The sequence below is a fragment of the Ovis aries genome, chromosome 10, assembly GCF_016772045.2.
Source record: "Ovis aries strain OAR_USU_Benz2616 breed Rambouillet chromosome 10, ARS-UI_Ramb_v3.0, whole genome shotgun sequence".
NCBI classification, from domain to species: domain Eukaryota; kingdom Metazoa; phylum Chordata; class Mammalia; order Artiodactyla; family Bovidae; genus Ovis; species Ovis aries.
The window spans coordinates 18,725,580-18,869,758 of record NC_056063.1 but is presented as its reverse complement, the minus strand read 5'-3'; the positions used below and the strand labels follow the sequence as shown (position 1 = coordinate 18,869,758).

Below are 144,179 nucleotides of genomic sequence, written 5' to 3'. Positions count from 1 at the left end.
TGTCAGAAGTTGACCACTTCAGTGAAATAAGGATGTACATAAGAATATACATGCATTTCTTTCTTTTTTTTTTTTTTTTCATGCATTTCTATATACATTTTGTCTTCACCTAATCATGAAGGAGTTTAGAGGAAGAGTTGACAATTATTGAGCTTGGATCGACTTATTTCCTCCTTTCACCCTCTTTTCCCACCACTGAACACACACTCTGTGTTAGACCCTTCTCTAAGTATTGGGGATACAGTAGTGAATACAGTGGACATGGTCCTTGGCTTTATGGATCTTACAGTTGAGGTGGGGAGAGTATAGTGGATGGGTTGATTGGAATTATGTAGATAATTAATTATAATGTTTGTAAGTACTGCATAGAAATGTAAAGTGCTTGAACAGGGAAGAGAGAGCAGTGGATACATTCAATGGATATGTGAGCTGAATCAACAGGGCTGGTGATTCATTCGATATGGGTGGGGTGATATTTGATATGGGAGGGTAAGTGAGGGGTCAAGGACGGGACTGGACGATTAGCTGGATGGATGGTGGGAGAAGATGAAGGAGGAACAGACTAGTAAGAAAAAATCCAACGGAAACTGGATTTCTTTTCTGGGTGAAGATATCCTATACCGATCTCCTTTCCTCTCTCTCTCCCTTTCTCTCTCTCTGTCTCTCTCTCCAGTATCTTCCTTCCCACCCCTCTCCACCCCCTAAAGAAAAGAGAATTTCTGAAAGTCCTTTTTTGATTCCCCAAAAGAAAATTATTATCTCAATGAGCCAGGAAGACAGGTCCAGAAAAAGCCTGTTTGGCAGGCTTTTCCACTCCTGATTGTAAATGGCACTCTAATCTCACCCTTTGTAGGAACCATGATGGTGATCTGCTTCTCCCTTTAATGGCCTGCCAGCCTGCTTTTCCTTGTTATTGTACTATATTGTGAGCTTCCTGAGGGTGAGGGTAGCATTCTTTTTTTTTTTTTTTTGTCTCCCTCCATCTAAATAGAGCATGGCATTTAGTAGGTAACAATAATTATTTGTTGAATTGAATGATAAGACAGTTGTATGAATGCTGGCTATAATGAACTTGGGTTCTTTTATGCTTGCCTAGACTTTACGTGATGTTCCTAAGCACTGTGTATTTCTGCGTGTGGCTCCTTTTAAGGGAGGGGTGTGTCTGTCTTTCCAACCACTGCCTCTCCAATCCTGATATATGGCTAAGTTCAAAAATACTTGTTCAAGAGCAGTGGTTGCCAAAGGGGAGGAGGGTTGGGGATGAGTAAAACATGAAAAGGGTTTTAGAAGGTACAAGTTTCCAGTTGCAAACTAAATAAATCACGGGGATATAAAGTATGGGATGGTGACAAGGGTCAATGAGAGTGGAGAGCGTATTTGAAAGTTGCCGAGAGAGTAAGTCCTCAAAGTTAACTTTGTGCAGTGACAGGTGGTAATTAGACTTACTGTGGCGAACATTTCACAATATCTGCAAATATAAAACCTTTACATGGTATACCTGAAACCAATAGAATGTTATATGCCAGTTAGACCTCAGTAAATTTGTTTTTTTTTTTTTAATACTTGCTCCATTTTTGAAAAGAAGAGGGCAAAGTGATTAAAAACCTCTGAAAGCATTCTGCATATTACGCAGGTCAGGGAACGGCAACAGCAACAAAGTACGCCGCTGATGAAACTGAAGAGCCTCAGAAGTACTGTTGAGGCTTATTTTATGTATTTAATTAGTTAATTTATTTTTTGGCTGCACTGTGAGACATGTGGGATCCTAACTCCCCAACCCGGGATAGAACTGATGCTCTGAAATGAGGAGTCTTAACCACTGGACTGCCAGGCAAGTTCCCACTATGGTTCATTATACAGTTGGGTGTTTCTACCCACAGGCTGACCGTCTTTAGATTAGACAAGTTTGATTCAGATATTAGACCCTAAATTAATTTTCATGGTCAACAAGATTGGACGGATGTGACATTTGATACTCAAACTAGAAAGGAGGGTGGCTTTTCTTCATTGGTTTTCAATGATGTTCCGCAGAGTCTTTGGGGTTTCTTGGAAATCTTGAGCAAGCCATTGGGTGGGGCTCTGACCTGTTACTTCTGCCTTCGCACAGTGCATCTCATCTGTATTTATTTTGCTTCAGTTCAGTTCAGTAAAATTTCCTTTGAAGAACAAGTTCAATGACTTTAAAGAAAAAAACAAACCCTATGTCAGATAACAACCTAACACTGTTCTCAAATAATGATAATATTCCTGCATGTAAATTTCTTACCTGAGAAGTGATGGTGGCATCTGCTTATCTTTGGAAAACCACAGCTTAGTCTTCTAGAAAGTACACAAATCATTATCAGTTCAAACATCAGAAAGTTACAGATGTGCTTGTAAAATGCACACTTCTAACCATTGCATTTTTTCCTTTTTTTTTTTTTAAACTTGCCTGTTTTCTGGTGTAGGCTTCCCAACGACTTGCCTCTTTTCTAGTTCACTTCCCATTGTGAACTCTTTGAGAGCAGTAGCAATAACTCTTGTTTCTTTTGAGGTTAGCACAATGCCTAGCACAATAAAGTTATCCTGAGTAAATAAATGGATGTTTGGATGCATGAGCGGATGGATGGACTGGTGGAAGAGTGTCTGTGACAGAACACAAATGCCTGAGACTCGGTAACTTTGTTCTAACCCTGTCTCAGCAATCCTGTTTTGTAAGACCATGAATAAATTGATTTTGTATCTCATTATACTAAATATAAAAATTAAAAATAGAGTGTGTTTTGCAAATTAAGGATATAATGAGTCACTGTTTCTTGGGAATAGAGAGTGCATGAACAAATTAATTACAAAGTCTTATGTTATTATCATTATAATGTTAATTATAAGATATAGATGCTGTTGATGAAACTAACCCAGGAAAGAAATGTTAGATGAGCAATTGGTTCAAATTTTGGGCCAATATTCTGGTGAACAAAATTATTGTTTATGACACAGAGCACCTCAGAGCACCTCAAACTTTGGTTTGACAGAATATAGGCTGTACTGGGTTTCTGCAGATTCAGTAACAGCAATGACCTGGTATCCAAAGGAGACACTGAAAACCAAGCAGACTTGAAGCGGAAGAGCCAACAGTTGTGAAAGGTAAAGACTTCCATCGCTTGTCAGCTGCTGTGCTGGATGAACGTATGTATGTATGAATAAATTTAGTAGACCTTATTAAGCTGTCTTCCTGTGCAAGAGCTAGTGCTGAAGGAAATGAGAGATGAGTTACTAAGTCAAGGGAGACAAGACATAAACATATAACAAAGAAAGTACGAAGGGCCACAAGAGAACTAGTGTTCAGTGGTATGAGGATTCATGAGGAGGAGAATAATCTTACTCTAAATATTGCTTATTACTTGGATTACTTATGCCTTGGTTTTCAAATAAAACAAAACCTTTCATCTTCTCAGTAGAGCCTTTAGAATAAATAAATATGTAGAGAGTATTTCTGGCAAAGGTATGCATTCCCCAAAGAAGGAGGCCATTTTCATGCACAACTGTGTTTCTTCGTTGGGACAGCCGGCTCCGTTTTGCTTCCATCATGTCGTGAAGGCTCTTGACGTTGCAAAGTTGTCCCGGATTCTGGGTCAAAATTGAATCATCAGATTGACTGACCTCGCCACACCATGTGAATTGAATTAAAAATTTATGTGTGCACACACATATGTGTGTGTTTAGCACGTGAAAAAGAGGACTCCCCAGGCCCCACACTCTTTGTTATTCCTACATTTACCAATGTTTTCACAATTCTGTGAAAACAACATATCTCTGATATATTCAAAGTACCTCATTTTTACAAGGCAGGATATTAATATAATCCAGAAAGACTAAGAACAAATTGATATGTGTACTCCTCCAAAAAAACAACAGTAACTTTTGACCTTCATGCAAATCTTTCCATTTGAAGGGATTGGTTCAGTTTTCAATTTAGAAGAATAAAAATGATAAATAGATGATAGATCGAAAAGAAAGTTTGAAGAAAAAAAGACATATATAATCTCATCCTAACTTAATACACAATTTTTTTTTATTTTCATGCATTTCCCTCTAGTTATTTTTTTCTTAACTCACCCTACTTGGTTCTACTCCCACTGGGCCACCAAAATTGCTCTTATCAAGTCACCAGTGACCTCAGTGGCTTGTTTTCAGTCCTTGTTTACCTGATCTGCCAAGAGCCTTCAGCACAGTCTAGGCCCCATCTCTTTCTTTCTTATTCTCCGTGTTCCAACACTTTGGGTTGACTGACTTTGGGTCCACCGTGTTCTGTTTTGTTAATGGTTTCTGCCCTCTGTGTTCTCTGTTCTGTCTTACTTAGAACTCCTATTATCAGATCTCCTGAGTTAATTCTCTAGTTTTCTTACCTTTAATGCCTGATTTCCTGTCCCTTTTCATGGTTGGGATATTCTCTTCTTTCTCTGAGGATATCGATGATTTTTTTTTCCCCTTCTCCAAGCATAGTCTTTGTTTTTTCCGAGTTACTTTTTAACTGAGTATTTATTTTGGTCTTAGTCTTTCAAGATAACGACTGTCCAGATGTGTGCTCACTTAGATGTTTCAGCAAGTTTGTTTGTAACTGAGAGATTGGGAGCTCTGAGAATGTGGATGGTATTGACAAAGCACTGTGGTTTGCCTGGGACTCCTAAGTTTTAATACTGAATGTCCCTTGAACTAGGGAACCCTCAGTCCTAGCTAAGGTCACCCTCTAGATGTCAGATCATCTAGAGGGTGAACTGTCTGGAAAAGTTCCTAGGGAGCCCAATGTCAGTGTGTTCAGCTCCTTTTTCGGTGAGCTGGCAGATTCCCCAAAGCATACTATTCCAATTTCCTGCACGGAGGTCAAAGCCCTGCCTTCGAACATTCTTGGACTTTAGCTGAGGGAGTGCAGCAGGGATTGTCAGCTCCCAATATGAAAATAGCCTCTTAATCTCACTTCAGCTGTGTCTGGATTTTCCTGTTCACTGTTTACTGAGTGCTTGCCATGTGGCAGGCACTGTTTTTAAGCACAGGAGAGGCTGCAGAGGGTAAGATGCAAAAATATCTGCCTCTGTGACGCAAGTAGGAAAGCAGGCAATCAATCAATCAGTTAATTCTTAAAAATTATGATTTGTCAAAAAGAGGTAAACGCTTTGAATTAAGAAAACAACAACAACAACAACAACAACAAAAAAAAAAAAAAAAACAAGAAAAACAGGAGTGAAGGAAAGATGGAGCTAGAGTGAAGTGAAGTGAAAGTTCTTCAGTCGTGTTGGACTCTTTGCAACCCCATGGACCGTGGCCCGTCCACTGGCAGGCAGGGTCTTTACCACTAGCACCACCTGGCAAACCCTTTATTTTATAAATAGTAGTAGGTATATTGGACACAACTGAGTGACTAATACTCACACATGCATATGAATTTAGGGCTTCCCAGGTGATGCTAAGAGTAAAGAACCGGTCTGCCAGTGCAGGAGACATAAGAGATGCAGGTTTGATCCCTGGGTGAGGAAGATCCCCTGGAGGAGGGGATGGCAACCCACTCCAGTATCCTTGCTTGGAGAATCCCATGGACAGAGAAGCCTGGCAGGCAACTGTCCAGGGAGTCACAAAGAGTCGGACATGACCGAAGCAACTTAGCACACACACACATATGAATTTAAGGCTATTTTAAATAGAGTGATCAGAGAAGATGTTCCTGAGAGGATGACACTGAGCAAAGACCTGAGGGATGTAGGTGGTGCTGGAGGAAGAGCCTCCCAAGCAAAGGGAATGAGCAAGGTCCCTGAGGCAGGAACGTGCCTGATACCTTTGGGTATGGCTATCGCATAATGTATGGGCTTCCCTGGTAGCTCAGCTGGTAAAGAATCCACCTGCAAGGTAGGAGACCCCAGTTCGATTCCTGGGTTGGGAAGAGCCCCTGGAGAAGGGATAGACTACCCACTCCAGTATTCTTGGGCTTCCCTGGGTGGCTCAGAGGGTAAAGTTCCACCTGCAATACAGGAGACCTGGGTTCAATCTCTGGGTTGAGAAGATCCCCTGGAGGTGGGGGGCTTGGCAACCCACCTCAGTATTTCTGCCTGGAGAATCCCCACGGACAGAGGAGTTGCAAAGAGTTGGACACAACTGAATGACTAAGCACAGCACAGCATGGCATAGTGTGAAAGGAGGTGACTAGTCATCTCAATTATTAGGTGTAAAATAGGCTGCATGGGCTAAGAGAAGAAAGAGTAACCCAGTTAGGAAACCATTGTATCACTCCAGTCAAATCATGGTGGTGCCTTGAACCAGGGCCAAACTGTGACCAAATTGCTGCTGAGAAATGGCTAGTTTCCAGATATGTTTTCTGGATTCGCTAATGGATTGGTTCTGAGGAGATAGAGACAGGGGGGAATCAAGGACTGACTCCAAGGGTCTTAGTCTGAGCATCGGGAAGAATGGAATTGCTCTTTGCTGACACAGGGGAGATTATAGGGAAGCAGGTTTGGAAGAGACATCATGAGTTAGGTTTTACACGCCATATTTGAGACATCTATGGAATGTATGTGTGGAGTAATAAGTGGCTGTATAAGTCTGGGGTTACGTGGTTCTGCACCCAATTCCAATGTGTGGAGGGGCAGCTCCCCCAACCCTCCCACATCATCAAGGAATGCTGGGAGCATCAGCTGGATGTACTATAACCCAACTCAATTCAGACCCCATTTTTGCAGAGGTGACTCAGGCCATAAAGAATCCGCCTGCAATGCTGGGTTTGATTCCTGGCTCAGGAAGATCCCCAGGAGAAGGAAATGGCAACCCCATCCAATATTCTTTCCTAGGAAATCCCATGGACAGAGGAGCCTGGTGAGTTACAGTCCAAGGGGTTGCAAAGAGTCAGACATGACTGAGAAATAGCATCAGACTCCACAGACAAAGAGTTCAATCCCACAGGACCACTTTCCCCTTCAGGTACCAATCACAAGTCCAGTTTGGTCCCTGCGCTTCTGACTAAGTGGCCATAACTGAGAGGTCCTCATGACCCTGCTGCTGCTAAGTCGCTTCAGTCATGTCCGATTCTGTGCAACCCCAGAGATGGCAGCCCACCAGACTCCCCCTTCCCTGGGATTCTCCAGGCAAGAACACTGGAGTGGGTTGCCATTTCCTTCTCCAATGAATGAAGGTGAAAAGTGAAAGTGAAGTCACTCAGTCGTGTCTGACTCCTAGCGACCCCATGGACTGCAGCCTACCAGGCTCCTCTGTCTATGGGATTTGCCAGGCAAGAGTACTGGAGTGGAGTGCCATTGCCTTCTCCACCTCATGACCCTACTTGGGTTCAATCAATTTGCTAGAAAGGCTCACAGAACTCAGAAATCCTGTTTACTCACTGGGTTGCTTGTTTATTATTAAGGATATTAAAGGATATGAATCAATAGCCAGACGAAGAGACACATAAAGGGGACTTCCCTGGCCGCCCAGTGGTTAAGACTTCACCTTCCAACACAGGGGGTGAGGGTTCCATCCCTGGTGGGGAGTTAAGCGAAAAAGAAAACAAAACAGAAACAATATTGTAACAAATTCAATAAAGACTTTAAAAATCATCCATTAAAAAAAAAAAAGACCTTAAAAAAAAAAAGAGATACATAGTATAAGTTTCCAAACAAAGATGCTTCTGTTCTCATGGAGTTTTGGGGCCAGCACAGTTGCTTGGACTGCAAGGAGATCCAACCAGTCCATTCTGAAGGAGATCAGCGCTGGGTGTTCTTTGGAAGGAATGATTCTAAAGCTGAAACTCCAGTACTTTGGCCACCTCATGCAAAGAGTTGACTCTTTGGAAAAGACTCAGATGCTGGGAGGGATTGAGGGCAAGAGGAGAAGGGGACAACAGAGGATGAGATGGCTGGATGGCATCACCGACTGGATGGACGTGGGTCTGAGTGAACTCCGGGAGTTGGTGATGGACAGGGAGGCCTGGCGTGCTGCGATTCATGGGGTCGCAAAGAGTCGGACACGACTGAGCGACTGAACTGAACTGAACTGAACAGTGGCACATGGGAGTGTTCTGTTTCCTCAACCTGAAAACTCTCAGAAAACTTATTCTTTTTGTTTTTTGATGGAGGCTTCATTACACAGACATGATTAATTAAATCATTGACCACTGGTGATTGATTCAGCCTCCAGCCCTTCTTCATTCCCTGCAAATCAGTCTGAATCCTCTATTTCTGGTTGGTTACCCTGGCAACCAGCATCCATTCTTAGGTGCTTCCCAGAAGTTGCCTCATTAACATAAACCCAGTTGTGGTACAAAAGCCTTTTTTTGTGTGAATTTCACCTTTACGGCTCTGAAGTGGCTTCAGGCACTGAGCACAGGAGACCAAATATAACAAAAGATGCTCCCACTGCTCTTACCGCTCAGGAAACTCCACGGGTCTGGGGAGCTGTGAGCCAGGAACTGTGGACAAAGACCAAATAAATATGAAAAATATATTTTGGTCATCTGAAGGACCAGATGCAAATTTCTTATAAATCACAATATTGTAGGTACTCAAGGAAGAGGCTGGAGACATAAATTCCAGGGATGGCATTGAAGGTCACGAGGCCGGGTGAAACTGCCTAGGGAATAATACAGATTGAGCAGTGGACTAAGCATAGACTGTACATCAACATTCAGAGGATGAGATGAGACGTAACTATCCCACGAAACCGAGAAGGAGGGACCAGTTAAGAAGACAGAGAATCAAGGGAGAGAATCCAGAAGTCAACTGAAAAAAAAAAAAGTTTCAAGAAAGAGTGATGAACTGTGTTGGGCGCTGCTCGAAGAGCCCTCTAGTTCAGAGATACTTTGATCCATTTGGTCCAGAGAGCTTGTGTGGTATCTTCTCCTGGACCAAACCTCCAACCATCTACCAGGGTCAGAGGAGGGACCGTCACCGGCTTGTGCAGAATAGGAAAGAATAATGGGAAATGAGACATCAAAGTGCTTCTTAGATTGTCCACCCTTCCCCTTGTTCTAGCGGCCCCCTCCAGTCATTTCACTTTTAAGTGAATGCCACCAATTTCTGAGCCTTAAAAAGTAGCCTCCTTGGGACTTCCCTGGTGGTCCAGTGGTTAAGAATCCACCTGCCAATATGGGGAACATAGGTTCTATCCCTGGTCTGGGATAGATTCCACGCACTGTGGGGGCAACTAAGCCTTTGTGCTATGGGTGCTGAAGCCCATGCCCCCTGGATCCTGTGCTCCACAGCAAGAGAAGCCACCACAAAGAGAAGCCTGCGCACCACAGCTAGAGAAAGCCCTTGAGCGGTGATGAAGATCCAGCCCAGCCAGAAATGGAGTAAATACATGTAACTTAAAAAAAGAAGCCTCCAATAGATTGATTCATACCTTGCCCCCGCTGCCCATTTAGGAATCTGCTCTCTCTGATGTGCTGTGTCATTTACTTCTGAATGATCTACTACTTTCAGACTTCGCTAATAAAATTGGCTTGGTCTCCTTTTACTCTGGTCCTTGTGGACTTAAGCCTCTTAAAAAGATCCTTTCACTGTCACTTCAGGAAGGAGTAATAATGGATGCATGTATCCAACCCATCTTCTTCACCTGGAAGCTGTGACCACCGTTTTTGATGGTGTGAGGTTGTCAACTATCCGGACGTATATCATTTACTTAACTGTTCGCCAATTTGGACTTTTGGGTTGCTTCCAATGACACATAATACTATGCACTTTGTTCATGATTAGGATTTTTTTTTTTTTTTTTGCTCTGGATCAATTCCCAGAATGTAATAACTGGGTAGAGAGATATTAGAATTTGATACAGTAAAAGGCTGTACAGTGAATAGTTCAAAGCATCGTCTCCGGCATGTAGTCAGAGTGCCTTTGTTTGGATACTTGATCTGCTGTTTGCTATCGGTGTGACCTTGGGCAAGTTTCTTAAACTCTCTGTGTTCCAGTGTCCTCATCTGTCAAATAGTAATAATACTAGTAGCATTACTGAGAGTAGAAGGGTAGGTTAACACACGTAACCTACTGTGACTGATACACAGTAAGTTAAGTCAATAAACATTCTCACTACCATCATTGTGATCACCATCAGGACATTGATAAGTATTGCCAGGCTGTTCTTCAAAAGGGGATCAACTTCAATGCCATCAGCAATGTGTAACTGTGCCCATATAAACACTTCTTTGCCAACCAAACTCAGTAATTATTGTAAAAGGTTCTTAAACAAGACTATCTTAAATTCCTCTATAGTTTTTGTAATTTAAAAAAAATGGACTACAGGACTTCATTGTTAGTGTTCTGGTCTATAAAAGGAAAATCTCAGCAAATTACATGCAAATTCTGATACAGGGGCTTCAGATGGGGGAAGTCATATCATACTTGGATTTGACTTGCGCAAAATCAATTATATCCCTGGACAGGAGAAGGAGAAGAGAAAGAGAAAAAAAAATTTAAACCTATAGTGATTTTTTTTTCCTAACCAATCCACTCAAAGGATATCTATGAGTTTGAGATGGAAAGTTGGATGTGATTTTTCTCAGTTAATCTGAGTTGTTTTTTTTCCCTAAATTTTTAGTCTTGTATTGAAGTATAGACGATTGACAATGTTATAATAGTTTTAGGTGGACAGCAAAGGGACTCAGCCATATATATACAAATATCCATTTCTCCCCCAAACTCTCCTCCCATCCAGGCTGCCACATAACATTGAGCAGAGTTCCCTGTGCGCTGCAGTAGGTCCTTGTTGGATATCCATTTTAAATACAGCAGTGTGTACATGCCTAACCCAAACTGCCTAACTATCCCGTCCCCCTGGCAACCATAAGTTCGTTCTCTGTGAGTCTCTTCCTGTTTTGTAAGTAAATATGCCATTTACAGTATGAGCATCTCACACAGATTGTGATTATACAGTTTTAGATCGGTTTTCATGCCACATACCTCCCAGAGCCAAGACAACGCAGTTGGCCACTGTTTTGAAAGCTGCTGTATCAGTATATTCCTAAGCAATGTTCAAGAAACACTTTGATCGTGTCTGAGACTGTCACCACATCCAAAAGTCTGTAGACAAAAATGATGATATTATTTTTGGTCTGTGGCTTAACTTTCTTTCTTTCTTTTTTTTTTTTTTTTTCTGTTTGAGGCTTTTGATGTTGAACCAGCTAGATGATTTTCACTGATGCTATACTGGCTTTGGATCCAGAAACACTTCCTTTCTTTGTTTGCCTGGCAAATTTAAAGCCATCCTTCAAGATTCAGCTCAGGCCAGAAGACTTCGCAGATCCTGTTGACACCTTAAGCCACTGTGTTCAGACCACCATGTGTGGACCTCTAGTATAGCAGTTTTGAGTCATAATTGTTTGTATGTCTCTCTCCGCTGGTCTGTGAGCTTCTCCAGGATAGGGACTGTGTAGTAGCAATTTCTGTACCCCTGTGCTGTGCTTAGCCGTTCAGTCGTGCCTGACTTTCTGCGACCTCAAGGACTGCAACCCACCAGGCTCCTCTGTCCATGGGGCTTCTCCAGGCAAGAATACTGGAGTGGCTTGCCGTGCCCTCCTCCAGTGGATCTTCCCAATCCAGGAATCGAACCTGGGTCTCCTTCATTGCAGGCAGATTCTTTACCAGCTGAGCTACCAAGGAAGCCTAGTAAAATGCCAGGAACATAGGAGACATTCAATGCAAACTCTTGATTGGAGGAATGAGAAATGGAAACTGAGGCAGAACGAGAATCATGCATGGCTGTGTCGCAACATCCAGGGGAAGAGTTTACTAATGAAAACTCATCAACAAGAGCAGTAGTAACCTCTCACTATTAAAGACTAGGGTGGTCCAGTAGCTAGGAATCTGCCTTCCAATGCAGGGGATGTGGGTTTGATCCCTGGTTGGGGAACTAAAACCCCACATACCACCAGGCAGCTAAGCCCATGCACCACACACAGGGAAGACCGTGAGCGGCAATGAAGATCCTGAGTCACATTAAGACTCAATACAAAGAAAAAAAAAGATTCATTGCAGCCAAATAGACAGATAGATAAATATTTTTTTGAAAAACAGAGACTCTCTGTATTCCAAAAGCCCCATATAAATTATAATCTTTCTTGCAAATCATTTAACTTATTTTACAGATGAAGAAAAGCCAGTTTCAGAAATCATGTATCTTGTCCAAAGTCCCCTGGCTAGGAAGATGGGAGCAAGGATTTGAACCCAGTTTGTGTATCTCCATCACTCTCTCCCAATTCCCTGATTCCATCCTATCAGAGGTAGAAGAGGAACCAAGTGGGGTGATCAGAAAGCATCCACTCAATTTGGCTATTAGGAGGAACTGGGGACCCTTGCTGATTTTAAGGGGCACACATCTATCTGTTCAACTTTATTTTTTACCCTGCGTGTCCAACTTTATTTTTGACCCTCGTAATGAAGCTCCTGGTCACAAAGTATGCTGTCAGAACACAGCTCTTCATTAACAGAAGTGCCATGGAGTATCCTTCAAAAGATCATCATGTTCTCAAAAGGAAGCACAGTTTGCTATGGAGATATGGGTCATGGTGTTGCTCAGGGGACACAGGCCTGGAAATCAGGGACAGCTAGGAAACATGTCCTTGCATCAGGCTGGAAGTGAGCCAGGCGCCTGAACAGAACTTCCTGGAGAGAAGAATGCACAAACATGGATGTGTGTGTTTGTGTGTGTATGGTGGGGCGAGGGGGGCGGTTGGAGGTCAGGGATGGGTGTCATCCTTGAGGTGAGCTCCCAAGGACTGATGACGGCAGGAAAAGCTGATCTCTGAGCTGGTGAGAATGCATCTATTTACATAGCACTGGGACAATGACTGAAGTCCACTTGCTTGCCGGATTAAAATATGCTGCTGATGCACTGCTAAATGGAAGCTTGCTAAGTGTGAGTCACGATGACAAACCGCTGTAACAAGAGATATTGAAACCCTTACCCTCCTATACTCAAAGTCGTTGTTGGCTATGATGCTTCCAAAATAAAAAATCTCCCCAGTTCTTTTATTTATAACTTTCCTAAATCAAATGTAGCAGGGTGGTCTTGGCCCAACCTGTGAAGAAGTTGGACTGTGGAAACAGAGTGACTCCTTTGGACCCCCAGTAAGTTATAGGTGATGGAAGATGAGGACTTCCTTTTGGCTGAAGGGAGAAAGGAGAGGTTGTGGGCGCGGGCACAGAGTTTTTGATGCAGAAAGTATGGATGGGATCCGAGAATTTGCATTTCTAACTAAAAACTTGCCAGGTTATACTGATGTTTCAGATCCAGGGACACTTTTAGAACCATTGATCTAACCACTGCTCTTGACTCCTGAGAATAAATACAGAAAAGCTTAACATAAAGATACGGCTTAATCTGTAAAACCCACCAAACTCCAAGGATTACAAATAAAGTCTTTACATTTGCCACTACAAAAGATTCACTCTCTCTCACTGTATTTCCAAGCTGAGACAATTTCAAGACAAGAGCTCCTTGAGTAGAGGAAGGCTGTGACCACTTACAGAAGGAGCATGCAATCGTCCGACTGGTCCTTTATTGCATATCTTCCAGCAGCTTCTCCAAAGGGTCCTATGGTCAGTTACTAGAAGAAGAAAACATATCTAGTCTAACTGGAACATTAGACACTATCTCTAAGAAACATTAATTTTCAGGGACCCAGAATGCCACTCTCATCTATAGAGTGGAGGCTTATCAGGGCCACGCAACAGATGGCGATTTAACCTAAAGTCACCTCACAGTAGACCCCATAGTTATTGCCCTAGCTTTTTAGTGTATTGATATCATAGATTTACTTAGCAATCTTCAGAACCCCCTCATTGGGTCCTTGACCCATGGAATAAATCTATTCTCATTGGAAAGGTCAGTGAGAAACCTCTTACTCAGTAAATCAAATGCAATGCCTCAACCTTGATAAGACTGAACACATAAATACCATTATTATGGACCTGAAATGATATAGGAGTGGGGTTATTTTCACATTCTCATTGGACTGCCCTTTTGGTAGTATTACAAGTGGTAGATTTTGGATCATGACAACAATTTGTTGTAAGCTTAATCAGGGAATAATGACAAATTGGAACTACTCTTCTGGATGTGGTCTTTTCAGTAAAGTGAATATATATATCCCATGGCGTCAGAAGACAGCTGTTGGTCTCTATCCTCCCAAACAGAAAATATATGGAGTACTTTGCTTTCACCTAGTGACTCCGGGAGATAGTGGAGGGCAGAGGAGCCTGGTGTGTTGTAGTCCATGGGGTCGCAAAGAGTTGGACACGACTTAGCAAGTGAACAATAGGGAGGAGGGCAGTATAACTTCCGTGTACTGCCCAGGGACACATCAACTTCCTGTCCTGTGCCTCACAAGTCAGTCTGCAGGGGCTTTGATTATCCCTGTCATCATTTCACAGAAGATCACAACGTTTCAGTACACGGATGAGATAGATTTCTGGGGGCAGAAAGTCTCTGAAGCTCGATATACTTTGCTATGAATGAGCAGACTGGGAGGTAGACAGTCATGAAAATACTAGGCTTGAGAGGTCAGAAGTCTGAGGCAAGATGGGATACCATTTCGAGTCAACAACTTGTTGCTACATCTTGGAACCCCTACCACTAAGGGAAAAGAAAATGCTTAGTGGAAATGTTTGGATTTTGTAGAAAACATATACCACCTCTGGATGTTCTGTTTCTGCTCACTACACATTGAAAGACAAGCAGCTTTAAGTAGAGCCGGGGGCAAGAGAATTCTCTCCAGCTGATTGTGATGGCAGAGCACCAAGGCTCCAAGGGTTTGTTGCAAATTGTCACGTGGAATGAAGCCTGTAGGGAATCTCAAGGGGATTGCCACAGAAGCGGTCCCTAAGGCTTTCTAGCAAGTGAAGGCACTGTTCACCTTTGAAAAATCTCTCCTGCTTGCTGGTCAGCCCTGTTAAAGACTGATAGTGGGGGACTTCCTTGGTGGTCCAGTGGCTAAAAGACTATGTGCTCCCGGTGCAGAGGACAGGGGTATGATCCCTGGTCTGGGAACTAGATCCCACATGCTGCACCTAAGAGTTCCCAGGCTGCAACTAAAAATGCTGCATGCTGAAATGAAGACCTAGCGCAGACAATTAAATAAATAAATTTAGAAAAGGAGAAACACTAATAATGGGACAATAGGCAATCAGATAGTCTTGACTCTTCAGTCACATTTTTTTCTGTATTTTCTTCACTATAGTGTCATGCTCATACTTTAACTATTTTTCCTCTTTTCTCCTCCCTTCTCCGTGATTTTGAATAGAATGAGTTGGTAGTAGTTGCCTTAACTATTGTGTGTGTGCTCAGTTGCTCGGTTGTGCCCAGTTCTTTGCGACCCTGTGGACTGTAGCCCGCCAGGCTCCTCTGTCCATGGGGATTCTCCAGGCAAGAATACTGGGGTGGGTTGTCATTTCGTACTCCAGGACATATTCTGGACCAGGGATCAAACCCACATCTCCTGGGTCTCCTGCATTGGCAGGTGGATTCTTTACCACTGAGCCACCTGGGAAACCCCCTTTAACTACCACTAAATCTTTACCCCTTTAATATCTAGTCCATAGGATATTATAGGTATTCTAGAAAATCACCACAGGTATTGCTCTTCTAGAGACAGAAGAGTCCCACTGAGACTTCCAGGTCATGAGCTGGATGCAGTCCTTGATAAGCTTTGGTGTTGCCATCTTTCCGAGGAAGGAGTGAAAGATTGTCCGATTGTGTGAGGGATGGTTACATTTTGTCAGGCAGAAGCATTTGGGATGAAGAAGAGTGTCTGTTACTGTTGGATAGCCAAAAGGGTGGACGGTGGTGGGCATTTGTTATTTCTACTAACAATACCTCAGACTCTGCTCAGTGCAAAGTGCAATACCTAATGCCCAGTGGCTGAAGCAGAACGCCTTCTCTATACCAGTTCTCAGGCCTGTTTTGGAGCCTTGCTCTTGCCCATGCACCTGACCTTGAGTCTATGCTACTGCTGCTGCTAAGTCGCTTCAGTCATGTCTGACTCTGTGCGACCCCATGGACCGCAGCCTACCAGGCTCCTCTGTCCGTGGGATTTTCCAGGCAAGAGTACTGGAGTGGGGTGCCATTGCTGATCACAATTCCAAATGTCCACTATAATTTTAATAAATTGCTCTTGTACTTACACCCATTTACATAGTTATTTTCTACTGCATCTAGCTGAGAATCCTGTCCAATCTTCTCATTAAAACAACTGCTGGCCACCTTCAAAAATTAGGAGGGGGATTTCTTGGGTAGTAGTTACAAACCTTCTTGTCACTGCATAGGGCTATCTCCCACTGTGTATTAAATACTGCATATTAATAATTAAATACTGCATATTAATTCCAATACTGATCTCTTGTAAGTTTGGTTTGCATGAATCTAACCCTCTGAGTCTAGTCTGCTCTGGTTACACTAATAAAATCCCAGTGACTTTGTGACAGCTGACTATGAGGTTCTGTCTGAGTGGCTGCCTCTGATCTACCAAGATCTCCATCTCTTTCATCTTCAGCCCCCAAATCATGCCATGACTGACTCCTGGAATTCACATCTCCAGGGTACATTCACGTCCTTTCTCTCACTTATTCCCCTACAACAAGGCAGGCAGGCATTTTTTACCTACAGCCTAGAGGTGAACAATGAAAGCTAAGCATGCAACCAGCTGAGGCTTCCCTGGTGGCTCAGTTGGTAAAGAACCCACCTGCATTGCAGGAGACGGCCTGCAATGCAGGTGACCTCAGTTCAATCCCTGGGTTGGGAAGATCCCCTGGAGAAGGAAATGGCAACCCACTCCAGTTTTCTTGCTTGGGAAGTCCCATGGACAGAGGAGACTGCCAGGTTATAGGCCATGGGATCACAAGAGTTGGACACCATTGAGCAACTGAACCACCACCACCATCATTCAACCAGCTAGAGACAAAAGAACTAAAGAAAAGATACATCAACAAACTAGTAAGAAGATCAGAACCCAGAACCTGGGTCTTTGGATTCACGGATCAGCCTACTGCAGAGGGTGCTTTGCTTCATTTATCAAATCCAAAGCGGGCACAGTGATGGGGGGATGCCTGTGTATGGAGCCAGTGCCATCCACACCCGCCAAAAAACACCTGTGGAGATCGCAAGAGCTACTTAAGCGAGTGTGACTTACTTCTAGGTGCCTTGCGGGCTTCTACACCTTGTGTGCTCTGCTTGTTTCTGTGTCTGCTGTTTTGAGCTGCTACGTTATCTTTGCTCTGGTGTCTGGTAACCTTTGATTCTCATCTTCATGTAACTTTTAGGTTGCCCTTGCCATAGCCAGATTCATACACAATCAGCGCCACGAGCACCAGCACCCTGGGATGACACACTGAGCCCACGTGTGGTGTGGAAAATTTCACTCTTCAGAACCCAGGGGGTGAAGCGCAGAGGCAAGCCGGTTCAAAGAGGTTCTGCGTCAGTGAGAGACATTTTCATCTCTTCACAAATGATTTATGCCAAGTAGACAGTAGCAAAATTATGCAGATCACCGCAGGAACAAAAGTCTCATGAAAATAAACCTCTCACTAAAAGGCTCCTTTTCTGAAAGTCTACAGAAAGGGAGCCTAAACCTTTTAGGCTGTTCAGTTGCATGCTGGGCACATACGTGGTTTTATCCCTTTTGAGTTTGCTTTTAGTTCCCACTCTGACTTTATTCTGGGACCCACCTGTCTTTGAAATTGCCACTCAATTTACATTGCCACCATCTGAAATTTGCCAGCAGACCCTACATTACCTACATTACCCTTCCAGAAACTTAGAAGCCCTCAGGATTTTGTAGTTTGCTCTTTGCATAGCAAAGCATTTCCAGGTTTTTTTTTTTTTTTTTTAATGTCTATACTTTAAAACCAAAGTTACCAGGTTTCTATGATGCATTAGGTATACTGTTCACCTCTAAAGAGAATCAGTCAAGGTATTCTAGCAGCTCTTACCCTCGCTGCTTCCTCTCAGTGGCAATGTTTTTCACCCACTCATTCATTCAATTGGCATATATTAATCTTCTGCTAAGGATTCATCCCTAGTAAAACGGCATTGTGTTTAAAAAGGAGACATGAGGGGACTTCCCTAGTGGCCCAGTGGCAAAGACCCCTCACTCCCAGTTGGGGAACTGTATTCAATCCCTGGTTGGGGAACTAGATCCCACATGCCACAGCTGAAGAGTTCAAGTGCTTCAGCTAAAGATCCCGAGTGCCAAAATGAAGGTCCAAGACCCCATGTGCTGTGACTAAGACCCAGTGCAGCCAAAACAATCAACAAACAAGAATGAATATTTTTTAAAGAGGAGACAAAATAATGCTTTCTAATCAGGACTTACCACCTTCTTGGGTTGTGAGCCACAATTGGAGCTCACATAGAATACAATGTAATCATATAAACACATCCCCTGTGTGTTCAGAGAAATAAAAATCATCTGTGTTTGCTGTTACATAATCTGTAGGACACACCCTTTCAAGGTAGCTCTAGTGATAAAGAACCTGCCCGCCAACGCAAGAGACATAAGAGACACAGTTTTGATCCTTGGGTTGGGAAGATCCCCTGGAGGAGGATGTAAAATCCAAGGACAGAGGAGCCTGGTGGGCTACAGTCCATAGGGTCACAAAGAGTTGGACACGACTCTGAAGTAGCACACAGTCACTGACAATACCTGTTATCCTGTGTTGGCTGTGAATTCTCTGTCAACAACTGGGGGCCCAGAACTTCCTGACTCAGCTGGCAGTCTCTTCATATCCCTAAGTGCTCCAACTCTCTCCCTTTCAATTGGCACTAGGAAGGCAAACTTCCCAATCACATGGCAGAAGCTGAGCCAGCCACAGTAGCTCACGTCTATGAAATGAGGTAATGCTATCTTTTTTCCCAATCAGAGGGAGTAACTTTCATCTTTCTAAAGAAGAAAAGAATCATCTTTGTGGGGGGATCTATTAAGAATCTTTTTTTTTTTTTTGGTAACTTCTGGATGAATTTCTTTTCTAGTTTTACATTAAATTCTAGTATTTCTCTTAGCAGAAGTTACAGCTTCAATTTAGATAAACTGGCTTCTGGGACACACTAATAATTTGAGTTCTCTGAAACTGACATGAATGGAAGTGGAAAGATTACATATTCGCATTTGAGGATTTTAACTACAAGATGTTAACAGAAAACTTATTAGTTTAAATAGAGTTTTGATGGGCCCTCAAATGCTCTCCACCAATGTTGTGGGTCATCTGTTACTTTTATTTCTGACCTTATCAACCCATCTCTTTCCTCTCCTAAAAGTTCAAGTCAAACCAAGGGGCATGTAAATGGGCTGTGGTTGACCCCATGAGCCCAAGTTTCTTTCCTATGGTTCAATCATCTGGCAAGGCTAAATCGTTTCAGATTTGGAATCTATATTTTTTCCCCCTTCATACAAGAAAGTCTGCTTACTTTCATAGTCTCCTTGAAAATACCAATCAAATTCAGATAGGGCCCTCTGCTGTTAGGCTTTCCTTGCAAATGGCCTCAGCTCTTAGAGGCTGGTATATTCCACCTCAAAGAACCCACATGCCACAGCTTCAGTAAAGTGGAAGTCAGTCAGTCTGTCTATTTATCTGATTTATCTGTCTATCCATCGTTCTATCTTCCGCTCAAACCTGTATTGTTCACTTAACAAGCCATGCCAAACGTAGTGCTGGGCATATAGATATACAGATGAATAACATGGAGACAGAGATACTAGTGTAGTAGGAGAGAGACAGGTAAACAGACTGTGGTATGGGCTTCCCTGATGGCCCAGCAGGTAAAGAATCTGCCTGCAATGCAGGAGACACAGGAGACTTGGGTTCGATCCCTGGGTTGGGGAGATCCCTTGGAGAAGGAAATGGCAACCCATTCCAGTATTCTTGCCTGAAAAATCCCATGGACAGAGGAGCCTGGGGGGCTACAATCCACTGGGTCACAAAGAGTCAGACACGACTAAGCATGAGCATGGAAAGTATAGCATTGGTCTCTGCTTTTAACTCTGTTTTCAGTCTTCTATTTTGGTGCCTAGAATAGAGCAGGCACTCAAATCATTATTGAGCAAACTGGTGATAAATCACAGAGGCCAGAGTTGTTGGAGTGAAGTGAACGAGAGAGGGAGAGTTGTGGAGGAGGGCAGAGAGAAGGCAGGGTGGAACTGGGTGGGTGAGGGGTGGATGGTGTGAGGCCCTGTAGGGGATATAGGGCTTTTACTCCAAGAAAGATGGGAAACAAGAGTAGAGTTTGGGCAAAGGAGCGTCATGCTCTGACTTCAATTTGGAAAGTGTCCCTCTGGTTGCTGTGGGGAGAACAGACTGCAGTGAGAGCAGGTGAGAGGCTCCTGCAATAATCCAGAGGAGAGGGGACTTCCCTGGTAGTCCACTGGTTAAGCCTCCACATTGCCAATGCAGGGAACACAGGTTTGATCCTCGGTCAGGCAACTAAGATCCCACATGCTTGGCAGTGCAGCCCAACAATCAGAAAAAAAAAAAAAAAAAAAAAGACAGGAAAGAGATGCTGAGGCTTGAACTCAGCACTGCAGGAAGTGAGCAGCACTCAACTCTGGAAATAGTTTGAAGGTATAGCTGATGGGATTTGCTGATAGGTTTGATGTGGGCAGTGAAAGGGAGAGGAAAGAGTCAGGATGACTCTAAGCTCTTTGGCCTGAGAACCCAGAAGGACGATGTCCCCTACCCGCAATGTCTACCAGCTCACTCCTTACTTTCCTGAGTTTTCTGCCTAAGTGTCTCTTTATCATCAGAGGCCTTCTTTGACCATGTGCAGCAATCATCAAGACTGCTCACACATGTTCAGTTCTCTCTTCTTAGGAAGATGGTAGGACTGCTCTTTCCACATCCTGTTTCACTCAGGTGTGATCATGTGACTCATCTGGGCCAGCGAAATGTGAGCAGAGAGGATTTCACCATTTTCAGGTGAAATCCTTAGCACCAGTGTCTGCTTCCTCTCCTTTCCTTTAGCCTCTGCCAAAGCAACGTTTGCTTGGGAACTCTGCTCAGTATTCTGTAATAATCTAAATGGGAAAAGAGTTTGAAAAAGAATACATACATGTATATATGTAACTGAGTCACTCTGCTGTACACCTGAGACTAATACAGCATTCTTAATCAACTATGTTCCAATATGAAATAAAAATTAAGGAAAAAAAAAGAAATGTTTGCTTGGGCTTATCTTCAGAGTAGGGAATGTGGAGCTAAGCCCTAGATGACCCTCAGGAACCAAGGAGCATGACTAGAAGCAAATCTTTGTTTTAAAACTAAGATTTTAGGGGGCTGTTTTTTAATTGCAACATAAGCCATCTTATCGTGACTGATATATCACCTTAAATAAAACAGAATTCTCAACCCCTTCCTCAGTCCCCCAGCCCTCTTACTTTTACAACATCCTAACAGTAAACACAGGCAAAAGGAGAAGGGGGAAGCAGAGGATGAGATGGTTAGATAGCATCACTGATGCGATGGACATGAGTCTGAGCAAACTCTGGGAGATAGTAGGGGACAGGGAAGCTTGGCAGGCTGCAGTCGCAGGTCAGACATGACTTACAGACTGAACTCCAGCAGAGTATAGAATGATTTTCTTTCCTTTGCTTTGAATTCCCACCCCCTTTTGTTTGAATGAATGCTCCATGAGGATGGAGACGCAGTCTGACCTGTTCACTGCTGCCTCCAGCATTTAGAACAGTGTCTGGCTCACCGCAGGTTGTTAGGCTGCACCCGCAGGCCTGGAAGCTCTGTACTTGCCCAATCACAAGCCCAAAGATAGAGCCCAGGGTCAGCAACAGAGACAGCAGTGATTTGATGGATGGGGGACTCTCACATGTCTGAAGCAAAGACCTGGAGTGACACTCCACCGAGAAAGATGGTGGGCAGGATATAGCAGTAGTCTTCACTACTGGGGAAGAGGGAGATTACCTGTTATGGAGGTTACCAGGGAAACCAGCAGACCGGTGTGCCTTATTGCCCCATTGCTAAACTATCACGGGCTAGATAGTGCTGATGTAAAGATTAGAACCATCACTAGCTGGGGCCGGGGCAAGTACACAGGCATTTACTGGTTAGGCTCATGATGAAGAGGAAAGGTTGGTTAGGTGAGTAGGGTAGAGGTGAAGCAGCGACTGGTTGAACAGGAGCTGCACGGAGAGCGAGAGAACAGCCATCTTGGGTGGCCTGCTCAAACACAGGTGCTAAGGAAACACTAGTTCTGTGAATGAACAAATGCTTGGGACATCAGGGACCGCTTTCCAAAACAGACAGCGCAGAAACTGTATCTCCATGGATGCACAGGAGTGTGCCAACAGAAGGAAATAGACTCGGAAAAGACATGGCCTGTCCAGGGAACCCTAAGGAGTTCAGCATTGTTAGAACGTGAGTGAGTAAAGACAGTTGTGGGAGGAATTACGGTTTGGGGAAATGGAGTGAGGGAAGGAAGATGAGACTAGAGAGATAGGCTGGGGGTCTTCCCTGGTGGTCCAGTAGTTAAGAATCCATTTTCCAATGCAGGGGACATAGGTTTGACCCCTGGTGAGGGGACTAAGATCTCACATGCAGAAGGACAACTAAGGTTGTGCTACAACTAGTGAGTTTGAACCACAACTGGAGAGAAGCTCACGCTCTGCAACAAAACGCTTGCGTGCTACATCTAGGACACGATGCAGCTAAATAGGTAAATAAATATTCTTAAAAAAAAAGAGAGAGAGAGGTTGGATCTAGTTTCTAAAGGGCCTCGTATGCCCTCCTAATACACTTGAACTTCATTTTTTGAGCAGTGAAGAATCAATGGAGTTTTTAAATTAGGAAGTGACAAGATCAGTTTTGATTCTGCCTGAACAAATTACTTTCAGGGAGCAATCTCTGCCCACATAATATTCTCATTGCTCTTTGCCCACTGCAGCTATGTCCCCCTTCATCAAGTCATTCATTCGTTATTTCCCCCACAACAAATGTTTACTGCTTGTTTATGAACAACGTACTGTGTAAGGGGCATGAAGAACAAACAGGAGTGAAAGACGCTCCTTGCTCTAAATGAGCTTTCCTAACCCAGAGTTCAAATTTAGCAACATAAAGGGTGACCACACAAGCCACGTGAGCAAAATTCTGCACTGGGGTCTCTGGCTCCTGTGACCCTTTCTCTCCATCAACACATCCACTCTGGTTCCACATACGAAATTCTCTTAAGTTCGCTTCAGAGTTTCACAACCTTCTCTTCCAAAAGAAACCATCATTGTTTCATCATTGCTATCACCATCCTCAACGTCATCATACCATCCTCACAAAACAGCAGAAAGTTAGCATTTATCTAACACTTTACAGTTTACAAATCTCTTCAGTATACATTACCTCATTTAACCCTGACAAGAACCCTATGAAGTATTGCTATCATCACCTTATAAATGAAAAACCAAACCCAAACTAAGCATGAGGTCATGAGAAATGGCAGCCCGTCTAAAATCACATACTCAGAAGGGCCTGAAATCCAGGTCAGGGGAACAGAGAGAAGTAAGAAATGACCCTCACTGCACTTGCAGATTTTCTAGCTTCTGGTTTTCCACTTTGTTTCTCCCTCAGGACAACAAATATTTTCTGAGCATCTATGATGTTTCAGCCACAGTCTTGGGGCTGCAGAGTGAACGGCAAAAGAAAACACACAGGGTCTCTGCGTTCTTGGAACCTAGCAGCGCTTATAGTCTGGCTTTGGGGGAGGGGGATGGGGAAGCGGGGGGAGCTTTCCCTTTTGCTGCCACTCCTGACCAACTGGTGAGGGAGGGCTTTCTCCCAATTGGTCCAAGGACAGAACGGGCAGCTGGTCACTATTTCTCCACCTCTGCAGCGGCCCCCTCCTTAGCCAGTGTGTTTGTTTTCCTCCGGATTAAGCACAAACGTGCTGGATCCTGCCGTTTCTGCCCTCTCTCGCTGGCAGCGGACTCTAAGGTGTTCTAACAGTCAGAGCTCCTCAGAAAGTCTATGCTACTGGTCTCTTTCCTCACCACACCTTCCTTTCTGTGGCCTGAGCTGCTGGGGTCTTGGTCGCCTCTCAGGGCTGGCTATTGCGCAGCCAAGGGGCGGGGCTCGGTCCTCAAGGGGTGGGGCTCGGTCACCAAGGGGCGGGGCTCGGTCACCAAGGGGTGGAGTTCACAGCGAAAGCGCCTTCGTCACCAGGCTTATTATTCTGCACTGGGAGCCCAGCCTGAAAGCATTTTGCAATTTTTTCCCGAGCTTTCTGGTCAGCAAGCCTAGTTCTCTGAGCTAATGGCCATTTCTGACCCTGCCTTCTCTTGCTCGTTAGTGCCTGTTCTGCTGCTCTTCCTCCAGGGCTGGTACCCTAGCTGGAGGCACCCAGTAAACAATTCCTTATCACTAACATTCCCCCAGCCCCCCTGGAGATGTCTGCAGGTGACAGCGTAGCCTTCTGATTCCAGCCTGCGGGAGGCTTACTCTGCTATGCAGAGTAGTCTGCTATGCAGATTCTATCTAAAATGGGAAAAAAGAATTTCTAACCACGGACTAGACGTTTGATCTGAAGGATGAAGTTAACGTGGCCAACCAGGCCTGATTTACCAGACTGTCATAGGTCTGGCCTGGGGACCTTAAGTGACAATAGCAGAGAGGATCTGTGGCTAACAGGGAATCTGCGGATAGTCTCCCTTGTTGTCATTCAGTCGCAAAGGGTCGTATCCAACCCTTTGCGACCCCATGGACTGCAGGACGCCAGGCTTCCCTGTCCTTCACTGTCACCGAGTCTGCTCAGACTCATGTCCATTGATGCCATCCAACCATCTCATCCTCTGTCGCCGTCTTCTCCTCTTGCCTTCAACCTTTCCCAGCATCAAGGTCTTTTCCAATGAGACGCCTCTTCGCATCGGTGGTTCTCAAAGTCATCACAGCTCACATTTTCTCACTTTCTGTTTGATCCATTTACTGACCCGGGTGACAATGGAAGCTGGGAACTGAGAACTCAACTGTTTGGCACTGGACAGTTCCTTACAGGGGAGGTGACACGGGTGTTCGTGGGGTTCAGACCATGCCTTGGTCTAGCTCTGTACCAAAGAGTCCCTCTCTCCACCCATGCATGGCCTCTGCCAGTGGGGCTAACCTGTGGGGAGCATCCGAAAATTCTCCATCCCTAAATCCTAAAAGCATGATCTTCCCCTGGGGCAGGTGTGGGGAGTGGGAAGTGAGCTGCTCTCAACAGAAATAAAGGGATTTCAGATATTGGAAGTGAGATGGAAGCAGGCAGAGAGGAGCCTAACTTCTTGTCTGGAAAATGAACATGGCCAAGAGGTGAAATTCAGCAAGAGGGGTGGAAGAAAGGGATGGTCGTATGTGTTTCTTTTTTAAAAAAATGAAAATAACAAGATTTCCAATTATCATTACAAACTCACTGTGGAAAATTTGGAAAATAAAAAAAAAGAACTGCAAAGAAAATACTCATAATGTGGCTACCCACTCCAGTGCTCTTGCTTGGAGAGTTCCGTGGACAGAGGAGCCTGGCAGTCTATAGTCTATGGGGTCATGAGGAGTCAGACACAACTGAGCCACTTTCACTTTTTACTTTCATAAGGAAAATGGGGCTTCCTAGGCGGTGTGAGTGGTAAAGAACCCGCCTGCCAAAGCAGGAGATTTAAGAGATGCAGGTTCAATCCCTAGGTTGGGAAGATTCCCTGCAGAGGAGCATGGCGGCCCACTCCAGGCAATATTCTTGCCTGGAGAATCTGATGGACAGAGGAGCCTGATGGGTTATAGTCCATTGAGTCGAAAAGAATCAGACATGACTGAAGTTACTTAGCACAGTCCTATGTAATATTTTGAAATGTTGCTTTTGACTTTTTTCTCAGTCCCTAAATACTGTCCCTGATGGGCCAGTGATTAGGACTCCACCCTTCCACTGCCGGGGGCCTAGGTTTGATATCTGGTTGCCCCTGGGAAAGGAAATGGCAGCCCACTCCAGTACTCTTACCTGGAGAATCCCATGGACAGAGGAGCCTGGTAGGCTACAGTCCATGGGGGTCTCAAAGAGTTGGACACAACTGAGCAACTTCTCTTCACTTTGGGGAACTAAGATCCCATAAGCTGATTGCTGTGGTCAAAAAAAAAAAAAAAAAAAAGAAAGAAAGAACAGAAAGAATTCATCATAAATACACAAATTAAATTCCTCTCCTGCTTTTGAATATGCAAAATATTTTCAACTTTATGATGATAAGTAACTTGGTGATGAACATCTTTGTTCCCAAATATTTCTCTCAATTATTTCATCACGGTGCCTTTCCTCATGACAGAGAATGAAAACATCCCAAGGGGAAATGAGAGTGGGTCTTTCAGGAAGTTGGATGGTAGGGAGACCCCCTGGGAGGGGGGCAGAAATGTCAGAGTTCACAGAGATCTAGAGCTTGCGTGCACGTCCGTCTCTTGGGTGCTTATACTACTGCAGTTTCAGACTACATTCTTTTCGCTTTAGCTTGATTTTATTTGGCAATTGGCCAAAGTCTTCATTGTCCGGAGTACTATTGTGTGCATTGATAAGCTCCCCAGGCTGCCCAACCCTTTTCTATCAGGGAGAGGCGGGAAGATAAAATTGACATTTCCCACTCCTGGTACTTAGGCTCCAGGATGTGGTTTGGAAGGTGCCAATCACAGGTAGAGGACTTCCCTGGTGGCTCAGTTGGTAAAGAGTCTGCCTGTAATGTGGGAGACCAGGGTTCAATCCCTGGGTTGGGAAGATCCCCTGGAGAAGGAAATGGCAACCTACTCTAGTACTCTTGCCTGGAAGATCCCATGGACGGAGGAGCCTGGTAGGCTACAGTCCATGGGGTTGCAAAGAGTCAGACATGACTGAGCAACTTCACTTAATCATAGGTAGAACAGAGTTTGGAACCTAATCAGGAGGCAGAGGGGGGAAAAAAGGAGGAAGCAGGCATTCATTTTGCATTACAAATAAGACTCAAGTTCCTTCTGCCTCTCCTCCCTGCTCCCCCCCCACACACACACCCCAACCCCCCACCCCCCCACCCCCTCACCCCCCCACCGCCCCCCTCAGCCCCGCCATCCTGTTTTCCTCCCTACCCCAACCCAGAGGGAACCAATGCTATCAGATTGCTGTGCCCCTGGGTTGGGGAAGATCCCCTGGAGGAGGAAATGGCCACCTACTCCAGTATTCTTGCCTGGAGAATCCCACGGACAGAGGAGGCTGGGGGGCTACAGTCCATGGGGTCACAAAGAGTCGGACACGACTGAGTGACTGAGCACACACATACATACATTCTATTTCTGTTTTGATTCCCCCGTTTTTTTATTATGATAAAATACATGTATCATAAAATTCACCATTTTTAAGTGTTCTGATCAACAGTATTAAACACCTTCATAATGTGCCTCCATCACCACCATCCATCTCCAGAACGCTTTCCTTCCTCACAAACTAGTACTCCTCGTCTATTAAACATTAACTCCCCACTCCCCACACTCCCTGGCAACCACCATCTGCTTTCCGCCTCTATGATGTAGACTATTCTAAGTACCTCACATAGGAGGAACCATACTGTGTCTGTCTTTTCGTGGCTGACTTATTCCACTATGTCACTGAGCATAATGTGCTGAAGTTTCACTCATGTTGTAGCGTGTGCCAGAGTTTCCTTCCTTTTAAAGGATGAATAGTATTCCATTGTAGGGCTTCCCTGGTGGTTCAGACAGTGAAGACTCTGCCTGTAATGCAGGACACCCAGGTCTGATCCCTGGGTTGGGAAGAGCCCCTGGAGAAGGGAATGGTGACCCACTCCAGTATTCTTGCCTGGAAAATCCCATGGACAGAGGAGCCTGGTGCACTACAGTCCGCGGGGTCTCAAAGAGTCGGACACACCTGAGCAACTGAACAACAATATTCCATTGTATTTGTACACCACATTTTGCCTATCTATTCATCCATCCATGGACACTTGGGTGGCTTCCATGTTGTAGCTGTTGTGAATAATGCTCTCGTGAACATGCTTGCAGGGTATCACTGATACTGAGGCCTGTGACGCTCATCACAGTCTCTGGAACAGTCTTGCACACTGTCAGCGGTGGCACACGTAGGCCCTTACTGCTCTTACCCTGCCCTCTCAGCTCCTCTGTAGATGGGGTTATTCTATTACAGTCTCGTGGGACTGAGATCATTTTGTCGCTACTGCAGGATGTGTCTGCTTTTGAGAGATGCCAATGCGCTCCGTGCTGCACTTTTTTTCCTTTAATAATTCTTTTGGGGAAATGAAAACCTTTATTTTGAGATCTTCAAGTGCACAGTTGATTGGGTACAGTCAATCTCTGTCTTTTTTTTTTTTTTTTTTCAGCCGCACGTGGGATTTCAGTTCCCCAACCAGGAATCAAACCTGGGTCCCCTGCATTGGAAGTTTGGTGTCTTAACCTTGGACCACCAGGGAAGTCCCTGTGCTGTATTTCTAAACGGGCCTTTTGAAAGAAGCCCACCGTACTGTATGCTCCTAGCGCATAAGACCACTTGATACTTTTAATTTAAGATGCTGAGTATGGGCATGAGTTTCCTGCTAAATTTTTCCTGAAAGAACCACTTCTCTGTGTAATTGCGGATACTTCTACTTTTCAAAGGTTTTGCATATAAGAGGCAAAAATTAAGCCAATGCCCTCAAAATAGCAATTTTCAAATGAAGTGAATTGTGCTGGTTAGCATGCTCTGGTTAAGGAAAAGGAATATACGTTCCCATTTTAAAAGAGGCTTTTTGAGTAACTCAGGCTATCACAGGATGGAGAAAGAATGTGACTGGGAGTCAAGAGAGCCACTCTGACCCCTGCCCATTATTAGCAGTGAGAAAGAAAGCACTGTAATATTTCTTGTCTTTCTATTTCCCTCATAAGGTTGTTAAGCTTTAATAAGATCATGTATGGAAGCACTGCACTCAGAGGCATACCGTTCATTCTTGCCTTCCTGCCAGTGTCATTCTAAATTCATCATCTACTTCTTGAGTACCAGCTCTGTGCCAGCAGGACTTTTTATGGGCTTCAGGGACTTTTATAGGCTTATAGGGACACGTCAGAGAGTCAGTCCCACCTTTGGAGCATTTTAATCCAATTATTTAATTAATTTATTTATTGGCCTTGCCACGTGGCATGCAGGATCTTAGTTCCCTGACCAGGGATCGAACCCATGCCCCCTGCAACAGAAGCACGGGAGCCCTAACCACTGGACTGCCAGGGGATTTTCCAGAGGGTTTTTTAACTAGTGAGAAAGGCTATGGTTAAGTAAAGAGAATGGTAAGTACGATAATAACATTATGGCCAGGAGTCCTCGCACAGAAAATGAGAGGGACCTTCACAGAGGGGTTGCATGAGCTGGGTCTTGAAGAATGGGAATGAGTTCACCAGGCAGGTAAGAAGAACGGGTGCGAAAAAGCAAAGAGAAAAAGAGCACAGAGAGTTCTAAAACTGATGAGTATTTTTCTCTCTTCTAGAGAATGCCTGGTCCAGAATTCTCAGTCTCTCCTCCGGCTGGCATCTGTTCAAATCTCTGGGCACTGCATGCAACGGAGAAGCCAGGGATTATGAAGGCCCGTCGCAGGCTGGAGCTTCATGCATGAGCTCAGGGCTCCACGTCTCCCTGGAAAAGACTTAGCTCATCCTTTTCTCCCTGTTACCTTTTCACGGGAAAAATAAGTAAACCACCATGGTGGTGGGCGGCGGGCCTGCCTGTCACTGTTGATCACCAGAGATTTTTCTCTCTGGAATCAGGTCATGTAATCTCATTTCTAAAAGTGGTGTTCAGGTGTTGGGTAGGTGGGCGCTGCTAATAGCAAATGATCACTGATTCTTCCAGCAAAGACAGGAGGAAGTCATCTAGTGGACAGAAAAGTCTGTTCCTCCAGGTCTAATTAATTAAGAAAATTCCAGAGCGTGGATCAGTTTGTCATTCAAAGTGGCCATTCCCAAATATAGTTCTTATGTCCCTATGCTCTTTTATAAACCTCTGGCATCTGCCAGCTGCTGCAGGTGAGACAGGAATGTTTATATCCAGGCAGAAGGGCAAAAACATGATTGAAAATGGACAGCCTGAAGCCAGTGTGAAATACTGAAAGAAAAAGCACAATCAACTTTTTGCTGTGTAGTTTAAAAGAAATTCCAGTCCAGTTGTAGCTGAGAGATGACTCACCCTGTCCACAGAAGCATCAAGAGAGGCAAAGCAGGAAGGGATGAAGAAAAACAAGATTCTGTTTTACATAATTCTCATTTTCATGCAAAGAGCTATTCCAACCGCTCATGAAATTAGCCAGCAATTTAACTACCTCATTATTTAGAGCGTCAGGCAAAGTGCACCAGATTTTTCTAGATAAGGATTATGACAGCTGGTCAGTAAGAAGACTGTCATAGGCCATATCCTCCGATCCAGAACACCAAGGAGAGTCCAAGCTCCTTCAGAAGCCTGGGAGGAGCCATGCATACAAACCCTTTGGTTGCAACTTGAGACCCACTCACATGACCTCAGAGAAGGGGCCCAGGAATCACTCCCTGATCAGGTGATTCACAATCTTGATTACACATTCACCTCACCCGAGAGGTTTTTCAAACTACTGAGATCTGGTTCTCACTCAAGAGATTCTCATTTATTCAGCGTGGGGTGCGACCTGGGGAGCAGGATTTTTTTTTTTTTTAATCTCCTCAGGTAATTCTGACAGGCAGCCGCGTCTGAGAACCATTGATAGAAATATATAAGAACCGGAACTATAACAGAAAGATTCCAGGAAGCAAAACAATCAGGGCTACCAGCATCGCACGGCTTCAGAATTAGTCACGAGGTGTTCTGTGTGAATGGCGCCCCCTGGAGGGCAACTCTGGATGTGTAAGCCTACAGTCGTATTGATGGTTCCTCCATCCCGTTCCTTGGGGACAGGGAACTGATTGTTCCTCAAGTCTTGAATGCTGCCTCACGTTCTTTCATGATAGCTGTGTTCCTAGTCGCTTAAGTCTCTCCATTTCCCAATTTCAAATCTCTAAGAGAAGAGTTTAGTATAGCCAAACAGATGACAAAAAAAATCACTTGCTTCTGACCACCCCAATCCATCATGCTGCTGCTGCTGCTGAGTCGAGAGTGGGGCAACAAGTCGTACTGATCGTTTAAGGGTCCAGAGCTTTGGGCACGAAATTTTTCCTCAGGAAGTGTGGGTAGGAAGGTGATGAGTGGTATCTTTAACACAGTGAGCTTGGCAGAGGCTGGCCGATTTTATTCACAAGACTAACTGTAGAATTAATTGACCAAATTAAGACACTTTGAGAGCCCTGGGATTTCTTTGGAAGGAATGATGCTAAAGCTGAAGCTCCAGTACTTTGGCCACCTCATGCGAAGAGTTGACTCATTGGAAAAGACTCTGATGCCGGGAGAGATTGGGGGCAGGAGGAGAAGGGGACGACAGAGGATGAGGTGGCTGGATGGCATCACAGACTCGATGGACGTGAGTCTGAGTGAACTCCGGGAGTTGGTGATGGACAGGGAGGCCTGGTGTGCTGCGATTCATGGGGTCGCAAAGAGTCGGACACGACTGAGCAGACTGAACTGAACTGAACTGAGAATGAAAATCTGCTATTAATAATAACAACACTGGGGGACTCCCTGGTGGCTCATTGGTTAAGACTTCATGCTCCCAATGCCGGGGGCCTGGGTTTGATCCCTGATTTGGGAACTAGATCCCACATGAGACAACAATTAATAAAATGATCCTGAGGGCACAGCTAAGGCGTGGCAGTGTTCGTGGGTGCTGCCGGATCAGTCAAGTCAGACTCCTTGCAACCCTATGGACTGTAGCTCACCAAGTTCCTCCGTCCATGGGATTCTCCAGGCAAGAATGCTGGAATGGGTTGCCATGCCCTCTTCCAGGGGATCTTACCGACCTTGGGATCGAATCTGTGTCTCTTTCCTCTCCTGCATTGGCAGATGGGTTCTTTATCACTGGCACCACCTGGGAAGCCCCAAGACCTGCTCAGCCAAATAATATTAAAATAACAGCAATAATAACATTAGGGCAGGAGGTATAAACTGAACAGTTCTGGGCAAAGTGGTACGTATGGTCACCCTAGTTTGGCTTAAATTTTGATGGAAAAGGAGGGGAAAGGGTCGAGGTAAAATTTCAGGATATGGATATGGAAAGTAATCTTGTGTTACAGTAGGAAGAACCATAGTGAAGACTATGAGGATGTGAAAAAATACACTCAGGCAACTTCTCCTAGGGCTTCCCAGGTGGCGCTGGTGGAAAAGAACCCACCCGCCAATGCAGGAGACATAAAAGACTCCCGTTCAATCCCCAGGTTGGGAAAATCCCCTGGAGAAAGGCATGGCAACCCACTCCAGTATTCTTGCCAGGACAGAAGAGCCTGGTGGGCTACAGTCCATAGGGTCACAAAGAGTCAGACATGACTAAAGCAACTCAGCACAGCACAGCAACTTCTCCTATAAGGGATAGAAATTGCTGGGGAGGAGGGTCCCCTCATTAAGGCAGTTCTAGATATGCAAATTGCCCACCTAAGGTGTATTAATTTCCTAATTAACAAATTACCACAAATTTGATGGCTTAAAGAAATAGGAATCGATTCTGTCACAGTTCTAGGAGGCTAGAAGTCTGAATTCAAATGCCCCAGGTTCTAGTGGTGAAGACTCTAGGGGAGAATCCTTCCTTGCAGGTCCTGGAAACTCTTGACAGTCATCAGCTTGTGGTTGCATCAGTCCAACATTTGCTTCTGCCTTCAGACGGCCATCCCTTTTTTTCCACCCACGTTGTATCTTCTGTCTCTTATAAAGGCCTTTGTCATTGGGTTTAGGGCCCACCCTGCTAATTCAGTGATATCCCATTCTAACATTCTTAATTGAATGACATTGGCAAAGACCCTTTTTCCAAACTAGGTCACACTCACAGACTCTAGGTGGACATTGCTTTTGTGGAGCCACCCCTCAAACTACCATAGCAGGTGTGGACCTCAGAGGCAGCTTCATTTAGAACAATATGGTCTGAAGACACACAAGTGCTCAAGAATCCATTTTCAGGCACCATATGTTAGATTCTATGTTGCAAGTAGCTGGAAACCCATATGAAATCAGCCTAAACAAGAAAGAAAACTTATGGGCTCATGAAATATCAAGATAGAGGGCTACCTTCAGGTGAAGCTTGAACCAGCAGCTCAATCATGTTTCATTGCAAGCCTACAGTTTGCTCTCCATAGACTTAATTCCTTATAAAGCTAGCTTTTCACTTGTGAACCAAAAATGGTAGCCTGTAATTCCTGGAGCTGCAAATATTCTTGTTCAGGATCTCCAGGAAAGGAGAGTTTGTGCATGCTTGCGCTAAGTCGCTTCAGTTATATCTGACTCTTTGCAACCCCATGGACTATATAGCCCACCAGGCTCTGTCCATGGGATTCTCTAGGCAAGAATATTGGAGTGAGGTTAAGGAGAATTTACTTTTCAGTAATGCAAACTGAATCACTGAAATTAAACCTGTTTGGCTTTCATTGGTCTGACTTGGCTTGAGGCGATGGAACACTCCTATGTCAATTGGGACCCACCTCTGGAGTCGGGATGGGGTCAATCCAGCCTGAACTACATGACTAAGACTTAAGAGACTGTAAAAGAAGGAAAGTAATAAGGATGCTGGAAACAAAACCAGCATCAGGTATCACATAAAGAAAATGAGAAACTAAAGACTGGAAGTAATATTTTTGGAGTGCTTATCGTATCCTGTGTGCAAATGGCAACCCACTCCAGTACTCTTGCCTGGAAAACTCCATGGACAGAGGGGCCTTGTAGGCTACAGTCCATAGGGTCGCAAAGAGTCAGACACGACTGAGCGACTTCACTCACTCGCACCTGAATTAGATCCCGTGTTTACAACGGCTGTAAGAGATATTGCAATGATCCTCACGTTACAGATTAGGAAACAAAGACATGAGGTGTTAAGTAGCTTACTCAGAGCCACACAGCTAGTCAGTATATTATTCTGAAGGCACCAAGGACTGTCACGATCAAATGTATCTTAGAAATATCATTCTGGTAGTACCAAGGAGGAAGAACCGGAAGAATAAGAAGAGCTGCCGGGAGCCCAGTAATTCAGATCAGCAGCAATGAGGACCTGAACCAGAACAGGGTCCAAGGAAAAGGAAAGTGAAGTCACTCAGTCGTGTCCGACTCTTTGCGACCCCATGGACTGTGGCCTACAAGGCTCCTCTGTCCATGGGATTTTCCAGGCAAGGGTACTGGAGTGGGTTGCCATTTCCTTCTCCAGAGGATCTTCCTGACCCAGGGATCGAACCCGGGTCTCCCATATTGCAGGCAGATGCTCTGAGCCTGCAGGGAAGCCAGGACCAAGGAGGGAGAGAAGGAACCAGTGTGAGAAATGCCAAGGAAGTAGAATCAGTAGGGCCTTCCCAAGTGGCACTAGGGGTAAAGGATCCATCTGCCAATGCAGGAGACAATAAGAAATTTGGGTTTGGTCCCTGGGTCAGGAAGATCCCCTGGTGGAAGGAATGGCAACCCACCCCAGTATTCTTGCCTGGAGAATCCATGGACAGAGGAGCCTGGAGGGCTACAGTCCACGGGGTTGCAAAATGTTGGACACAGCTGAAGCAACTTAGCATGCACACAGAATCAGTGGACTTGGTTATTATGTGTGAAAGCACAGAATAGAATCATTCATGAGGCCCAGGCCTCTAACTTGAGTGACTCAGCTAATTCACTGCCATTAACTGAAATTGAATAATAGCTTATATTTACAGAGGGCTTACTTTGTACCAAGCACTTCACTGGGACTTGCTCATTTCATCTTCACAATATTCTTCTAACGCTAAATGATAAACAACCGAAAAATCTCAGGAGGCTCATCAATAAGCTTTAATTAGCCAATGTGTATCTGTGAGTGGGAGACAGAGGTCAGCTAAGGTATATAGGTGAGGAAGTTTGGCTCTGCCTCACCTGTCTCTTATCCTTCCATAGGGACCTCCACTCTTACCAGATAATAGCACTTATTGCAAAGATGTACCTACTCTAAGATAGTGTAATATTGACTTGTTGTTTAGCTGCTCAATCATGTCCAACTCTTTTGTGACCCCATGGACTGTCGCCCACCTGGCTCCTTTGTCCATGGAATTCTCCAGGCAAGAATACTGGAGTGGGTTGCCATTTCCTTCTCCAATGCATGAAAGTGAAAAGTGAAAGTGAAGTCACTCAGTCATGTCCGACTCTTCACGACCCCATAGATCCTCCAGGGGATCTTCCCGACCCAGGGATTGAACCCATATCTCAGGATTCTTTACCACTGAGCCACCAGAGAAACCCAATAGGGACAGATAAATAAAGCAAGGGAATTTTTCCCAAAAGAGAGGTGGTAAGGGCATGAAGAAATGGAAACTTTGTCATTGTTATTGGCAGAATAAATCAATACAATCAGTTTATAGAGCAATTATACAATATCTAATGAAAAGAGCATAATGCTAGTTATATGGAAACCTGATTATGACAGAGGTGGCATTAAGAGTCAGTGGAGAAAGGATGGGCTCTGTAATAAGTAGCACTAGTACATTACACTGGAGAAGGCAATGGCACCCCACTCCAGTACTCTTGCCTGGAAAACCCCATGGACGGAGGAGCCTGGTGGGCTGCAGTCCATGGGGTTGCTAAGAGTTGGACACAACTGAGCGACTTCACTTTCACTTTTCACTTTCATGCATTGGAGAAGGGAATGGCAACCCACTCCAGTGTTCTTGCCTGGAGCATCCCAGGGATGGCGGAGCCTGGTGGGCTGCCGTCTATGGGGTTGCACAGAGACGGACACGACTGAAGCGACTTAGCAGCAGCAGTACATTACATATACAAAGTTGAAATTAGATACTTATCATATGCACAAAATAGGTTTCAAGTGGATAAAAGATCTAAAATTTTCTTTATGAATCTGGGATGGGAAAGGACTTTTTGCAAAGTCACAAATCATTAAGCGAAACATTGATACCTTTGATTATTAAAATTAAAAACCTCTGTTCAACAACCTACCCAAGCATCATAGCTAACACGGCCTTTAACTGACAGTCGTTTAGTATCCAGAATATAGAGAGAACTTTCATACATCTATAAAAACAAATGCAAACTACAAGTACTGAAACAGGCAGAAAATATTAAACAGAAAATATTTTTGATGCTTGAATTGCCAATATGCATATGAAAGTTTTCTCAACTGCACTAGAAATCAAGGGAAAAAAAATTAAAATCACATTGAGATATTTCACTCCCTGTCAGTGTGGTAGAGATGAAAAAGTCTGACATTATCAAGAGTTGGCAAGGAGAAAAAATATTAATGTCATGGAATTTTATTTTTTAAGCTGGGGAATTTTTATGGATTAAAGGGAATTAAAGAAGACTAAAGATATATGACAATTAAATACAATGTTCAATCCCTGATTAGATTCTGGACTGGAGGAAAAATTATGAAGAGCACTATTAGCTCAGTGGAGAACTTTTAACGTGGCCTATACAATAGGTAATAGAGTTATCTCAGTGTTTAATTTCCTGAGTGTAATAATTGCATTATGTTATGTAGGAGAATATCTTTGTTCTAGGATAGATACATACATATTTAAAATTTTATTTGTATTTATTAAATATCTTCATTTTTGTCTGTATACATGTGTTTCAATATATGTATCATTTGGAAACAGAACACTAAAGGCCAAGAAATTTTGAAAAGAAAGGGAAAACAAATGTAGCAAAATGTTAGTAACTGTTGAAATAAAGTAGATACATGTGTTCATTGTAGCATTTTGGCAACTTTTCTGTAAGTCTGAAATTTTTTTCCATGTAGAGGAAGCAAGGACATGAAAAAATGGAAACCTTGACATTGTTATTGGCCATATAAATTGATACAACCACTTCAGAAAACAATTTGGCAATATATAGTGAAGTCAAAGATATCTAATTCTATAACCCACCAATTCTGCTCTGGACATATTTTCTCAAATTGCACAGTAGATGTGTATAAGACAGGTCACTGCGGTATTGTTTTCACAGGAAAAAAAAAGAGGAAGAGCAAAATGTTCACAAATCACAGAAAAAAATAAAGCAACCATCTATTCTTACAATTTAGTAGTTAGAGTGAATGAGCTAGTCCTATGCGCATCAATATTTTAAAATCTCAAAAATAATATTATTGAGTGAAGAAAGCAATTTACAGGAAGATCAGTGCAGTAATATGTCATTTTTATACTGCTAAAACAGTTCAAAAACAACACTAAATCTTGTTTATGGATTCATACATATGTAGTCAATGTTTAAAACTATTGAAGATGATAAACATTAAAATTCAAGATTGTGAAGAGAGACGGGGATGAGATTTGGAGCTCTTGCCCCCAAGGAATCTTCATCCGTATCTGTAATTTACATCTTGAGAAAAAGAATTTGGGGACAATACAGTAAAATGGTAACACGTGACCAAGTGGCTGACAGAGGAGAGGTGTCTGTTATATTAGCCTCTCAATTTCACCATGAGCGTAAAATATTCACAAGACATTTTTGAGATCCTTAGCAAGACAGGACCAGGAAATAGGCATTTTACTCAGCTCTTAGAAGAAGCATACTAAACACCTGCTATGGGCTCAGGAGATGGAGCTCCCAGGAGAGGCTGATTTCGGGAGGTATCTCTCGCCAAGGCAGCCAGTTCACTGCAGTGCTTTTATGCCCATGGGGAGCACTAAACTGACACTGGGAGCCGCGCTTGGGCACTGCATCTCTATCCTCTAAAAATTGCACACATCTATATCTGCAAGGGATTTAGGACAATGGCTGTGAGCTTCAGCCCTACAGTGCCGCACACCTAGAGGAAGACAAACGGCCTGTAATAAATTGTGCAAAAGCTTGCTGACTGTGGAGTTCCTCCCTGGAAGAATTCCCAGCCCTCACTGAGAGCCAGAGGGAGCATCAAGAAAGGGGCCAGAGGGACGGCCCCCAACTCCTTGCTCTAAAAGGGGTCTCTAGTCAGGCATACACAGACTCCAAAAGAAGCCCCATGGGGGAAGTCGCCAATGTCGCTTTGACAGCCTCAGCTGTGCCCAATGTCCTAGACTCGTGTCTTGGAATGTAGTTGAGAACAGGAGCTAACAACTGGGATTGCATGGACACCCCTCCCCCAGCTCTTAAATACAGGTCAGTTGTATGGTTTAAAGCATTGGTCCCCAACCTTACTGGCACCAGGCATGGGTTTTGTGGAAGACTATTTTTCCATGGAAGGTGGTGGTGGTCCAGGCGATAATGCAAGCAATGATGGTGCCACTCACCTCCTGCTGGGCGGCCTGGTTCCTAACAGGCCGTGCACCAGGGGCTGGGGAAAGTGAAAAGTGTCAGTCGCTCAGTTGTATCGGACTCCTTAGGGCCCCATGGACTGTGGCCCACCAGGCTCCTCTAACCATGGAATTCTCCAGGCAAGAACACCCTGGTTTAAGGTGTCGCCCTCTCCATCCTGAGAAAAAAACAGGATCATTTGGTAAACGTGTGGAATGGTAAGCATCTCTTCTGTGGCAGGCACTGGGCTAGACTGCACAGCCAAGGATGAACAAGAGCAAGTTGGGTCCTCAGAAGTCCAGTGTGGGAGGCAGACAAACGGATCAAAGGCAGAAGGTGGAACGTTCCAGTGGTCCAGGGTTCTAGCTGTGACGGAGTCCCCGGCAGCAGAGAAGAGAGCACCAGGAACGCGGATGGTGGCCGTCGGGGTTCCGTAGAGGAAGCAATGTCCGAGCTGATGACGTGTGGCCAGGAGGACATGGGCAAAGCCTGCGTGTGTGTGAGAGCAACGTGAGCTGGGGCCCTGCCCTTGAAGGAAGATGGACAGGAGGGTTTCCCAAAGCCTGAAGGCAAGCAATGCTGTATTTTTGAATTTTGTTTTTTATTGGAGTATAGTTGCTTCACAGTGTTGTGTTGGTTTCTGTTGTACAACGTGAATCAGCGAGAAGTATGCACATGTCCCCTCCCCCTTGAGCCTCCCTCCCTCCGACCCCGCATCCCACCCCTCTAGGGCATCACAAAGCACCGAGCTGAGCTCCCCGTGTGATGCAGCAGCTTCCCACTAGCTATCTACTTGACACATAGGAACATATTACTATATATTGCTTTCACTCTGTGGGGCTGGAGAAGCCTCTTGAGAGTCCTTGGACTGCAGGGAGAGCAAATCTGTCAATGCTACAGGAAATCAACTGTGCATATTAAATACTTAATAAATGTTCATTATCGTTATTGTTGTTAATGCTGAGTCCATGTTTCTGATAGCATTTAAAAAAAATGTCATGCCCTGTCAATGCTTTTTCACTTTATCCTTTGCATACAGCCACTAGATAGACCCCCCTCAAGGCTTTGCTTCCTGTGTCTGTATTATGAAGAAAGTAGGCATGGACCTCCCTGGTGGTCCAGCGGTTAAGACTTCGCCTTCCAATGCAGAGGGGCCAGGTTCCATCCCTGGTTGGGGAACAGATCCCACACACCTTGTGAAGCGGTCAAAAAGAAAAAGGAAAGAAAAGAGAAAAACAGGCATATTGGATATTCTTTCTCGAACCAGGGTTGCTCCCCTGGAGATCCTGACATCAGACTCCAGCTTCTACCCTCCCACCTCTGGTTAAGAAACCCCCACAGGGTCATTGCAGGCTTTTAAACAGAGAAGACGCACAGCAAGATAAGGCTGTTTGCAGTATCACTTAATTATCTTGGGATCAAATTTATAACACGTGTCCAAAATAGTTTATAAGCTCTTGGGTCTTCATTTGTCAACGGCCTGAATTTTTTATTTCTGAGGAGGTGACCCTCAGGCTTCCCGGGTCTATAGTACTACTCTGGGCCCGGGGACGGTATATTTTACACGCTGTTGAAATAAGCCCTTGTCATTTTTTGGGCTAACACTCCCTGGATGAGTGAGTTACTCGTTTCCAAGCACCGCGGCCTTCGCAAGCCCTCTTAAGGTTCAGGCCGCTCTCTTCTCCGAGGGTCCCCGGCTCGGCTGCCACCTAGTGGCGAGTTCTGTAACAAAGGGCTCTTGAGACACACTTCAAATGCGCCCTTGGAAACGAGACCCTCCGTCGCTGTGACTCATTCCAGGATGACAGTGCAAAAGATATTTACTCATCTTCTTAAAAGATGAGTAATCGGCTTCTGGCTGATGGGAGGCTGTCTTTGAAAAACAATCCGATGTTGTTTTCTTCAAATATGAATATCAGGATTTTCTAAGCAAATTAATGATTTTTTTTTCCCCTTCAAATCCACTCCTGCAAGGGAAGGGCTAGGCCAGCATTGGGGGAGGGGTGGGCGTATTGCCAAGGATCGTCAAGCCTTTAGAATGGGCTGAGTTCTGTTGTAAGCACTCAGAACATCTCATCTGATCTTTATTTCAATCCTGAGGTAGGTCTTGTAATAAAAACAAAGCTGGTAATTATTATTTATTGTCATTGTTGCTTTATAAATGAGGGAATTAAGGCTTAGGGAGGTGTAACAAGTGACAAGACCGGGATTCTAACCCCGATCTGTCTGACACCAGTACCTGTGCTCTTGACCATCCCACTCCTAAATGATTATTTTTCTGCACCTGCCTGGTTCCAACATCAGTTCATCCTGCAAATATTTGTCAGGGCTTCCCAGGTGGCTCAGTGGTAAAGAATTCGCCTGCCAAGCAGGAGATGCAGGAAACACGAGTTTGATCCTTGGGCAGGGCAGGTCCCCTGGAGAAGGAAATGACACCTCACTCCAGTATTCTTGCCCGGGAAATCCCATGGACAGAGGAGCCTGGTGGGCTACAGTCCGTGGGGTTGCAAAAGAGTCAGACGTGACTTAGCAACTGAGCATGCATGCACACAAATATTTGTCAAGACCCTGAATATTTCTTCTTTTGAATGTTGATTATTCACAATGATCCAGACACACACCCTTCCCTGATGAAGCTTACAGTCTAGTGGGAGAAAAGAGAAAATGCTTCATAGCTTGATAAATGCTGTGATGAGCTTAGCACAGGATGCTGGGGGCCATATATTTGAGTAGTTTACCGTGTAACCTGGGGGCAGTCAGGATAGACTTCCTAGAGGAGGTGACCAAGTAATCTTACTGGATGAATTACTTACTGGACTAATTCTTACTGGATGAATGGGAATTAGGCAGGCCCAAGGAAGGAGGGAATTAGAGAAGGACATTTCAGACAAAATAAGAAGCCAACACAAGTGACCAGAGGTCCCAGGTGGGAGCTGAGCACTGGGAGAACTCTTATAATTGGAGAGTTTCAGAAAGGGACCCAGGAGTTGGCTCCTATGGGTGCTGACTTTTGTTACCTATGTCTGGCAGGATGCTGGCAACTTCATTCTGAAAGGAACACTGCTTTGCAGAGCAAAAGCTCTGAGAGAGAGAGGAAAGAAAGAAGCCTTCTCTTCCCCCTTGTGGCCTGAAACAGAGGTGTGACTGTTGTCCTGAGCCTCAGCAGAAGCTCTGAGAGGCCTGATAAAGATGCTCTGTGATAAAGCACTAGGTTCGGCCATGGTGGGCCTGGAGGACTGACCCCATGTCATGTGGCTAAGACAGCACAGCGCCCCATGTTACACCCTGGATCAACCTCAAAGCCAAAGTTTGAAAGGATGAGTCTTGTTTTCCCTATTATTTATTTTTAAAATTTTGGGCCACACCATGGGACTTGTAGGATCTTAATTTCCCAACCAGGGTTTGAACTTGAGCCTCCAGCATTGGAAGGCAGAATCTTGGACCCTCAGGGAAGTCCCTTGTTTTGCTGTTAAACATAAGTGCAGAGAAGAAGGAAACGACTGTGATGGAAGAGAAGGCTCCTTGCTGCGCACTGCTAGCACCTTCCACGGATGGTGAGAACCAACTACATGCTCTTCTCTAACAGGTGAGACCTTGGGAGGCCAACCTTCCCGCTGTTTTCTCCATGGTACTGCCCCCTTAAATGACGCTTACTCCTTGGAAGAAAAGCTATGGGCAACCTAGACAGCATATTAAAAAGCAGAGACATTACTTTGCCAACAAAGGTCTGTCTAGTCAAAGCTCTGGTTTTTCCAGTAGTCATGTATGGATGTGAGAGTTGGACCATAAAGAAAGCTGAGCATCAAAGAATTGATGTTTTTGAACTGTGGTGCTGGAGAAGACTCTTGAGAGTCCCTTGGACTGCAAGGAGATCCAACCAGTCCATCCTAAAGGAGATCTAACTTGAATATTCATTGGAAGGACTGATGTTGAAGCTGAAACTTCAGTACTTTGGCCACCTGAAGAACTGACTCATTTGAAAAGACCCTGATGCTGGGAAAGACTGAGGGCAGGAGGAGAAGGGGATGACAGAGGATGAGATGGTTGGATGGTATCTCTGACCTGATGGACATGAGTTTGAGTAAACTCCAGGAGTTGGCGATGGACAGGGAGTCCTGGTGTGCTGCGGTCCATGGGGTCGCAGAGTCGGACATGACTGAGCGACTAAACTGAGCTGCCCCCTAGTGGCTTTCAGTATGACTAGCTGTTACTTGGATGCTTCTTGGGCAAAGCCACTTTGCCAAATTATGAGTAAATCATGAAGAAGGTCATTTACAGGTATGCAGTGTATTCAGTCAACCAGATTTTGCTTCACAGGGTGATTGGGCTATAGCTTAATCAGTTTCTGTCTTCTGTTTACTAGCTGCCTAGTGGGGTCATTTCACTTTGGTGACACTTTTGACCTTTTTGTTAGACATTCCAGAATGAACCCTTTGATTGAGGTTGAATGAATCCCAGGTCAGTGTTCGTTTGTTTTTCCATATTTTTCTGTGTCTCTTAACCAAATCTTCCCTCTCTGGCTCTTTCTCTCCTCATGGAGAATTTCTCCCTCAGTGATTGCTTTTTCTTTAAGTCTTTGTAGCAGCAATGGAAATCTTCCAGTGTTAATGGCAGTGACAAGGGGCCATGTCTTTAAGTCCCGAACAGGGGAATTTGTTATGGCAACTGGCTATGAAATAGGGAGGACTTGGCACCAACTTTTCTATTTGTGACTCATATTTAGAACCTTTTTAAACCACTTTCATAATGTGGTGGTTAAGAACAGTGACTTAGGTTCTGCCGGTTGAGTAATCTTAGACAATTTACTTAACCTCTTCGTGCCTTACTTTCTTCATCTGTAAACTGTCCTGAGACCAGTGCCTGGCCCAGAGTAAGCACTATTGAGTCTGTTTTGGGGAAGGGATGGCGGGCCACACTGCGTGGCATGCAGGATCTCAGTTCTCCAACCAGGGATCAAACCCACGCCCCCTGCAGTGGAAGCACGGAGACTATCGAACCTTTGCTACTGTTCCCTTTTCTGGCTACTTCCCGTGGTCCCTCTAACCTTGATCAAATCATCACTTAATTCCCTTGTGTCAGGCTTCCCTGGTGGTCCAGTGGTTAAGAATCTGCCTTGCAATTTAGGGGACACCGGTTCTATCCCTGGTCCGGGATGATCCCACATGCCTCAGAGCATCTAAGCCCACGTGCTACACTACTGGGCCCACGTGCCATAGCTGTGAAGCCCGAGTGCCCCAGAGCCTGTGCTCCACAACAAGAGAAACCACCACAAAGAAAGAGAAAGAGAAAAGGAAGAGAAAGCACTGCCCTTGTGCTTCAACTAGAGAGTAACCCCTGCTCGCCGCAGCTAGAGAAAGCCCCTGCACAGCAACTAACCACACTACAGGTAGAGAAAAGAGTTGAGAACTTAAACCAATTTTCTAAATACCACTTTAGTTAATAAGATAATTACAATGATAGTTCCTTGTTTTGCAGAAAATATTGACAGTGTGCCATATCTAAAATGAAATTAATTCCGGATGAAGATTTAAATAAAGAGGGAAAAGACAAAGCATTAAGATAACATGTTAATAAATCCAGAAAATCTAGGGAAAACCTTCAAGAAAAAAAAAAAGGACCCAGCACAGCCTAAATTAATTAATTAATTAAATATTTTAAAAAATTCCCTCATGTGGAGGTTCGCCCTGTTCATTCTGGAGTGCCGTTCCTCACCATGACTGCCCCTGTTCAAGAAAGCCCACACGAAGTAGGAAAGAGCCTGCTCACACAGGCTCCCAGCTCATCCCTCCTACCCCACAAAACCACGCTCTCACCTTCTCTAGGACCCCCTTCCAAATGCCAGCTGTGGACTTCTCTATTTATATGGTGCCCATTTTCTCCTCCAGTATTAGTTCTGAACCCTCTCAAGTAATCTTGAGTAATTTATGCCAGATAGCTTTATATTAGAATTTGTAACTTATACAACGCTGGAGACCAGTGTCCCATGGTGTGTTATTTTACACTTTCTGTCTTGGAGTCTGCTCCGTTTATTTGTGAATTTCTGCACAGAGTTTGGATAGATGCCTACCTTGGTGTTTTCAGCATCTTCCATAAGCCTGAACAGAAGCCTGACATGACACGGCACACCCATCACTGCCTTCTCTTCGAGAACTGCTCTGTGCAATAATAAAATGCTATTGCTTTTAGTGATTTGTTTGTGACAAAAGGGCCAAAAATTATATCCTGCTGCAGAAAGATCATATTTGCCTTTAAAAACAAAATTCTGTTTCTTTCAGGGGATAATATAATTTGATTTTCTGTTTTCTTCACAGATATTGCATTTTCATCTTTGTTTTTCTGAATTCTAGTACTCTAGTTCTCTCTGTTTTACCATGGAGGAGATGAGATTTTTAAGGCAAAAACTCTCAATGCTTGAGCTCAGTTTTACTTTTATCTTCGTAAGAGTGTAAGGGATAACATGACTTTTCCCGATGTTAGCTCCTCTGCCTGCAGTAGGGACCACAGTAGACTTACCTGGAGGATGTGTCCTAGCGGCTCTGCGGCTGGGAAATGTTAAGGGTAAGTTTACAGCCACGACTATTGGCAACAAGAAGAAATACTGAGCTGTTAAGAAAAAGACATGAATACGGTGGATATGACATCAGAGCAGGTTGCCATAGTGTACATTCCAGGATTGAGTCCCCTGGCCACTGAGTGATTTCAGTTTATATACACTACCTTCCCGTAGTTGGATGGGAAACTGGGAATCTCATATAGGGCCTCCTCAGTAAAAGGGATCCTGTGTTTCCTGCTTGTGAGATCCCAGGCTTCCGTGTCTCACCCTCAGCTGGTGGCGGCCCTGAGTACTCCTCGATAGCACTATGTATGAAATAGGTAGAGGCCATCTGGGGGTGCGTCTGCACATCTCCCTCAGGGAACCCTTTGCCCCACCCTGGGCTTGCTTCTCCTGTGGAATCTCTGGCTCCCTAGAGCCCTTTGCTGTCGGGCCTTAACCCTCGTCAACTCTCACTTCTTTCCCTTCTTTCTTGCTGCTTTGGAGAGAAAAGATAAATACATAACATTTGCTTTTGACACCTAATTCCATTTCAAAGCCCTTTGTCTTTGTACTTATCATCTGTATAAACGATTTTAAAATCATTATATTGGATTTTTTTCCCAATAAAATTAAACATGTATAGGACCTGTATGCTGAAACCACAAAATACTGATGAAAGAAAGGATGAAAGATATAAAGAAATGGAGAGACATACCATGTTCATATTTGGAAGACTCAATGTAATAAAGACGTCAGTTCTCCCCACACTGATTTGCAAGTTTAATGCAATTCCTATCAAAATCCCAGCAAAATTTTTTTGGTAGATATAGGCAAGTTTATTTTAAAAGTGATATGGAAGGACAAAAGAATTCGAAGAGCTAAAGCAATTATGAAAAAGAATCAAGTGGAAGGAGTCACTCTACCTAATTTTAAAACTTACTACAAACTATAGTACTCAATTTCAGCCATCCTCTCCACTCGGATGCCACACTAATCATGTCTACAGCCTGGAATTCATTCTCAATTGCTTTCTGGAATCCCCAGTAACTTGCTGGCCATTTTTACCTTTCACTTGGGGTTGTCTCACCAGACCTCAAATTTAACTTGTTTAAGCCAGCTATACCAACAAGTTCCAGATTTTCCGCCTTCACCCTGTGATGTCATTGTCTCTCTTGCTGTTTCTGTAAGCCTACCATCTGCTTGCTCTCCAATTTGCATTTATTTGTCCCTTATTTTCCTTTCCCTCTGCGGTCATCCTAGTTCCCATTCTTATGGTTTCATTATCAACTCTTTGTAATAGTCCTCAAACTACTCCCCCATCTTATATCTTTTCCCCTCAATGACAACCCCCTCTAAACACCACCACCAGTGTAACTCTCCTAAAACTTCACTCTCACAATGCCATTTGTCTGCTCAAAAAACTTTCAGAGACTTCACTATTGAAAGGAATAAGCCAAACTCCTCAACTTAGAATTCAACCTCCTTTTTATTGAGCCCAATTAATCTTTGTAAGAGCTTCCCTGGTGGCTCAGATGGTAAAGCGTCTGCCTGCAATGCGGGAGACCCAGGTTCGATTCCTGGGTTGGGAAGATCTCCTGGAGAAGGAAATGGCAACCTACTCCAGTATTCCTGCCTGGAGAATCCCATGGACGGAGGAGTCTGGTAGGCTACAGCCCATGGGGTCGCAAAGAGTCAGACTTGACTGAGTGACTTCACTTTCACTTTCTTTCTTCAATCCTTGCAAACTTGATTCCCACTGTTTTAAAAGAAGTGGACCAAGTAGGCTCAAACACTCTCAATGCCTTAATCACCCTGGGGCAAATTCTCACTTGGGTGCCTTTGTTTCTTCAGCTGAAAATGCTTCCCCTGTTGACCTTTCAGTTTTCTCATTCCTGTAGATTCTTGCATATCCCTCACAATTCTTAGTTTCCAAATACTGTCCCTGAACCTGCACAAACGCTGATTTCTCTCTCACTTGCCACACTGCTAACACTGACCAAGTATGCTTTCCCCACTTCATCCAGCACATTACGTCTGCATCCAGCTGTCTACTATAAGGACCCTGAAAACAGGGGTCATGACCTACGTACACACACCAACTCACCTCGCATGGTCCTGCACACAGCCAGGGCTCAGGACACAGCTTTGGCACACTTATGTGTCTCGATGATAAGGCTTTGTGAAAGCTAAGTTGCTGTATCATGTTCATTCTTTCTTAACCTTGGGTCTAAGACTACAGACTACGAAGAAACCATGGAAAATTCGATATGAAGTGGTTAACACTCGTGCCAATGAGCTTGTTGCTTTTCTGAAATTATCTGAACACTGTCTCTCAGAAAGTGTCATGGTTCTGCCAGTGGGGTCCATATAAGTCCAGAATGAGAAGTGACATCCAAGCGTTTGCACAGGACTGGCTTTTGCAGACATGAATTCAATAAAGATGCAGGACTTAAAAGCGACACTTCACAGGGAACTCTGCTCAATGTTATGTGGAAGCCTAGATGGGAGGGGATCTGGGGGAGAACGGATACATGTGTATGTGTGGCTGAGTCCCTCTGCTGTCTACCTGAAACTATCATAACATTGTTAATCAGCTATACTCCAACACAAAATTAAAAGGAAAAAAAAAAAAAGACACTTTCGGCAGTCACGAAAACAAGGACTAAGTGGTCAACACTGCTGGTCAAACTCATGTTCACTGAGTCGGTGATGCCATCCAACCAGTGGGCTCTGCGGATGAGCAAAGTCATTTCTTAACACACACAACAGCCTTTACTTGGGAGACAGCTCCTCGGTGATGAGGTTTGGAAACTCCTGCAAGAAATGACACGTGTACCAACCAGCACAAACCCTTCAGAAGGCAGAGTGGGAAAGCCTCTGATCATTAGCCTGCCCTGGCAGGCACTGAGGGTTAGTGCAGAGCACTCGCTCAGAGAAGGGCCAAGGGAAACTTGACTCCCTGGAAGAGAACATGAAAGAATAGCTTCCCTGTTTTGCCTGGCACCCCACCCCAAACACACACACATTATCTAATTTAATCCCCGTTTCAATAAAAGGGGGCAGAGTCTCCAAGAGGGTTCGGAAATGAATTGTCCAGGCTGTACAGCTCCTCAAGAGCAGGGCCACGTGCATGTATGCTGTGTTAAGTTGCTTTGGTCGTGTCTGACTCTGTGCGACCCTATGGACTACAGCCCGCCAGGCTCCTCTGTCCAGGGCTGCTCGGACTCAAGAGTTCTCTCTCGAGGGCTCAGAGTGTTGCACATGCAGCACTTTTCAGAAGAACCTATTCACCCTCCGGGAGAACTGAAGCTGTGCCCGCAGCAGCCTGGGCTGGCTGGCTCTGAGGTATGAATTTCAGAGACACTAGGGGGCTGCCTGCTGACCCCCTAGACTCTCCCCCCCCAGAACCCTCCCCTCCATTACCAGACACTTGGAATTAAAACCCAAACCAAAGAAACAAGTCTTCCCATTCCTTAACTGGAGATGTTGCAAAATGCAAATACTGTTACAAAAGGTGGAAGCACTGATTTAAATTGGTACTAAAGGGAAAATAGGAAACACAGCCAAAGGGGAAGAGCGTGGGCTTTGGAGTCAGAAGTGAGTTCACACCTGGCTCTACCAGATGTGAGCTATGTGGCCTTGGGTTTGTTGATTCACCTCTAAGCCTCAGATTCCTCATCTACAAAGTAAGAATTACACTACTTACATCTAAGGGCGAGCAGGAAGATTTCACAAGAAGTACACAGAAGTGACCGGTACCGGGCCTGGCACATAATATATGAAGAATCCATGATAAGCATTCTTTTTATGACTATCACAACTTCTCAGTATTTTTGAGTTCTGTAAAGTGTAATCATACAGAAGATAGACATAAGTGATTAGCCGACTTCAGTCCCACCATTTGGGAGCTCTGTAACCTCGGGCATATCACTTACCCTTTAAGCCCTTACCGTCAAACCTGATCATTGTGGGCATCGAGTGAAATAACATGCTTTGTAACATAGGAACACCTATGTCTATATGCAGGGAGGGTGGATATTTGAAAGTGAAGGGTAAGTACAGCTATGTTTTGTTTATGGTTATAATCTTATTGACCAGACCACTAATTACAGGTCATAGATTGTTGATGGCAGACTCTCGCCTGAGTTGTAAAGAAATTTTGCCTTAATGCTTTGTCTCTATTAGCGTGTGTATATGTATATAAATTGACATACAAACTGTATAGATGTGTAATAAGAAGTTGAGCGATGGTATCAGTTTGACTATGCATCATGTAAATCCACCAATAGTTTGTCCTTTCCTTTTGAACTTTTTATTTTGTATTGGGGTATGCAGAGAGCTGACTCATTTGAAAAGACCCTGATGCCGGGAAAGATTGAGGGCAGGAGGAGAAGGGGACGACAGAGGATGAGATGGTTGGATGGCATCACCGACACAATGGATATGGGTTTGGGTGGACTCTGGGAGTTGGTGATGCACAGGGAAGCCTGGTGTGCTGCAGTTCATGGGGTCATAAAGAGTCGCACACAACTGAGCAACTGAACTGAACTGAACTGATAGCTGATTAACAATATTATGATAGTTTCAGGTGAACAGTGAAGGGACTCAGTCATACATATACATGTATCCATTCTCCCCCAAACCCCCCACCCATCCAGGCTGCCACATAACACTGAGCAGAGTTCCATGTGCTCCACAGTAGGTCCTTGTTAGTTACCTATTTTAAATACAGCAGTGTGTACATGTCCATCCCAAACTCCCTAACTATCCCTCCCCACTGGCAACCATGAATTCATTTTCTAAGTCTGTGAGTCTCTTTTTGTTTTGTAAGTAAGTTCATCCGCATCATTTCTTTTTAGACTCCACATACAAGGGATGTCACACCGTATTTCTCCTTCTCTGTCTTGTTTGTCCTTTTCTTTTGAAGCACTTTCTAGCACTGCCCTCGAGGGTCTGGGAATAAGTGCTGCTGTACATGTTGACTCAAAAATACAGCCTGACACTGCAAAGCTGGCCCACCAGAGACACACTCAGATGGAGCCCTGAGGACACAGTCAGCTCTGAAGGCAGCTCGTCTCTGAACAGATCTGAAAAGCCAGGATGGGTATGAACACATTCGTAGACGTGGGCCTCCTGTGAGGCCACCAGAAGCCAACTCTGAAAAAGCCATTCGAGAGCTTTCCCAGACTGCAGGCAGATGCTGGGGCTCTGGGGGTGGGGGGTCCGGCAACCCAGCCCCTCTCTCAGGATCCTCACAGAGTCTAAAGGAAAAGCACCCTCTCTCTTCTGCCTGCTTGCATCTGCCGTAGCAATGTGCTTAGTGTTCATCAGTTTGCCACAAACCCTTGGGCTGTGTTTTACTAACGGATTCTCTTCCCTCTAGAGAATTTGCTCGTCTGGCCTGGCATTCTTCACAGTTTTACTCCAGAGAAGTGAATAGTCTTTTAGGATGCAAAGAAGTGCAATGGGGGAAAACACAGATTGTTTTATGGAGCGGTCAGCCAAGTGGATACAGTTAGCAGCTATCAGGCCCTTGAAATATGAAAATTAATTAAATTCAATTTGATGAGCGAGAATAATTACTTCAACAAGCTAATTCGATAAATAATCCTGCACATAAGGGAAACAAACATTTCAATTTGGGGGATTATTTGGAGGATGGCTGAAATGCAAAACTATCCAAGTTTTGAAGAGAATGGTATTGACGATAATGAAGTGAGGCCTGAGGGTCAAACCAGCAGGACTCTTGCTTCTGACCACTGGGTGAGTGGGTTCTCACTTTCCACCAACTAAAAGTATTCTGATCCCCCAGAGTGTATCCCCCTTCCAGTATTTATGTCCCCTTGCTGCTGTAACAAATTACCAGGAACCTGGGGGCTTCAAACTGTTTTCACGTTTGTTCTCTTTCGTGTCCATAGATCAGAAGTCCTATATGGGTCCCACTGGGCTAAAATCAAAGGTGTCGGCAGGGTTGTCTTTCTTTTGGAGATTCTAGGGGAGAATCCACTTCCTTGCCTTTTCCAGCTTCTAGAAGCCACTGACATTCCTGGCGAACGGCCCCCTCCTTCATCTTCCAAGCCAGCAGCTTCCTATTTCTCTCCCTCCAACTTCTGCTTTCAGTTTAGCACAGGTGCATTTCGCTTACATACGTTTGTCAGAACCTACAGGGGCACGGCACCGAGTGAACCCTCAGGTAAGCTGTGAACTGGGGATGGTCATCATGTGTCTATGTAGGTTCATCAGTTGTAACAAGTGTACCATCTGGTGGGAGATGTTGATGGCGGAGGAGGCCTTGGATATCTGGGAAAAGGAAGTATATAGGATATATCTGCGCCTTCTGCTCAGTATTTGCTGTGAACCCTAAAACTGCTTTTAAAAATTAAATCTTGGGACTGAGACAGTCAATTTCTAGGTAGATTGATAAGAAGTCTGGGGTCTCTGAGGAGGAAAGAGGGGTCTGGGGCTCTCGAAGAGAAGACAGGGGTCTGGAATTCTCAAGGAGGAGGAAAGGACAAATATCTTTTTTTACCCTCTACATTCCTTAGTCTTAGTCACAGAAAATGTTTTTTTCTTTAAACCTAATGATTTCACAACAACACAACTCAGCTTAAACTCTGTATAAGGATTATATAACAACAATGTGTCCTGCTTGAGGACAGTTTCTCCTTCCTGTTGTCTTAAAATGTATATCATGGGAGTGGGTCTGGTTCAGTTCAGTTGAGTTCAGTTGCTCAGTTGTGTCTGACTCTTTGTGACCCCATGGACTGCAGCACACCAGGCCTCCCTGTCCATCACCAACTCCTGGAGTTCACTCAAACTCATGTCCATTGAGTCGATGATGCCATCCAACCATCTCATCCTCTGCTGTCCCCTTCTCCTCCTGCCTTCAATCTTTCCCAGCATCAGGGTCTTTTCCAATGAGTCAGTTCTTCGAATCAGGTGACCAAAGTATTGGAGTTTCAGCTTCAGCATCAGTCCTTCCAATGAATATTCAGGGCTGATTTCCTTTAGGATGGACTGGTTGGATCTCCTTAAAGTCTAAGGGACTCTCAAGTCTTCTCCAACACCACAGTTCAAAAGCATCAATTCTTCAGCACTCAGCTTTCTTTATCATCCAGCTCTCACATCCATACATGACTTACTGGAAAAACCACAGCCTTGACTAGACAGACCTTTGTTGGCAAAGTAATGTCTCTGCTTTTTTAATATGCTGTCTAGGTTGGTCATAACTGTTCTCCCAAGGAGTAAGCGTCTTTTAATTTCATGGCTGCAATCACCAACTGCAGTGATTTTGGAGCCCCCCAAAATAAAGTCTGTCACTACTTCCACTGTTTCCCCATCTATTTGCCAGGAAGTGATAGGACCAGATGCCATGATCTTAATTTTCTGAATGTTGAGCTTTAAGCCAACTTTTTCACTCTCCTCTTTCACTGTCATCAAGAGGCTCTTTAGTTTCTCGCTTTCTGCCATAAGGGTGGTGTCATCTGCATATCTGAGGTTATTGATGTTTCTCCCAGCAATCTTGATTCCAGCTTGTGCTTCATCCAGCCCAGCGTTTCTCATGATGTACTCTGCATAGAAGTTAAATAAGCAGGGTGACGATATACAGCCTTGACGTACTCCTTTCCCTATTTGGAACCAGTCTGTTGTTTATTTTAATAACTAATTTAAAAAGTATATAGCTCCCTTGCTAAGACTAGCGGGTGAGGCACTCTCCGCCCTCTGACGTCTGTATCAGAAGCATTCTCTGTCCCTTTTCACTGTAACGAAGCTTTTCCCACACAGGAGCCCTGAGTGGTCAGGTCTGGTCTCTGGTCCTGAAGCTAAATCTTCTTCGGAGATCATGAATCCAACATCGTTCACAGTAGGTTAAGACTTCATCTTCCAGTGCAAGCGGTGTGGGGAGCTAAGATCGCATCTGCCTCCTGGCCAAAAAAAAAACAAAAAAAAAAAAACAAAAGGAATATTGCAACAAATTCGATAAAGACTTGAAAAATAGTTCACATTAAAAAAAAAAACAAAAACCTTTGAAAAATAAACTAAAATCTTGGGAGTTCCCTGGTGGTGCAGTGCTTAGGATTCCACACTTCCATTGCAGGGGGCACAGGTTTGATCCCTGGTCGGGGAACTAAGATCTTGCAAGCCAAATAGCGTTGCTAAAAAACAAAACAAAACTTTTTTTAAAAAAAGTCTTTTAAGAGAAGAATGAGCTGTGTGATGTTTGTGAAAAGATTAGAAGGTACTGCATTAAATCTACCTTATTTCACTTTATATCCTGAGAGCTACACAAATCCCTGCCACTGGTGGGAGCTGAATCTACCGCCACAGGGCCACCAGGGTGTGCTGAAGTTTCATGGAACTCAAGGTCAGCTTCCCTGGCAGCCCAGAGCAGAAGTAGGGAGCCCGAGATCAGCAGTTTTCACCCCCTTGTCAAGCACATCTGAACTGTCCCCCTTCAGGCTCACAACACTGCAAGGGAAATATTAACATCTCCATTTTTAAAATGAGAAGCGTAGGGCTCGGAGAGATTAAGTAACTTGCCAAGCTACAGGTCGGAGGGCCTGGATTCAAACGTAGGTTTGTGTGGGCCCAGAGCTTATGCCAGGCTTCCCCCTCAAGTCACTAGAGAGAAGGCCGTCCTCTGTGGGTGTTCTGAGCTCTGGATGTGGAAAACGGGCAGAAAAATGGACCTGCAAACCAGGAGCGGCCCCAAGGGCGGGGTTCAATGCTGAAGGCTGCCTTTCATATTCGTATAAAAGTCTGGTTGCTACTGGAAGAATTCCCATCCCTTGGAAGATTCCGGGGGTCCCTGCGGGCTCTCACCTGAAGCGGGAACCTGGGTCTAAGGCCGCCTCAACACCAAGCGGTGCTGGAGCGGAGGCAGGCCGCCAGAGGGCGCTGTGCAGACACGGTGAGCTCGCGTCTCAGTCACAGGACCCTGCCCAGTTCAGACGCAACGAGTGCCCAGTCAAGGGTGAAGAGAGGTCACTTTGAACTAAGTTTGTTTCTTTCTCTTGAGAAAAAATAATACACAACATATTTTTCAGAAATCTCTTGAGAGTGAAGTTTGCCTCTTGCAAAATTGCTAAACGTTGTGGGTTTCTTTCTCTTCCATAAGACTTCCTTTTGCCACAATGGATGTCAGCAGATACTGCAGAAAAGTGGGTGGAATAGAGAACGCGAGCATGTCCAATCCCAGATCTGCCTCTTCTTAGAAGTGAGGGTTTTCTCTGAACCTCTTTTGTGTCTTCTGTAAGCTGGAGAGCAAAGGCTTTATCTTACAGGTCTGTTCTGAAGACTAAAGAGCAGGCACAGAAGTAAGTAAACAGTCTCGCTCAGTTTGCAATCATTTTGGTCTTATGACCTCTTTATAGTCTTAAAAAGTTATCGAACACTCAAAGAGCTTTCTTTCTTTCTTTTCTTTCTTTTTTTTTTTGCCGTGCTGTGAGGTTGGCAGGCATCCTAGTTCCCTAACCAGGGATCGAACCCAGGTGCATGGCAGTGAAAACGCTGGATGTAACCACTGGACAGCCACAGAATTTCCTCAAAGACCTTTCCTTTATGTGGGTTCTATCATACTTTGTTGTTGTTCATTTGCTAAGTTGTGTCCGACTCTTTGTGACCCCATGAGCTGCAGCACGCCAGGCTTCTATCATATTTACTACATTAAAAACTAAGATTCACTTTTTAATTAAATTTATCATTAAAATATCTATTTCATTAGGAAAAAATATTAATTTAGCAAGAAAACCTGTAAAACAAATATTAAAAAAAAGAGGAAACCAAAACATGTATCAGTTCAGTTCATTTCAGTCGCTCAGTCGTGTCCGACTGTTTGCGACCCCATGAATTGCAGCATGCCAGGCCTCCCTGTCCATCACCAACTCCTGGAGTTCACTCAGACTCACATCCATCGAGTCAGTGATGCCCTCCAGCCATCTCATCCTCTATCGTCCCCTTCTCCTCCTGCCCCCAATCCCTCTCACCATCAGAGTCTTTTCCAATGAGTCAACTTTTCCCATGAGGTGGCCAAAGTACTGGAGTTTCAGCTTTAGCATCATTCCTTCCAAAGAAATCCCAGGGCTGATCTCTTTCAGAATGGACTGGTTGGATCTCCTTGCAGTCCAGGGGACTCTCAAGAGTCTTCTCCAACACCACAGTTCAAAAGCATCAATTCTTCGGTGCTCAGCTTTCTTCACAGTCCAACCCTCACCTCCATACATGACCACTGGAAAAACCATAGCCTTGACTAGACGGACCTTTGTTGGCAAAGTAATGTCTCTGCTTTTGAATATGCTATCTAGGTTGGTCATAACTTTTCTTCCAAGGAGTAAGCGTCTTTTAATTTCATGGCTGCAGTCACCATCTGCAGTGATTTTGGAGCCCCCAAAATAAAGTCTGACACTGTTTCCACTGTTTCCCCATCTATTTCCCATGAAGTGATGGGACCAGATGCCATGATCTTAGTTTTCTGAATGTTGAGCTTTAAGCCAACTTTTTCACTCTCCACTTTCACTTTCATCAAGAGGCTTTTGAGTTCCTCTTCGCTTTCTGCCATAAGGGTGATGTCATCTGCATATCTGAGGTTATTGGTATTTCTCCCAGCAATCTTGATTCCAGCTTGTGCTTCTTCCAGCCCAGCATTTCTCATGATGTACTCTGCATAGAAGTTAAATAAGCAGGGTGACAATATACAGCCTTGACGTACTCCTTTTCCTATTTGGAATCAGTCTGTTGTTCCATGTCCAGTTCTAACTGACCTGACCTGCATACAGATTTCTCAAGAGGCAGGTCAGGTGGTCTGGTATTCCCATCTCTTTCAGAATTTTCCACAGTTTCTCGTGATCCACACAGTCAAAGGCTTTGGCATAGTCAATAAAGCAGAAGTAGATGTTTTTCTGGAACTCTCTTGCTTTTCCATGATCCAGCAGATGTTGGCAATTTGACCTCTGGTTCCTCTGCCTTTTCTAAAACCAACTTGAATGTCAGGAAGTTCACGGTTCACGTATTGCTGAAGCCTGGCTTGGAGAATTTTGAGCATTACTTTACTAGCATGTGAGATGAGTGCAATTGTGCAGTAGTTGAGCATTCTTTGGCATTGCCTTTCTTTGGGATTGGAATGAAAACTGACCTTTTCCAGTCCGTGGCCACTGCTGAGTGTTCCAAATTTGCTGGCATATTGAGTGCAGCACTTTCATAGCATCATCTTTCAGGATTTGAAATAGCTCAACTGGAATTCCATCACCTCCACTAGCTTTGTTCATAGTGATGCTTTCTAAGGCCCACTTGACTTCACATTCCAGGATGTCTGGCTCTAGATGAGTGATCACACCATCATGATTATCTGGGTTGTGAATATCTTTTTTGTACAGTTTTTCTGTGTATTCTTGCCACCTCTTCTTAATATCTTCTGCTTCTGTTAGGTCCAGACCATTTCTGTCCTTTTTTTGAGCCCATCTTCACCTGTATCAATATATATCAATTTAAAAAATATGGATCCATTTTTAAAGTAAGCAAAAATATATATCAATTAGCCCATCACATGCTGACTTACAAGTGATTTTTATGAAAAATAACTATTTTCAAAATAAAAAAATAGAAGAGAGACATTTTCCGTTTTTGCAAATGTCTTTAATGTCTGACGTTCACACATATGTTGCACATGCAGACTGTTGTGATGTCACGTGCCAGCAATCTCTAGAAGAACTTCCGGTAGACTAGTCAAACGATGGGAGTGAAAAATGCAAGCAACACCCCAGTGAGGGCTTGCCAGGCGGTGCTCGTGGTAAAGAACCCGCTTGCCAGTGCAGCAGACAGAAGAGAGGTCGGTGCCATCCCTAGATCGGGAAGGTCCCCTGGAAAAGGGCATGGTCACCCACTCCAGTATTCTTGCCTGCAGAATCCCATGGACAGAGGAGCCTGGGGGGTATAAGACGCAAACAACCAAAGCGAGTTAGTACGCACACACACATTCTGTGGAAATGGTTTTGATCCAGGTACTCATGAGTGATAGTGATGACATTGTCCTGTGAACTAAAAAAGGATGCATAACTTGAGAGTTTCAAGCTAAGTCTTGTTTGGGGCAAAATGAGGACTGCAACCTGGGAGATAGCACCTCAGTTCTGAGAGCCTGCTCCAAAGAGGAAGTAGGGAAAGGTCAATATATAAGATTTTGGTGAAAGGGGTGCTCAGTGTAGTCAAGCACTTACTGTACAAGAGCTTTTCTGCCAGTCACGAGGATCTGATGACATCATGCGGGGATTTAGCGTTTTTCTAGATGTGAAGACATGCAAAGGTTGGGATCATGAAATCAGTGCCTGAAAATATTTAACTACCTAAAGACCTGCCCCTCCAGATCCCCTGGTGCACAGAGTGCCTCACTCTGCCCTGAACTCCCTCAGGGGTGTTAAAGGTCAACAGCAGCAGCTCAGGGCTCAGTCTCCGCAGAGGCAGGTGGCAAGTGCCCTTGTTGCTATTGTGCAGTCACCAGCAAATGCTCTCGGCAAGTGCCAATTTGTAGTTGACCTTCCCCAAAAGAGTTCATCCCAATTTGGGGTGACTGCTCCAGCATGTAACACAGGACACTCTGTTCACAGGAGGTAAGCTGGTCCTTGGAGAAAGTGTCTGACGCAAGGGTTAGGAGAGTTTTCACTCAGCATGCAAAGAGCCTGATGAAAAATTAAGTCGTGGATGAAATGTCTCAGATCCTGCACAGTTGGAATAAGCCTGAGTTCAACAGTGCTCCCAGTGAGTGCCAAGATGATATCTATCTTGAACTTACAAAATCCAGAAGTCATAAAAAAGAAAGAAATTCTGCCGTTTGGACCTAGAGAATATTAAGTTTAGTGAAATAAATCAGACAGAAAAGGACAAATGCTAAAAATGAAACTACCGTATGACTCAGCAATTCGACTCCTGGGTATATATCTGGAAAAAAAATGAGAACAGTACTGTAATTCCAAAAGATACAAACATCTCAGTGTTTAAAGCAGCACTATTTATAATAGCCAAGACATGGAAGCAATCCAAGGGCCCACTGACAGATGATTGGATTAAAAAGATGTAGTGTGTGTTTATGTATGTGTGTGTGTGTGTGTGTGTGTGCTGGAATATTACTCAGCCATAAAAAGAATGAAATACTGCCATTTGGAGCACCATAAATGGGTCTACAGAATATTATGTTTGGTGAAATAAATCAGACAGTGTTTGCTGTTTATCACTTGTATGTGAAATCTGAAAGATATTAGGTAAATAAACATGCAAACAGGAACAGAGGCACAGATTCAGAAAAGCTGGTGGTTGCCGAAAGGAAGAGGCAGGTGAGGAGAGAAAAATCAGAAGCATGGAATTAAGAGATACAGAACCACTACGTATAAAATATTAATAGATGAACAGCAAAGGCACATTTCCAGCACAGTGAACCAACTGTGTGCGCGCATGCTAAGTCGCTTCAGTGTGTCGCTTCTTTGTGACCCTTCTTCAATTTAAAAAAACAAGTCAGAGAGCAACTGGTTAACCAAACATTTAATTCCAGTTAACATAAAATCTGCCTTTCAACGACTTCCAAAATGTTTCATTTCCTTCCTGCTCTGAAGGATGAGATTGATTCACTGTGTTTCCATCTCCTCCCCAGCAGGCATCCCAGCCTGAGAAGTCCTGTGTTAATGAACTTCTGACTCCTGCTGAGACCTCTGTGACTTCCGTGGGCCCGAATCGCGGGTCTGCCCAGGTGGGCATGAGGGTTCCCGGGCTGCCTTCCGCGAAGGCAAACACCAGCCAGTGGAGCCGGGCTTCAGCTGTGGTGTGCCTGGCGGTGTTCTGGGGCTCTGTCAAGGTCCCATTTACCTCGGTTGCCAGATTCCTCTTCCTCCCCTCCTCCCCACCTCCCTCCTCCTCACTCCTGGCCAACCCGTAACAAAACTCCCTCTCCTTGATCCTTGGGACTCTGTTAGTCCTCTCTATAACCCTCATTTCTCACCTAGTGAGGACATGTATCAGGCCCACCTCCTTAATATCCTCCCAGCTCCATTGAAAAACCCCTTGACATAAGCAACCTCATTTTATTTCACCTTTCACACAGGTGGGGTCTGTCTTCCTGACTTGTAGACAGCTACCTTCTCACTGGGTCCTCATACGGCCTTTCCTCTGTTTGCATGATGGGGGTGTGTAGAGGGGACCTCAGCCTGAATCCTCTCCACCAACTTCTGGCTCTCTCCCTGTCCAGCCCCACCTCTCCACTAAAGCCCTTCTCACCCTCACCTCTCTCCTCTGCTTTCGGTAGACTGCCCTTTGCATGCTAGGGCCATGCTGGGCTCTTGCATATACAGTGATGCAAAGTGAGTAGCATTTGTACCCATTTTCCAGACCAGAAAAATAAGGCACAAAGGAATTAAGTAACTTGCCCAGGTTATTTTGTCAAAGCTATGTTTTTTTCCAGTAGTCGTGTTTGGATGTGAGAGTTGGACCATAAAGAAGGTTGAATGCTGAAGAATTGATGCTTTCAAATTGTGGTGCTGGAGAAGACTCCTGAGAGTCCCTTGGACAGCAAGGAGATCAAACCAGTTAATCCTAAAGGAAATCTACCCTGAATACTCATTGGAAACACTGATGCTAAAGCTGAAGCTCCAATCCTTTGGCCGCCTGATGCAAAGAACTGACTCCTTGGAAAAGACCCTGATGCTGGGAAAGATTGAGGGCAGGAGGAGAGGGTGATGACAGAGGATGAGATGGTTGGATGGCATCACCGACTCAATGGACAGGAGTTTGAGAAAACTCTAGGAGATGGTGAAGGATAGGGAAGCCTGGCATGATGCAGCCTGTGGGGTCGCAAAGAATCAGACATTGGTTCCTATCGCCATTACCACTGGGACCCGGCTGTGACCCGACGGCTGCCTGACTTTCCATTTCATCACTGATGCCTCTTTTAAGCAGCTCTTTCATTTGGACACTGTCCATCTTCAGTGTGTTTGCTGTGTGCCACCTTTGATAGGTCTCATCTCACACATACCTACCCTCTAAACAAATCTTCCAGCAGACTACAAGTTGATGGAGTCCGTGTGATGTGCCAGGAATTGCCCTGGGACCTGGGAGAGAGTGGTGAGCAGGCCTTCTCGCACAGAGCTTCCAGGCTCTTCCTTTTTGCACTGATCCTGGGGCTCATTCAGGCACTTTTGCTTCATCTGCTGTCTTCTCCCTTTATTCCAGAGGCACTTTTATCTTGGGCACATATGGACAGGACAATGGATTGCCTTGTGCTTTGTCTTTCGCAAACCCCTCCCAGCCTCTCCTCTCTCAAGGCAACGCCTGCCATTGCCAGTTTTGTTCCCGGCCTTTAAGAGGTCAGCTGGCCCTGCGCCCCCTGCTTTTCCTCATCCACCCCTCTGCCCTCTACCATTTCAGGGGAAAGCCACCATTTCAGGGAATCTGGACTTTCTGGAACTTCTCACACAACTCATGGCAGCCCGCCACCCATTGTCTGCAGAAAGCAGGAAGCTGACATGGCCCTAGAGGCTGTGGGGTGATGCTGGTCAAGGTCGGTCTGAGATGAGAGAGCTCCGTGAGGCCAAGGGCAGGCCAGAGGCCCCTGAGAGCAGCACCTAAGTGAGGAAGAGCCAGCTCAGGAAACAGGAAACAGGTTAAGTGCCTCATTCATTCATTTAGTGTCTTCATTGTTTCAGGGAATATTCTGGGCCTGGGCTACAAGAAATCTGCCTTTGGGAAATTTATAGTATACTGGGGAAGACAAACCATAAACCAATAAATATATATGAGAGTGTCAGGTGGTAATAAATACAAGGAGAAATAAAGCAGTGTGTGGGGACAGAGCTGACAGACATGAGGGGAGGGTGTGGGTAGTATCGTTTTGGTAGTGTCGTAAGAGAAGAGCCTTTCTCGGGGGGAGGGTTGGCATTTAAGTGAAGTAATACATGAAGAAGGCTGAGCGGCAAAGAATTGATGCATTCGAATTGTGGTGCTGGAGAAGACTCTCGAGAGTCCCTTGGACTGCAAGGAGATCAAACCCTGAATAAAGGAGATCAGTCCTGAATATCCATCGGAAGGACTGATGCTGAAGCTGAAACTCCAATACTTCGGCCACCTGATGTGAAGAACTGACTCGTTGGGAAAGACCCTGATGCTGGGAAGGATTGAGGACGGGAGGAGATGGGGGCCGACAGAGGATGAGATGGTTTGATGGCATCATCAACTGAATGGACATGAGTTTGAGCAAATTCTGGGAGATGGTAAAGGACAGGGAAGCCTGGTGTGCTGCAGTCCATGGGGTCACAAAGAGTCAGACACGATTTAGCGACTGAACAACAATAAATGAAGTAAGAGAGTGGTCCACATGAATACCTGATGGAGAGATTCCAGGCAGAGGAAATAGCTGTTGCCAAGTCCCGGAGGTGGGAGCGTGCTTGTTGGGCTCATGTGCAAGGAAGCAGGAGACCAGCATTGCTAGAGGGAGTTAGAGAGAAGAGGGGTCAGGAGTGAGGGTGAGGGAGGGCACGGAGCCAGAGCCCCAAACCTGGAGGGGCTTATGAGTTACAGGAGGCTGTTAGGATTTGAGCCTGGACTTCTGTTCCCAGGTACAGGGCTCTTTACACTGTGCCATGCTGCCTCTGCAAGAAGTTATCATGGGACTTCCCTGAAGGTCCAGTGATTAGGACACTGCTCTTCCAATGCAGAAGCCATGGGTTCAATCCCTAGTTAGGGAACTAAGATCCCATATGCCTTGTGGTGAGGCAAAAAAAAAAAAAAAAAAAAAAAGTTGTCATAAGAGAGAGTCTGGCTTTGAAGATCAGCAGAAATGATGCTTTGGATTCTCTGTATTTTCTTCCCTTCAGTTTACTTGCAAACCAACCAACAATTGGAGTGAAAGGCACAAGATCAAAAATACAAAGAACAAAGCTTTCTAACACCTTTCTTCGTCTTCATAGACTCAATAAACTGCATATCCCAAGCTCTGAGTTCATACAGCCCATGAGGAGAGTGGAATCTGCCATCAAGAAGCATCCAGAACCATTGGGCTGAGGAGGGTCCTGTTGCCTTCGGGGGCTTGGCCTCCAGTTAGCTGTTGCATTCTCCTATGGATGAACTATGTCAACACCAAAATCCATATGTTCAAGCCCTACTGCCGATATGACTGTACTTGGAGACAGGACCTGAAGGAGGTAATTAAGGTCCTACGGGTGGACCCTAATCTGATATGACTGGTGTCCTTATAAGAAGAAGAAGAGAGCAGAGCCCCCTTCCCACCCTATTCGCCCCACTCCCTCCCACTCTGTGCAAACAGAAAAGGCCCTGCGAGGACACAGGGAGCAGGCAGTCGTCTGCAAGTCCGGAAGAGAGACCTCACCAGTGTGAAAGGTGAAATAAAATGGGATCACTTATACTAAGGGGCTTTCAGTGGAGCTGGGAGGACATCAAGGTGGGCCTGATGCATGTCCTCACTCGATGGGACTGTGAACTTTTGAACTGGGCCAAGTTGCAAATATTCCAACAACTCTGCAAGAATACCTGCAACTTGCTCTAGTAACAGGCTTCTGCCTAGTGACCGCCTTAGCAACCAGATCTTGTGTAGCCAAGGCAAGCATTCCGTGCCAACACCAATAAAAATTTTTTGTAAACAACTTATGCAAGCATTTCCTTTTGTCTTTAAAAACACCCTGACTATCACTGCCTAATGGGATACTCTTTAGGTTTCTAATCAAATCTGTGCACCCTGAATTGCAGTTCTTTGATCCCAAATAAACAGCTTGATTGATCATTGCCTCCTGAGAATTTAAAGTTGACACCAGGAACCAATCTTGATGGCACCTTGGTCTTGGACTTCTATCTTCCAAAACTGTAAGAAAATGTGGTTTAAGCCACCCAATCTGTGGAATTTCGTTATGGCTGCCTTAGCTCATACACATCCCAGTGAGCTATTTGTGTATTCTGTTTATTATGCATCATTTGACCTCTGGCAGGCCTGGCAATGGCTTACCTTTCCATCAGATTAGAGAAGAAGGCACCCTCTGACTTCTAGGAAATGTAGCTTTGCTTGCAGGAGGGTTGAGCAAGGGGCTGTTTGGAATCCAAGATACTACAACTTGTTTGTGCTTCTATTTCTTCATCTGTAAAACTGGAGAAGATAATACCAGTGCTTTGAGGAAAGTTCTAAATATAAAATTCAGTTGAATAAATAGCTGTTTACATCATTTATGCATAAGGTCTTATGCTGGGAAGGATGTAAGGGTAAATATGTACGTTCCACTTGAGGGAAATTTTTATTGATAGTGAGGTGCATTGTTCAGTAGCTGTAGAATTATTTTTTTAATTAGTTAATTTATTTTAATTGGAGGCTAATTACTTTACAATATTGTGGTGGTTTTTTGCCATACATTGACATGAATCAGGCACTGGTGTACATGTGTCCCCTATCCTGAACCCCCCTCCCACCTCCCTCCCCATCCCATCCCTCAGGGTTGTCCCAGTACACCAGCTTCGAGTACCCTGTTTCATGCATTGAACTTGGACTGGTGATCTATTTCACATATGGTAATATACATGTTTCAATGCTATTCTCTCAAATCATCCCACCCTCGCCTTCTCCCACAGAGTCCAAAAGTCTATTCTTTATATCTGTGTCTCTTTGCTGTCTCACATATAGGGTCATCATTACCATCTTTCTAAGTTCCATATATATGCCTTAATTTACTGTATTGTGGTTTTTCTTTCTGACTTACTTCACTTTGTATAATAGGCTCCAGTTTCATCCACCTCATTAGAACTGATTCAAATGCATTCTTTTTAATGGCTGAGTAATATTCCATTGTGTATATGTACTATAAGTTTCTTATCCATTTGTCTGCTGATGGACATCTAGGTTGCTCCCATGTCCTGGCTATTGTAAACAGTGCTGTGATGAACACTGGGGTACATGTGTCTCTTTCAGTTCTGGTTTCCTCAGTGTGTATGCCCAGCAGTGGGACTGCTGAGTCATATGGCAGTTCTATTTCCAGTTTTTCAAGGAAATCTCCACACTGTTCTCCATAGTGGCTGTACTAGTTTGCATTCCCACCAGCAGTGTAAGAGGGTTCCCTTTTCTCCACACCCTCTCCAGCATTTATTGTTTGTAAACTTTTGGATAGCAGCCATTCTGACCAGCAAGAGATGGTTCCTCATTGTGGTTTTGATTTGCATTTCTCTGATAATGAGTGACGTTGAGCATCTCTCCATGTGTTTGTTAGCCATCCATATGTCTTCTTTGGAGAAATGTCTGTTTACTTCTTTGGCCCATTTTTTGATTGGGTCATTTATTTTTCTGATATTGAGTTGCATGAGCTGCTTGTATGTTTTTGAGACTAACAGAATTATTTTTTCACAGTTTTAGAAGAGGAGGATTTTTTTTTCATAATGTTAGCAATCTTATTACTTGCTTAGTGTAAACAACTGATTTTTAATCATTATAATACTTTAAATATTGTCTCTTAAGGTGTTAAAACATTTGCAAGTCTAATATATTTGTGACTTCAATTTGACATTTAGAAGTATTAGATTAGATAGCTTTGCAATATCTAAATATTTGAAACAATTCACTTTATTAAATTTATATATTTGATTTATTACTTATATAATTAGTCTGAGAATACTTAGAGGATTGTTGATTATTCAACATTCAAATAAGTGGTAATCATTTAACAAATTGCATGTGTAAGATCATTTCAGGCTTCCCAGGTGGCGCAGTGGTAAAGAATCCACCTGCCAATGCGGAAGATGCAGGACACTCAGACTGGATCCCTGGGTCAGGAAGTTCCCCTGGAGGAGGAAATGGCAACTCATTCCAGTATTCTTGCCTGGAAAATCCCATGGACAGAGGAGCCTGGAGGCTACAGTCCATGGGCTCATAAAAGCGTCAGACATGACTTAGGGACTAAACTACCACTACCACCACAAATGGCCTAAACCTAAAATTCCTGCAAAATGACTGTGCCCAAGTTGATTTATAGATAGAGGATGATGGTATTTAGATCAGAGCATTTCACAAAAACCACAAAGGCTGGAACTTTCATCCAATGCTTGAAATGTTTCCCTTTTGACCTACAAAATGACCGCACACACACACACACACACACACACACACACACACACACACACATTGAGCTGGGATTCTTTATGGTTCCCTCTTTCATTACTATCTTACAATACTATGAAAGTTCAAGTGTTCTGACCCTGCGGTTTGATGGAATTCAGGACACAATATATAAAAATATGGCATCTTGGCATATTGAATATTTGGGGCCGAGAAAATTTGAAAGAACCGCAAAAGCAGGAAGATCATTCCAATGCTTTCCTTGACCCCTCTTCCCTGAAAACTCCTCACAAAACTTTCATGTTAGGGGTGCCCTTCTCATACCCACAGGAAAGAGGCATTCTTATCTCTGAAAATAAAGGGACTCCAAAAAGAATCTGAATAGGACTTACCAGGTTTCTCCCAGTTTACTCCACTCTTCTCATATTCCTTAACCTGTCATATTTCTGCTAGCTCTTTATCAAACCTAGCATAAAACACTCAGGTCTAAATGTTTCTTCCAGGTCTTCAATTCCTTCATTTCCTGTGACATGTATCAGTTATGTTAAATAATTGTGTATATGCTCTTTCTTGTTTATCTGTTCTACTGTGTGTTTTTCCAATACCACAAAGCAGTTAACTCAGTTCTAACCCTATCTACCTGGCTGTTGTTCAGTTGCTCAGTTGTGTCCAACTCTTTGCAGCCCCAAGGACTGCAGCATGCCAGGCTTCCCTTTTCATCACCATCTCCTGGAATTTGCTCAAAATCATGTCCATTAAGTTGGTGATGCCATCCAACCATCTCATCCTCTGTCATCCCCTTCTCCTCCTGGCTTCTATCTTTCCCAGCATCAGGGTCTTTTCCAATAAGTTGGCGCTTCGCATCAGGTGGGCAAAGTGCTGGAGCTTCAGCTGCAACATCAGTCCTTGCAGTGAATATTCAGGACTGATGACCTCCTTGCAGTCCAAGGGACTCTCAAGAGTCTTCTCCAACACCACAGTTCAAAAGCATCAATTCTTCAGCGATCAGCTTTCTTTACGGTCCAACTCTCCCATCCATACATGACTATTGGGAAAACCATAGCTTTGACTATACAAACCTTTATCTACCTGGAGAGAGCATCATATTCCCAGATTAAGGGCCCAGTCTCTCAAGACTGCCCTCCTCCACCCCATGTGAGATGTCAATTGCAAATCCAAGTTGTTACCTGTGCTTCTGGCCAACTGGCTATGCATTGGAGGGTCCCCTGTCCTCCTCCTTCAGTTTGATTAAGTTGCTAAAGTGTTAGCTAAGACTAACTAAAGACTTAGCTAAAGTGTCACTTCAGTTATGTCTGACTCTATTCAACTCTGTGGACCGTAGCTCACTAGGCTCCTCTGTCCATGGGCTTCTCCAGGCAAGAATACTGCAGTGGGTTGCTATGCCCTTCTCCATGGGATCTTCCTGACCCAGGGGTGGAAGCTGTGTCTCTCATGTCTCCTGCATTGGCAGGTGGGTTCTTACCACTAGTGCCACCTGGGAAGCCCATAGTGGCTCCCAAAACCAGGAGAAGCATTTATTTATATTTACCAGTTTTTTTAGTTTCTCTTGTGTCTCAGTGGTAAAGAATCCGCCTGTCAATGCAGGAGACCTGGGTTCGATGCCTGGGTCAGGAAGATCCCTTTGAGAAGAAAATAGCAATCCACTCCAGTATTCTTGCCTGGGAAATCCCATGGGCAGAGGAGCCTGGTGGGCTACAGCCCATGGGGTCACAAAAGAGTTGGAGAGGGCTTTGAGACTAAACAACAACAACAAAGAGTTTATTAGGGAATTCCCGGGTCATCCGAGTGGTTAAGACTCTGAGCTTTCACTGCAGGGGCCCAGATTTGATCCCTGGTCAGGTAACTAAGATCCCACAAGCCTGACAGGGCAGCCAAAAACCAAAAAAGAGACAGATTTCTAATCATTTGAAAAAAAAAAAAGGGGGGGGGGAGAATATTAAAGGATACAGATGAATGGCCAGATGTAGAGGTACAGAGGGGTCCAGAAGGATCCCGAGTGCAGAGCGTCTGTCTCCATGGAGCTGTGTGCACTGTCCTCTCAGCACGTGTCTGCGCGAGCATCCCAGATACTCATCCACTTTCACTGTTCAAGGGCATTTCCAGAGTTTCCTCTGTAGCCCCACCCACCCCACCCCCCAATCTAGTGGATGGTGCTGAAAGTTCCAACCCTTAATCACTTTGTCTTTCTAGTGACCCCCCTCTGCCCCGCTCCCAGTCACCCCAAGGCTATCTAGGGATCCTACCCTAAGGCACCTCATTAGCATAAACTCTGTGTCCTTGAAAGGGGCACTTGTGAGAAATACACTCCTATAGCTCAGGAAATGGCACGAGATCCCAGTTCGATTCCTGGGTCAGCAAGATCCACTGGAAAAGGGAAAGGCTACCCACTCCAGTATTCTGGCTTGGAGAATTCCACGGACTATCCAGTCCATGGGGTCACAAAGCGACTGAGCGACTTTTACTTTCACTTTTCTTTCAAGCTAGGATCCAGGGACAAAGAACAAATAGATTTCTTATTTTACTGCATCCATCTTCATCAGTTTAATTTAAAAACTCTCTTTCCTCCCCTACAGGTTCACTCAACTAGAATAAGCATGACTCACTGAATGCCTCCTCTGTACCCAGTACGTTGCTAGCTGCTGTTAAACAGATTAGCATCTTTACAACACTGTGAGATTTCAATATTTTCAGTTTTACAGGTTAGAAAACCAAAGGTTCTAGAGATTGCCTTCCTTGCCCGTGAATCCAGAGCCGCAGTTCAAATGCTGGTCTCCCAGACTGCGAGTCCAGAACCTTCCCCCCCATCCCCACTCCCAACTCCTCCACCCCCCATCCTCCCTACTCCACCCACCTCCCCCCACTCCCCCACACCCCTACTAAACTGTTTTTGAGAACCTTAGCTTTGAGTCTTGTATGTGACCCATAGCTTAGTCCTCACTATTCTAAGTGCAGCCTTGTGGTAAAATGAAAAAAAAAAAAGGCAACACAAAATAAACCCCATAAACTCTGGTTTAAGGTTATGCATTTCAAACTTCCCTAAAGAACCAATAGTCAGGACTGAGTTCAACCAGCTTTGGATCACTCTTGATTTCTAGCACGCCAGCTTTGAGAGTCTAACCTTTCTCATTTGAGATTATGGCTCTATTGCCATATTTCCGGAAAATGGCTAACTATATTTATGAAACAAGCTGTTTATAGATGCCTGCATTTGAGAAGAGGTTAAGGAGACTCAGAGTGGCTTTAAGTCATAATCAATTAGGCTCCTGTGACATCACTTCACACGTAAAGAGGACCGAAGTTGTGTTCCAAGAGCCCTTGGGGGGCATGTGGAGGCTTTCCAGGAGACTTACTGGTTGCTCATCACGAGAGCTGATGCCAACATCAGAGCTCCCTCTGTCCAGCGCTGCATTACTCTCAGCATAATTACTGCAATCTTTTAAGCAGGAACTTGAGTGCGCCCTATTTCTAGAACGCTCAAAATAGCAAAATTCAAAGACCAGAAATCAGGGACTAACGTCACAAATTAATTATTTGCTTTAAGGAAAGATTCACTGCCTGACTTCATTTAAGGGTCAGACTCCTCAAAGGCATTTAACATGTAAGTTGATTACTATGAACTCTGTTTATGCATAACATCTAGTAGCATAGAATAGCTGACATTTCTGTGGGGGCTAGTGGATTTCAAAAGGATTTGACATGGGTTTTCATATTTTATTTTGTCATGAGGATCACTTTGCAAGATGGGGGTGAGTATTGTTGTTCCAGTGTTACAGATAAGAAAACCAAGCCAAGAGAGCTAAGTTCTTGGCCTGAGGTCACATAGCTGGAAAGTGTCTGAGATGATGTTAGACCCCAGCTCATGGGACTCTTCACTGAAACACTCTTTCTTTATAAACACACTTCTTTTTTAGAGTTACTTTTCCCTTTGTAGCAGAACTCAGATACTTAAGAGATATTTTGGAGTATATTCAAATTTGAAATGGAGAACTGTTTATAAAAAATGATTTGACATCTTCCAAAGAGGGTAACTGGAGATGTGTGTGGTTCTGAAAAGAGAATCTAAAAATACGCTTCATCCAAATAACTGATGAAGCTTTAAAAAAAAAAAAAAAGGATGATCATCCCAGACTACAATTATACTCAATAAGAATTTGCAGGTGTGGGTTTGTTTGTTTTTCTTTAAAGAGGCGAGTCAGCTACAACTAAAAAGCACAAGTTTAAATGTGGCCAGAGTGAGGAAATCTGAGGATAGCTGAAAAGATCAAGTTTTTCCAAGTAAATGGCTCCTTTGCTCATAGATTTATGCCATTTCCTTGCAGGAAAACTTAATAAAATTAATTTGCACTTAACTCCTCTAGCAGAGAAGAATGAATCATTTATAATTGAAGACAATCAAGAATAAGTTCTGTTTAGCTTTAGAACCGGAGAAGGCAATGGCATCCCACTCCAGTACTCTTGCCTGGAAAATCCCATGGACAGAGGAGCCTGGTGGGCTGCAGTCCATGGGGTCGCTATGAGTCGGACACGACTGAGCAACTTCACTTTCACTTTTCACTTTCATGCATTGGAGAAGGAAATGGCAACCCACTCCAGTGTTCTTGCCTGGAGAATCCCAGGGACGGGGGAGCCTTATGGGCTGCTGTCTATGGGGTTTCACAGAGTCAGACACGACTGAAGCAACTTAGCAGCAGCAGCAGCTTTAAAACATGGTTCTATATTTATGCTGAAGATCTAGCCTTTAAGCTACTTCTAGAGTAATGGTTCTCACACACAGGAGGCTTAGTTATTCTATTAATTAATACTACTTCTCAGAAGTTTGTCATGGTCTCCCATGACCCCCTAAATACCTGTAAGTCCACCAGTCTACATTAGAGTGCTTACAATTTTCAAAAAGCACTAGATTTTATTTGTGTCTTTATCCATGTCCCTCAATTAAAATTCCCTTTACTTTTCTCTTCCCCAGCGTCTGCCTGCTAATTTCTGTCTGTGGGTTGACTGGACTCACCTGGGAAGTTCTCACTTGGGGAGTTTCCTGGGGTGGAACCTGGAAGGAAGCTGGGGCTGGAATCATCTGAAAGTTTGGCTCTCCCCCGGGAAGGGCTCACTCATGTGGCTGGCAGTGGATGCTGGCTATTGGTTGGAACTTGGCCAGGGCTGCTAACCAAAACATCTTCATGTTATCTCTCCAGGTAGTTTGGTCTTCTCACAGAATGACAGTCACATTCTAAGAGCGAGCATCTCAAGAGCAATTGTCTAAAAGACTCAGGCAGAGTTAAGACTCATGACCCAAGGCTGTCATGAGCGAGTCTTGGAAGCCCCAGAATGTCACTTCTGCTGTCTGCTGTTGTCCCAGCAAGTTACTAAGCCCAGACCAGATTCAAGAGGCAGGAAATTAGATTCCACTTTTTGATGTGATGAACACTATGCAACCACAGGTCGAGAAGGCCTCAGTGGCGACCTTTCTGGAGAAGGTCTACAATACCTTCGAATAAAGCTAGAACACGGCTGTAAGTGATGCCGAACCTTGGCCTCTGTGTACTGGTGCCAAATTGAATCTCAGAGACAGAGTTTGGGGTGGAAGTAGAAACTAGTAGCTTTATTGCTTTTCTAGGAAAAGGGGAACATAGCTAACAACCTCAAAACTGTGTGTTCCAACATGGGGGATTTGGTGAGGAGCTTTATAGCAATGGTTCAAGGGGGGGTTGCTGATAAGGGTCAGGGTGTGTGCAGGGCCTACACTCCTTTAATCTGGGCTTAGGAGGTCTCCTGATGAGCTTCCGTGGTTTTCAGGATCATCAGACTGTGCCCTTCTCCCTGGAATGAAGAGTGCTTCATCAAGTGGTTAACCTCTTCCATTTGTTGGGGGTTTTAGTTTTGCAGAAGAGCTCAAAGATACTGTTATATTTATCCTTTGAGATGGGACCAGGATTCTGTCCCAGAGCTGTATTATTGTTCCTCTCCTAGTTAGCAGCCGTTTGAACCTGCCCTATGGAACTCAGGGAAGGTCATGGAGACTGAAGTCTATTCCCTACAAACAAGAAACGGGGGACACAGAAAGGTTTTCATGCCCAGGATCCCCATAGGGTCTTACTTGGTTTCATAAGCTCCATTCTCAGTGTAAGAGCAAATAAGAAACAGACATCAGACAGAAGTAATAGACTTTGTCTGTGTGGACCCCTGAGATGCAGGTGGAAAATTTGAATCACAAGCCAGTTCTTGGGGAATTATGGCCAGAATTTTCACTATCTGTGTGGTGTAAAAAAGAAATCCAGTAGTGAATTTAATCTAATGTGGTCATAGGATTGCAATGCATTCAAGAACCTGGCAGAAAATAAGGGCAAAACCTCTGTGGAGGAAAGTCAGTATGAGCCTCAAAATTTTTTCACTGATCAAAATCCAAAGTATAGGAGCCCATGGTCACTACATCCCCCAGATTACTCCCTCCCCACTCCCATTCTCTACAAATAGGACCTCTATTTTCAACATCTTTTCCAAGAAGAAAAGTGAATTCTCTATAGAAAGCCATCTCCCTTACTGATATCCCTCCTAACACATCTTTAACTAGTTTGATATGATCTCTACTCCAGTTCCTGGTGGCTCAGATGGTAAAGAATCTGCTTGCATTGTGGGAGACCCAGGTTCAATCCCTGGATTGGGAGGATCCCCTGGAGAAGGGAATGGCTACCCATTCCAGCATTCTTGCCTGGAGAATTCCATGGACAGAGGATCCTGGTGGACTACAGTCCATGGAGTCTCAAAGAGTTGGACATGACTGAGCGACTACCACATCACTACTCCAGAATAAATTACAAATCAGCTTAACTAAATCAAAATCAGAGAATTGGTCATTTAAAATAGTTACAAAATAGAATGGCATTTGCCTTTTAGGTCCCATGGTAAAAGCGCAGTCCCAGTATCATAATTCTACTAAAGTTTACACAACAAAAATCTTATCTCTCCATTGAACAATATATGTACTTTTTTGAAGAAATACCTAACTTTTCAAATAAAAAGGACTGTACCTAACACCCCAGACACTTTTGGCTTTCACTTTGGTAAATGAAGAGCTCCCTTTTGTTTTATTGTTCAAGGACAACGTTCTTTACCCCACTGGGAAAAGGAAGTCTTGGGAAAAAAGAAAAGTAAATCATTAAGTTCCTCTCTCTTAAACACACACACACACACCATAGACTTAAAGATACTAACTCACAATGCTGTCATCACTACTCACCCCAAGGATCCTTGGTTGCTCCCAGTATCCCCGGCTTTATTTAGGCTGACCCTTGGAAAGTTATTGAGATTTCTGTGCTGTGTTGTGCTCAGTTGCTTTAGACATGTCCGACTCTTTGAGACCCCATAAACTGCAGCCCATCAGGCTTCTCTGTCCATGGGAGTCTCCAGACAAGAATACTGGAGTGGGTTGCCATGCCCTCCTCCAGGGGATCTTCTCGATGAGGGGATCAAACCCGTGTCTCCAGCGACTCCTGCATTGCAGGTGGACTCTTTACTGCTGAGCCACCTGGGAAGCCCCCATTGAGATTTCTAATTGCCATTTAAAAATCTCTAAGACTGTACAATAAAAACATGTTTTAGCTTTCACCCTTCTTTGAGAACATCATTCCTTCCACCCTGCTCAGTTGCTGGGTCTGTCGAATGGATTCAGATTATGTCCATCAGAGATGGCTGGCTGGCTGGGGGTTCTCTTTCCACTTCACTTACAACACGGAATATGTGGTTTCTGTCAGCACCATTTCAACCTGTTCCCAGGTGAGATTTCAATGGGTTTAACCATAACCCTCTGCTATGGCTCAGCGGTATCTGTGTGCAATGCAGGGAACTCCGATTTGATCCCTGGGTCAGGAAGATCCTTTGTAGGAGGGAATGACAACCCACCCCAGTATTCCTGCCTGGAGAATCACTTGGACAGAGGAGCCTGGCAGGCTACAGTCCTTAGGGTCACAAAGAGTTGGACATGACTGAAGCGACTTAGCATGCATGCAACCCTAATCCCTCTTTCTTTTTCCATTCATCTCTCTATTTATTTATTCTTATTGAAGTATACTTGACTTACAGTATTGTATAGTTTCAGATGTACAGCACATTCATTATTTTTATTTATTATACTCAATTTAAAGTTACAAAATAATGGCTATATTTCCCTGTGCTGCATAATACATCCTTGTTGATGTTCAGTTCAGCTCAGTTGCTCAGTTGTGTCCAACTCTTTGTGACCCCATGAACCACAGCATGCCAGGCCTCCCTGTCCATCACCAACTCCCGGAGTTTACCCAAACTCATGTCCACTGAGTCGGTGATGCCATCTAACCATCCCATCCTCTGTCATCCCCTTCTCCTCCTGCCTTCAATCTTTCCCAACATCAGGGTCTTTTCAAATGAGTCAACTCTTCGCATCAGGTGGCCAAAATATTGGAATTTCAGCTTCAGCATCAGTTCTTCCAATGAACACCCAGGACTGATCCCCTTTAGGATGGATTGGTTGGATCTCCTTGCAGTCCAAGGGACTCTCAAGAGTCTTCTCCAACACCACATTTCAAAAGCATCGATTCTTCAGTGCTCAGCTTTCTGTATAGTCCAACTCTCACATCCATACATGACCACTGGAAAAACCATAGCCTTGACTAGATGGACCTTTGTTGGCAAAGTAATGTCTCTGTTTTTCAATGTGCTGTCTAGGTTGGTCATAACTTTCCTTCCATGGAGTGAGCATCTTTTAATTTCATGGCGGCAGTCACCATCTGCAGTGATTTTGGAGCCCCCTAAAATAAAGGCTGACACTGTTTCCACCGTTTCCCCATCTATTTGCCATGAAGTGATGGGACCAGATGCCATGATCTTAGTTTTCTGAATGTTGAGCTTTAAGCCAACTTTTTCACTCTCCACTTTCACTTTCATCAAGAGGCTCTTTAGTTCTTCCCTTTCTGCCATACAGGTGGTGTCATCTGTATATCTGAGGTTATTGATACTTCTCCCACAATCTTGATTCCAGCTTTTGTAAGAAGCATCCCCTTATTTCTATCTCACCCCTCCACCTTTCCCTCTCCCCACTGGTAACCACTACTTTGCTCTCTATACCGTGAGTTGGTTTCTGTTTTGTTAAACACTTGTGATTAATTTATGGTTTCCACGTACATAAGACCCCTTAATTTCTTGTCAGGTAGGTTTAGCATTGATGAACGATATTCGCTTTTGCTCACTTGAGAAATCTTTATCTCTCTTTCTATTCTATTTTATTATTTATTTATTTTGCTGCACTGGGTCTTAGCTGTGGCATGCAGAATCTAGTTCCCTGACCAGGGATCGAACCTGGGGCCCCCTGCATTGGGAGTGTGGAGTCTTAGCCACTAGACCACTAGGGAAGTCTCTCCTTCTATTCCAAATGCTCATCTTGCTAGGTAGAGTATACTAGGTTGCAGCATTTTCCCTTCAACACTTTAAATATATCATTCCACTCCCTCTGGCTTGTGAAGTTTCTCCTGAAAAATCAGCTTATAACCTTTAGGGTTTCTCTTGTACATGATTCTGGTTTTTTTCTTGCTGCCTTTGGAATTCTCTCTTTATCTTTTAACTTTTGCCATTTTAATTATTATATGTCTTGGTGTGGGTCTGTTTGGGACCATCTTGTTTGGAACCTTCTGGGCTTCCTGTACCTGGATATCTGTTTCCTTCTTCAGTTTGGGGAATTTTTCAGCCATTATTTCATCAAATACATTTTCAAACCCTTTCCAGCATTTCTTTCTGGGACCATTATAATGTGAATACTGGTACACTTGATGCTGTCTCAGACTGTCCTCATTTTTTAAATTTATTTCTCTTTTTGCTGTTCTGATTGGGTGGTTTATGCATTCATTCTTCTGTATCACATAGTCTGCTCTTAATTCCTGCCAGTGTGTTTTTCGTTTCAGTTATATTCTTTATTTCTGACTGATGTTTCTCTATAGTTTCTGTTTCCTTGTTTAAAATTCTCACTGTTTTCATCTGTTCTGTTCCCTAATCCAGTTACCATACTTTTTACTACTCTTTGTTTCATTAGTTGTCTTTCTAGGGGATTTTCTCTTGCCCTTTCAATTGAAAGAAATTTCTCTCTTTTCCTTTTGCTTAACTTTCTCTGTCTCTATGAAATTAGGAGAAACAGTTACCTATATGAAGGGGTCTTGAAGGGCTATCCTAGTGTTCGGTCACCCCTGGACCCACTGCATGTGCCACTGGCTTTGGTGGGAGACCTGGATCTGAACACGTGTGTGCTAAGTTGCTTCAGTAATGTCCTACTCTGTGCGACCCAATGGACTGTACCAGCCCACCAGGCCCCCCAGTCCATGGAATTCTCCAGGCAAGAATACTGGAGTAGGTTGCCAGTGCCCTCCTCCAGGGGATCTGAACGCAAGTTCCATCTTCCTCAGGATGTGCTGGCAGCTATCGTCTTGGTAGGAGGTGGGGCTGGCGGTGGAGGGGCGAGAGTCAGAGCCAGGTGTGTGTGTGTGGGGGGGGGGGGGGGGGGGGGGGGGGGGGGGGGGTTCTTCTCTGCCCAGTGGCTGTCACTTCCGTATTGGCTGTGGGGGTGGGTCCCAAGTTGCTCGAGCGGAAGCCCTGAGGGTCGGATCCAAGCTGGCTCTTTCCTTGTAAGCGTCTGCTCTGCCGGCTGCCAGAACTAGCAGCCACCCCAGACGGGAGCAGTGCTGGAGCAACAAGGGCTTGTGCGGGCGCTCAGCATGGCGGGCGGCCTGGGCTGTGGGATCCAGATGCTTCTGCTTCTGCTGAGCTGCCTGTGGAAATAATGGCTGCCCCTCCCTCAACACACACACACTCAGATACCACTGGGGGATCTGAGCCTCCTTTGTCCCTCACAGCCTGGCTCTCCCTTGACCTCGGCCACCCTGCGGCCGCACTGCAGCAGCCCTTGCCCCAGCGTGGAGCTGCGTTGTGAAGCAAGCCGGGCTGGAGCGGTCCGTGGTTCAGGCGGGGGCGACTGTGGAAAACCACCCGGTCACCCGTGCAGTTTCAACCCACCCTCTCCACCCTGATAAAACATTGTGTACATGTTTCTCACGAGTGGAGTCCAGTCTCCCCACAGTCCTCCTCTTAGTCTTACCAGGCCTCCAAGCAGCCAAAGGGACGCGTCTTCCTGGTGTCCAACCCCAGGGCAGGGGTGCCTAATACGTGGTTCTAACTGCTCACTCCCCAGGGAGGGCCTCCACACATGTAATCTCCCTTCTCTTCTGAGCCCCAGTAGCTTCTCTTCCCTTCCTACCTGATTACGTGTGGATCTTTCTTATAGCTTTGATTGTAGATGAGTGTTCCTGCCAGTCTCCAGTTAGTTTTCAGTCAGAATTGTTCCATGTGTGGATGAATTTTGGATGTGTTTGTGGGGGGATGTGAGGTCTGCATCCTCCTACTCCGCCATTTTGATCTCCTCCCTCAACTCCCTCTTGAGGTGTAGACTCTGTTCATCCTTACTCAGTCAGAGAAATCCCTTACTTGGTTTATTAAGGAGCTGGGGTGTAATCTGAGTTGTTTAGTCACTAAGTTATGTCTGACTTGTTTTTGAGCCCATGGATTGTAGCCCACCAGGCTCCTCTGTCTGAGGGATTTCCCAGGCAAAAATATTAGAGTAGGCTGCCGTTTCCTTCTCCAGGGGATCTTCCCAACCCAGGGGTCTCCTGTATTGGCAGGAGTGTTCTTTATCATAGAACCGCTAGGGAAGCCCATGTAATCTGACTAGGTCTATCAGAAGGAAGCCGGTGATTTTGTTAGATGACTTGGGCAGGATATACTATTTCTTTTCCTGGATACAAGTAAGGAAGCATGCAGCCCCTGGCTGTTTTGCAATCAGCTTATTTCCATGAGGTGATTCAGCCTTGGGATCAAGCCCAAACCTAAAGAGGAAGCCTCATAGACATCCTGGCTGAATAGGATCTGAAGCCCAGCTTTCCTTTGTATGGTTCAGTTATATGATATAGTGACTGTTTCAGCCCCTTGTAGTTGGGTTTTCTGGTACTTGCAACTAAAAAAATGTTCTATCACGCCAAATCACCGCTGACCTCATACTCCCCTCACCTCAAAATGGAGCTTCTTTTCTGTGGCAAGGCTGGGTGGGCTACCCTCAGGGGCCCAGATCCAAATGTACTCCTTTTCTGCTTTCCTTTCTTCTCTCAGTGTTCAATTTCCATTTCTGGTAGCCTTTCTTTTCTTCCTTGTCTTTTTTATTTTTTAAGGCAGAATTAATTTGAATTTTCAAATTTAATTTCGACTCAATTTTTATTTTATTTCAGCAATACATAGTCACAAGTTAGACAGTTAAATAGTTATTAAAAGGAAAAGAGAGATCCCCACCCTATCTTCCCACACCCAACTTCTCTCCAAAGGCAATCCTATCAATCATTTTTACTGTTTATTCTGGGCTTTAGCTTCTATTGTTAAATAGCATTTTTATACAGGTAGTTATCATTCTTTAGCTTTAGTTATCATGCATTTTCTGTGATAAAAAGTAGGGACATAGATTTCTTATACCCCTCCCTCCACATACACAACCTCTCTCCTTCATTTCCTGAAAAAAATTATATCACAGTATTTTGCTATTTATATTCTCCATGTAAATATTGTTCACAGCTGAAACATGTAGAGTACTATGGTTTTATTTCCATTCTTGAACATCAGTTTCTTTCCCCTTAGTATTTAGTAATTGTCTTGTCTTTTAACTTGCCTGTTTTCCTGTGTATTTTTACCAGTTCATCCCACACTATCCAAGAAAGACATAAATCTCTCCAACACATGTAAATCAATCAGTTTCTTGTTTTTCTGCTGCACACCAACGTCCTAGGAATTTTCTTCATCTTTATCCTGTGTTGGAGTCTCTGCTTTCTAGATGTCATGTTTTCCTTTATCTCGGTTTACTCTCTTATTTTGGAGAAGCAAACTCTCCTGTAGCTTTCTGTTAAAAGATGTGAAGGTGTTGAAAATGTTGAGACTTTTCATACTGAAAATGTTTCTATCTACCCTCTAATTTCCTGTTGCTTTTTAATGTTCTGGCCCTTTTCTCCGATGTGTAGTAGTCATTGACTGCTGTCCTGTAGGAGGGTCCTCCAGGCATCTGCCTTGACAAGGTGTGAGTCTGTTAGCATTCTGGTGGCTGAGTGACCGAAGAACTCTGAGGCTCCTGTTCACTATGAGGACTTTCCCTCAGTCTTTTCCTAGTCTCGGAACACTACCTCCTTCCCACCCTCCACTCTATCTTGGGGCTGACAATTCCAAAGAGAGAAACTTCAGCCTTCAGTCTTTTCATGAGAGGGAGAAGGGGTAGGTACCTGATGGGGGAGGAAAACTCTCACTTAAGACGTTCAAGTAATGTCCCTGGAGGGTTGCCAGGGGAACGGTGGGTGAAGCACCCAGCCAACCCCTCTGTACAGATGTTTTTAAAATTCTTGTGGAGCTGTATGAACTTGAACAAAATTCTTAATTTCTCTGGGCTTTAGTTCCTTCATCTGTCAAATGAAAATACAGGGCTTTGGTGTGAGGGTTAAGTGGGATTAATGAATGAGTAGTGCCTTGCACAGGCTTCTCTCGTGGCTCAGCGGGTAAAGAATCCACCTGCAATGTGGGAGATCTGGGTTCAGTCCCTGGGTTGGGAAGATCCCCTGGAGGAGGGCATGGCAATCCACTCCAGTATTCTTGCTGGAGAATCCCCAAGGACAGCTACAGTCCACAGGGTCACAAAGAGTCAGACATGACTGAGTGACTAAGCACAGGACAGCAGAGTGCCTTGCACAGCCTGCCCAGCGCAGAGGGCACTCGACTGTTGACAGTACAGTGGTCATGGTGGTGGCAGTAGGTGGTTGACTTGGTTTTGCTTCAGTGGGCAGACAGGACCCCGCCTCCCACAAACCAGTGCTTTTCTACACTCTCTCAGAAGAAAGCCACCCTTCTCATCTTCTGTCAAAATGTTCATCAAATTTCATAGAATTTCAGGAGTGCCACAATCTTTGCAACTTGCCTTCTAGCTCACCCTCTCTCTGAGTGCCCAACCAAACCCTTAGCACCATCTCCTTTATTCTGGAGGTTTATCCCATCCAAATTGATTAACTTGTAGGATGAGAACTGCAGGAAACAGCCCGAACCCAAATGTCAAGAGTAAAATTGACCCCCTTCTTTCCTATTCTGCCCATAATCCCTCCACCCTGAGGGCATCCTTCTCCTAATCTTCCTGTCTTTCCTAAGCCCCTGACAAGAGGAAGGCATAGCTTTTGCCTTTGCATTTTCATTTTGCACTAGAAATCCTCTCCTCGTGCAAAATGAAATTCTTTTCCCCTTTTCTCTCTTGTCCCAGGGCTTCTCTCTGTTTTCCTCCCTCAGTTCTTGTTGGGGACCTTGACTCTGCTTTGTTAGAGGGCAGATTTCCTCTTCACAATCTTTCCCCTGAATTCTAAGGATGCTTTTCTTATCTGTTCTGGGGCCTCCAGTAGCTTTGTTAATTGGCTGTATCCCAGGATAATGAGATGGTTATCATCACTGACTCAGTGGACATGAATTTGAGCAAACTCTGGGAGGCGGTGAAGGACAGGGAAGCCTGGCATGCTGCAGTCCACGGGGTCGCAAAGCGTTGGACACATAGTGACTGAACAAGAATAACAACAGGAGCTTGAAGAAGGACGAGGAACAAGAGAAGCTGGAAACGTTGGGGTTGTCTTAAAACTAAGCATTTAGAATGCCTAGTGGGCCAGAGATCTGACTGATACAGAATTTGATGAGAAGCAGCAGCCGCTGTGCTCAGCATGTTCTCCCAGTCTGACATTTCTGGTTGCAAGACTCTAAAGGGGATTTTTCCTGCTGTACTCCTTATTTAGGCTCAAACACTGAAGATACACCTAATGAAAAATCTGAAGTAGGTCTTATAATAAAATCACGGTCGATTAAATCTTGGGAATCGACTTTTGTTGGGAATGGTGTAAATATATGGTCTTTTGGATAAAGGTGGACACAAGACATAGGAACAGCCTTGCCCAAGAACCCCTTACACTCCTGTTTCGTTTTTCAGCCACACACAGAAAGGAAAGCAGCACTTTGGTTCCTGTGGATGATCCTTCCTGAGTGCAAACTTTAGTCTGTCCTTAAAATTCTCCCCAGCAAAGTAATAAAGCAAAGGGTTGAAGCAGCTGTTGGCTGCCGCCATAGCCAGTGTGATGGCCACAGCTTTATGCAGCAGGTCGCTGCATGAATCCGCCTCCCACTGGAGCAGGTGGAGGGTTCTCAGTATATGATAGGGCAAGAAGCACAGGAGGAAGATGACCAAGGCAATGATGATGGTGGTCAATGCCTTCCTGTGAGAAAGCCGCAGCCCTGATTCTGGGACCTCCGCCTTCAGCAGAGCTCGGATGATCAGCAAGTAGCAGATGCTGAGCGTGCAGAAGGGCAGCAGAAAGCCCACTACCAAGGCAATGTAGTTCATGGTCTTCAGTTTAGGAGCTTTATTACGATTCAGCTCCAAGCACAAGGTGACATTGCCCTTCAGCTCAGAGCCATTGTTCAGTAGCGTTATTGAGGAAGCCATGATAAAGACCCATATGATGCCACAAACAATCCAGGCATTCTTGATGCTGGTGGCATGAAGGAGCCGGAAGGGGTGAACGGTGGCCAGGAAACGCACCACACTCAGCACAGTCAGGAAGTAAATGCTGCTGTACATGTTGACATACAGAGAGTAAGACATAATCCTGCAAGTCAGGTCCCCAAATATCCAATTGGACCCTCTGAGGTAATAGTCCACCCTGAAGGGCAGTGTGGCTGTGAACAAGAGATCCGAAGTAGCCAGATTGAGCATGAAAATGTTCACAGATGTGGACTTCCTATAAGGTTGCAGGAAAACATATATGGAAAAGCCATTTCCCAAGGCTCCCCAGATAAATATTACCAGGTACACGATGGGGTAAAATTCTCTCTTAAAGTTTTCAGCTGTGCAGTTCCTGTTGCTATGGTGATCGCTGAAGGTGCTGTTAATTTCCATTTCTGATGCGGAGATGGATGGAGATAAGGACACAAGTTTTCTTTCCATGCTGAATCAAAAAGAAACAGATACAAAAAATTGCTTCCTGCTCATTGCTTACATTTATCCAGGTTTTAATGAAACAGAGAGAAATACTAGCTTTTCTTTGAAACTTGAATCAAAAAATATTGGCTATGTTTTACCATGTGCTTATCCTTTTACCATCTGTCTTTACTATATGTTTCATTTCATTTCATGGTAAACTTCTAGAATGCAGAATAACCATTCATTTATTTGACTGAAGCTGAAGTCTCAGACTAGGGGAACTCTTGCCCAGGGTCCAGATGAAGATCATCTGAAGCTTGTCTCTGACCCTGGAGAAAGTCATCAATTACACATCTTCTGCTCTGGAAGCTGACAAAGATTCTCTTCTTGATGAAACTCTAGCCAGGCTCCTCTGAATCCTCTTGTCAACCAGGTGTCAACCTTGACTTATGCGACTTGAATAACAACTAACATAAAAACACTAACATAGTTATGAACAACTCAAGACTGCATCTCAAGGATGACCCCTTCTTACATAGCCTGAGAAATCTCAAGGCTGCCAAAAGAATTCAGTGCTTGTTCCAGCCAACACCTGGACATAGGGCCTCTGCCTCAAGCCTCTGTGGGAGGGTAAGAGCCCAGTCTCTTAAGTACCAGTTAGAAAACCCAGATACTTTCCACTTGGACCCAACCCCTCCTTCCTATTTGTAATTTTTTAAATTCCCTGACTCTACTGAGCCCCTGCTCACTCACTCTCCTCTCCTTTCTCTCATTCTCTTTTTAAAACACCCAGGGACTTCCTTGGTGGTCCAATGGGTAAGAATCTTCCTTGCAGTGCAGGGAATGTGGGTTTGATTCCTGGTCAGGGAACTAAGATCTTACATGCCATGGAGCAACTGAGCTTGCGCCCTGCACCTACTGAGCATACATCCATGACTAGAGAGTCGGAGCGCAGCAGTGAGAGATCCCATAGGATCCAACAAGGATCCTGCGTGTTGCAACTAAGACTCGGTACAGCCAAATAAATGAATACGTATTTTTTTAAAAAAAATAAATAAATAAAATAAAACATCCAGTTACTTCTGAGTTCAGTTCATGTTGGACTAGTATATTATTGAAAAAATTGCAATAGTATATTATTGAATACAATCTGTCTTACCACTCTTAGAAGTGTGCAGGTTTTTTTAATCTTTGACCAAGCATTGGTTTAAATGTAAATTTACTAGGCATAGTTGTCATGGATAATCACATGGTTCTTAATTTCTTCTTTTCTAGTCAAAGAGAAATTTATACTGAACACTTCTTGCCTTACCTATGTAAATACTACAGGACAGCCCATAACTGCAGAGGTAGGGGCAGACTTCTAGATGTCTAAGGAAAAAAACAAGTGGCTTGGGGAGACATATTTTCATTGTCTGGGTATGGTAGTCCGGGTCCCTATTTTACAGAGTTTTTTTTATAAGAACTAATAACCATTTTTGTTTCTGCAAAGTCCTCTGTTTTTTAATGTAAGCCCCAAATTACCTAACAGAAGCACAATTCCTGCAAGAATTCTTTTCCAACACCCTCTTCCTGAGATATTCTGATTTCCCATGGTGTGCATTCTCCTTGATACAACAAGTCAATACACTCAATGCTGTTCAACTACAGGGGTGTTCATAAAGGCCTTTGACTAGAAGACACTGACTCTGAGAATTCACAGAATGATACTTCTAAAAGAAGTATGGTAAAATGTTAGTTAAATTAACTTACCCAAATGGATGCTTTGTAAATGTATTTCCGATACAGCAAATATGTTTTTCAATTCTCCTTCAGAGACTGATGTGAAGATGCAACTCAGAAAACATGGTTGGTATGTAAATGACGTAAAAAAAAAAAAAAAAGTCTTTTCTTTAGTTCAGCACTTCCCAAAGTATCTTCCACAAACTACGAATTCCATGAGATGTTCTGTGTAAGGAAAGGCTTCTGTGTTCAAATCAGCCTGAGAGACACAGCAAGCTTTAGTATCCCTCTCTTGGAGATTCATAACACATGTCAAAGCTCTAGGAGGTCCTATAAGAAAAAAAAAACCAAGTCTGATTAATACAGGGTGTCCCTCTTTATTTATTTATTTTTTTACTCTGAAAACGTTTTTGCACACTGAAACATTCTACTATTCCACAGAACTAATGTTCTATAAAACTGTCCCTGTGAAATGCTGCTGTTATTATATAATTTATCCAGAATATGATTTTGATAGATGAAGAGGATCCCTACTTAATGGGCCAGATCAACAAGCCAAGATTCAAATGTCTGGAATTAAAGAGTGACTGCAGCCATGAAATTAAAAGATGCTTACTCCTTGGAAGAAAAATTATGACCAACCTAGATAGCATATTGAAAAGCAGAGACATTACTTTGCCAACAAAGGTCCATCTAGTCAAGGCTATGGTTTTTCCAGTGGTCATGTGTGGATGTGAGAGTTGGACTGTGAAGAAAGCTGAGCCTTGAAGAATTGATGCTTTTGAACTGTGGTGTTGGAGAAGACTCTCGAGAGTCCCTTGGACTGCAAGGAGACCCAACCAGTTCATTCTGAAGGAGATCAGCCCTGGGATTTCTTTGGAGGGAATGATGCTAAATCTGAAACTCCAATACTTTGGCCACCTGATGCAAAGAGTTGACTCATTGGAAAAGACTCTGATGTTGGGAGGGATTGGGGGCAGGAGGACAAGGGGACAACAGAGGATGAGATGGCTGGATGGCATCACTAACTCAATGGATGTGAGTCTGGTTGAACTCTGGGAGTTGGTGATGGACAGGGAAGCCTGGCGTGCTGTGATTCATGGGGTTGCAAAGAGTCAGACACGACTGAGTGACTGAACTGAACTGAACTGAACTGAACTGAAGTTACTTTGGGGGCTTCCCTGGTGGCTCAGATGGTAAAGCATCTGCCTGCAATGTGGGAGACCTGGGTTTGGAAGATCTCCTGGAGAAGGAAATGACAACCTACTCCAGTACTCTTGCCTAGAAAATCCCATGGACTGAGGAGCCTGGTGGGCTACAGTCCATGGGGTCACAAAGAGTTGGACACGACTTTTTCCTGTGGTCATGTATGGATATGAGAGTTGGACTGTGAAGAAGGCTGAGCGCCGAAGAATTGATGCGTTTGAACTGTGGTGTTGGAGGACTCTTGGGTCCCTTGGACTGCAAGGAGATCCAACCAGTTCATTCTGAAGGAGATCAACCCTGGGATTTCTTTGGAAGGAATGATGCTAAAGCTGAAGCTCCAGTACTTTGGCCACCTCATGGGAAGAGTTGACTCACTGGAAAAGACTCTGATGCTGGGAGGGATTGGGGGCAGGAGGTGAAGGGGACGACAGAGGATGAGATGGCTGGATGGCATCACGGACTTGATGAACGTGAGCCTGAGTGAACTCCGGGAGATGGTGATGGACAGGGAGGCCTGGTGTGCTGCGATTCATGGGGTCGCGAAGAGTCAGACATGACTGAGCGACTGAACTGAACTGAACTGAGTGACTTCACTTTCACTTTCTACCTTTTATGTTAGAGTCAGTGAAATTTGGAAATTTGGAAGCACTTACTATTGGGGGAATGAGCATTTCTAAGCATCAGTTACTTTGTGAAATGAGAGTTGTATTAGTTTCCTACGGCTCTTTAACAAAGTACCGCAGGGAGTTCCCTGGTGGTCTAGTGGTTACAATTCAGCGCTTCCACTGCTGTATCGCAGAGTCAACCCCCAAAGCCATGTGGTGCAGTCAAAACAAACAAACAACAAACATACAAACAAAAAACACACACACGGGGCTTTGCTGGTGGCTCAGCAGTAAAGAATCTGCCTATCAGTGATCTTCCCTGTAGCTCAGACAGTAAAGAATCTGCCTGCAATGCAGGAGACCTGGGCTCGATCCCTGGATTGGGAAGATCCTCTGGAGAAGGGAATGGCAATCCAGTCCAGTATTCTTGTCATGGAGAATCCCATGGATAGAGGAGCCTGGTGGGCTACAGTCCATGGGGTTGCAAAAAGTCAGACATGACTGAGCGGCTAACACTACTACTACTGCTATCAATGCAGTAGACATGGGTTCGATCTCTGGGTCAGGAAGATCCCCTGGAGGAGGAAATGCCAACCCACTCCAGCATTCTTGCCTGGAAGATTCCGTGGACAGAGGAGACTGGTGGGCTGCAGTCCTTGAGGCTGAAAAGAATCGAACACAGCTGAGCATGCCCACACAAGGAGGAAAGGGGTGGAGTGGGAGAAATTGGGAGACTGGGATCAATACGATGTACAAAACACACAACTGTTGGGAACACGGTGTGTAGCACAGGGAACTCTAATGCACTGTGATGTCCTAATGGCTTGTTATTTAGTTGCTAAGTCCTGCCTAACTCTCCTGAGACCCCATGGACTGTAGCCCACCAGGCTCCTCTGTCCATGGGATTTCCCAGGCAAGAGTACTGGAGTGGTTTGCCATTTGCTTCTCCAGGGGATCTTCCTGACCCAGGGATCAAACCCACCTTTCCTGTATTGGCGGGTGAATTCTTTACCATTGAGCCACTTGGGAAGCCCATGTGTTCTATTACCAATGGCCTTTTTAGAAAAGGACAGAGTCCTGTCCATATGGCCCTGACTTTGGAGCCAGAACTTGGATAGAATCTTAAGAAAAGTTTATATCAGGAAAGGATCTAAAATAATAGAAATAGACTTGAGAGCAATCAAGTCCTTAAATGTTTTGACCATAAAGACCTTAAAACTGCTTCTCCCATCTCGAGACCAACAGGATCCCTATGACTTGCAATGAGGAAGGCAGTCTGGCCCTGCACCCTGTCCTCTCCATCACTGGGGGCAGTAAGCCTGCAAGGAGAGCCACAGATGCTGGGAGAGTCCCTTATCCCAGGCAGAGCATGGGGCCCAGCAGGTATGAGCATGGACAGGAGAGCAAAAACAGATGGTAGCAGTTGCTCCCTAGGATACTGATGGGTGTGAGGGAACCAACAAGAGCCCCTGGCAAGAGGAACTTTTTGAGCAATTGGGGAAGAAGGCAGAACTCAGGAGGGAAGGTCCATTGGCAGGCAGCGAGGCGCTTGTACTGCCAGGCTACGATGGAAAGAGAGGACTTTGGGCCTGAGAGGAGGCCTGGCCATTGCAGGCAGGCCCCAGTCTTTGCGGGAGAACCTGAATGCCACACAACACCTTGGGCGCAGAGATCTGGGCCAGGGGTGCCAAGAGAGGGGCCGTTTGCCTTTGTTGAGAAGGGGACCGAATCTCAGGAATGAGAGAGATGCTCAGTTTTAGAATCAAGGCATCATATCAGGAAGAGATCAACCCCAAGGGTAAGGAGAGTACCAGAGTTACTTCAAGTCCTCTGCCTCGGATTGGGATGTGTTCTGGGCCCCAGAGGGGCTGGAGGTGAAGGGGAGGGAGCAGGCGTGGCTCAAGGCTGTCAAACTGCCCCAGTGGGAGGGAGAGGGGCTGAGGCTACAGAAGCCAGGGCTTTGATTCGAACAGCGTCTTCATCCTTGGAAAGCTAAAGAAGAAAAACACAAACCCCCCACCTAGAGGGTCTTCTCTGGTGGCTTAGCAGTAAAGAATCTGCCTGCAAAACAGGAAATGTGGGTTCAATCCCTGGATTGGGAAGATCCCCTGGAGGAGGAAATGGTAGCCCCACTCTAGTATTCTTGCTTGGGAAATCCCATGCACAGAGGAGCCTGATAGGCTACAGTCCATGGAGTCGTAAAACAGACAATTGAGCAACTAAACAACAACGCTTCCTAGAAGCCTCATTTAACTGAGTCATAGGTTAAAAGCGGGGCCAACTCAAATCCAAAATTCCATTCAGTGCATGGCTTTCCTTGAAGAAACATTTAAAACACTTTGTTCCTCACTGCCCATAAAAACATGCACTTGACTACACCATATATGTGGCTCTAAAAATCAGCCAGACAAATTAAGTATGTGACACGAAGCTGAGAAGAGGCAAATTCAAAGAAAATTAGGAAATAAATCGACAGCATAAGTTGCACTGCTTTAGAGAGATAGGCCCTGTGCACTAAGTACAGGTGGCAGCGGTGGCGCCTGGCGAACTAATCGTGGCCGAGAGCTACCCCATGTCCGAGGTCAGGGGCAGCGGCCTAGAGTGCCAGGCTGCGACGGCGCAGGAACGGCCAAGAGGAGCTACCCCATGTCCGAGGCCACGGACAGCGGCCGGGAGGAGCTACCCTGCGTCCGAGGTCAAGGGCGAAGGCCGAGACGAGCCACCCAGTGTTGGAAGCCAGGGGCGGTGCCTGAGGCCAGAGGCTGCGGCTGGGAGGAGCAACCGCACGTCCAAGGAGTGGTGGCTGTGCAGGCGCAGGAAGGCCTAGAGGAGCCATCCCACGCTGAAGGTCAGGAAGGGCGGTGGGAGGAGATACCCCTCATCCAAGGTAAGGAGCAGCGGCTGTGCTTTGCTGGAGCAGCCATGAAGAGATACCCCACGCCCAAAGTAAGAGAAACCCAAGTAAGATGGTAGGTGTTGAAGAGGGCATCAGAGGGCAGACACACTGAAACCATACTCACAGAAAACTAGTCAATCTAATCACACTAGGACCACAGCCTTGTCTAACTCAATGAAACTAAGCCATGCCCACGGGGCAACCCAGGGTGGGCGGGTCATGGTGGAGAGGTCTGACAGAACATGGTCCACTGGAGAAGGGAATGGCAAACCACTTCAGTATTCTTGCCTTGAGAACCCCATGAACAGTATGAAAAGGCAAAATGATAGGATACTGAAAGAGGAACTCCCCAGGTCAGTAGGTGCCCAATATGCCACTGGAGGTCAGTGGAGAAATAACTCCAGAAAGAATGAAGGGATGGAGCCAAAGCAAAAACAATACCCAGCTGTGGATGTGACTGGTGATAGAAGCAAGGTCCGATGCTGTAAAGAGCAATATTGCATAGGAACCTGGAATGTCAGGTCCATGAATCACGGCAAATTGGAAGTGGTCGAACAAGAGATGGCAAGGGTGAATGTCGACATTCTAGGAATCAGGGAACTAAAATGGATTGGAATGGGTGAATTTAACTCAGATGACCATTACATCTACTACTGCAGGCAAGAATCCCTCAGAAGAAATGGAGTAGCCATCATGGTCAACAAAAGAGTCCGAAATGCAGTACGTGGTTGCAATCTCAAAAACGACAGAATAATCTCTATTCCTCTCCAAGGCAAACCATTCAATATCACAGTAATCCAAGTCTATGCCCCAACCAGTAACACTGAAGAAGCTGAAGTTGAATGGTTCTATGAAGACCTACAAGACCTTGTACAACTAACACCCAAAAAAGATGTCCTTTTCATTATAGGGGACTGGAATGCAAAAGTAGGAAGTCAAGAAACACCTGGAGTAACAGGCAAATTTGGCTTTGGAATGAGGAATGAAGCAGGGCAAAGACTAATGGAGTTTTGCCAAGAAAATGCACTGGTCATAGCAAACACCCTCTTCCAACAACACAAGAGAAGACTGTACACGTGGACATCACCAGATGGTCAACACCGAAATCAGATTGATTATATTCTCTGCAGCCAAAGATGGAGAAGCTCTATACAGTCAGCAAAGACAAGACCAGGAGCTGACTGTGGCTCAGATCATGAACTCCTTATTGCCAAAGTCAGACTTAAATTGAAGAAAGGAGGGAAAACCACTAGACCATTCAGGTATGACCTAAACCAAATCCCTTATGATTATACAGTGGGAGTGAGAAATAGATTTAAGGGCATAGATCTGATAGATAGAGTGCCTGATGAACTATGGAATGAGGTTCGTGACATTGTACAGGAGACAGGGATCAAGACGATCCCCATGGAAAAGAAATGCAAAGAAGCAAAATGGCTGTCTGGGGAAGCCTTACAAATAGCTGTGAAAAGAAGAGAGGCAGAAAGCAAAGGAGAAAAGGAAAGATATAAGCATCTGAATGCAGAGTTCCAAAGAATAGCAAGAAGAGATAAGAAAGCCTTCTTCAGGGATCAATGCAAAGAAATAAAGGAAAAGAACAGAATGGGAAAGACCAGAGATTTCTTCAAGAAAATTAGAGATACAAGGGAACATTTCATGCAAAGATGGGCTTGATAAAGGACAGAAGTGGTATGGACCTAACAGAAGCAGAAGATATTAAGAAGAGGTGGCAAGAATACACAGAAGAACTATACAAAGAAGATCTTCATGACCCGGATAATCACGATGGTGTGATCACTCATCTAGAGCCAGACAGACATCCTGGAATGTGAAGTCAAGTGGGCCTTAGAAAGCATCACTACGAACAAAGCTAGTGGAGGTGATGGAATTCCAGTGGAGCTATTTCAAATCCTAAAAGACAGTGCTGTGAAAGTGCTGCACTCAATATGCCAGCAAATTTGGAACACTCAGCAGTGGCCACAGGACTAGAAAAGGTCCGTTTTCATTCCAATCCCAAAGAAAGGCAATGCCAAACTACCGCACAATTGCACTCATCTCACACGCTAGCAAAGTAATGCTCAAAATTCTCCAAGCCAGGCTTCAGCAATACATGAACTGTGAACTTCCAGATGTTCAAGCTGGTTTTCGAAAAGGCAGAGGAACCAGAGATCAAATTGCCATCATCTGCTGGATTGTGGAAAAAGCAAGAGAGTTCCAGAAAAACATCTATTTCTGCTTTATTGACTATGCCAAAGCCTTTGACTGGGTGGATCACAAGAAACTGTGGAAAATTCTGAAAGAGATGGGAATACAGACCACCTGACCTGCCTCTTGAGAAACCTATATGCAGGTCAGGAAGCAACAGTTAGAACTGGACATGGAACAACAGACTGGTTCCAAATAGGAAAAGGAGTACGTCAAGGCTGTATTTTGTCACCCTGCTTATTTAACTTCTATGCAGAGTACATCATGAGAAATGCTGGGCTGGAAGAAGCACAAGCTGGAATCAAGTTTGCTGGGAGAAATATTAATAACCTCAGATATGCAGATGACACCACCCTTATGGCAGAAAGTGAAGAGGAACTAAAAAGCCTCTTGATGAAAGTGAAAGAGGAGAGTGAAACAGTTGGCTTAAAGCTCAACATTCAGAAAACTAAGATCATGGCTTCCGGTCCCATCACTTCATGGCAAATAGATGGGGAAACAGTGGAAACAGTGTCAGACTTTATTTTTTTTGGCTCCAAAATCACTGCATATGGTGACTGAAGCCATGAAATTAAAAGACACTTACTCCTTGGGGAAAAGTTATGACCAATCTAAACAGCATATTAAAAAGCAGAGAGATTACTTCATCTAGTCAAGGCTATGATTTTTCCAGTAGTGATGGATGGATGTGAGAGTTGGACTATAAAGAAAGCTGAGTGCCGAAGAATTGATGCTATTGAACTGTGGTGTTGGAGAAGACTCTTGAGAATCCCTTGGACTGCAAGGAGATCCAACCTGTCCATCCTAAAGGAAGTCAGTCCTGGGTGTTCATTGGAAGGACTAATGTTGAAGCTGAAACTCCATTACTTTGACCACCTGATGCATAGAACTGACTTATCTTAAAAGACTGATGCTCGGAAAGATTGAAGGCAGGAGGGAAGGGGATGACAGAGGATGAGATGGTTGGATGGCATCACTGACTCAATGGACATGAGTTTGAGTAAACTCCGGGAATTGGCAATGGACAGGGAGGTCTGGCCTGCTGCAGTCCATGGGGTCGCAAAGATTTGGACATGACTGAGGGACTGAACTGAACTGAACTGAGACCAGATTAGAGGAGTGTAGGCTCTGGACACACGCTAATCTTATCAGCACTCCCACCCTTGAATCATTTGCTATGAAACTCCTCATCGAATCCTTCTGGGCTGGGATACACTGTTTTGAGGGCAGGAGCCCATTGTGCCCCCTTTGCCTGGCAAAGCAATAAAGCTATTCTTTTCTACTTCACCCCAAACTTTGTCTCCAAGATTCATTTCAGCTCCAGTGCACAGATGCTGAGCTTTCAGCATCATTTCACCAATACTGTAGTCGATAGCCATTCCCTTCTCCAGGGTAGCCTCCCAACTCAGGAATCTAAACCAGGTCCCCTGCATTGAGGGTAGATTCTTTACTGTCTGAGAGATCAGGGAAGAATTAAATAATTAAAATTATTAGTAGCTCAGTTATGTCCAACTCTTTGCAAACCCATGGACTGTAGCCCACCAAGCTCCTCTGTCCAAGGAATTCTCCAGGCAAGAATACTGGAGTGGGTAACAGTTTCCTTCTCCAGGGGGTCTTCCTGACTCAGGGATCAAACCTGGGTCTCCTGCATTTGCAAGCAGATTATTTACTATCTGAGCCACCTGGAAAGCCCTTCTGTATCATTAGCTGTTATTACTGCAAAAGTTCACAGACTTAGCTCCCTGAAGTTGTACAAAGAGGACTCAACCTTCTGGATTGAAACGTTTTACAGCCTCAAAATCCCAGAGGCCCCAGAGTGGTAGCTAATATACCCTCCAAAATAGAGAAGTCTCAGTGAGTGCCTTGTTCTTGAAATCCAACCCTGCTAGCTCAGCCCTCAGTTGTAACAGGCTCCAAATGTCCAGGTAGAAACGTATAGCTTGAGACACTTCTTTAGCCTCCCAGAAACAGTCTTGTATTAATACTTTTAGAGTTTTTCAAGGGCTAATATGCATTCACTTTTCAGTTTCATGCATTGGAGAAGGAAATGGCAACCCACTCCAGTGTTCTTGCCTGGAGGATCCCAGGGACAGGGGAGCCTGGTGGGCTGCCATCTACGGGGTCGCACAGAGTCGGACAAAATTGAAGCAACTTAGCAGCAACATGAATTAGAAGCTTACAGATCAAAACAGAAATACAAACGAACAGATCTGAGATTACCATATCTTTTGAATGAGGAACTGAGCTGGTCTCTGGGCTTCTACAATAAACAGGGGGCAGATGAGTGAACTCAGAGCCTTGTTCTATGGAGTCAGCATCTTGGAGTGTTCTGGCGCTCTGATCCTCCACCCCGTCTGTCCCATAGTGCCAGTCCCTCCCATCCTTTCCCGTACCACCAGCCTAATGGTCCATTCTGCCAAATGCCATTTTCCTCCCACACTTCGCAGCTATGATGTCAGCCTGTCAGTGAAAGAGGTGCTAGCGGATCAGCTGTAAACCAGTAGGTGTTAAATAGCATTTAGGGCTTGGGAAGTTCCCACAGGAGCAAATTCTCCAGTCTGTTTAATAGATCTGGGGCCCAGTGGGACCCCTCAACCAGAGTCCTGGGCCTGATAGGATGACCTTGAAGCTTCCCCTCCAGGGCCCGACTTTCATTGTCTCCTATCTGTCCTCTGCCTAGGAGTTCATGTGCGCAAGTTACAAAGCTCATAAGGCCCAACCTTTCCTCCCAGATCCCAACCAAACTGTACCGGACTTGCTCCAGGGCTCAGTAGACAGAAAAGTCAGTGTGCCCTTCATGAAATTTCCAGGAGTTCCTGGGAAGCTTGAAGACCCAAGGAACAGTGTTTGGATCTGGTCTCTTTGTCATCAGGGGAAGAGTTGAGTGAGTCTTTGCAGCAGGGGTGGGAATCGCTGTGGCGGAGGGCCCCTGTGGGAAGCTGAATGCCCTGAGTAGTTTCCTGCTTATAAGTGCCTCCTCTCACTGGCTTCTTTTATAAGGAAGCTGCCTGGCCCGCCTTCATCTCTCCGCAGATTTCTCAGGAACCCCACAGGATTCAGCAAACAGGAAGGGGGAAAGTGTTAGTCACTCAGTTGTGTTTCTGATTCTTTGCAACCCTATGGACTATATAGCCTGCCAGGCTCCTCTGTCTGTGGAATTCTCCAGGCAAGAATAACGGAGTGGGTTGCCATGCCTTCCTCCAGGGGGATCTCCCTGATCTAAGGCTGGAAGCCCTGGGAGCCACCAGAACCTTCCTTGCCTGGACTCCGCCTCAGGCTGCTTGAAATACTGTGTGTCGGGCCCCATGGGGGTGGGGTGCACACGCGATGCACAGCAGCTGTGGCCTGCCGCCACCAAAAGGAGAACTTGCCTCAGATGCAGAGTGTGTGGTCAGTGACATTCACCACCGCAAGACGCAGGAAGAAGAACTTCGAGAAGAAGCATGGTGCCAGGCCACCATCAGGGCAAAGATCAGCACGGATACACGAAAGGTGACAATTTGGAGAGCAATGGCATTGCCAAAATGTCAGCTCCTTTGAGTCGCAGCTTCTTGCTGATGGGTTAGCAATAGCTGCCTTTTCTCTCTCTTTTGCCGACCAGTTGTCCCCGCTCTGTTCACTTGATCAGTCAGTTTGCACATTCTCTTCTGAAATTCCACTCTCGAGAATTTCCCTGTGCCCAAAGGTGCCCATGGGTTGTGGACATATGTGGGGAGAACTACACCTTAATTTTGTTATTTGATGTGCTATTTGGAGGAGAAAAATGCTTCCAGAGAACAGTTTATCCCAGGGGACTGAACCCTAGGGGAGGGTTAACACCCAAGCCACTGAGGGGCCTTTCTGCCTCTGAGAGCGAGATGCACGGCTCACATCAGTGGATTGATTCAATGGACATGAACTTGGGCAAACTCCAGGAAAGAGGAAGGGACAGGGAGGTCTGGTGTGCTGCAATCCATGGAGTTGCAAAGTGTTGGCTACGACTGAGTGACTGAACAACAGCAGCAACAAAGCTGATTATGGGTTTAATTTCATAAAGAATCTGAGCATTTAAAAAATTGTTTTCTAATGCACTTCATCAGTCTATGAAGATTGGAAGTATCTGTTATTAACCCAATTTCTGATCCAAGAAATATCAAGAAACATCCAAGAAACGTCACAGACTCATTCTGCAGCTGAGCCTCTGATTCCCAAGTCTTCTGATTCCAAAGACAGAAAACCAGCAAGTGTGATCTCAGAGGCCATTGCCCTACTCACTTCAGTAATTTCACAGGGGTTGTATCAGCATCAGGACTCTCGCTGTCCACAATCCAAGTGACTACGAGACGCAACTCAGGGGCTCCCCTAAAGCCCACTTACTCAAATGAAAACTGCCTCTCTGTCTTTCCCCTTCCACCTTAGCATTTCACCTTCCATTATTAAATTCACTTATTGGAGCAAAGGAATTATTGACCAAGGTAGGCAGTTAAGCATCATATGATTCCTGGCAGGATACAGTGGCGGGATGAAGTCATAGAAAAATTTGGGGAGTAAATCCCAACAGGATCCAAACCCTAGCTCTAGCTCTTAGAGGTGGCCTGAGCATTTTCAGCAAGTACTCAGCCTTTCGGCATCATTGAGAGGGCCAGGGAGACAATACCATGGAAGACCCCCCACAGCTGCACGGAGCCTGCACATCACACACTTTCAAGGCATCAGCAGCCTGTGCAAGCCTGGCTACTGCCAGGGGGAAAATAGTACGCCAGGTGCAGGAAACCTGTAAAGAATGGTAAAAAAAACTGTAAGGCAGTGGTCTCCAGTCTTTCTTGCACCAGGGATGGGTTTCATGGAAGATAATTTTTCTGTGGATCGGGGTGGGGGATGATGGTTTTGGGATGATTCAAGCATATCACACTAACTGTGCACTTTATGTCTATTATTATTATACATTATATACATACATATATATACATATATGTATATATATTATATACATACATCAGCTCCACCTCAGATCATCAGGCATTAGATCCTGGAGGTTAGGAGGTTAGCGTTACCCCTGCTGTAAAGGAAAGTAAGAAAGCTGTAAAGGATAAGAAGAAAATGTTTTCCTAGGTCTCAAAAAAATTGAAAATCAGGAGAATTGTCCAGGAAGGTGTCCTAACCAGCTGCCAGTAGCCTGGGGGACAGTGGACATGGGTGACCTAAAAGGGAGAGGTCAAAGGACAAAGCCCACCGCCGGCTCCCCCCACCCCTCAGCCCACAGCCCCAGATCATCCTGCCACCCAATGTCTCCTTCAAGGAAGGCCTGCCCTTGTTACCCAAGGTTCCCACCAGCCCCTCTTTCCACCCAGGGGCCCTCTCAAGGCCGCCCATGACAGGCTGTCATCTCTCAACCACTGTCCTCAGAAAAAAAATCCACTCCAGCCTCATAACTTAGTGCAATGCTCTGAACACACCAGACTCTGTCTTACCTACTTAGTCTGAACTCCAGTTCCTCACCTGGCCCTTTATTTGCATATGTGTGCGTGCTCAGTCGTGTCTGACTCTTTGTAACCCTATGGACTGTATATAGCCCACCAGGCTCCTCTGTCCATGGAATTTTCCAGGCAAGAATACTGGAGTGGGCTGCCATTTCCTACTCCAGGCTCTTTCTTACCAGCCTCAAGTTTCTTCCCAGAATCACTTCTAGAAAGAGCATTCTCTGAGCCCTCTGGGTCTTGGCTGTTCTAGTGCTTCCTGTCTTCACACCACCCACAGGGTAGCCACTAGCTCCTGTTTATCCCTACCCTGCAGAGTGTTCACTCACCGAAGCAAGAACATCTTGCTTGTCACTGCTGTATCCTGGGTGCTGGCATAGCTCGTGGCCATAAATGTGCACAAAGAAATAACCAGTGAGTGAGCAAAGGAAGCTATGATTCACCCACTCCCTGCTCATTTTGTGTTTCACGATAGATATCTTCCAGGGAAGAAAAATTCTCAATGGTCTTTTACAACAGAATTGAAGAACTGACTCACTGGAAAAGACCCTGATGCTGAGAAAGACTGAGGCAAAAGGAGAAGAGGGCCACAGAGGATGAGATGGTTGGATGGCATCACTGACTCAATGGACATGAGTTTGAGCAAACTCTGGGAGATAGTGAAGGACAGGGAAGCCTGGTGTGCTGCAGTCCATGGGGTCACAAAGAGTCGGACACGACTGAGCAACTGAACTGAACTGAACTGATGTCCAGGCATTCTTCCTCACAAACTTTTTGTCTCTGAAGTTCAAATCTAAGATCTGGGGACAGGAATGCATGTGAGTGCTTAGCCCCTCCGTTGTGTGTCTAACTCTTTGTGACCCTTTGGACTGTAGCCCACCAGGCTCCTCCATCCACGGGGTTTTTTTAGGCAAGAATTCTGGAGTGGGTTGCCATTTCCTCCTCCAGAGGATCTTGCTCATCCAGGGATCAAGCACACGTCTTCTGTGTCTCCTGCACTGCAGATGGGTTCTTTACCTGCTGAGCCATCGGGGACAGGAATATATCAGGTCAATGGTCTATAGGCAAGAGGAAGGTTGCAAAACACACCCACACATCATAGGAGGTGACTCTCTTTTTATCTCTGAGGGTTGCAAATAGTCTTTCTGACTCTGGGCCAATAACGTCCACTGCAACTAACAAAAGGAGTCCCTTTCAAATCTCTCAGAATTTGCAAGAGAACAAAGTTCTACTTGAGGTAAGATTCAAAATAAAAAGAAACAAACTTATTTCAAAGAATCTGCGATGCCTTCAAGCATTTTGTAGATGATTGTGTTTCCTGTGCTAGAGGAACAAACAAGATAAAACCATAATCCCACAGGAAGGCACTTACTTGGGGAATGGTGTTTTGTTTTTTCCATGATAAACATATTCTTGTTTTCATAAAATGCAATAGAAATAATAACCGTGGATTGGACCCTTTTCGATTCTCCCAGCTTGATGAACGTCCGGAGCAAACAGACTCCCCTTCCTACCCCTTCTTCCTCTCTCTTCCTTTTGCTGCTCCTCCCCTGACTTACCCACCTATCCCCCCTTCTTCTTGTTCTTCCTCAGATCTGCTTGCTTCTTTAAAACCTCTTCTTGAAACACTGAAGATGTAAAAAGCTTCTGCACTAACACTGGCTCTTCCTGAGGATGCTCCAACTTTAAGATTCTTTGGTTCCAGGTTGCTGTTCCAGCTTCCATTACTTTCTCTGTCCAAGGGGTCAGCCCTTACTGCCACCAAGCCAGAGAAGTTTCCCTTTAAAGATTGTCCAAGACTATACCACTTTCTCCATGGGTCAATTCACATAAAGAGGTTAATAGGTTCCATAGAGATAAAAAGAAGCTGTTAACTAAAGTTTACATTCATCGATGAATTAACGTATTTACACTTGCCTGTTTATTCTTAGGGCTTCCCAAGTGACTCAGTGATAAAGAATTTGCCTGCCAATGCAGGAGACATAGGTTCGATCCCTGGGTTGGGAAGATCCTCTGGAGCAGGAAATGGCAACTCACTCACTCCAGTATTCTTGCCTGGGAAATCCACTGAACAGAGGAGCCATGTGGGCTACAGTCCATGGCATCACAAAAGAGTCGGACACGACTTAGCGATAAACAATATTTATTCTTAATGGAGCCTGTGTACTAGGCTGTCTGCAGAGACTCCATCTTCAGCCATTCTTCATCCAGCAGAAGGAATGAGACTCACACATAAGTAATTCCAACACAAAGAAGTGGGCAGTTCTGTGAGAACACCATAGATACAGTGCTGTGGGTTCTGTTGTGGATTTGATAAGGCTCTACAGAAAAGCTGATAAACCCAGGCCAATTCTTCAACATTGCCCATCTTGGCTGCTGTATAACCAGAGCTCACTGGGTCATTGCACAATCCCTTGTTAGGTTTCTACCTTCCAGATTTAGCCTTGGGGGATTAGCATGCCTCAGATGTCTGGTGAGCAAGACACACTAGGAAAGCAGGAGTCCCTGAGTCTGGAGCACACATGAGATACTCAAATGCCCAAGGTGATCCTGACATATAGCAATGTTGTTGTTGTTCAGTCACTAATCATGTCCAACTCTTTGCAACCCCATGGACTGCAGCACACCAGGCTTCCCTGTCCTTCACTATCTCCCAGAGTTTGCTCAAACTCATGTCCACTGAGTCAGTGATGCCATCCAACCATCTCATCCTCTGTGGCCCTCTTCTCCTTTTGCCTTCAGTCTTTCTTAGCATCAGGGTCTTTTCTAATGCAATGCTGCTAAGTCGCTTCAGTCGTGTCTGACTCTGTGCGACCCCAGAGACGGCAGCCCACCAGGCTTCCCCATCCCTGGGATTCTCCAGGCAAGAACACTGGAGTGGGTTGCCATTTCCTTCTCCAATGCTTGAAAGTGAAAAGTGAAAGTGAAGTCGCTCAGTCGTGTCTGACTCTCAGCGACCCCATGGACTGCAGCCTACCAGGCTCCTCCATCCATGGGATTTTCCAGGCAAGAGTACTGGAGTGGGGTGCCATTGCCTTCTCTGTCCAGCGCAATGAGTACACCACAAAAAATACATCACTTTCTTCCCCAGTGAGTGATGTGTACATGACACGGGGTACCCTTGATGACCTCAGGTCAGGGAGGAAAGAGGGTATAATGAATGAAAACATGTGTTTTGAGTTAGAGGGGACCTAGGTTTGAGCCTCAGCTCTGCCTCTTGGTCACTGTTATTCCTGTGCTTCAAGACCTTCATCCGCAGAGGGAAGACTGGGCATTGATGAGGAAAACTGATACAATTAACTCAATGTCTGACACTTGGTAAGTTTCCAGGTGATGCTAGCTAACAATAATAAGAACATGCTAGCTAACACTAACAGGAATTATTTGTGACAAGTATGAACAAAACTCATCAAGAATTAAAAGAAAGGCTTCTTTACGGCCAAGTAAAATGAGTTGGTACCATTGTATCTGGAGAAGAGCCAACCAGAAAGACAAGAACAATTCCATTCAATTTACTTCACATCTTCATTACACAAGCAATGAATGTGGTTAAAAAAAGAATGTAATACCAGCTGAAATAAACTTAAATGATAAGATTTACCTCCAACCAGACACATACAAATGTTTGTGCCTTTACTTCCTTTCCCTTTTCTTCAAATCTACATATTTTCAAACAAAAATGAGTCCATATTTTAATGCTATTTTGTAACCTTGCTTTTTTCTTCTTGCTAAATCATGATCATTGTCATGTAAATAACTATTACATGTCAATGTCCTGTAAAGAGCTAAAAGAATATTCAATTATATAGACATAACAAAGTTTGAACAATTTTTTTTCTACAATAACCATTACTCAAGATGTATGTGCCCTGAACTGAACCAGATTGGGCCAGTTCTGGTTCGATCCTAGGAAAGATCCTGTGTCCTCTTGGCCTCACTTTCTTATTTTAAAGTAAGAGTTACACACTCCAGCAGTCATGTGAATCAAATGAACGACTGTATGTGAAGGAATTTTGTAAACAGTGAAGGCAGTATTGAAAGGGAGACTTAGACAGCTTGCTTAATAGTGTATCCCCTTTCCCTTAAAATGTATAGCTTTCAGGTATGGGTCAGAGAGAGAGAAATACTACAGATAACCTAGGTTGGTTGTTATTATGCTTCTCACCTGTTAGAGCCACCTGAGAAATTTTTAAAAGTTAAAACAACAGCAACAACAACAGATGAGTGGCTCCTCACCAAAGTTAATTTTCAATGATTCTAAAGATAAGTTTCTAATCTCCCCAGAATCAAGTGATTCTGATGGAGCGTACGGCCAGAGTTGAGAACCACTGGCTGAGGTCCCCAAAGGGTCACAAGCAGATTATAAGCACACGGTCTCATACACACCTTCCCTCTCACTGTGCCTCTCAGTAAAACTGAGAGCTGAAATCTACATCCTCAAGTTTAACCTCCTCTCCTCAAAAAACAAGACTCTGAAAGGAAAAAATATATATACCTTATGTTATCAAATGACCCACTCTATGAAAAAAGGAAAGATGCTATATGACCCTATATAGGGGAATGCTTGGGCAAAGTACAGAAAATTTCCTCCATGTAATACTATGTAGCAATTTTAAATTATGATTATAAAGCATTTACAGCAATGTGGGAAAATGTATGCTGTAATGGAAAAAAGGAATATAAACCTATCTGTTGTGTACAAGCATGACTACCAAAATTAACTAAAATCATAGGTAGACACACATAATAAATGGAAAGAAATAACCCCCCAAATATCAATAGCAGCTATCTCAGTGGTGGTTTTTGCTTCCTTCTACTTTTTTTGTACTTTCCAAATATTTTTTAAAGTACCATGTAGTAGAAAAAAGTTTATAGCAGAACAAAATTAACTTACTTTTAAAAATTATTCTTCTTCCTATGAAGCATAGCAAAGCACAATTTTTAACAACAAGTTAACAGGGCAAAGATAAAAATGCTCACCTGAGTTTGCTTTCTTTCAGCTGCCTCGGCTCTGTCTCCCCTGTCTCTGCTGTCTTCCTCCTCCAAGTAATTCAGTTTGCTTGTTTAAAAAAAAAAGCAAAACAGCAAATTGTATTTTATGAAGGGTATCAGCCAATGGCAAGAGAAGAAGGAACTCCGGTCAGACAGCCATTTGTGCTGTAAGGAACTTTGGTGTCAGAGCTGGTGCTGGCTTCCTTCTCAAGATAAAGAGTGTAAGATTTCTACTTAGGGACCACAACTAAAGGAAGAAATCTGTATTAGCTCCTCCCCTCTCATTGTTTTTATTGGCATCGTTCACAACAAACCAAGGGGACGTGATGGGCTGGAGTCAGGAGTTTCAAGTGGCTTCAGTTCTCCTGCATGTTTTTCGTTTCTACGACAACACTAAAATCAACACCACCTTATTAGTATAGCACTTCAAAGCTGCTCAGGGCGATTCCAGCACCCACTTGCTTTCTCAGCGTACTTGTGCTTAGGCAGAGATGTTATCCATTCTGGTGAAAATGCTGTCGAATGCTGTCATGGTATCCTCGCTGCTCACTTAAAGGTCCTGGTTTCGTCCTCGTCTTCCTTCCTCAATTTGTTTTGCACAGTTAACCACTGTCAGTTTCTTGAAACTTTCTCCTCCTTGTTTCTCTGACTCTCTTGGTTCCTATTCTATCCCTTGGATTGTTTCTTCTTTGCTTCCTTTCTGATTCTCCTTCTTTTCTCCTTTTTCTAAATGTGAGCTTTCAGAAATGGGCTACAAGACCAGAAGACACAACAGTCTGCCTTCTGATCTCTTCTCATCATATTCTGCTTTTATCTATATTACCCACCTGGATGCATGCTCAGTCACTCTATCGTGTTTGACTTGCGACCCCAAGAACCGTGGCCTGCCAGGTCCCCTGTCTATGGGGTTATCCCAGCAAGAACACTGCAGTGGGTTGCCATTTCCTCCTCTAGGGGATCTTCTTGGCCCAGGAATTGAACCTGCATCTCTTGTGTCTCCTGAATTGGCAGGCAGATTCTTTACTGCTGAGCCACTTGGGAAGTCTGTATTATCCACATTCATGGACATAATGTGGCCAAACAGAGCTTTTCTCTTCCCTACCCAAGGACACACCCTCTCATTTACCCAAAATTTAATGAAATGGCACCACAGTGATTCAGCCAGTCAATCTCACATAAACCTAGAGGCCATCCTTAACTTCTCTTTCTCCCACAGCCAACATGCAAGCCAATAATTCCGTTTGTTCCACCTGCAATATATGTTCTAAGTCTAACCATTTCTCACTTTCCCCATTTCATTAATATCTTCAGCATTAATGCTGCAATAACATTAGGCAAGAAATAAAACCCACACCAGTATTCTTGCCCGGAGAATCTCCAGGGACAGAGGATCCTGAAGGGCTACAATCCATGGGGTTGCAAAGAGTCAGACATGACTGACTGACTAAGCACAGCAAAAGGCATCCAAACTGGAAAGAAGGAAGTAAAATTATGTTTGTTCATAGATGATATAATCCTACATGTAGAAAACGCCAAAGACTGCACATACACAGAGACCTGGCAGAACTAATAAAAAACATTTGCAAAATGGCAGGCTACACAAAAACCAATTGCGTTCCTATGCACTAACAATGATCAATCCAACAAGGGAATTTCATTTATAATACCATCAAAAAATCCCCATAGGAATCAACTTAACCAAGGAGGTTAAAGATTTGTACACTGAAAATAAAACATGGCTGAAAAGTATGAAAGACATAAATAAATGGAAAGATATCCTATGTTCATGAATTGGAAGGCTTCATATCATTAATATACTACCCAAACTGATCTACAGATTCAGCACAATCCCTATCAATGGTGCTTTTCAGAGAAACAGAAAAAATCCATCCTAAAATTCATGCTGTGAAAAAAAATTCCTTGAAAATTCCAACAGCAAACAAAACCTGATTGCCCAACTAAATCTAAACGAAAATAATTTTAATTAAGCCTTTGCAAGAGGAACTTAACCTCAGTAAAATCGTTTTGACAAACTTCCCCAAAGCAAATTATAAACTGGAGTCTTTTGTATCTGGAAGCAAGCTGAGATTTTGTTGAAGGTCCCTAGAACATCGCAAAAGATTTATCTTGTCTTTTAAAGGAGATAAGTTAAACTGATTAGGTTTATTTAATATGTTAAATTAAGCTCTCTTCATGTTGTATCTGTCACATAGTTACATGCTATGTGTTCTAGGAGAAGGGGGCAACAGAGGATGAGATGGCTGGATGGCATCATAGATGCAATGGACATGAGTATGAGCAAGCTCCAGGAGATAGTGAAGGACAGGGAAGCCTGATGAACTATGGATGGAGGTTCATGACGTTGTACAGGAGACAGGGATCAAGATCATCCCCATGGAAAAGAAATGCAAAAAACCAAAATGGTTGTCTGAGGAAGCCTTACAAATAGCTGAGAAAAGAAGAGAAGCAAAAAGCAAAGGAGAAAAGGAAAGATACAACCATATGAATGCAGAGTTCCAAAGAATAGCAAAGAGACATAAGAAAGACTTCCTCAGTGATCAGTGCAAAGAAATAGAGGAAAACAACAGAATGGGAAAGACCAGAGATCTCTTCAAGAAAACTAGAGATACCAAGGGAACATGTCATGCAAATATGGGCTCAGTAAAGGACAGATGTATGGACCTAACAGAAGCAGAAGGTATTAAGAAGAGGTGGCAAGAATACACAGAACTATACAAAAAAGATCTTCACGACCCAGATAATCATGATGGTGTAATCACTCACCTAAAGCCAGACATCCTGGACTGTGAAGTCAAGTGGGCCTCAGGAAGCATCAGTTCAGTTCAGTTGCTCAGTCGTGTCTGACTCTTTAGTGGAGGTGATGGAATTCCAGTTGAGCTATTTGAAATCCTAAAAGATGATACTGTGAAAGTGCTGCACTCAATATACCAGCAAATTTGGAAAATTTAGCAGTGGCCACGGACTGGAAAAGGTCAGTTTTCATTCTAATCCCAAAGAAAGGCAATGCCAAAGAATGCTCAAACTACCACACAATTGCACTCATCTCACATGCTAGAAAAGTAATGCTCAAAATTCTCCAAGCCAGGCTTCAGCAGTATGTGAACCGTGAACTTCCAGATGTTCAAGCTGGTTTTAGGAAACACAGAGGAACCAGAGATCAAATTGCCAACATCCACTGGATCAGAGAAAAAGCAAGAGAATTCCAGAAAAACATCTATTTCTGCTTTATTGACTATGCCAAAGCCTTTGACTGTGTGGATCACAAGAAACTGTGGAAAATTCTGAAAGAGATGGGAATACCAGACCACCTGACCTGCCTCTCGAGAAAACTGTATGCAGGTCAGGAAGCAACAGTTTAGAACTGGACATGGAACAACAGACTGGTTCCACATAGGGAAAGGAGTACGTCAAGGCTGTATATTGTCACCCTGCTTATTTAACCTCTATGCAGAGTACATCATGAGAAACGCTGGGCTGAAGGAAGCACAAGCTGGAATCAAGATTGCTGGGAGAAATATCAATCACCTCAGATATGCAGATGACACCACCCTTATGGCCGAAAGTGAAGAAGAACTAAAGAGCCTCTGGATGAAAGTGAAAGAGGAGAGTGAAAAAGTTGACTTAAAGCTCAACATTCAGAAAACTAAAAAGATCATGGCATCTGGTCCAATCAGTTCATGGGAAATAGATGGGGAAACAGTGGAAACAGTGTTAAACTTTGTTTTTTGGGGCTCCAAAATCACTGCATGTGGTGACTGCAGCCATGAAATTAAAAGACCCTTATTCCTCGGAAGAAAAGCTATGACCAACCTAGATAGCATATTAAAAAGCAGAGAAATTACTTTGCCAACAAAGGTCCATCTAGTCAAGGCTATGGTTTTTCCAGTAGTCATGTATAGATGTGAGAATTGGGCTATAAAGAAAGCTGAGCACTAAAGAATTGATGGTTTTGAACTGTGGTGTTGGGAAGACTCTTGAGAGTCCCTTGGACAGCAAGGAGATCCAACCAGTCAATCTTAAAGGAAAATAGTCCTGAATATTCACTGGAAGGACTGATGTTGAAGCTGAAGCTCCAATACTATGGCCACCTGACGTGAAGAACTGACTCCTTGGAAAAGACCCTGATGCTGAGAAAGATTGAAGGCCAGAGGAGAAGGGGACGACAGAGGATGAGATGGCTGGATGGCATCACTGACTCAATGAACATGAGTTTGTGTAAACTCTGGGAGTTGGTGATGGACAGGGAGGCCTGGAGTCCTGCAATCCATGGAGTCACAAAGATTTGGACATGACTGAGTGACTGAACTGAACTGAACTGAGGGAAGCCTGGCATGCCACAGTCTGTGGGGTCACAAAAAGTTGGACATGACTGAGCAACTAAACAGCAACAACATGTTCTAGAAATTAAATAATATAAAATTCCTAAAATTCTGATATAATTGTCAAATACAAATTGGCACTTATCAATTGCCAATGATGGGAAAACATGGAAACATTGTCAGACTTTATTTTTTGGGGCTCCAAAATCACTGCAGATGGTGACTGCAGCCATGAAATTAAAAGACGCTTATTCCTTGGAAGGAAAGTTATGACCAACCTAGATAGCATATTCAAAAGCAGAGACATTACTTTGCCAACAAAGGTCTATCTAGTCAAGGCTATGGTTTTTCCAGTGGTCATGTATGGATGTGAGAGTTGGACTGTGAAGAAAGCTGAGCACCAAAGAATTGATGCTTTTGAACTGTGGTGTTGGAGAAGACTCTTGAGAGTCCCTTGGACTGCAAGGAAAGCCAACCAGTCCATTCTAAAGGAGATCAGTCCTGAGTGTTCTTTGGAAGGACTGATGCTAAAGCTGAAACTCCAATACTTGGGCCACCTTATGTGAAGAGTTGACTCATTGGAAAAGACTCTGATGCTGGGAGGGATTAGGGGCAGGAGGAGAAGGGGACGACAGAGGATGAGATGGCTGGATGGCATCACTGACTGGATGGATGTGAGTCTGAGTGAACTCCAGGAGTTGGTGATAGATAGGGAGGCCTGGCGTGCTGCGATTCATGGGGTCGCAAAAAGTCGGACACAACTGAGCGACTGAATTGAACTGAACTGAACTGAACAACAAAGGCATTTGCCATCTGCCATGGAGATTGAACCCCATGCTGCTACAGCTGTTGACCCGCATGCAACACCCACTGAGGGAGTTCAGGGTGGAGTGAGGCACTCTGTGCTCCAGGGAATCTGGTGGATGTTTTTAGGAACAGATTTTATGGTCTCAATCCTTGCATCTCCTCATATCTAGAGAAGCGCTAAATCCCTTCATGGTGACATCAGATCCTCATGACTAACAAAAAGCCTTTTGTAAAATGCATGCTTCATCATATTGAACTCGCTTCACCAAAACCTTATATATGGACCTTCCCCCACTGCAGCTTTGGAGCAGTCTCTCAGAGCTATCAGAGGTGCTGCCTCCTGGGCTGCAGTCCTCATTTTGCCCCAAATAAAACTTAACTCACAAGTCTCAAGTTGTACATCTTTTTCGGTCGACATAATGTTATCAATTATCATTTTTAAATGTATGTTACAGGATAACTAAATTTATTTGTCAATTGCCATTTTTTGTGTGTGTCTGTTTGTGCCCTTTCCCTCGATCTATAAACATGGCTGTATTTTAGTTTTTTGTCATTTGTCAATGGTTATTGCCTTACCCTGATGCTTTTGCAAAAGTGTTCTTGCAAAATTTCTTCAAAGATATTGCAAAATATGGAGAAATATTGCAAAATATTGCAAAAATATTGCACAATATTTCTTCTCCACGAAGAGATTCATGGAGAAGACCCTGACAAGTACTTTAGAATGAGGTTTTCTGATAACTTGAAGATCATAATAATAAACAAAGTAAGAATTTCTAAAACTCTGATGGAAAACTGATGAATTTATAAAACTGCTAATAACAGATCAAGATAAATACGAATTAATTACAGGCTACTAGATGAACTGATGAGGATGACTATAATTTTTATGACTTCATATAAAACACTGCTGCTTCTTTCATGTTTTACTTCTGGGATTCAAAGGACTCCCTTTTCTCCACTCCTTAAAGCAATCTATCAATAACTTCTGACAATTTGGTAAAGGGTATCTTTGCAACAAAAGTTAGCACACTTACATTTTCCTCCTCACCTGATCCCTCCAGAATTTTGAATTTCTTATTAAAGATTTTTATTTTTCATGACAATGTTTGTATTTGTCTATGCTCAATAGGAATTTAATCTCCTCTCTATTGTTGTTGTTTAGTGGCTAAGTCATGTCCAGCTCTTTTGCAACCCCATGGACTGTAGCCTGCCAGGCTCCTCTGTGCATGGGACTTCCCAGGCAAGAATACTGGAGTGGGTTGCCATTTCCTTCTCCAGGAGATCTTTGTGGATCGGGGACCGAACCCGAGTCTCCTGAATAGGCAAGCAAAGTCTTTACCATTGAGCCAGGGTGCAATTGGACAAGTTCTTACCTTGACTTCTTAGCCTTGAGAGGTTTCTTCTTTCTTTCCATCTTTGCTTTTACTTATTTATTTTGAGAGTCTTTCAAAAGTTCAAGCTGCAATTTCTGACTAAAGTTCTAGCAGAGATTTAAAATAATAGAGTCAATCACTATTCGTGCTGCACTTATATAAATAATCAGGTCAAGTTAATTGAAAGTAAGCATAATTTGCAAACAAATTTGTCTTACTGTAATCAGCTGTGATTTAAAAAAGAGGGGAAGATTATAGAGAGAAAAAATTGTATTTTGTTAATACCCCTTTTTGGATATCAGATCCTAGTACTGTCATCTTTAATGTTTTGTTTTCTACCTATTCACTGGAATGAAAACTGAATTCTTCTAGTTTCCTCCAATACTTGGCTAGAACTTCCCAAATAAGCATTTCTGATTTTTTCCCATTTTGACTTGTAAACAAAAACTGTCATTTTTCCCAAAGTCATGCAAGCCAAAGCTGAACAACTTAAAATGAACTTCAGAGGAATCATCACAACAGCTCACGTGTGGTCCATTTTGTCCCTGTTGCTATATGATCACTTAGAAAAATCACCCGAGATATTCACGTTGCAAACCAGGGAAACCTGTTGCTGCTGCTTGCCCGCCTTCCACCTGAAGAAGGGCAAACTCAACATCTGGAAATTTTCCCACCTGGCTGCTCTGCAAACTCAGAAACTGAATTTATAATTTGCTCAGAAATGGAATTTATAATTTTATATTAACCTTTATTTTTCTTTTGTTTCCATGGAAACTACTCTCATTAAATTACCTGGTTGCTCACACTCTGTCCTGTGTGCTCAGCCCCTTCAGTCATGTCCAACTCTTTGTGGCCTCATGGACTGTAACCCATCAGGCTCCACTGTCCATGGGATTCTCCAGGCAAGACTGTTGGAGTAGGTTGCCATTTCCTTCTCCAGGGGATTTTCCCGCCCCAGGGATCGAACCCACATCTCCTGCAAGTCTCCCTCATTGTACGTGGATTCTTTACTGCTGGGCCAGTGGGGAAGCCCAGCTTACACCCTATAGAAGCTTAATCTTAGTGGAAACTCACCTTCAATACCATCTCTTGAATTACAACATCTTCATGTTCATCTTGCAACCATGAAAATATGAGGATATGTGTTTGCTATTACATCATGCTGAGTCCATGTAAATAAGTTAAAAAATTTAAACCCAATTACACGTTATCCAAAAAATTGTAAATAGATTCAGAGGTAAAACTTGCATCTGATTATAACCCATTTGAATTATTTAATTGCTTAAATCTTGTCTCCTGGGGAATCTCTGCTTCAGGAAACTTTCCAATCCTTGGCTATTAGTTTCCTTGTAGTTATCATATTAACCTCCTGAAGACATTGCATTCTCTTGAGGATTTTTAAAGCCTGTCAGAGCCGCTCTCACGCGAAGTGATATCCATCACAATCAGACAACCAGGTGAAATAAACAATAACCACGTAAATAATGAAGATGATGACCACATGGCCCTCTGACCTTATGATTCAACTAATGGACACAGCGAATATGCCATTCTTTGGCCTGACTATCCATCAACAGTAGGTAAAGGAGAGTAATGCTTTATCAGTTGGTGATACTCTCAGCCTGCTGAAAGAATGACCAAAAGGACCATAAAAAAGGCTGAGCATGGAAGAATTGAAGCTTTTGATCGCATGCAGAAGAAGACTCTTGAGAGTCCTTTGGACAGCAAGGAAATCAAATCAGTCAATCCTAAAGGAACACAACCCTGAATATAAATTGGAAGGACTGATGCTTAAGTTGAAGCTCCAATACTCTGGCCACTTGATGTGAAGAGCAGACTCACTGGAAAAGGCCCTGATGCTGGGAAAGGATGAGGGCAGGAGAAGGGGACAACAGAGGATGAGATGGTTGGATGGCATCACCGACTCAATGGACATGAGTTTGAGCAAACTTTGGGAGATGGTGAAGGACAGGGAAGCCTGGTGTGCTGCAGTCCACGGGATCACCAAGAATTGGACATGATTTAGTGACTAAACAACAATTAGAATAAAAAACAAATGGAGACCAGCCTTGAAAAACAAAACCAGTTTAGTTATATAAAACTTAATTTCGTTTACTGGCAAGACTAACACTGCTGGGGTCATTTCTTGCTTATGCCTCTGGAAATCATAAGCAAAACTTGAACTATTTCCCAAGACTGGTATGAGTCAATCACTGAAAATTCTAATATTATAACCAATCACTGTGAAAAATGAACCAATCACTGTGAAGAATGAGTAGTTACTTCTTTCTCCCTATAGAAGCTGCTTTATAACAATATACTTTTGCTCCTCATTCCAGGTTTTGATTTGAATCCTCCCAGTCTGTAGTATCTTTTCAATATGTGCACAATAAACTTTTACTAATTACTACTTCAGGGATTCATTGGCTTTGCTTCAGTTATTCCTGAACGTTCAAAATGGAGAATTTAAAGGGACCCCTAAGGAGCCAAAACAATGTTTAAAAAGGAGAAAAAAGTTGGAGGTCAAACACTTCCTGATTTCAAAACTTACTACAAAACTACAGTAATAAAAAAATGTGTAGAGTTAGCATAAAGACAGATATATTGCTTACTGGTGCAGCATAGAGAGCTGAGAAACAATCATTTTTTGACAAGTTTGCCAAGATTGTTTCGCTGCCCCTGCAAACAGCCACTCTTGGCTACCCTAGGCCACAGATGTACACAAGATGTATGCTCCAACACATCAGGGAAGAGAGCACACAGCCCCTGGGAATATTTGACTGGGGGATTCTCAGGAAGGGCCGAGGGGATGGGCACACCCTTTAGCCCCACAGACTTCCAGCCCTCCTCTGACAGACAGGGCTGGGAGAAGACCAGAGCAGGGTGGACCAAAGCCTAACACCCAGGGCAGTGTCTCGCCATGCCTGAGGCTACCAGCAGTTCTGTCCTCAAGGTCCCACCTCAGCCTTTCTTTCTGGTCACATGTCCTGTTAAGGAGCCCTCTTGCTCCTTACCCACACTCCAGTCAAACGGAACTATTTGTTCATCTCCCAAAATAAAAAGCACTATTTTCAGGCCTGAGAAGAGTGCAAAATGGTAAGGAGTTTATTGTGTTGGATAAAAATAAATAACAAATCGATCCTTGAAATCGTAAGAAGGCTTTGGTTGTTTTGCTTGTTTATAGTTTATTTGCTGGAACTATAATAGATCTGGGGAAAAAAAAAAAAGATCATGATCCATATGAAGAAACAGAGCCTCAGACCTGCTGAACCCTTCACTCTCCTCCCCAGTCCCTGCATACAGCTAGTAAATATTCCTCTAGGCCTGGATGCCAGAGCAGGCGTCTGAAAAACTGCCAAGAATCCATGATGCCTGCTTCCCCTTCTGCCTTCTGTTGACCTAGAGGCCGTAGGAAAGACAAGCTATCTCTGGACGCATGCTCATCCTTGGACTCCTCTGTCCCTGGAAACCAGTCAATTCAGCACCCACCCCCAGTCCTTCCCAGCCTTGGTCCTGACCTTCCTCATCCAATCTGTAGCTCCCCCAAATGACAAAAATCTTGAGACTTACATAGTACATAGTGGCGCATGGAGTTAGTTGCTCAGTTGTGTCTGCCTCTGTGTGACCCCAAGGACTGTAGCCCACCGGCTCCTCTGTCCATGGGATTCTCCAGGCAAGAATACAGGAGTGGTTGCCATTTCCTTCTCTAGGGGATCTTCCCAACCCAGGGATCGAACCCAGGTCTCCCACATTGCAAGCAGACTCTTTACTGTCTGAGCCACCAGGGAAGACCTAGGGCAATGAAAAATAGGTCTTCCTTGAAAGCTCTGGGCTGCTGCTGCCAAGATGGAGGGGGAGGAGGCTCCTGGATCTGTTGCCTGAATGTCCCACAGCTCTCTGGCCATGACTGTGGCCAGGACAGTGCGGTGGTCTGATCTTCACACTGAAGAAGTGAGTATGAGGGCGGGCAGTTCTCTGTGCTGCTTCTTCGTGGAGCTGTGGAGAAGGGGCTGAGGCCAAGCCTGTTGCTCTGAAAGCAAGATTCTTCTGAGCCTGTGACTCTATTTCTAATATTTAATTAACTCACGTGGAAATTCACAGTGTACAAATATTACAATATTACTGTTCTTACTCTTAGGGGGAAAAAAAAGCTTGAAAAAATAATTCAACAATTGACCACTATAGGTTTTCATGCCTTTCCCCAAAAGTCCAATAGATGGACTGATTTTCTTGTTCAGTCACTAAGTCATGTCTGACTCTTGCAACCCCATGGACTGCAGCACACCAGACTTCCCCATCCTTCACTATCTCCTGGAGTTTGCTCAAACTCATGCCCATCAAGTTGGTGATGTCATCCAACCATCTCATTCTCTGTCATCCCTTTCTCTTCCTGCCTTCAATCTTTCCTGGTATTGAGGTCTTTTCCAGTGAGTCAGTTCTTTGAATTAGGTGGCCAAAGTATTGGAGTTTCAGCTTCAGCAGCAATCCTTCCAATGAATATTCAGGATTGATTTCCTTTAGGATTAACTGATTTCATCTCCTTGCTGTCCAAGGGACTCTCAAGAGTCTTGACTAATTTACATCTCATTAAAATAAAGTTAAAAGGAAATCCAACCCTCTACTTCCAGAGCTAACTCTGCATGCCAGGTTTTCAAGGAGCAGAATAAGACTCTTTTTTAAGAATGATACGGAGAGAAAAGTTTCTTCCTTATTTTCTTTCCTCCCTACTTCTCAACATGTTAACCTCAGGGAAAGGAGAAATCTCTTCAAGATTTTATTTTTAGAACAGCCTAGGATTTCAAATAGATATATAGATAGGATGAAAGTTACCCATTATAAACTCTTTCCTTGTACAACTTGATCTGAGGACATAAAGAAATAAAATCTCATTTTAATCAGATTTGCCAGGATGAAAAAACGAAATTGTTTGCAGTAGACAGGGAAAGAGTCCATGGCTTTAAAGAGAAGACAATCCGAAGACAGCAGAGAAATGAATCAACACATTTTTCAACTTGTTACTCCTGATGACCTTGAGAAATAAATAGAAACAACAAAAATGGCAGCATGTTCAATATACACAGTGCACAGAGATCTTCTCTGGAACTCTAACGGGCCTGAAGAAGTCATCAAAGATGAGAATCAACTCTAATTTTGAAGGAGATCTTTAAGTTTATTCCTGGATGACAAAGTGAGTTAAGGAGAAATGGGGCCAATTTCTTGTTGGTTACAATAAAGCACTAGTCACAGCTTGTTGACTCCGACTTTTAGACATAAGCTTGGCTCAGTTGGTAAAGAATCTGCCTGAGTTTGATCCCTGGGTCTGGAAGATATCCTGGAGAAGGAAATGGCAATCCACTCCAGTCTTCTTGCCTGGAGAATCCCATAGACAGAGGAGCCCAGCAGGCTACAGTCTATGGGGGTCACAAAAGAGTCGGACACAGGTGATCAACTAAACCACCACCACCACCAAGCTTGATTCTAGCACGTATGTTCTCACCAACACAAATCTGGGATTTTTAAATAATCAGAACCAGAGAGAGTAGCTTATTTTCAGAACACAAGGAAGAAGTAAACAGGAATCGTGTTTCTATTTAGGCCATTTTGTTTTTGTTCAATCAGTAAGTTGTGTCCGACTCTTTTTGACCCCATTGACTGCAGCACACCAGGCTTCCCTGTCCTTCACTATCTCCTGGAGTTTGCTCAAACTCATGTCCATTGAGTCAGTGATGCCAATCAACCATCACATCCTCTGTCACCCTCTTCTCCTCCCACCTTCAATCTTTCCCCACACCAGGTGGTCATTTCCAATGAGTCAGCTCTTTGCACCATGTATTGGCCAAAGTACTAGAGCTTCAGCTTCAGCATCAGTCCTTCTAGTGAATATTCTGGGTTGATCTCCTTTCAGTTCAGTTCAGTTCAGTCGCTGAGTCATGTCCGACTCTTTGTGACCCTATGAACCGCAGCACGCCAGGCCTCTCCGTCCATCACCAACTCCCGGAGTTCACACAGACTCATGTCCATCAAGTTGGTGATGCCATCCAGACATCTCATCCTCTGTCGTCCCCTTCTCCTCCTGCCCCCAATGCCTCCCAGGATCAGAGTTTTTTCCAATGAGTCAACTCTTCACACGAGGTGGCCAAAGTACTGGAGTTTCAGCTTTAGCATCATTCCTTCCAAAAAAATCCCAGGGCTGATCTCCTTCAGAATGGACTATTTGATCTCCTTGCAGTCCAAGGGACTCTCAAGAGTATTCTCCAATACCACAGCTCAAAAGCATCAATTATTCAGCACTCTGCCTTTTTTATGATCCAACTTTCACATCCATACATGACTACTGGAAAAAAACATAGCTTTGACTATACAGACCTTTGTTGGCAAAGTGATGTCTCTGTTTTTAATATGCTGTCTAGTTTTGTCATAGCTTTTTTCCAAGGAGCAAGCATCTTTTAATTTCATTGCTGCAGCAACCATCCTCAGTGATTTTGGAGCCCAAGAAAATAAAATCTGTCATTGTTTCCACTTTTTCCCCATCTATTTGCCATGAAGTGATGGGACCGGATGCCATGATCTTTGTTTTTTCAATGTTGAGTTTTAAGCCAGCTTTTTCACTCTCCTCTTTCACCCTCAAAAAGAGGCTCTTTAGTTCCTCTTTGTTTTCTGCCGTTAAAGTGGTATCATCTACATATCATATTTCTCCCGACAATCTTGATTTCAGCTTGTAAGTCATCCAGCCTGCCATTTCTCATGATGTACTCTGCATAGAAGTTCAATAAGGAGGGTGACAATATACAGCCTTGATGTATTTCTTTCCCAATTTTTAACCAGTCCATTGTTCCACATCCATTTCTGTTACCTCTTGATCTGCATACAGGTTACTCAGGAGACAGGTAAGGTGGTCTGGTATTCCCATCTCTTGAAGAATTTTCCACAGTTTGTTGTGATCCACACAGTGAAAGGCTTTAGCATAGTTAATGAAGCTGAAGTTTTTCTGGAATTCCCTTGTTTTTTCTATGTTGCCAATTTGATCTCTGGTTTCTATGCCTTTTCTCAGTCCAACTTAGGTAATTTGCAAAGCGAAAAAAATGAAAGCAAAACTTGAAAACACATGTAATTTAGAAAACAACAAACCTCATGTGCAGTTGGACACATTCTGTGATAAGAGAAAAGAATTACCCAGTGTAGTGGCCTGAATGGTAGCACCAACAATATGTCTACATCCTAACCCCAGAATCTGTACATGTTTTGGAGAGATGTTCTAAATTTATTCTGAATCAGATTAAATTATGTTCAGTATGGCTCAGTTCTTTGCAAATCAGAAGTCTTGGATATGTGTTAAAACACTTAACTGGTTCTGATGTTTATTCCTTAGTTATACTTGATACACATCCGTTTAATTCTACAAAAGGCAACGCTGGTGTGGTTTACTGTGATGCAATGTGTGGTGAGGAGACCCTGACCTAGCAATTGGCGAGTGAGGAATCCACAGAAACCCTTTAGGACCTCCTTCCTCCCAGGCCATCTTTTGAGTGCCCGCTCTTCAGGCATCCCTTGATGTTGAAGTAAAACAAACTCTACAACCAGAGTTTAATATTGCAGTGACTGGGCTTGTCCCAATAACTTAAAATTTAAAAAACAAAAGCAGCGAAAAGAAAGTATACTTGACAGTTAAAGCACTTCATCCTTGGGACTCCCCTGGTGGTCTGGTGGTTAAGACTCCTAATGAAGGCGGTGCAGATTCAACCCATGGTCGGGGAACTAAGATCCCATATGCCACATGACATGGCCAAAAAGTTCAAGGTCTTCATCCTCTCCAGTTTGGCTTCTCTGATGTTCAGAAAGATGACCTAACACTGCCTTACATGGCAAACGTTGTGACTGATAGAAGGATCCCAAGAGGAGGAATCACTCCTGGATTACTCAGGTGGGCTCAAAATGCAATCACAGGGATTGTTGTAACAGAGGGGCCGAGGGATGTCTGACAGGACCCCACAGGGGAGAAGGCCCCCTGGAGTGGACAGAGTGGATCCGCTGTCCTTGATTCTAACCGGAAGCCACAGAAGCTGGAAAAAACAAGGAAGGATTCCCCTGGAACCTCTGGAGGGTGCTCTCCCAACACCTTGATGTCAGAAAACTGGTTCCAGAACTGTGCGAGAATAAATTTTTTGTTGTTTTAAGCCAAGCTAATGGCAACTTGCACGACAGTCTTAGGGAGCTCATACCCCTACCTTCTCCAGCCTCGAGGATCTAAAATTCAGGAAGAAAGTGGTCGGTTGCCATGAACCATCCAAAAGTTTAATCCATAGGGGACTTCAGTTCAGTTCAGTCACTCAGTCGTGTCCGACTCTTTGCAACCCCATGAATCACAGCACGCCAGGCCTCCCTGTCCATAACCATCTCCCAGAGTTCACTCATACTCACGTCCATCAAGTCCGTGATGCCATCCAGCCATCTCATCCTCTGTCGTCCCCTTCTCCTCCTGCCCCCAATCCCTCCCAGCATCAAAGTCTTTTCCAATGAGTCAACTCTTCCCATGAAGTGGCCAAAGTACTGGAGCTTCAGCTTTAGCATCATTCCTTCCAAAGAAATCCCAGGGCTGATCTCCTTCAGAATGGACTGGTTGGATCTCCTTGCAGTCCAAGGGACCCTCAAGAGTCTTCTCCAACACCACAGTTCAAAAGCATCAATTCTTCAGCGCTCAGCCTTCTTCACAGTCCAACTCTCACATCCATACATGACCACAGGAAAAACCATAGCCTTGACTAGACAGACCTTAGTCAGCAAAGTAATGTCTCTGCTTTTGAATATACTGTCTAGGTTGGTCATAACTTTTCTTCCAAGGAGTAAGCGTCTTTTCATTTCATGGCTGCAGTCACCATCTGCAGTGATTTTGGAGCCAAAAAAAATAAAGTCTGACACTGTTTCTACTGTTTCCCCATCTATTTCCCATGAAGTGATGGGACCAGATGCCATGATCTTAGTTTTCTGAATGTTCAGCTTTAAGCCAACTTTGTCACTCTCCTCTTTCACTTTCATCAAGAGGTTCTTTAGTTCCTCTTCACTTTCTGCCATAAGGGTGGTGTCATCTGCATATCTGAGGTTATTGATATTTCTCCTGGCAATCTTGATTCCAGCTTGTGTTTCTTCCAGTCCAGTGTTTCTAATGATGTACTCTACATAGAAGTTAAATAAGCAAGGTGACAATATACAGCCTTGACGCACTCCTTTTCCTATTTGGACCCAGCCTGTTGCTCCATGTCCAGTTCTAACTGTTGCTTCCTGACCTGCATACAGATTTCTCAATAGGCAGGTTAGGTGGTCTGCTTTCAGAATTTTCCACAGTTTATTGTGGTCCACACAGTCAAAGGCTTTGGCACAGTCAATAAAGCAGAAATAGATGTTTTTCTGGAACTTTCTTGCTTTTTCCATGATCCAACGGATGTTGGCCATTTGATCTCTGGTTCCTCTGCCTTTTCGAAAACCAGATTGAACATCAGGAAGTTCACGGTTCACGTATTGCTGAAGCCTGGCTTGGAGAATTTTGAGCACTACTTTACTAGCATGTGAGATGAGTGCAATTGTGCAGTAGTTTGAGCATTCGTTGGCATTGCCTTTCTTTGGAATTGGAATGAAAACTGACCTTTTCCAGTCCTGTGGCCACTGTTGAGTTTTCCAAATTTGCTGGCATATTGAGTTCAGCACTTTCCCAGCATCATCTTTCAGGATTTTAAACAGCTCAATTATTAAGATAAAAATTCTCTTATTTTAATATTTTGATTTTCAGTCTTTCATGATTAATCCTCCCTTCAGGGGAACAACTTAACTTCCCAAGGAGGGCTGGCTCCTTGGAGAGATGCTGAGGCTGGAAGGAGCATTGCGTGCTGTGCTAAGTCACTTCAGTCGTGTCTGACTCTTTGCGACCCCATAGACTGTAGCCCTTCAGGCGCCTCTGTCCATGGGATTCTCCAGGCAAGAATACTAGAGTTGGTTGCCACACCGTCCTCTAGGGGATCTTCCTCACCCAGGGATCGAACCCGCGTCTCTTGGGTCTCCTGCATGTCTCTTGTGTCTCCAGGCAGGTTCTTTACCGTGAGCACCACCTCGGAAGCCTGACGTGAACATTAACAGCCACTATAGTCCAGCCAATCAGAGAGCAGGAAGGAGATGGAGAACCATACTGCTGGTCAGTCACGTGATACATTACAGCCCCTCCTCACCCCCAACACATACACACTTATCCCATTGCAAAATACCTTTTTAAAAAAATTTTATTTATTCATCTTTAACTGTGCTGAATCTTCCTCTCTGCACTGTTCTCTAGTTGCTGGGAGCAAGGGATTACCCTCCATCCACACTTCAGGGGCTTCTCATTGCCATGGCTTCTCCTATTGCAGAGCAGAGGCTCTAGGGCACAGGCTCAGGAGTTGTGGAGCACAGGCTGTGCTGCTGTGAGGCATGTGGGATCTTCCCAGGGTAGGGGTCAAACCCGTCTCCTGCACTGGCAGGCAGATTTTCTACTACTGAGCCACCAGGGAAACCCTGCAAAACACTTTTTAAAAAAACATTGAGCAAATTGGTGATGCGTTGCTGAGTTGAGAAGTCTAACAGGAGGTTAATTTTCTTTGCAGAATATTGCATGGTAATGAGTCAGGAGACTCCAGGTCTAGACATTAAGGGGCCCAGCTCACAGTCTTGGCAAAGAAGCAAGTTCGTTTTCCTCAGTATGATGTGTACAATCGAGTTTACGCAGAAGTTTCTTTGTGAAGGGGGTAAACAGAGGAGCCTGGCAGGCTACAGTCCATGGGGTTGCAAAGAGTCAGACACTTCTGAGCGACTAACATACGAAGATGGCGAAGCCCTCTCACTCTTCATTCCCTTATCAGACCCCTTCCCCTCCTTTTCAGGCCCCCCTTTCTGAGCCCCTGAAAATCTCTTGCTGCCCATCCTAGACCTTTTAGAGGAAACAAAGTTGCTTATGATAAATTAAGGCCTAAGAAATGGCAACCCACTCCAGTGTTCTTGCCTGGAGAATCCCAGGGACGGGGGAGCCTGGTGGGCTGCCATCTATGGGGTCGCACAGAGTCAGACACGACTGAAGTGACTTAGCAGCAGCAATGTATTAGAACATAACAGCATTCTGGAAAAAGCCCACAGAATTAGAGCCTGAACAAAACACATGTACAGAAGAGAATTGAAACTAACTTGTTTAGTCTCAAATCTGGAATTGCTCATTGTTGCCTTCTGCTGCTGCTAAGTCACTTCAGTCGTGTCTGACTCTGTGCGACCCCATACATGACAGCCCACCAGGCGCCCCCGTCCCTGGGATTCTCCAGGCAAGAATACTGGGGTGGGGTGCCACTGCCTTCTCCGATGCATGAAAGTGAAAAGTGAAAGTGAAGTCGCTCAGTTGTGTCCGACTCTTAGCGACCCCATGGACTGCAGCCTGCCAGGCTCCTCCGTCCATGGGATTTTCCAGGCAAGAGTACTGGAGTGGGGTGCCATTGCCTTCTGGTTTCCTCTAAATCCCAAACATGACATCATGAGCCCAGCCTGACCAGCTCTCAAGTCTCTCTCCCTGCCCTCTGTGACTTCCATCCTGGCAACTGACTGCCTTCTTCATCCCCATCTTTGCCTGAGGTGACACGTGGCTAGATAAGAACCCTGGAAAGAGAGTCAAGAGATAGTCTGGTCCGATGTCTTCAGCCTATGTTGTGTGGTTTTGGAAACACACTGAAACTCCTCCACGGGGCAAGGGGAAGAAATTGAGGATACAAAGGCAAGTATGACCAGTTACTACTGAACACAAGGATTTCTAGGATAAACTTAGTTTCCTTCCACAAATATCAGTCGTATGACTACTAGTAATAATGTCAGCCGCTCATTTGTGTCTGACTCTTTGCGACCCCAAGGATGGTAACCCGCCAGGGTCCTCTGTCCATGGGATTTCCCAGGGAAAGGATACTGGAGTGCGTAACCATTCCCTTCTCCAAGGGATCTTCCCAACCCAGGGATCAAACCCAGGTTTCCTGCATTGTAGGCAGAATCTTTGCTGGGTGAGCCACCAGGGAACCCCATCATCAATCATTCTAAAAAGCCCCCAAACACAGCATTTCTGTGCACTGCCTTCTGGGCATTTCACTCTGGTGTTTGCTCATTTGTCACTTCCTGTGTTTGACATAAATTTTCATTCCACTTTTCCCACACCATACACTTTAACAGATCTTCCCATGTCAGTATACACATTTTAATGACTGAACTCATCAGCAAGAGGCACTACAGCTGGGAGAATAAATTGTCTTCATTGTTATCTGTTTTCCCCTGATGCATGAAGCTTTTCACAAATTTGGGGTGACAGACCGCTATGGATGGCTCCGGGTAGGTTTCAATAACAGAATGTAAGGAGGGAGTTTGTAAACATTAAGCTCAATAGAGCAGATAATGGAAACACTCTTGAAATAAATGACAAATGAGCCATCAGAAAATCCTAAAAAATGTTCTGCTCTCCACATTCCCTGAGTTGAATCTGAGGCCAGGGTTTTAAGAACTACTAATATAGGTGGCTCGTGGAGCGGAGTATCCCCTAATACGATACCCCAAGTCCAAGCGCCTGGGGATGTGAAAAATCCTACTTCTTTCCAACTCTGGGCAGAGCGCATGCGCCGCAGAGCATGGTGTTGCCGGAATTCCGTGCTGCTTGGCGGGCTCAGACCTTGCACGCACGCTGACATTTAGACAGCGGTGCTTCCCTGATGGCGCAGTGGGCCTGCTGTCTGTTCTTCTTTCCCATCTGTAGATGGAACAATGACCCAGCTTGAGCAGAACACCTCAGGGACATCGGGGAAACAGAGGCATGGGGCCGACTGAGGGCAAGGACAGGAGAGGAGATGGGTTGGAAACAAACTCACCCCAGATGAAGAACTGGGAACCAGACCACTTCACTTGGTCCGTCTGCTCCAGAGGCTCTGGAGCCAGCTGGGTATCCCAGGGCCTGGGCCTGTTGACTCACAGCTGTGTTCCTGTCTCTCCCCTGTTCTTGCTCTTAGTGGGGTGTGGAACTAGCGGAAGAAAGGGAGAAAAAAGCCATGGTATTTCTTCTCATCTGCTCCTCATGTGACATTTCTTTCTCTTTTTTGGCAGTGCTGCATGGCATGCCAGGGGTTGAACCCAACCCCCCTGCAGTGGAAGTGCCAAGTCTTAACCACTGGACCACCAGGAAAGTCCCTCAGGTGGCATTTCTGATGGCAGCTGTGTCTCCACTGTGGCTCCAGCTTCTGCCCACCCCACCCCCTCCTGCCATGGGCCCAACTTCTGCCGGGTGACCCCTGAGCTTGGAGAAGGCCATGTTTGCCCTCTGTCCATGTAGACCCTGATGGTCACATGGGCTGTTAGTCTCAGTTACCCTAGTCTGTCTTTTCCTCTTTTGGTTTCTCAGCTCTTGCATCACCTGAGCACATCTTCCCTGTTTATTTTATTTTATTTTATTTTTTGGTTGTCCCACATGGCATGTGGGATCTTAGTTCCCTGACCAGGGATTGAACCCCAGGCCCACAGCAGTGAAAGTGTGGCTTCCTAACCATTGGACTGCTAGAGAAGTCCCCAAACCTTCCCTGTTTTAAATATTCAGAATGGCTTCTGTGTTTCTGGTTAGTCTTTCGTGACTGTGTCACCAAGGTCCAGGAAAACTGAGGGAGGGGCTTCCCTAACGAGCTCCTCATCTTTGAGGGATGTGTTCACCACACTCACTTCTCCAGCAGTCAGCTGCTGGCCACCCTTCAGTTGCCAGGCCCATGCCAGGCACTGCCACACACAGATTTCAGGTAGTGATTGCAGTGACAGTGAAATACAGTCCTATCTCATCATATCTAAATGATAAGGATCCTGAATTTCAGAAAACTTGAGTAATCATGCATGCGTGCCAAGTCACTTCAGTCGTGTCCAACTCTTTGCAACCCCATGGTCTGTATGCCACAGGCTCCTTAGTACATGGGATTCTCCAAGGTAAGAATACTGGAGTGGGTTGCCATTCCCTTCTCCGGGGGATCTTCCCCATCCAGGGATGGAACCCGAGTCTGTTTTGTGTCCTGCATTGGCAGCTGGGTTCATTACCTCTAGGCTGGGAAGCCTGAGTAATCATGCATCCTCCTATCGTTAGCAAATACTAACAATACCAACTGTAGTTCCTTTGGCTATGATATTAGCCATCCTGCCCATATTAGGGAATTTCTGCTTACTAACAGAACCAACAGCTTCTCTTAGCCTTGCTGAGCGTTTATGTGACACTCACATTCACTGAGCACCATTGTTTCCTCAGTTAAGCAGGCTTCTGTGCCTCTTAACAGCTTGAGGATGCGAGCAGCAAGGGCCTCTTGGACAGGCCAAACTAAAATGAAACTGGGCATGTGCAACAGAATAGATGGGCGAAGAAAACGAAACAAAACAAAAGACATGTATCATGCGTTTAAGTACCTAAAGAGAGCTTCTCTGGTGGCTCAGTGGTAAAGGATCCAACGGCCAGTGCAGGAGACGGGTTCAGTCCCTGATCAGGGAAGATCCCACGTGCTGCCAGCAGCTAAGCTCGTGCACCATAACTATTGAACCTGTGCTCTGGAGCCTGGGAACCTCAACTACTGAGCCCACATGCTCCAACGGAAGCCCCTGGGCCTTGGGGCCCGTGCTGCACGACAGGAGAAGCCACTGTAGTGAGAACCAGAGCCCCCAAACTGGAGAAAAACCCACCCAGAAACGAAGATCCAGCACAGCCCTAAATAAATAAATAAAATTATATATTTAATAAAGTATCCCAAGAGTACTTTGCAGTTGCTCTAATAGCTGGAAGGATTGAGGACAGGAGGAGAAGGGGACGATGGAGGATGAGATGATTGGATGGCATCACCGACTCGATGGACATGGCTTTGGGTAGACTCCGGGAGTTGGTGATGGACAGGGAGGCCTGGCGTGCTTTGGTTCATGGAGTCGCAGAGTCGGACATGACTGAGTGACTGAACTACACTGGATAGCTGGAGACTTCAGAAATCTGCATAAAGCCCAGGAAATTGTATTATTTCATCCAAGTCATTAGGGAGGTCCAAGTACCAAGCCCTTGTAACTGCCCAGACCAGCCAATTCACTTTGCTTCTCATAGACAAGCCAGGAGGCTCCTGTTGATGACAAGCCAGGGTGCAATTAGAGGCTGCTTTCTGCGCTGGTGGGGAGCAGAGGAGCTTGATGCCATGGAAAGAAAGGAGCCTGGGCTCCATCCTGGTGGTGTGCAGGGAGGTGGGCTTGGTAAAGGTGTGGGTGCTGCAGATAAACAGATGGGAAATGCACAGTGGAGAAGGCATTCTTCTTGTTGCTTTTCTTTTTTTTGCCACACCACGAGGCTTGTGGGATCTTAGTTCCATTATCAGGGATTGAACTCAAGCCCTCAGCAGTGTGAGCATGGAGTCCTAACCGTTGGACCACCAGGGAATTCACCAGGGAAGGCATTCTGAATTTCTCACACTCTAGGGGTGTCAGTGCTTATAAATTCTTTCTGCTGGTGCACATAGAAACACTCTTCTGTTTTGATCATGTATAGTAATTAGGAGCCTGGAAGGATGAAACCCCAGAAAACCTAGCAGGGTGTGTTAAGGAACCAGCTTGATGTAAGGCTGATGTTTTTTTCTTTCTGTGTAAAGTGATTGAAAAGAAAAAAATGAGTTTCTTCTTATGAACCAGAATTAGAACACCCAAGGTGTCTCTCTAGCCCCACTGTCCGCTAAGGAATGGTTGTTTTTATTCAGTTGCTAAGTCCTGTCCAACTCTTTGCAACCCCATAGACTGTAGCACACCAGGCTACCCTGTCCTTCACTATCCCCGAGTTTGCTCAAACTCATGTCCATTGAGTCAGTGATGCCATCCAACCATCTCATCCATTGCCTCCCTCTTCTCCTCCTGTCCTCAATCTTTTCCAGCATTAGGATCTTTTCCAGTGAGTCAGCTCAAAGTCGAGTAGTTCAGATAAGACACTTATACAAAAATTATACTCCAAGTAGAACGTGAAAGTTCTGCAGAGGAGATGATTAATTTAGACTCCTTAATGTTGAATTATCTTCTAGGCAGGTATTATGGCTGATTTTATGTATCAACTTGGCTAAGTTATGGTGCTCAGTCGTTTAGTCAAACACCAGTCTGGATGTTGCTGTGGTGGTGTTTTTTCAGATGAGATGAACAATTAAATCAGCAGACTTTGAGCAAAGCTAATTATCCTGTATCATGTCTGTGCGGGCCTTATCCTATTAGTTGAAGGCCTTGAGAGCAAAGACTAAGATTCCCCAGAGCAGGAGGAATTTTCAAGATGGCAACACAGAAACACTGCCTGAGATTCTAGCCTACTGCCCTGGGGGATTTGGACTCAAGACTACAACATAACTCTTACTAGAATTCCCAGCCTACTAGACTGTTTTGTGGTTTTTGAACTTGATCCCATATTCATGTGAACCAGTACCCTAAAATAAACTTCTGCGTGCCTGTGTCCTATTGGTTCTGTTTCTCTGGAGAAAACTTGATAAGTACAACATATGGCATAAGTGTGTGACAAATAAGTAAGACTGATATACAAGGGAGACAGTAGGCTAAAAACTGCTCTCTCTGGGGAATACAAATTCAGAGCATTTTTGAAGCGAGGTAGGGAGTATATGGGAAATAGATGGGGAAACAGCGGAAACAGTGACAGACCTTATTTTTGGGGGCTCCAAAATCACTGCAGATGGTGACTGCAGCCATGAAATTAAGATGCTTACTCCTTGGAAGGAAAGCTATGACTAACCTAGATAGCATATTCAAAAGCAGAGATATTATGTTGCCAAAGAAGGTCCATCTAGTCAAGGTTATGGTTTTTCCAGTGGTCATGTATGGATATGAGAGCTGGACTGTGAAGAAGGCTGAGTGCCGAAGAATTGATGCTTTTGAACTGTGGTGTTGGAGAAGACTCTTGAGAGTCCCTTGGACTTCAAGGAGATCCAACCAGTCCATCCTAAAGGAGACTGGTCCTGGGTGTTCATTGGAAGGACTGATGCTGAAGCTAAAACTCCAATACTTTGGCCACCTTGTGCGAAGAGTTGACTCATTGGAAAAGACCCTGATGCTGGGAGGGATGGGGGCAGGAGGAGAAGGGGACAACAGAGGATGAGATGGCTGGATGGCATCAGTGACTCAATAGACATGGGTTTGAGTGAACTCCGGGAGTTGGTGATGGACAGGGAGGCCTGGTGTGCTGCAATTCATGGGGTTGCAAAGAGTCAGACACGACTGAAGAGACTGAACTGAACTGAGGGGGGTGTATAATAACCAAGCAATCAATCTCTGTGAGTTTTTGATTTGGGGCCTCTTCAATCTCAGTTCCACGTTGCATTAAAGCTTGTCTTCCATAGGGACTTTCCTGGTAGTCCAATGGCTAAGACTCCACACTTGCAATGCAGGGGACCTGGATTTGATCCCTTGTCAGGGAACTAGATCCCACATGCAGGAACTAAGACCTAGTGCAGGCAAATAAATAAAATTAAAAAACAAAACAAACAAACAAAAAGAACTCAGGCCTGCAGAGACTCTACAATTTTAAACAATCCTCTCAAGGATTTACTTCACTGTCAACAGTGCGTGCTAAGTTGCTTAGGTTGTATCTGACACTTTGCAACCCTATGGACCAGAGCCCTCCAGGCTCCTCTGTCCCTGGGATTCAATGGGTAAGAAAACTGGAATGCGTTGCCACTTCCTTCTCCAGGGGATCTTCCCCACCCAGGGATCAGACCCTCATCTCTCATGTCTCCTGCCTTGGTGAGTGGATTCTTTACCTCTAGCACCATCTGGGAAGCTCAGCAATGATGTGTAAGGCTTTTTATTTACTGTTTGGCACTTCACTGAAGCTGCCTGACATTCTAACACCTGGGTTTTGCCCTCTCTCCAACTACAGTATCAGTTCAGTTCAGTTGAGTTCAGTCTCTGAGTTGTGTCCGAATCTGTGACCCCATGAATCGCAGCACACCAGGTCTCCCTGTCCATCACCAACTCCTGGAGTTCACTCAGACTCATGTCCATCCAGTCAGTGATGCCATCCGGCCACCTCATCCTGGGTCGTCCCCTTCTCCTCCTGCCCCCAATCCTTCCCAGCATCAAAGTCTTTTCCAATGAGTCAACTCTTCCCATGAGGTGGCCAAAGTACCGGAGCTTAAGCTTTAGCATCATTCCTTCCAAAGAAATCCCAGGGCTGATCTCCTTCAGAATGGACTGGTTGGGTCTCCTTGCAGTCCAAGGGACTCTCAAGAGTCTTCTCCAACACCACAGTTCAATAGCATCAATTCTTCAGTGCTCAGCCTTCTTCACAGTCCAACTCTCACATCCATACATGACCACAGGAAAAATCATAGCCTTGACTAGATGGACCTTAGTCTGCAAAGTAATGTCTCTGCTTTTGAATATGCTATCTAGGTTGGTCATAACTTTCCTTCCAAGGAGTAAGCGTCTTTTAATTTCATGGCTGCAGTCACCATCTGCAGTGATTTTGGAGCCAAAAAAAATAAAGTCTGACACTGTTTCCACTGTTTCCCCATCTACTTCCCATGAAGTGATGGGACTGGATGCCATGATCTTCATTTTCTGAATGTTGAGCTTTAAGCCAACTTTTTCACTCTCCTCTTTCACTTTCGTCATGAGGCTTTTTAGTTCCTCTTCACTTTCTGCCATAAGGATGGTGTCATCTGCATATCTGAAGTTATTGATATTTCTCCTGGCAATCTTGATTCCAGCTTGTGTTTCTTCCAGGCCAGCGTTTCTAATGATGTACTGTACATAGAAGTTAAATAAGCAGGGTGACAATATACAGCCTTGACGTACTCCTTTTCCTATTTGGAACCAGTCTGTTGTTCCATGGCCAGTTCTAACTGTTGCTTCCTGACCTGCATACAGATTTCTCAAGAGGCAGGTCAGGTGGTCTGTATTCCCATCTCTCTCAGAATTTTCCACAGTTTTTTGTGATCCACACAGTCAAAGGCTTTGGCATAGTCAATAAGGCAGAAATAGATGTTTTTCTGGAACTCTCTTGCTTTTTCCATGATCCAGCGGATGTTGGCAATTTGACCTCTGGTTCCTCTGCCGTTTCTAAAACCAGCTTGAACATCAGTAAGTTCATGGCTCACATATTGCTGAAGCCTGGCTTGGAGAATTTTGAGCATTACTTTACTAGCATGTGAGATGAGTACAATTGTGCGGTAGTTTGAGCATTCTTTGGCATTGCCTTTCTTTGGAATTGGAATGAAAACGGACATTTTCCAGTCCTATGGCCACTGTTGAGTTTTCCAAATTTGCTGGCATATTGAGTGCAGCACTTTCCCAGCATCATCTTTCAGGATTTGAAATAGCTCCACTGGAATGCCATCACCTCCACTAGCTTTGTTCCTGGTGATGCTTTCTAAGGCCCACTTGACTTCATATTCCAGGATGTCTGGCTCTAGGTGAGTGATCACACCATCGTGATTATCTGGGTCGTGAAGATCTTTTTTGTACAGTTCTCCTGTGTATTCTTGCCACCTCTTCTTAATATCTTCTGCTTGTTAGGTCCATACCATATCTGTGCTTTATTGAGCCCATCTTTGCATGAAATGCTCCCTTGGTATCTCTAATTTTCTTGAAGAGATCTCTAGTCTTTCCCATTCTGTTGTTTTCCTCTATTTCTTTGCATTGATCGCTGAAGAAGGCTTTCTTATCTCTTCTTGCTATTCTTTGGATCTCTGCATTCAGATGCTTATATCTTTCCTTTTCTCCTTTGCTTTCCGCCTCTCTTCTTTTCACAGCTATTTGTAAGGCCTCTCCAGACAGCCATTTTGCTTTTTTGCATTTCTTTTCCATGGGGATGGTCTTGATCCCTGTCTCCTGTACAGTGTCATGAACCTCATTCCATAGTTCATCAGGCACTCTATCTATCAGATCTAGGCCCTTAAATCTATTTCTCACTTCCACTGTATAATCATAAGAGATTTGATTTAGGTCATACCTGAATGGTCTAGTGGTTTTCCCTCCTTTCTTCAATTTAAGTCTGAATTTGGTAATATGAGTTCATGATCTGAGCCACAGTCAGCTCCTGGTCTTGTTTTTGCTGCCTGTATAGAGCTTCTCCATCTTTGGCTGCAGAGAATATAATCAATCTGATTTCGGTGTTGACCATCTGGTGATGTCCACGTGTACAGTCTTCTCTTGCGTTGTTGGAAGAGGGTGTTTGCTATGACCAGTGCATTTTCTTGGCAAAACTCCATTAGTCTTTGCCCTGATTCATTCCTCATTCCAAGGCCAAATTTGCCTGTTACTTCAGGTGTTTCTTGACTTCCTACTTTTGCATTCCAGTCCCCTATAATGAAAAGTACATCTTTTTTGGGTGTTAGTTGTACAAGGTCTTGTAGGTCTTCATAAAACCATTCAACCTCAGCTTCTTCAGTGTTACTGGTTGGGGCATAGACTTGGATTACTGTGATATTGAATGGTTTGCCTTGGAGAGGAACAGAGATCATTCTGTTGTTTTTGAGATTGCATCCAAGTACTGCATTTCAGACTCTTTTGTTGACCATGATGGCTACTCCATTTCTTCTGAGGGATTCTTGCCTGCAGTAGTAGATGTAATGGTCATCTGAGTTAAATTCACCCATTCCAGTCCATTTTAGTTCCCTGATTCCTAGAATGTCGGCATTCACCCTTGCCATCTCTTGTTCGACCACTTCCAATTTGCCGTAATTCATGGACCTGACATTCCAGGTTCCTGTGCAATATTGCTCTTTACAGCATCGGACCTTGCTTCTATCACCAGTCACATCCACAGCTGGGTATTGTTTTTGCTTTGGCTCCATCCCTTCATTCTTTCTGGAGTTATTTCTCCACTGATCTCCAGTAGCATATTGGGTACCTACTGACCTGGGGAGTTCCTCTTTCAGTATCCTATCATTTTTCCTTTTCATACTGTTCATGGGGTTCTCAAGGCAAGAATACTGAAGTGGTTTGCCATTCCCTTCTCCAGTGGACCACATTCTGTCAGACCTCTCCACCATGGCCCACTCGGCATATACACTGAAACCATACTCACAGAAAACTAGTCAATCTAATCACACTAGGACCACAGCCTTGTCTAACTCAATGAAACTAAGCCATGCCCCCGGGGAAACTACAGTATAAACCTCTCTAGTTATTCTAGGCATAGAACCTGCCATTCTAAACACAGTGAAAGTGAAAGCGAAGTCGCTCAGTCTTGCCCGACTATTTGCAACCCCATGGATAGTAGCCTGCACCAAGCTCCTCCGTCCATGGGATTTTCAAGGCAAGAGTACTGGAGTGGGTTGCCATTTCCCTCTCCAGGGAATCTTCCCAACCCAGGGATCGAACCCAGGTCTCTCACATTGTAGACAGATGCTTTACCATCTGAGCCACCAGGACAGTAGGTGCTCAGTAAAATTGGTCAAATTGAATGGAATAAAATATGTCTTCCCATGGACCTCAGATTACTCTGCTAGAGTCTATTAAAGTCTCCCAAGTGATAGTTTTCTAGGCAGGCCCAAGGGGACATGAGATGATTTAGAAACTGCTCTTCCCTCTTTTTCCCCCCTCCCCCTCCCTCCACACTCATTACTAAATCCATCACTGCTCCCTCTTCCCCTCGGCACCTGGCCTCTGGCCCTTCTTTAGCCAACAGTTCACGAGGACTGATAGAATGTAGGGCCTGGTGGGAGCGGAAAGGACCTGAACTCCAGCCTCTTGGCTTCTTGGCTGCAATGGTCACTTTCTCCACCCAGTCTCAGCCATCCCCCAGGAGCAGCCTCAGCTCCATCTGCACCATTAACCACATGTTCTCCAAATCCTTTATTTCAAACATCCTATTCATGCATGACCACCACTTCCTCAGCTCCTGACTCATTCATCCATGTTCCCCCATTTCAGTTACATTTCAAAATCACGAGGTGCCCTGATGCTCAGTACACACACACACACACACACACACACACACACACACACACGCACACACACACACACACGGACACACACACAGCATACAAAAGAGCCACCCTCTCCATCTCTTCCATTCCCAGCTCAGAGTTCAGCATTCTAGCCCCTCTCCTACAAACAGCCCTGGTCTCCTGTCTCTCTCATGCCATTGAAGTCACTTGGCAGAACTCCAGCCCTAATTAAACTCAACTGTCTGCCTACCTCATGCGGGCACTCCAGCTGCCAAAACCAGATGAAGAAAAGCAAACATCCTACTGCTTTTTTTGTTTTACTTTAAATTGATGATAGCTCTTAACTGGGTGAGTTTCCCTGGTGGCCCAGTGGTAAAGAACCCACCTGCCAACACAGGAGAAGTGGGTTTGATCCCTAGGTCAGGAAAATCTCCTAGAGAAGGAAATGGCAACCCACTCCAGTATTTTTGCCTCAGAAATCCCATGGACAGAGGCACCTGGTAGGATATAGTCCATAGGGTCCCAAAGGGTTGAACATGACTGAGCGACTAAACAACAGCAACTTCACTGGGCATTCTGTTTCCCCATGTGAATCCAGTCCCCTCTCTTGAATCAGATCATTTGGCATCTTCTCCTTCATCTTCAAACCTCCAAGAAACTTTCCCCCTCACTTTCAGCTTGTGACCTCATTTCAAACTCTATGAAGAAAATAGATAAATTGGATGAGAACTACCTCATTTTCCCACCACCAAACCCAGGACCTGTGTTGAGACCACACATTCTGCCTTCTTGATTGCTAGCAGGGAGTGAAGATGAGCACTCCTGTCCAAAACCAGCTCTATCCTATGCTCTCCTCCAGCCATCTCTCTCTACTTAAGCTCCTGTTCCTACAGCATCAAGTTCATCATTTCAATCAACATATTGATAGGCTTTAATAGTGGAAGTGAAAGTGTTAATCACTCAGTTGTGTCTGATGTTTGCAACCCCATGGACTGTAGCCCACCAGGCCCCTCTGTCCATGGGATTCTCCAGGCAAGAATACTGGAGGAGTCTACCATTCCCTTCTCCAGGGGGATCTTCCCAACCCAGGGGTTGAACCGGGGTCTCCTGCATTACAGGCAGGTTCAATGAACTTCTTGACCCCACACCTTTCTGGCTACTCGTCCATTTCTCTGTTCTTCTTTAGAGCAAAGACACTGTCTACCTTTTTCATTCTACCATCTCATCCTCCATTCTCTTACACAACCCCCTGGCAGCCAGGCTTTTGTCCTCATCAACCCACTGATGCCTCTTAAGAAGATCAGTAGTGACAGATCTCTTATCATATCCAGCGGCCAGTTCTCTGTCCTCATCTTGTTCACCCTCAGCAGCACTGGCCATCGACCATTGTTTCCTTCACGGACACATTCTCTCTAGGTTCCACAGCACCACAGTCTTTTCTTACACTGGTTGCCATCCTAATTGTGTGGCTACTTTCCACTCTCCACCCACCTGCATTATTTATTTATTTATCTGGCTGTGCTGGGTCTCAGTGGGCAGCGTGCAAACTCTGAGTTGCAACACATGGGATCTAGTTCCCCGACTAGGGATCAAACCCGGACCCCCTTCATTGGGAGCATAGAGTCTTAGCCACAGGACCACCAGGGAAGTCCCCTCCTGGCTTTTTAAAACTTTCTATTATAGAAAATTTTCAATATGTACAAAAATAAACAGAAGAGATACATGTATGATTGAGTCCCTTTGCTGTCCACCTGAAACTATCACAACAGTGTGAACTGGCTCTATGGCAAGACAAAACAAAAAGAGGTTAATAAAAATAAAAGTACACAGAAGAGTCTAAAGAATTCCCATGGTCTTATCAGTCAGCTGCACTCATGATGTGTCTTGTTTTATCTATCTCCCACCCACTTCCTCCTTCTAAATTATTTGCAAGCCCCAGACATATTATCTCATTCTTGAATATTTCGGTATTCAGTATTCTCTAAATAAGAACTGTTTGGTAAGAAACATAACCACACCATTGTTATCACACTTGAGAAAAAAATGAACAACATTTAATATAATCAAATATCAATGACTCCTTACCGGTTGTCTTTGCTATATCCCCTTGTCTACCAAATCTCTCAATGTTGGAACTTCAAGCTGCATACTTAATTCACATCTCTCTTTATGCTCTTTCCCTAGATGATCCCATCCAATTACAGAGCTTTAAATGCCATCTCTATGCTAAGACTCCCCTGAGTGCCACGTTTCTGTGGTCAATGGTTCAACTTGAATTTTTAAAGACAACAGCAATTTTGATATGGCAGAAACGGGACCTTTGATTCTTTCTCCACCCACCCTCTACCCCATACCTGCTCATCTCCCAGTCCTTATATATGGCGCTGCCATCCATATTTTCTCAGGTGAAAATCAGGCAATTAGTCTTGATTCTTTTCTTCTACTTCTGTCTCATATGATGAGGACTCCTATTTGTCTCCATTTCACCTTCTTCCCTAGTAATAGAAATTCTTCCTGGGCACCTGTGCAGAATGAAGACTACATGTCCCAGCTTCTCTTGCAGCTAACTGTGGACTTGTGACTTAGTTTTGGCCAACTGGATGTAAATAGAAGTGTTAAGCAACCACTTTTTATCTCCTTATCATTTCTTCTGTTTTGATGTTTTGAATAGTGGTGCTGCCTTGGACCACAAGGATGAGGGTTGCACCCTACGATGCCCTAACAGTGAGCTGTATGTGTATTCCATCTGGAGACAGAATTTGAACAGGCAATGTGTCATATAAAGAATTATTAACCATTTATGGGAGGAGGGGAGCTCAGAGCTTCTTATATCACTATATTATTTGTCTTTGATTTCCCTTAAAGACTTCCTGTGACTTGTCAGTAAAGACTTAAATTGAAGAAAGTAGGGAAAACCACTAGACCATTCAGGTATGACCTAAATCAAATCTCTTATGATTATACAGTGGAAGTGAGAAATAGATTTAAGGGCCTAGATCTGATAGATAGAGTGCCTGATGAACTATGGAATGAGGTTCGTGACATTGTACAGGAGATAGGGATCAAGACCATCCCCATGGAAAAGAAATGCAAAAAAGCAAAATGGCTGTCTGGGGAGGGCTTACAAATAGCTGTGAAAAGAAGAGAGGCGGAAAGCAAAGGAGAAAAGGAAAGATATAAGCATCTGAATGCAGAGTTCCAAAGAATAGAAAGAAGAGATAAGAAAGCCTTCTTCAGCAATCAATGCAAAGAAATAGAGGAAAACAATAGAAAGGGAAAGACTAGAGATCTCTTCAAGAAAATTAGAGATACCAAGGGAACATTTCATGCAAAGATGGGCTTGATAAAGGACAGAAATGGTAGGGACCTAACAGAAGCAGAAGATATTAACAAGAGGTGGAAAGAATATACAGAAGAACTGTACAAAAAAAGGTCTTCACGACCAAGATAATCATGATATGATCACTAATCTAGAGCCAGACATCCCGGAATGTGAAGTCAAGTGGGCCTTAGAAAGCATCACTACGAACAAAGCTAGTGGAGGTGATGACATTCCAGTGGAGCTATTTCAAATCCTGACAGATGATGCTGTGAAAGTGCTGCACTCAATATGCCAGCAAATTTGGAACACTCAGCAGTGGCCACAGGACTGGAAAAGGTCAGTTTTCATTCCAATTCCAAAGAAAGGCAATGCCAAAGAATGCTCAGACTACCGCACAACTGCACTCATCTCACATGCTAGTAAAGTAATGCTCAAAATTCTCCAAGCCAGGCTTCAGCAATATGTGAGCTGTGAACTTCCAGATGTTCAAGCTGGTTTTAGAAAAGGCAGAGGAACCAGATCAAATTGCCAACATCCGCTGTATCATGGAAAAAGCAAGAGAGTTCCAGAAAAACATCGATTTCTGCTTTATTGACTATGCCAAAGCCTTTGACTGTGTGGATCACAAGAAACTGTGGAAAATTCTGAGAGAGATGGGAATACAGACCACCTGACCTGCCTCTTGAGAAATCTGTATGCAGGTCAGGAAGCAACAGTTAGAACTGGCCATGGAAAAACAGACTGGTTCCAAATAGGAACAGGAGTATGTCAAGGCTGTGTATTGTCACCTTACTTATTTAACTTCTATGCCGAGTACATCATGAGAAACGCTGGACTGGAAGAAACACAAGCTGGAATCAAGATTGCCGGGAGAAATATCAATAACCTCAGATATGCAGATGACACCACCCTTATGGCAGAAAGTGAAGAGGAACTCAAAAGCCTCTTGATGAAAGTGAAAGAGGAGAGTGACAAAGTTGGCTTAAAGCTCAACATTCAGAAAACAAAGATCATGGCATCTGGTCCCATCACTTCATGGGAAATAGATGAGGAAACAATGGAAACACTGTCAGACTTTATTTTTGGGGGCTCCAAGATCACTGCAGATGATGCTTGCAGCCATGAAATGAAAAGACGCTTACTCCTTGGAAGAAAAGTTATGACCAACCTAGATAGCATATTCAAAGGCAGAGACATTACTTTGCCGACTAAGGTCTGTCTAGTCAAGGCTATGGTTTTTCAAGTGGTCATGTATGGATTTGACAGTTGGACTGTGAAGAAAGCTGAGTGCCGAAGAATGGATGCTATTGAACTGTGGTGTTGGAGAAGACTCTTGAGAGTCCCTTGGACTGCAAGGAGACCCAACCAATCCATTCTGAAGGAGATCAGCCCTGGGTGTTCTTTGGAAGGAATGATGCTGAAGCTGAAACTCCAGTACTTTGGCCACCTCATGCAAAAAGTTGACTCATTGGAAAAGACTCTGATGCTGGGAGGGATTGGGGGCAGGAGGTGAAGGGGACGACAGAGGATGAGAAGTCTGGATGGCATCACTGACTCTACGGACGTGAATCTGAGTGAACTCTGGGAGTTGGTGGTGGACAGGGAGGCCTGGCGTGCTGCAATTCATGGGGTCGCAAAAAGTAGGACACGACTGAGCGACTGAACTAAACTGAACTGAAGTATCTTGTTTGCTGATGAAGATGGATTAACAAAATCTTCTCTGTGACTTTTTCTAAACTGAGTTACAAGAAAAGTATTGGATGGGGTTAAGAATAAGACATAGGGCTTTCCTGGTGGTCCAGTGGTTGAGATTCTGCCTGCCAATGCAGGGGACATGGATTTGATCCCTGGCCTGGGAAGGTCCCACATTCCACAAGGTGACTAAGCCCATGCACCACAACTGCTGAGCCCACACAACTAGAGTCCATGCATGGCAACGGGAGAAGCCACCACTATGAGAAGTCCATGCACTGCGACTCTAGAGTAGCCCTCACCAGCGGCAACTAGAGGAAGTCCTCAGGAGGCATCAAAGACCCTGCGCAGCCAGAAAATAAAAAGGACAAAGAATTGATCTCCACCCACTTCCATCAGGCCCTGAAATTAACTGGAATATTACATCTGGTCAAAAGACCTTGAACCTGCCCCTTCCAATCTCCTTTTTCTTCACAACCCTCCTTACTGCAATATTGCAGCCATATCCCCTGGATATTTTATCAACAGAGGGAAGTGCACATAGGTTTCTCCTTTGGGATCTGTAAGAACATTTTAAACCACAGGTTTGGCTCAATTGGAGGACCAAAGCCTTGAGTAGGTGTATACAAAGGGGTTTATCTAAACACAAAGGCAACAAAATTTACCATGATTATAGAAAGCTGAGATGGAAGGAAAATTACAGGTATCTCACTTTCCTCAGCAACACTATTTCCTTTAATTCATTCTCATGTTTGCTGATCAATCTGGTGGTAAACACTTCACAGGTGGCATTTTAATCTTTTCCAGGAGTCCTAGAATAGCACTTACAGCCCATAAGTATTTTCCCAACATTCAGTGTTATTTCCTTTTCTCAACCCTATGTTCCTAACTCAGAAGTGTTTGGGCCTTTTTATTTAGCCCAAGGTCTCCTAGGGCTTCACCAGGTCACTGACTTCACCACTAATCAAATAAACAAATAATTCCCAAGGTCCTTGGCTGGGCCAACTGCCCGTCTCACATGAATCTGGTTAGCCTGCAGCACAGGAGAAGGGGGATGATGCCTTAGTGCCCTGGCTTCCTTCATGATCTCTGACCTCATGACCTCCTCCCTCTTCCCTAGGGGTCCATTAAGATAGAAAAGAGAGTCCTGGGCTTCCCTGGTGGCTCAGTAGTAAAGAATCCTCCTGCCAGTGCAGGAGACACAGGTTCGATCCCTGATCTGCAAAGGTCCCACGTGCCATGGAGCAACTGAGCCCAAGCACCTGCGCTCTGCAACAAGAGAGGCCCCTGCAGTGAGGAACCCGAGCATGGCAACTAGAGAGCAGCCCCTGTACAGCACAACGAGGGAAAAGCCCGCGTGGCAACAAAGGCCCAGCGCAGCCGCACAAATAAGTAAATAGAAGCGAGAGTCCGAGAACTGTTTTCAAGATTTCCAAATTGCTAACATTAATATAAGCTATAACACGCACTTGCACCTTCCAAGCTAAAACATCAGTCATCTCCTTAAACAGATAAGGTTAATGGTTAGTCACCATCTCTGTGGCTATTCTATGGGCTAGTCACTTCCACAAAATAAGCACCAACTCATAGTTTTGCCTCTGTTGCTCCTAACTCTTACATGATCCAAGTTTCACTAATGTTCCCACCTCTTCACGCCAGACCATAATCCTGAAAAAATCCCTCTACCTAAGTATTTCCAGAAAATCCCCGAGAGTGTCTCACAGAGGTTCAAGTCCGCTCAGCTCTCTGCCACTTCTAGCCTCTTCATCTGCCTCAGCTCCCTCTGCTGGTCATTGCCACGTCCTTGGGGCCAGCTGACCTGGTGGACACCTCTGCCTTTTTCTTTCAGGAGTGGTCACATGACCTTGAGGGGCTTAGCAGTATGGTTGACTGTGGCCAACAAGTGGACAATATGTCTATTTCTATGCTTCTTTAGCATGCTTAGCCGTTCAGTCATGTCCAGCTTTTTGCATACTATTTACAGACCCCATGGACTGTAGTCAGCCAGGCTTCTCGGTCCAAGGGATTTTTCAGGCAAGAATATTGGAGTGGGTTGCCATTTCCTCCTCCAGGGGATCTTCCCAGCCCAGTGACTGAACCTGAGACTTCTGTGTCTCCTGCCTTGCATGCATATTTTCTACCCACTAAGCCATCAGGGAAGCCCAAGTATGTTCCTTTAGAGGAACACCAAACAATGATGTTTATCCCCCAATATTGCAACATTTTCAGTGAAACGGTCCTTTCTGTTGGCATTTAGTGTCTACCTCCCCTCCTGTCCTGCCTTCATTCCTATGATTCCATCAGATCTGGACATGGGAGGCAGAGTCATGCACTGTATTGGGAATTACACCTTCTTCCATGGATATGGTCCATGTGACTGGGGCAGACTCTCCTTGCCTGGGTCCTGGGGAATTCTTGCTGAGGATGCTTGTCAAACCTCTTGGCAAATAAAATTTTTACTGGGCCTGTCTTTCAGGTTTCCAAATGTGCTGGACCTTTTCTGATCCCCAGTGGTGGATAGAACTTAGGATTCTGTAAATTCAAAGCACCCTGTAAAGCTGATCCCATGACTCTCTTCTTGTAAATAATGGAACAGGCTTTGGGGAGATCAAGAGATTCATTCAAAGCTCTGTAGCCATGTCTTGATTAATTTAAAAAATAAATGAATGGACTTCCCTGGTGGTCCAGAGGTTAAGAATCTGCCTTGCAATGCAGGGGACTAGGATTCAATCCCTGGTAGGGGAGCTAGGATTTCACATACCCCAGAGCAAGTAAGCCCATAGGCCACAACTAGAGAGTCCACGTGCCACAGTGAAAGATCCTATATGATGCAGAGAAAATTCTGCATGTTGCAACTAAGACTGGATGCAGCCAAATAAACTTTTTTAAAACTTAGCAATTTAAATAAATAAATAATAAAATGCCAATGCCAGGTCACACTTTCAAATTAATCAGTCTGACTGGACTTCAGGCACTGGAATAAAAAAAGCCAGATAATTAATTAATACAGCTTTTGGAGTAGAAGATTTTATTTTATTTTTTTGTTTTTTTTTGTTTGTTTGTTTTTTTTAATTTATTTATTTATTTTTTTAATTTTAAAATCTTTAATTCTTACATGCGTTCCCAAACATGACCCCCCCTCCCACCTCCCTCCCCACAATATCTCTCTGGGGCATCCCCATGCACCAGCCCCAAGCATGCTGCACCCTACGTCAGACATGGACTGGCAATTCAATTCCCACATGATATTATACATGTTAGAATTCCCATTCTCCCAAATCATCCCACCCTCTCCCTCTCCCTCTGAGTCCAAAAGTCTGTTATACACATCTGTGTCTTTTTTCCTGACTTGCATACAGGGTCGTCATTGCCATCTTCCTAAATTCCATATATATGTGTTAGTATACTGTATTGGTGTTTTTCTTTCTGGCTTACTTCACTCTGTATAATTGGCTCCAGTTTCATCCATCTCATCAGAACTGATTCAAATGAATTCTTTTAACGGCTGAGTAATACTCCATTGTGTATATGTACCACAGCTTTCTTATCCATTCATCTGCTGATGGACATCTAGGTTGTTTCCATGTCCTGGCTATTATAAACAGTGCTGCGATGAACATTGGGGTACATGTGTCTCTTTCAATTCTGGTTTCCTCGGTGTGTATGCCCAGAAGTGGGATTGCTGGGTCATAAGGGAGTTCTATTTGCAATTTTTTAAGGAATCTCCACACTGTTCTCCATAGTGGCTGTACTAGTTTGCATTCCCACCAACAGTGTAGGAGGGTTCCTTTTCTCCACACCCTCTCCAGCATTTATTGCTTGCAGATTTTTGGATCGCAGCCATTCTGACTGGTGTGAAGTGGTACCTCATTGTGGTTTTGATTTGCATTTCTCTAATAATGAGTGATGTTGAGCATCTTTTCATGTGTTTGTTAGCCATCCGTATGTCTTCTTTGGAGAAATGTCTATTTAGTTCTTTGGCCCATTTTTTGATTGGGTCGTTTATTTTTCTGGAGTTGAGCTGCAGAAGTTGCTTGTATATTTTTGAGATTAGTTGTTTGTCAGTTGCTTCATTTGCTATTATTTTCTCCCATTCAGAAGGCTGTCTTTTCACCTTGCTTATAGTTTCCTTTGTTGTGCAGAAGCTTGGAGTAGAAGATTTTAAAACTGGTGACTGAGGGCCATTGGAGTAGGCATCAATATCCAGATGTCAGTGGGACAACTGGCTCGACTCCGTGTTTCCACAATCACACCAGATGCTTCTACTGCTGCCAAAGCTCTGCGTGAACTCCACTGGAGGAAACCTCGTTGCTTTCCTCTTCATTTTCAGTACAAACACACTGCTCTGAGGAACCGTTGGGAGACATTTGATTTAAGGCTGAAGATTAAGATGCAGGCCTGGTGTCCAACCATGGTTTCCTGGACCCTGGCGTGAATGAAGAGAGTGATTACTCTCAGGCAGCCTATGAGGACCAAGGCGATCCGCAGTCCCAGAGTCTGCTTGGAAGTAATACAGATGGGAAATAGGAAACCTCATCACTCTGCTTCTTAGGGGAGGACAATAAAAGACGGGCAAGTAAAAGGAATTCCAGATGAAGAATGTTTAAACTTGAAAGTGAGACCAATTACTCAAAATCTTTATGACTGTACCAGTCCACTGTCTCAACTGCAAAAGAGAGAAACCAGCTTTAGAAGCTTAAGCAGAAGGGGAATCTATCAGAAGTCCAGCTTCCCTGGAGGACCTGAGAGAATTGTTAGGATGGCTGGAGAACCAGGCTTGGAAGAAGGGCGAGGAATAAAGGGCACCCAGTCACTCACTGCATCTGGGTCATTCAGGACAGCCTGGGCCAGGGGAAGCTGCTGCTGCTGCTGCTGCCCCTGAATGTCCCATGGCACCCCAGTCCTGCCCCCCAGCCCTGCCACCACCAGATACTGGCCTCTCCTACTGCCCAAGGGCTGCTGGGCCCTGGACAAAGGGAGCCACTACCCCCACCAGAGCTGATTCCAAGCTGCTCTTGTTTGCATACCTCACTCCACCTTGGGCCAGACTTGGGCCATGCGCCCCCTCGGTAGCTGCTGAAGAAGCAGGAAAAGCATCCACCTACCTTTTCAGCTCGCCTACTAGTGGGTGGAACCCTGATTCCTAGCAACATTCACCCAGCACCTAGTTCCTTTGACATGGGAGGGCGTTCATATCATTGGTACCCACGCTACTCCTGTCTGGGGCTTCCCAGGCGGCACTATGGTAAAGAACCAATGCAGGAGACATAAGAGACACAAGTTCAATTCCTGGGTCAGGAAGATTCCCTGGAGGAAGGCTTGACAACTCACTCCAGTATTCTTGCCTGGAGAATCCCATGGGCAGAGGAACCTGGCGGGCTACAGTCCACGGGAATGCAAAGAGTCGGACACGATTGAGTGACTTAACATGCACACAGATGCTCATCTCTTAGGTCTGCCATACTAGAATACCACAGATGGTGGCTTAAACAACAGAACATTTTTTTTCTCAAAGTTCTGGAGGCTTAAAGCCCAAGATGAAGGTGTGGATGGGCTTGGTTTCTCCTGAGGCCTCTCTTTCTATGAACTCACTGTACTGTCTCTGTGCGCATTCACATTTCCTCTTCTTGGCACCCCTCTGCTGGTCCAGCGGCTAAGACTCCACTCTCAATGCAGGGGGCCTGGGTTCGATCCCTGATCAGGGAACTAGATCCCACATGACTCGACTAAGACTGAAGATTCTACATGCCACAACTAATACCTGGTGCATCCAAACAGAGTTAAAATAAACAAATTTTAAAAAACATTAAAGAAAATAAAACAATTCTTCTCTTACAAGGACTTCAGTCAGATAGGGTCCTTCCTAATGACCTCATTTTAATTTAATCACAGCATTAATGGCTTAGTCTCCAAACACAGTCACATTCTGAGGCACTGGGTATTAGGCTTAAACATGTGAATTTGGGGGTGGACACATTTCGGCTAGCTGGAGAAGGAACTGGCAACCCACTTCAGTGTTCTTGCCTGCAAAATCCTGTGGATAGAGGACTTGGCAGGCTGCAGTCCATGCTGTCATAAAGAGTCAGATACGACTAAGTGACTAAGCAACAGTAATTCAACCAGCACCCTCCCAAACCAAAAAATGTCGAACCTTTGCGAGTGAAAACAGAGACAATAAGTAGGAATGGGGTTGATATGGTGGCTCCCTGGTGACTCAGATATGGCTTCCCCAGTGGCTGAGACAATAAAGAATCCACCTGCAGTGCAGGAGACCTGGGTTGGGAAGATCCCCTGGAGGAGGGCATGGCAACCACCCCAGAATTCTTGCCTGGAGAATCCCAGGGACAGAGGAGCCTGGTGGGCTATAGTCCATGGGGTCCCACAGAGTTGGACATGACTGAGCAACTAAGCACAGCACAAGCTGATATGTGTTCAAAGGCAGGACTATGTGCTATGTGCTACGTGCATGCTAAGTCACTTCAGTCATGACCAAAATTTTGTAACCCCATGGACTGGAATATCCCATGGACGGAGGAGCCTGGTAGGCTGCAGTCCATGGGGTCGCTAAGAGTCGGGCACAACTGAGTGACTTCACTTTCGCTTTTCACTTCCATGCATTGGAGAAGGAAATGGCAACCCACTCCAGTGTTCTTGCCTGGAGAATCCCAGGGACAGGGGAGCCTAGTAGGCTGCTGTCTGAGGGGTTGCACAGAGTCGGACACGACTGAAGCGACTCAGCAGCAGCAGCAACATGGACTGTAGCCCGCCAGGCTCCTCTGTCTATGGGATTCTTCAGGCAAGAATACTGGAGTGGGTTGCCATGCCCTCCTCCAAGGGATTTTCCCCACCCAGGGATCAAACATGAGTCTCTTATATCACCTGCATTAATAGGCGTGTTCCTTACCACTAGTGCCAAATGGGAAGCCCAACACTTTGAAAGATTTATTTGCTGCAGATGAGAGGGGGCAGGTCTATGTGCCTCAGAAGCCCTTGCTGAATCCAGAACAGAAAAGGGACCACGGGCCTCCTGCCTTAGGGCCTCGCAGGCTCAGAAAGCTCTATTTCGAGGCCACAATGACAAGAGCGGCAGGGACCCTCTCAAGTCTATTTCTTGGCACGGGAGGGTAAACTTCATATTTTTAGTTCAGTTCAGTTCAGTCTCTCAGTCGTGCCCAACTCTGCGATCCCATGAATCGCAGCACGCCAGGCCTCCCTGTCCATCACCAACTCCTGGAGTTCACTCAGACTCATCCATCGAGTCAGTGATGCCATCCAGCCATCTCATCCTCTGTTGTCCCCGTCTTCTGCCCACAATCCCTCCCAGCATCAGAGTCTTTTCCAATGAGTCAACTCTTCGCATGAGGTGGCCAAAGTACTGGAGTTTCAGCTCGAGCATCATTCCTTCCAAAGAAATCCCAGGGCTGATCTCCTTCAGAATGGACTGGTTGGATCTCCTTGCAGTCCAAGGGACCCTCAAGAGTCTTCTCCAACACCACAGTTCAAACGCATCAATTCTTCCAGCGCTCAGCCTTCTTCACAGTCCAACTCTCACATCCATACATGACCACTGGAAAAACCATAGCCTTGACTAGACCGACCTTAGTCAGCAAAGTAATGTCTCTGCTTTTGAATATGCTATCTAGGTTGGTCATAACTTTCCTTCCAAGGAGTAAGCATCTTTTAATTTCATGGCTGCAGTCACCATCTGCAGTGATTTTGGAGCCAAAAAAAATAAAGTCTGACACTGTTTCCACTGTTTCCCATCTATTTCCCATGAAGTGATGGGACCGGATGCCATGATCTTTGTTTTCTGAATGTTGAGCTTTAAGCCAACTTTTTCACTCTCCTCTTTCACTTTCATCAAAAGGCTTTTCAGTTTCTCTTCACTTTCTGCCATAAGGGTGGTGTCATCTGCATTTCTGAAGTTATTGATATTGCTCCCGGCAATCTTGATTCCAGCTTGTGTTTCTTCCAGGCCAGCATTTCTCATGATGTACTCGGCATAGAAGTTTAATAAGCAGGGTGACAATATACAGCCTTGACGTACTCCTTTTCCTATTTGGAACCAGTCTGTTGTTCCATGTCCAGTTCTAACTGTTGCTTCCTGACCTGCATACACATTTCTCAAGAGGCAAGTCAAGTGGTCTGGTATTCCCATCTCTTTCAGAATTTTCCACAGTTTCTTGTGATCCACACAGTCAAAGGCTTTGGCATAATCAATAAAGCAGAAATAGATGTTTTTCTGGAACTCTCTGGCTTTTTCCATGATCCAGCGGATGTTGGCCATTTGATCTCTGGCTCTTCTGCCTTTTCTAAAACCAGCTTGAACATCAGGAAGTTCATGGTTCATGTATTCCTGAAGTCTGGCTTGGAGAATTTTGATCATTACTTTACTAGCATGTGAGATGAGTGCAATTGTGCAGTAGTTTGAGCATTCTTTGGCATTGCCTTTCTTTGGGATTGGAATGAAAACTGACCTTTTCCAGTCCTGTGGCCACTGCTGAGTTTTCCAATTTTGTTGGCATATTGAGTGCAGCACTTTCCCAGCATCATCTTTCAGGATTTGAAATAGCTCCACTGGAATGTCATCACCTCCACTAGCTTTGTTCGTAGTGATGCTTTCTAAGGCCCACTTGACTTCACATTCCAGGATGTCTGGCTCTAGATGAGTGATCACACCATCGTGATTATCTGGGTCATGAAGATCTTTTTTGTACAGTTCTTCTTACTTTAAAATTTTGCACAGTGATCTCTAAACACAGTGACTGTTTTCACTATTTTGGACAAGTTTCTTAAGCACCTCCTGGCTCAGTTTTCTCATCTGAAAACAGGGATAATAGTACCTGTCTCCTGAGGCCGTGTGAGGCTTTTTTTTTCCCCCCCTTCTAATTTATTTTGACTGTGCTGGGTCTTCATGGCAGCATGCAGGCTTAGTGGCCCTATGGCCTGTGGGATCTTAGTTCCCCGACCAGGCATAGAACCTGCATCTCCCGCACGGGAAGGTGGATGCTTACCTACTGGATGATCAGAGAAGTCCCCGTGTGAGGACTGGGTGGGTTAATCTTGCAGAGGCTGAGAACAGTATTGGACACATAGCAAATGCTGCATAGGGTTTCCCCAGTGGCTCAGCGGTAAAGAATCTGACTGCAGTGCAGGAGCCGCCGGAGACGTGGATTCAGTCCCTGGGGGGGAAGATCCCCGGGAGGAGGGCAGGGCAACCCACTGCAGCATTCTTGCCTGGAGAATCCCATGGCCAGAGGAGCCTGGTGGGCTACAGTCCATGGAGTCACACTTAGCACTGAAGCAACTTAGTACACACACACACACACGTGCAAATGCTACCTAGGTTAGCGGTTATTACTTTTATTTCAGGAGAGGTAAAAGAGGTCCCATGACTTCCTTCTTGGTTTTCTTTTATCCTTAGAAAGAGTTAACATTCAAGGACAGAATTAATCCCCTAGGACCCATCCACATACCTAAAATTTTGGCCAGAATTTTAAGTATTCACATATGTATTTTCAAATGGTACAAGCTTCTCTGGCTTTAGGACCAATGTTTGAAAGTGTTACAGTCTGGCCGGTGTATATATGTACATGTGAAAGTTGAGTTACTGGTTCAGTCAACTCCTAGCCTGCAAGAAGAGGACAGAGTCTTGAAAGCAGGAGAGAGAGAGAGAGATCAAGAAAGAAAGACTCTCAAAGCAGGAGCCAAAGGGAAAAGACACGTGTTTTTGCTATATAGACAAACCAGAAACACAAATAATTACCAGCCTTTGGTTAGTAAGGAAGTTGCCCAGCAGCGCCTCCTACAAGGGTGAAGGAAACCTGAAGTGCAGACCACCAAGGTGGTTGAGGAGAGACCAGCCTGGCTTCCTGAAGCCTGAGGGCCTGCTGAGAACACATCACAACCCGGTAAGCTGTTCTCCAGTGCACAGCAAGCGCTGGGCACCATCCCATCTGGGCTGCATGGAAGATGGGAAATGTTTTTGGTAGGGTTTGGTTTGGTTTCGTTTTCCCTGAGCTCTGGAACCTCAAGAGAATGGAAAAAGGCAAATCCAGAGTCACGTGTATCCAGTACCAGAGGCTCTGGGAAGTGTGGAGGAGGCACCAGAGGCCAGGGGAAGAGAGAGCCACCGGCTCTCGTATAGATGGCCTGAATCTGGGGACGTTTCCCTGTGAGAACAGACTGCCTTTTCAGAAATGAGTCAGATTCATGCCCATCAAATATAATTTCTAATTTTAGACAATTTCCTAGGAAGTGACCAAGTTGAATTTTCAGTGCTAATCATCTTCTCTGGGAAATGGATAAAATTTCCTTCTTTGGAACCGAGCTGAACAGCTTTGGGACAGAGACGACCCCCATGTCACTTGGTGCCACAATCCTGGCTCCACTGCAGGAACAGCTGTCATTTCCCTTTTGTTATATGCTGACCTCGATGGCAGGTGAAGGAAGACAGAAAAATACAATTTGAGGGAAAGTGACCCTAAAGCCAGTTTCCCTCTGCCTGGAACGTCCCTCCTCCTGCTTGATTTCTTCCCATCCTTTAGAGCTTGGTTTAAATATCACCTGCCCCAGGGACTTCCCAATTACCTGTCTACCATAAATATACCCCCATGACAAGTGATGGTGGGCCA

General features: G+C 44.6%; 1 protein-coding gene, 1 long non-coding RNA gene and 1 other non-coding gene across 8 annotated transcripts in view; 1 reads left to right on the top strand and 2 right to left on the bottom strand.

The window, feature by feature from the left end:
- LOC105608010 (uncharacterized) overlaps window positions 1-4,632 on the bottom strand; it is a 10,455-nt gene extending 5,823 nt beyond the window's left edge. The window contains exons 1-3 of the long non-coding RNA XR_003590535.3: window positions 4,386-4,632; window positions 2,267-2,319; window positions 2,085-2,178 (exon numbers count right to left, since the gene is read on the bottom strand). This is a non-coding gene — a long non-coding RNA (uncharacterized LOC105608010). The remainder of the gene's footprint in view (window positions 1-2,084; window positions 2,179-2,266; window positions 2,320-4,385) is intronic.
- A 41,715-nt stretch (window positions 4,633-46,347) lies between these two features.
- On the top strand, window positions 46,348-46,419 carry TRNAC-GCA (transfer RNA cysteine (anticodon GCA)). Its single transcript has one exon. It is a non-coding gene; the product is annotated as a tRNA-Cys (tRNA).
- A 10,026-nt stretch (window positions 46,420-56,445) lies between these two features.
- Window positions 56,446-100,266, bottom strand: CYSLTR2 (cysteinyl leukotriene receptor 2). Of its 6 annotated transcripts, XR_009595113.1 has the most exons (5): window positions 100,032-100,266; window positions 82,714-83,013; window positions 80,845-80,986; window positions 62,817-62,954; window positions 56,446-61,285 (listed from the first exon to the last, which is right to left on the bottom strand). XR_009595113.1 is itself a non-coding variant. In XM_012184450.3 (4 exons), exons 3-4 carry the CDS (start codon window positions 80,983-80,985, stop codon window positions 77,802-77,804), a joined length of 1,104 nt encoding a protein of 367 aa, XP_012039840.2. In that variant the 5' UTR covers window position 80,986; window positions 82,714-83,013; window positions 100,032-100,266; the 3' UTR covers window positions 77,180-77,801. The 6 variants fall into 6 exon arrangements, 3 of the variants coding, with proteins under 3 accessions (XP_012039840.2, XP_060250021.1, XP_042110638.1); XR_009595114.1 differs by lacking the exons at window positions 56,446-61,285; window positions 62,817-62,954 and adding an exon at window positions 77,180-77,871; XR_009595115.1 differs by lacking the exons at window positions 56,446-61,285; window positions 62,817-62,954; window positions 100,032-100,266 and adding exons at window positions 94,570-94,633; window positions 95,381-95,429 and having other exon boundaries at window positions 77,180-80,986.
- Between the last annotated feature and the right edge of the window lie 43,913 nt (window positions 100,267-144,179).

Bases quoted from the DNA above. Each gene is read 5' to 3' on its own strand.
- CYSLTR2 (XM_012184450.3), bottom strand. From the start codon at position 80,985: ATGGAAAGAAAACTTGTGTCCTTATCTCCATCCATCTCCGCATCAGAA. The intron at 77,872-79,951 runs GTAAGGGGTTCT...ATCTTTTAACAG, and splicing joins CTGAAAAACGAAACAGGAGT to AAAGCTACAGGAGAGTTTGC.